Genomic DNA, 144,179 nt, shown 5'->3' with positions numbered 1-144,179 from the left:
GTCCAAGTCTGAAAGGGAAAAGCTGAGCTCCGAACTGAGCCAGACCCCGTCCCTGTGGCTTGAGTGAGGAACACGCCAAGAGCACACCAACCTGGGTCAACGGTGACGAGGAGATGAGGGACGGGCTTTTCACAGCTGTACCCTGCTCCTGCCAGGTGCAAGCCAAATAGCTAGCAGATATTTTTCCATATAGTAACATCCCTCGGGATAGAAAAGGAAATGTGGAGCAAGTGCTTTTGGTAGGAAATTGTAGAGGAGGTGACAGGGTAGAAAAATGATACAAGATCAGATGAGCGAGCATCACCCAGACTTCCTTCTAATAACAGCGTTGTTCCTTTTCTAATATTTGTCTGCTGCCTAGTGCCCTATGAAAAACTCGCACACCTAATGGAAACTGATAACCGACAGCAGAGGGGCAGGAGCAGAAGCTTTGCGAAACACTCATGCGTGTGCCTGGTTTGAAGCACATAAATAATTCCACTGAAGTTTGAAAACCAATGCCTTATTTAAGATGAAGTTCATGCTTAAATACTGTGCTCGATTAAGGTCAGGGAATTCTGTGAATTGCAGAAAGTCAATACTCTGACATAACTGACATATATTACTGAATTTAAACCTTTCACTCCAGTAAACTGAAGATTTTTCTTTAGGTGCAGTGTTGAAAAAAATGCGTTGACTGGTGTTCTTTAAAAGTATTGAAACGTTAAATCAGTTTGGTGCTCATTTCGTGCTGTCTTTTGTGGGTTTTCATAAAAATACTTCTTTTGTTCTGTATACATTCAGCGGACTTTTTAAGACTAAACGATGATGTCCTTTTATATGCTTTTTAAAATTTAATTGCGTAGCAGATTGGACAGGATGCTGCTGTGGGACTCTGCTACTGGAGAGGAAATGCAATGAAATGGGCCACATCATTGATTCCTCAGATGATTAAATCTGGCCATAGTTGAGGTCTTCGCTGGATTAAAGTGGACAACTTGTAAAACTGTATTACCTTTATAGTGCTCCACATGAACCTGCTGGGAGCCCTGCAAGGATGAGTCAGGCGGTTTGGTGATAGGTTGTGAACTGAATCCTTGAAGATATATTTTCCCTGTGGATACTGCAGAAGTTAAACTTGGTTCAGAGCGGTGGCTCAGCGAGGTAGTGGCCATACGGAAGGAGATGCACAGGCTCTAGGATGCACTTGCACGTGCCCCAAAATGTTTATTTTGTGCTAAATGGCTCACTCTGATTGGAGGAGCCTCGTAGATAAATATGCTATAATGGTTACTTTAACATTTGCTACATCTCTCTCATTTTTCTCAAGTACATAGATATATTTTTCCCACTGAAATTATCAGCTCAGGTCCTCATCTGAGGTAAATTATTTTATGCTACTCAGCTGTTTTATGTCTAATGTAGTTCTAGTTTGTTGAATCTACACATCTCAGGAGCACACAAAGTGAGGTTTTTGCTGTGTCCTTTATTTTGAGAATATAAAAAAGGACCCAAATCTATTATCTTGTCTTCCATCTGATAAAGGATGTGACAAGGCATGACAAGAAGTGGGTTCACTTGGCTGGTGCTTAAGGAACTGCTGAAATTGGGCACCGCTTTGGTGTAGGGGTTCAGAAGGAGGGCAAGGGGCAGAAATAAAAAGGAAAAAGTTGTCTTGGGGAATGGAGAGCTGAGTGCCCCAGGGAAGCCTGGGGAAAGCTTGTACATCTGTTGAGTGGAGGCCGCCTGGGGCCAAGATCTGCTCGTTCACCTTGAAGCAGTTGACTCATCTGGTTGCGGTCCATCTCAGGTCTGGAACCTCCTGATGGCCTTGACTCCTTCACAGACGAAAGCTCAGCAGTTTTCCCCCTGGTTTTAATACATCTGTTGGGATGCTGCAGGTACCTTCGGTAATTGCCTTCTTGGGATTTGCTTCTGGGCTGTTAAATAATTATACCCTGAACTCTTTTTTGTGCAGATTGCCTTCTGAATAGGCAACAGCCAGCAACATCTATACTCAAAAAAATAAAAGTTTGTCTTTTCATTTACGAGTCTTCAGCCTTGAATAGCTAGGAATAAAACATCAAGGTCGAAAAGGAGGAGGAATGAATAAAATCCAGCATATTAAAAGTTATAATTAGAACTGTGATCAACTTTGATACTGTCAGGCCTTCTCAACTGTAATAACTGTGTAGCTCTGAATAAAAAGCCTAACCATATTTGCAGTGAAACATGAATCCTGTTCTTGGAGAACGTTTTGGCTTATTACACAGTGTCAGCGTGTGTGAATTAGAGTATGCTGTACTGAGATCTTGTGGGTGGCTTTATCTAGTGTCCATATGCACACAATGTTTGCATAAGACATACCGTATAGTTGACGTTTGTGAATAATAGACGCTCAGATTTACTTTCCTGACAACAAACGCTGGTTTGTGTGCCCGGAAGGGACCTTGTGCAAAGAGTTCTCTGCCGCCGTGTCTGGAGGCTGCTCTGTTAGTGTGGTAGAGAGGAGGCGAGGGGCACCCGGCCAGCTGGGGACCATCCACCCTGATGGCACCACAGCACACGGGGGGTACTGGAGCACCTGGCGTCTCAGAGCACTTTGGGGAACGTCTTCCAACACTACCCAAAGCCTTCCTTGCCGTAGGGAAGACAGACGAGTGTCATCATGTGCGTGGTCTTGGAAGAGCCTTCAGCAGTCAGCGTGGACATCACCTGCAGCTCTTGGCTGAAGCGGGATGTGGAGACTCCTCGCAAATGTGGCACGTGGAGTCAATGTGTCATTGTTCCCTCTGCAAGGCTGCTTATTTGCTTTGTGCTCTGACTGTTGAATAGCAAACAACAAAACGTGAGGATTTAGTGAGTTTTCTCCTTTATAGTTTCGTAGGTAGAAATTTATGACAGTGGGGAAGGGAAAATACTATCAAATCAAAAGTGTGAGGCACTACACCTCTTTTTACCTTTTTTTGTTGATATAAAAGGGTGGATAAGGGATAGATTCCCACTAGTTAACAAAGCAAGTACTTAAGCTGTGGATAGGATGTTTAAATATTGATAGTTAAAAAGCTGTAGCCCATTAATTCTCCTTTTGATGGGCCTGCATGGGATCATGAATATTGGCATTAAACCTGACATTTTTTACTTAAGCCTAACATCTCTGTTAATGCTTGATCTTTCAAGCTAGTTGGCTTTACTATCGCAGGTGTAAGCCCTGAGAGCCTACTTCAGCAAGGCGTTTAAGGGATTGGTCTTTCTGAGTTGAGGTGAAGATATGCTCAGTAGTACCATGACCCCGTTTTCTGCCGCTAACTTGCACATGCAGTGACCTGAAAACCTCTTGTCACAAACAAGAACAAGTGAAAAAAAAATGTTATTTTAAAATACTTTTATTGAGTATTGAAATAGGGCTTACTGCTTTGGAAGAGATAACCTCAGGAAAGGGCATTATCATTGAAAAGGCTGGAAACAGTGGATCTCATAACTCCTGGACAAGCTGATTCTTGCTGTGTGGAAGCAAAGTGATATGAGGCAGCGCGATGAATACTTGTAGGGTAGTGTAAAATAATCACCGATGTCTTGCCACAGATAGTGAAAGTATCACTGAAGAAGTTTAGCCACATAGCAAGTTGTGTGTGTGTTTATTAAACTTAAAATATTACTACATGTGCGTTTCAATGCTTGTAGTGAGTGAGACTCTTAGAAAAAGAAAAAACAAATCCACAGAAAACAACCCTTCATGGATAACCCTTAAACTGTAAGATTTTCTTGTTGTGAATAGTAAAGAACAGTTGTCATGTATAGATTGATAGTAATAAAAGTAATTCTCAGTTTGACAAACTACGTATATTTGTCTGTAAATATAAGAGGAAAATAATAAAAACTCATAGAAAGCTCATGGCAGTTAATATTCACTTTATGGAACTGGATTAAAACTGTCCAAATATTACTGCTGGGTGACTAAACGACTGGATGATTCAGCAACATTAGGACAATGAAGATAAATATATTTATGAATATCCTTTACCACCATGCTCTTCACTTCAATTTTCTCTTTAATCTGACTGTTTTTTCAGAAGATTTAGGAGCTCACTGAAAAAAATACGATTTTCTGATCACCCTTGTCTAAAATCTTTCTGAGAAACAGTAGAGATTTGCAGGTGAATTTGTTAGGTTTTGAGACTGAAGGGTTAAAAACCCCACAACCCAAACTCCAAATTTCTGGGTTCATCAGAAGTGTCCTCCTGGTTGCTGGGAGAGCCTGGCAGTCTGGAGGGACTCCTGGGTCAAAGGGGGGTTCTCCACCTTTCTGCTGATACCGGCCTTGATTTAAATCTTAGTTTCTGCATTAGACCTTTAAATCTCTGCTACAGGCTGTGTAGGAAACTTAGGTGTCATAGGAGGGAAACACTGAGGAGTGGGGAAGTTTTGGGTCCTCCTTCCAAGCTGTGGAGCCCAACTGGGTAGATGTGCCTCACCACAGCCCTTTCTTCTGTAGGCTGGACCCAGGCGTGAGCATGGATGTAATGTCATGTTCAAACTTGCCCACTTTCTGGGCTCTGTTGTAACTTGCTAGTGGGAACCGTGGAGCTTTATACAGAGTAGCTCTTCAGGACAGTCTTATGTTTTATTATCTCATTCAGCAGTGTCACATCCCTCCTGCTCTTGTGAGAAAGGGACATGATGGCTATGGTGAAGAAAGGGGAGTGATGTGGTAGCAGGAATCATTAGGATTTTTGCTTTGGTTGTGGAGTTAACTTCAGCCTGCGTAAATGACACCGAAGAACTCCCTGAGAAGAAAGACTGGTCAATTGACATGAAACCACAATGTTATGGGGTAATTAAGGTGTGAAGCAAGCTTTCAAAGCAGTGTTTGAAAGGGTCAACCACTTCTGCCTGTTCAGAATGTAATGGTCAGGTCTTCTGCTAAAGAAAACCCCAATCCGAATTAACATGTGCAAACAGCACGGTTTTTTTTTTTAGAATCTGAGTTGTTGGGCTTCTTTCAGTGTGTGAAATGGAGTGGGATTAATCTCTCTGAGTGATGCTTCTCCAGTGGGCAACACTGCCATCTCCAACCTGCATCCCACCCTGTCCTGTACCAAGTCCACCCGCCGCATGTGCTTGTTGACCACACAAGAAGTCCCACCATGTAGATGGCTGAAATTGGATGAGATGGATCCATCCCTCTTCTGCTTGTGTTCGTCCAGCAGTAATGGTGGATATTGGCAGAGTTGGAGAGCTGGGGAACCTGTATCTTGGAGGTGTATAAAGGGCGTGATGTGTGGACGCTGTGTGAATGCATTCAAGAGCATGCTTTGACTCCTGGAGAGCCGAAACTGAAACTTGGTGCGGTGTGAATGGACATGAGGCTTACCCTCTGGCTCTGTCCTCTCACGGGGTGGCAGAGTTGCCGTCCCATGTTGAAGGCTGTAATATTTGCTTTCCAAGAGCCCTGGTGCCAGGGAGTTTCACTGACACGCTCCTGGGAAGAAAATGGAGACGTGAGAGGGACTTAGCCTCAGCGAATTCATTTTCATAGAGGTTAATCTTCAAGAGGGAAGGCTCTGAACTCTCCTTTGGGCTCTTCTAATATTTGTAGAGCTTTATGAAGATGAAAGGCTGTGTAAGTGCTCGGTGTTACAGTTCACAGAGACAGCAGATGACATGCCGCTACCCTACAGTAAGCCAATGTGCCGCTGACAAGTCTATTACGAGTAAGGTCTGGCTGTGGCTTATTGCATTCAGCATCTTTTTACAAAGGGTAAAGTGTTTTAAAGAATTCTATGGGAGAGCTGTGACAAAACGGTCACACCAATTTCTTTGCTCCGCACCAAAGACAATGCTCATGTCAAAGCAGCTGACCTCCTCCGAAACAGTTGTTATTTAAGGCCAGAAATGGTAAAATCTGGCCTTACAATCAAATCCAATGTGGTATTTAGACTGCAAAACCCTTTGAGAAAGGTCCTGTGGATCAGGAAGAGCCAGACCCCGCATGGTTTAAGCATTATAACTGGATGAGTGTGTATCAGAAATACTTAGGGTTGGTGCTGGGAATCCTGAAAGGCAAATTGACACATCTCAGGTTAGCAAAATATTAGATGTATTTCAGGGACCGGAAAGAACAATAATTAAATGTGTGGTGAAACACTGACAGGTGAGAACTGGGTACCTCACGTCCTAGCAGGAGCAGGGGCTGTAGAGAGGGAGGAGGTGGGGGTGGGTAATGCAGCTCATTGCAGCATTTGAACTGGTCCCTTGTCCTGGAGACTGGCTGGCTGGAGGTCGGCTGGGCTGGTTTTTGCACCAGAAGTATTTAAATTTATATTATAAACTAAATTATATTACATAATATAATATTATATATTCTCCTAACTAGGCAGCTCCTTATGTTTTCCTGCTCGTAAAGTTTCTCTGAATTAATCCAACAAATGCTGTTGGATTTCAAGGCACTAATTATTGTAGAAAGGGTTGTGACAAGCTTGAGGCTTGCTAGCTGCAGCTGTACTGGCTGGAAAGGGCATCTCCATCTCTCTGCCAACCCCTCTCCAAGCTGAGTTTAAAAATGTGTGAGAGCTGTGTTGGCTCCCTTTCAATGATGCAGGTGAAGGAGGGATTACATGAGCTGGTCATCCTGGGGGTGGGAGAGGGGAGGACGAGGAGTGAGCTGGGGCGAGTAGGTGTGGAGAGTATAACCCTGTTTATTTACCACAGTGGCATCCAAAACGCAGTGCGTGATCATACTGTGTTTAGGAGCAGAAAGTCTTTGTCATTTATGCAAAAGGAGGATCCGTATTATTGCTGCTGACCAATATTCATTAACTTGCAATCAAAATTCATTAAAAGAAAAATCAATGGATTTTGGTGCTATTGGAGAAAAACCTTAAATGATTGTAGACTATGTGGGAAACCAGTTCTTGACTGTCTGTGGTACATATGTGGGGGCCCCATCCTGCAATACTCCAATGCCTCACAGTAAGCTATACCTATTCTCTTGCAGTGGGTCTGTAGCAGAGCTGGTATCTTCTAACCTCATTTTAGAGATGAAAAATAATGGCAGATGTGACTAGTTTATGTGTATCCACTTACAGTGCAGAGAAGATTGTTCCCATCTGGTTCTAAAAAAGGGTCATTTGATCCCTCTGCATAATGATATTCCCGTGCTCCTGGGCTGAGCTGGTGATACGTGTTACTACAGGGTCCCTGCTGGCAGCTGAGATCCTTGCCCATGCGATGGAGACCATCACCAGCCCGGGCCCCTCTCCTACTCCAGCCTGCGAAGCTGCATCTTCCCAGCACGTTATCAGAACAAGGTTCGGAGTTTCCTCAGGACCTTTTATTTGGCTTGATTATGGTGGATTTCTTAATGATGGAAAAAAAAATGACATCTTGAGTCCTAGGGAGATGGAAGGGGAAAGGGTTTTACAAAGGATTTGATGTTGGTCTGCTTTAGTTTCCATCGAAATGGGTGGAATTTCTGCTACTGATTGAAATGAGAGTGTACTTAGACTGGTCTCTCAAAGTCTTACCCTTGTTTTTTCATCTGTTGTCATGGTGTGTCCTTGAGGTTTCTAAAACTGTAGTGTGAAAGTCTGCACCCAGGTGAGAGCCTGGGTTGGAGCCATGAAACCAGGCTTTAGAGTTGGGGTTCTTGGTGGCGACGTGACTGAGCACTGCATTCTCCAATGTATTGGAGCTGCCTGCAGTCAATGCGTGGATGTAAGCCAAGAGGTACAGGCAAAGATGGTCAATTTTTGGCCCGTAGGTCTAAACCAAACATCTTAGGTCAAGTTTGCAATTTCACAAGACACTTGATTCCTGTTAAAATATTACTATGTTAGTTTTCATTTGGACAAAAACCTGAACTACTTCTATCCTGATCCTGACCATTTTTAGGACAAATCCAGAATTCTTTCAGAGTTTATCTATTTTTAATTCGAACAGATTTTAATTTTCACCTTCAGAGTGAGGAAAATAAACCTGACTGGAATTCCTAGGGAAATCGTGAACGACCGAAGCTTCTTCAAAGCTTTGATTTTGGTTACCTTTCCCCACATAGTTGATTTTTAGCTCCAGCCGTGCAAATATCCCCTTGATTACCATTAACCTCTGTGCTGAGCCCTGATGGATGGCATCTCCTCACTGCTCTCCCCACCACCCTAGGTGCTATGCCATGGTTTTTGCCTGTCCAGAGATGTGTCGTGCCCCAGGCACCACCATCCCCTCTGAGCCGTGGAGGAACAGTTTTGTGCCAGTACCCCTTGGTCCCCGAGGTTTGGGCAGCCCCATCACCGCATGGGAGTGGTTAAGCAAAGCACGTGAGGGTTCATGTGCCTGGGGGCTACCAAAACACATCACTTGGCTGGGAAGATGTTTGGAATATCTACCATAAAATAATCCTAGTGTTCCCTGAGCCCTCCAGCTAAGGGGATAGGTAGTAACTTTGTACCTTGCACCTCCTCATTAGGGGATTAATTAGCTGTGCTTTTACATCTATTTTGACAGTCTTGAGGTCTTAATCTGTAATTATTATGACCTCGCTGTTTTATCTCAAATGTTTCACCTCTAGAATTGGGCAGCATTTTCCTGCCTTTAGGCAATTTCAGTGTCAAAGCTGTTATTTTCACTCAATGTTATGGCCTGATATAATTTCTTCCTCTAATGCTACAAAAGAAGAAAATTGACATCTCAGTTTCTCAGCCTCCTACACAGAGTAGCACAGTATTTGCCTTTTATTCCCAGAGTAGCAGAGTTAGTTAGCAGTGGTAAAATCTGGTCCTGTTCTCTGTAACTGGAGAAGTAATAAAAATAAAATGATAGGGGAAATTGTTTGCTCGTTTGTTGTTATTTTGCCTTTAGGATTAGGTAATGTGATACTGAAACTGGAGACTTAACGATGGCTTAGTCTCTCTCTGTTATTGGATGTTGCCTTTTGAATCAATCTCTAGGTCTTTGAGCTAATTATTTTGAGGAGGTATGACGGTGCATGGCCCATGCATTCCCCATGCTGGCATGGCCTATGAGGGGGGAAAGGACTTACACAAAGTCCAATATAAATGCTGACCCTGTCTGAGTAAGTTAAGAAGGAGCTGGAATTACTGATAGGAGTGATGGACTCCATAATCCGAACAAGAATGAACATTCAGATAAGAAGTATTACTTAGGTGAATCCATAGTGAAATTTTAATTATGCCCTTTTGTGACTAAGCCTAAATTGCTGCCTTAACAGCTTTCCAATCAGTAAGGCTAGATGAAATGGTCTTAAATAACATTAGTGTTTTAACACCAACAATTCTTAGGAGCAAGGCTCTGCGTTAATTTTCCAAGAGAAGCACACTGTGTCGTTTTCCGCTTTGCTCCAGCTCCCTCTGATGCCATCGGGAAGGTGCTCGCCCACTGGAGTGGGAGCTGACTGTGCCGTGGGCAGGCGGCTGCAGCCACATTAGGCACATGAGCTGTCGTCGTGATTTTGAGAGCAGCAGGGTCGACTCAGACCATCGGAGGTCCAGGGGAACCCAAGCTCCCAACGCAGTTGGGAGAATTGGGGTCTGCATCTGAGTTTTATTATAGGAGCGTGGTTTATGTTTTGCAGCTATTTGCCTTCTCTGACTGTATAGGGTAATGGATGGGGAAGAAACCTGCATTACTGTTTGGAAGTTAAGCAGCCTATAAATAATTGTGCCTTGCTTCTGAGTTTTCCACGTTTCCAACAGTGAGGCATAGCACAATATGCTGCAGCCCTTAACTGTGGGCATATTAGGACATTAACAAACCTATGTGTGCACATATTCTTGTAATACTTGTGTCCTGTGAAAAAGGCCTTTTAAAGAGTATGCTTTCAAGGTATTAGAGATGCAGAGATTGAAGTGGGAGGCCCAGTGGTTCTCTCAAAGCCACACAACAGCTCAAGCTGGTGGCAGAAGGGGGATCAGGAGCTGTAAGCCCTATTCCCAGTGCTTGCTCTAAATACTAATGAACATGCCTTTTTCGAATGCAAAGCCAAAGCCAAAAGTCTGTGTTGTCAAATATCCAAGAGAGTGAAAGTCAGGATGTTTATAAGCCGGTTATCTTCAACCCTCCCAGACATTTAATAGAGAGCCACAGTCCTGACTCACTCTTGTATACCATTATGAGTAATCAAGCTGGTGAAATGACAGAAATATCTGATTACTTATAGCAGTTCCTCGTGTTCAGGGGAAAACGTACAACTAAGGTACAACTTAAGGTGACTACCAAAACTACCTACGGCCCAAAGAGCAACAGGATTCATTCTTAGATGTACATTTTCATTGTACTTACTTACCACAGGACTCCTCAGGAAGAAAAAGAAAACCATACAATTGATTAGATGGGATACTGGAGAAAAGTGGGTGGAAAATGAGTCAGTGACTAGTTGTTATGGTACCTAGATGTGCACTACAGGTCTAGTAGTTTCATTTGGATACATACTCATGAGTAATTCCCTATTCCCTTCTGCCATGCAGAAAAGAGCATCTGCACTCTCATTTATTATTTATCTATGAGCAATGTTTTTCATTTAATTAGAAATGTCAAGGTAAAATGATCTTTTCTGGGAATAGAAATGGCTCTTGTACGCAAAGGGTAATGTGTGCTTGGAAAACGTTAATACATTTTAATTAGTGAATGTCATGTTAAAACTAGTGTACTGCACAAAACTTTGTAGAAATAATGTTTTGGAGGAGATGATAAAATTTGATAAAAAAACAGGTTATTTTTGGTCAACCTAAGCAGACATTCATTGGTAATTAAAGTGCATTCTTTTTATGTGTTATAATATCATCCCTCAATGTTATAAAGCTCTTTGATTATGGATGCACATGAAGTGTAATGTGTAGGAAGAGATGCACTGCTATATCGTGGCTATGCTTTGCACTTACCCCTGTTTCACATTTGGCCACTTCTCAGTTTGCTGTGTTGACTGCTATCCATAAGTAAATGCTCAGCAGCAAATTCAATTTCTGAATGGATGGGGGGTTGAACACATTCCTCGTGTGTCGTCTTGGATGGTATTGCAGCGAAAAGCAAGGCAGCATGCAAAAATGTCTAGTATCTCTAGTAGGAGGAGTCGAGGAGGGAAGCATGGAGCGGGTAAGGATTAGTCCTGCCAGTCCTACAGACCTTAAGAAAAACACTCCTGAATTCATGGAAAAGGCATCTCTCTTTCTGGGATATGGTCACCATTCCCTTTCTCCAGGCAGCACAGCTCTGGGAGGGTGGATGCTGCAGATGCCAAATCTTTGGTTCCTTGACAGAAGTACTGGAACAGGGAACTAACAAAAGGGACGCTATTTTTAGCGTTAAATGTCATCTGGCGACCGTATCACTGAAGGAAGGATCTGCTCATTCATATTAACCTGGGGATGCTCAGACCCATTTGTGCTATAGACAGACCTTACCACGTGGCTTCCCATTCTTTTACATGACCAAAGGGGAGTCCACAGCCTTTAGGTTGTCAATCTTTGCTAGCTAACCCAGTTTCACCGTCAGTAAATCTTTTAACAATTTTTAAAAAGGAGCAGCCGTAGTAAGATTAATATGTTTGAAAGCATCAGTTGATGAGAAATGGTGTTTTTTGGCAACTCTGCCTCACAGGGGTAATTTCTCTGAAGTCAGTGGGATGACTTGCTTGAGTAGAGGCCATTAGTCATTGCGTCTGGCTCTGTACATCCTTAATGAAGCGCATGTCGCTACAGGAAGGTTGCTGCTTCTAAGAGGAAGGCACAGGTTCAGGCTTACTGAGTAGATGGTGTTGTGGGCAATCATCGCTGCTCAGTGGTTTCATCATTTTAGGAAACATGACTCAAAAATTGTTTCCGTCAAAAGTTCCCATTATATTTTTATTTGGATTAGGTTGGACGCTATTGGGTCAGCGGGGTGAGAGTCTCCGTTAGCCTAGAAGCTATGTGTGTTCTTGCCATGAATATTAAGCTTTGCTGTATTCATTTGTATGCCAGTGACCAAGTCTTTGATGGATTTGATATCCTAACTCCACTGATTTCAGTGGTCATAATTTCTTCAGCAGGTTAAAAGAATGCAGACAGATTGGAATATAGTGAAACCATTACCTACAGGTCACTAAAAGGAAAGCCAGGGCTAAGCAAGCTGCTCAGTTTGAATAATATTAATGTTTCCAAATTTTCCCAGACAGCTACACATGAATTTTCTTGCAGTTGCAATGCATTTTCCATGGTGAGGTATAGGGTGGGAATGGCTGGAAAAGTCTGCAGCCTGATCTGTGCCACTTTTATCATTTAATGTTTTTAATCTGGTGGTCTAATTCAGTGGACTTTTTGATATGGGATGTTGCAACATGCAGTTCATAGCACTGAAAGGATGCTTTCCTATGAGCTGTGTATGCAGCAAGACCTAGAAATTATTCTTAAAAAAAAAAAAAGTTTGACCAAAGCAAAACTGGACTGCAGAACCTGACCCACTGATGATCCTGGTCATGATTTTGGTGGTACCTGAGCACAGCCAGAGTCCACTCCTGGGCTGATAACAGTGCTCTGGGTGCAGCGGTGCCGAGGGCAGAGCATCGGGGGTATCTCTACAGCATGCCTGTACTCTTATTGGGACTGGGACTACTGGGGAGTAGCTGAAAAAATCCAGTGGTCGTAAAGGACATACGGTTTTTCTTAACATATTATGGACCAGCTAACCAGAGCTCTTCAGAAAAAGAAATAAAATAAATGGTATTATCAAAACAGTGGGGATAAAAATATCTGCACTGAGAAAGATAAACAACCAGATGAAGATATAAAGAGGCACCTCTGACTAATATGGGAAAAATAGCAAACAAACCTGAAGAATTATATATATTATATAAAATAGGTGATATTGGCCAAAATATATCAAGGGAATGGAGAGAGCTTTTAGACTCCTAGAGAAGAGAGAATAAGGTTTACTTTACACTAACGCCATTACTGATAATCTCTTAAGCATTTTATTATGAAGGGATACTCACCTGTGAAATACCTTTATGGAAAATAATTAGAAAGTGGTGAAAAGCCTGTACAATAATTAGAAGCATAATTTGAACCTAGAAAACAAATATTCAGTTAATGTATATCAAGAGTTTGGTACAATAATGAGTAATGGAAAATTCTGAGAAATGGAAAAAAATAATGCTGTACTGTTTTTCAAAAAAAGGCAGTCTTGGCTATTACTGGCCCATAAACCTGACTAAAACAGTGTAGCAAATAATGGAGGAGAGAAAATCATTATCTAGCAAATAGCAAAATCATGGATTTCACTGGAACAAATGATGTCAGACAAATTTCATTGCTTTTTCTGATAGAGACAAATCGGTAGATGAGGGTGACTACAGCTCTTGTTATTTATGTCTGTCCTGTGATAAAGCACTTGCTATCGTATTGCATTGAAACCTGCTCATAAAGCAAATTCAGCCTGTGCTTTGAATCCTATTGCAGGGATTGATAAGTGGCCAAGGAGCTATAAAGCAAGCAATGACATGTCCAGACAGAGATTCATAGCAGGGTAAGTAGTTCACAGAGCAAAAAGCATTTCTATTTAACGTTTCCTTTGCCAAGGGTAAGTTTCAACTACTCTCAGAAACTGTGTAGATGGTATGAAACTGGTAGGTATGGGAAACACTGAGGAAAAAGAATAATTAATGGTACAGAGATATTTGATTGCTAAATGTGTAACTTAGTAACAGAGCGACCAATAAATTATTTTTACATCCTCAGTGTTTGCTTTATTTTTTGTTTAGGATTTTAGGTGTACACAAAGAAAAATTATGTGAAACTCTTCCTCATTTCTGTGCAAGAGAAAGAGTTGGCCATATGCAGTGAATCAACTGCATGTGTCTTAACACCAGAATTGCATTGCTTTAGTCAGAAGAAGACTGAGCCAATGTTGGCCAAATTTGCAATGGAAATCCGATTCTTTCTTCCATCCCTTTCAAAGGCTGTTCATGGACATTTAGACAGCTTTTTGTCCACATGCATATTTGATAATTTTAATTTTAAAAGTTCCATCTCTCCTGTAAAGGATCCGATACAACATGTACCAGGGCATGCAACTAGTAAGAAAGTATACAGATCCCAGCCCCCAATCCATCAGCCCCCTGCAGATGCATGCTTAGTTCTGAGGTTGGGTTGGATACTGGAATAATACTCTATATTTTGGGTTTAAATAGGGGATATGGAAATGTTGACACATGCTGGAGTGTTCTGCCACGAAACTGCAAGGGACAATGCTCTCCCAAATGACTCGGTTCCTGCATGCTAGCTAATATCTACCAATAATAAAAAAAATTACTTTCTAATGACTTCTTAGAGAAGGGAGGATTATATTAACCAGAAAAAATGATTTCCAGTGAATAATTCAAGTATCTGTAGTAAAAATAATCTAAAAGATGTGTTCAGTGGAAAGCAGAAACCTGGAAATAAGGAATGTCTAAAGAGATACGGGGATACAGGGTGACAACAGAACAGCCTAAATTTGTCAAGTAGCATAGTGAAAAAGATCAGTTTGGTGACAGAAAGTGCCAGTCTGTCTCCTGGTGGCTTTTCCTGAAGAAATTATAAAAAATACCAGTGATGAAGGGTGTAAATAAACAGCTTAGGGAAAAATTCAATTAAAATTCAAATTTAATTCAAACTCAATTCAAATTAAATTCAAAAATTCAATTCAAATTCAAATAGATTGTAAGTGGTTGTAATGGAGAGGGAAAATGTGACATCAGTTTTATTCTGCTGTTTATGGCCCCCTGAGTGCTGAGCTGAAGCTGAACTGCCTGAAATACGAACAGCGCGAGACGAGGACATCTCACTTCTAACAGGGTGACCGATTTGAGATGACCGAGGTGACCGGGACTCGTTCCTGGACTCTTGAGTCCATCTCTGCATCCTGTGGTGGCACCAATGGGGGCTTTCCAAGGCTCTTCTCTTCCCCTGGAGAGTAAAAGTGTGGCATAAAAATATTCTCCTGGGAAGCTGGGGTGGCTTTAGACTTTCTAAATCAAATACAAGTGTTCTGAGAGATACTGCCGGTGGAACTGCTGTCTTTTGAAAACCCTTGCAAATGCCGGTAAGACAATTACCGAAACAATCTTGACACAGCTTGTAACTCAGTTTCACGTTGCCTTATCAAAGCGCCTGTACGTGGTGTGGGGGCTCCAGGGAGCCGGCAGCCTGTCGTGGCCGGCATGAGGTGTGCGTCCATTTAGGTCCAGCTCTGACGGCACCTCATGTTGCTAAGGCTGCTTGAGGGCTGAAAGCTTCGTCCCCTCCTGACACGCAGCTCCCGCCGGTGTCTGAAGCCAGGAAGATTTTAATGAGTCTGCCTCTCACAATAGTGGAGACGAAGGGCCAATTATAGGCGGTGTTTCGGTTTCAGGATCATTAAATTAATCTGGAAAATGCATCCTAGTTCCTGTGAGGATGTTGTGTTTTGCAGCCGAAGAGACTGTTCTACCTGCTGCCTTTGTCCACCGCCCAGAAACAGCGAGAAAAGCTGAAAAAAGAAAAAAATCCCGTTGGAGGAAAAGCAGCTCAATGTAAAATTCGGTATTGTAAGATGAGGCCAACCATGAATGTGCTCTGTTCTGTTGACTTCATATAACCATGCTGCAATATTATCTGCCTGTGCCTAGTTTGCTCTGTGAATGTATAACATGATAGCCAATATATTTCTTTCTAATGTATTCCTTACAGTTAAAACAACTCCCTACCTACCTCCTCTTTGGCAGCGATGATGTTGCCTTCTGCCTCCATCTTAGTTCTTTTTTCTTCCTTCTCCCCAAAATACTTCCATTTATCCCCTTTCTCTACCAGCCTTGTGCTTCCTCCCCTGCTATAGCACAGCCAGGTTTAGAAATGATTTTATGAACTGAAATTTACAGAGATAAAGAGCCAGGTCCTGCAAGTCATCTGTACGTAAAAGACCATTTAACCTTGAGAATCAGTCCTGAAGGAAGCTGGGGAAGATTTCTGCTATTCATAAGTCTATGGAGGTTTTTTTCTTGTCTTTTCTTTGAAATGTGCCATTGGATCAAGCTGTAAGAAAACTCCATTGACTTCAGTGGTACAAATGAAATTGCATTTTGATACTGAGTTTGACTCAGTAGTTTCCTTTGAAGAATGCATGTTCTAGGAAAAAAGCACTGTGACGAGTTGTAGCTTCAGTAAAGACGTAGCAGGGTGACTTTGGACCAAAGAAATTTCTTTTCATCAAGAGAGTTGTAGAAATCTTTGTGATTTAACATTTTTCACTGCTTGCTCACTGGAGCAGAAATTTAGTTTTGTGAAGTTGGATGTAAATGCACCAGGGGTCATTTTACAGACTGTTACTGTAGATAGGAGCTATCAAAATAGAGCAAACCATTTGTTTAAAGAACAAGAACACAGGCAACAAAGATAGAGAAAGACAAATATTGGCAACCAGATTCTGTTCTGTTGAAGGATAACTTGGTGATAATACCAAAGATCTAAATGAAAAGTAGTTTCTAGATGTGGGGTGAAACCTTTACCTTTATACTCAAGCTATGAAATACATTGGAAGCTCTCATTGCTTTCTTAGAGCATTACATTTTTTTAATGTATAAATGTGCTATATATAGATACCGTTGATTTCAGTAAACAATTGACTCTTGTTTTAGAGAACAGTTTCACCAGTCTAAATAAGATCTCAAGTCTGACATGCTGCAAGTTAGGAATTGTATTGAATTTATAATTTTGTCTCTCTTCAACTTTTACAAAACTTTATTAAGCTAAAGGAACAGAATTATCATTTGCTTATTGAGTCATACTTTGGAGTTAAAAAAAAAATCACATTAGGGAAATCCAAGGAAGGAAACTCTTACTACTAACAGGAAACTGATAAGAAACGCCAAGTGAAGCCAAGTTGGACTAGAAGCCTGGAAATTCATAGATATTTGCAAATTGCAGTGTGGCAATCCTGAAAAGCATTGAAGTTGTCCTTGGAGTCGATAAGAAATGAGAAAGCTTCTCTCCTCAATTGAACTCCAGGACAGTTTTGAGCTCTGAAGCAAATATTTTTAGGTTTTTATTTTTAAAAAAAGTCTGAAATGCAAATCACCCTCAACATATACTGAAGGGGGATGGATTCAAAGTGTGCCAAAGGCAGGGGAAGTTCTTCCACTGAATTCAGGGGTTTCTTGAACTCCTCTGTGTCCTCCCCTCCCTCCATCTCTGACTTACGACCGGTGCTCTCATTTCTGTAGCTGTGTCATAGCTTCTTCACGATAAAACCACAGATCTGCTCTTTTTATAGCTGGCTTTGCAACAGTATCATAAGATGCTGCAAGAGACTATAATACATTAGAGTTATGAGGATGTGTGAGCAGTTCCAGGCTACAATAAACCTCGTCTTCAGTCTGTCCTTATATGTCTAGTCATGCTGTGTATTCCCAGCTGGACAAAGGAGTAAGGGGGTGTGATAGACCTGAAGAGTTCTATAATTTGGATAGCATAAAAATACCGTGAAATCTATGAAGATCATGTTGCTATTAAACCTTTTCGTCAGGAATGGTGAATGGCGATGGAGCTTTCTCTTCTCCTCTTCACCCCTCTTGCCCCAGCTGTGTGATTCCCCTTGGAGCTGGTTCCTGCCCCAGAGGGATTTCTTCTTGTGGGGTGAGGTGGGGAGAAATGGATCCTACTGGTCCCTTTGCTCTTGCCCTCCAGGGGTGTGGGCACCCCTGTCCCAGACACCGCAATGACAATCTCTTGGGGCTCATATTCCTCATGTCCCTTACTAATGCCACATACAGACCGTCTTTGCTCCGTGTTTCAGTGGGAAGGAGGTCGCTGAAGACCACGGGAAGGAAAGGAGGCTGTGGCACGGCAGGACTTTTGGTTTCTTGGTGGGTGCAGGGCACGCTCAGCATCGCAGAATTACCGGTGATCCATCCCTTTCCCTTTTGGATGCTAGTGCTGGGGGGTTGCTGTCAATGCTTGGACAACATTTACCATACTTTACAGCTGGTGATCGTTGCGGCTACATCTTGGTCCCCACGTGTTCACGTAAACTCCTGTTGACGTGAACAGCAATATATGCCAACCGAGGGGCTCGTCAGGAATGACATCCTCGTGGCGTGGGAGTGGGCACAGTGGGTACGAGCCCCTCCAACGGTGGGATGCCGCAACCTTTGTCTCCGCTCCGGGTTGCTGGGATACAGAGCACCAAAGTGACAGATACAGGAGGCTATTTATCACTGATTTCCCTGTCAGCAGACAACAGCCACTTTTCAGGGCAATCAGCTCTGCTTTTCCTTGTGGCTCCAGCTCTGTTGAAAGCCCAGCTGAAATCTGGGCTGGGTGGTTTGTCCTCTTCAGGTCTACTTATAGAATATTTTTTCTGTGTGGAGAACTTTCCTTTTAAAAGAGATTTTTCCTTCTCTTATTTAATGTCTTTGTCCACGCTAGATTTACAGATTCACAGAGCGGGGCTACTGCTGTCAGCTTTGCTCTGCTCACTTTGGCTTACTTAGGACTCTAGAAATGTGGCAAATGCAGTCAGACAGAAAATAGCAAAGCATGAGCTGCTTCTCCAGCAAAGCAGAGGACTCTTCCAGCCACTTGAGGAACAAATAGCACACGTTTTAGCAAACACTGTTTTTCTGTTGAGAGATCAAATTACATTTTTTTCTTACTAATTGACGGGAATGTCAGATCCCTGCAGGCAGGAGGACCTGTGGATCAAATCCCAGATGCCCTTTTAGAGCTTCATCCTTTGAAGGGTGCAGCTTTCTTATGCCGTGGATGTTGAGAGAGTTTGGTGTATTGTATGGTTTGGTCCTGAGTGAGACTTTTTTTCTTTGGCCTGCTTGAAATTAGTTGGAAGATAGTTACTGACTTAGTGGATTTGGATGGTGGCCCTTTTCTGAGTCAGTTAAAAGCTGAACTTCTCTGGAACCAGCTATTTCCCTGCTCAGCAAAAGCACTGGAAGCTCAGAAGAAGAGCGCTCCAGTTCATTATGGAAGTCAAGCTTCATTTTTTAACTAAAAAGTGAAAAAGAAATCTGGAAAAGACAAAATTAGATGTTAATAGTTTGTCTACTTGAAGGTTAAAGTATTCTGTACCACTGGAGAGAAAAAATGGATAATCTCTATATAAAAAGACTAACGAGGACATGTGGACAATACAGATTTTCTAAAATGGTTCAGTTTGAAAAGTTTACAAAAATGTGGTCACTTCCCACAAAATATCTCCGGGTACTGATGCTTTTCCAAAGAGCAATTTTTCAACCAGAAACTCCCAGCCAGTTCCTGTCCATATGTACTGACCTTTCTGAGCCAGAGCTTCTCGCCATGCTGTAAGGCCAGATGAGGTCCTCCTGGATCGGAGACTTGCCCTGCAGTGGTCTGGAGCATCTCAGCAGCAGCAGGAGCCCTGGGGGCTCCTGGGGCCCTGGGAGAGCATCTTCCCAAGCCCTGCCATCACTGTATTCCCTGTTCTGGTAGGAGGACAGGAGAGGCTCTGTGTATCCTGGATGTATTTATGGAGTAAGAAGATATTCTTTGATCATTGTCTCCGGTAAATACTAAGCACCTCTTCTCATAAGTTTAAAAATGTTTATTTTTCCTATAGTTCTCCCCTTGCTTCTATTCCCAGAACAATTTGTTTTCTGCCTTTTCATGTGTAGCCTCTTAGCATTGAGTTTACAAATGTGCTGTGTTTGTGCTGTATATGATCTGTTTAATAGAAAATGATTGCCCGAGGCTACAGATCTTAACCAAGCATTAGGCAGACCTAATTCAGCCATGGTGCCTATTAGCCTGCAAAAGCCAGTTGTTTTTTTTTATTTCCCCTTTCCTGGCTGCATAAATCTTCAGAGGATCCTTAGTCATGTGTTAAAGCTTGTTTGGCCTGAGGAGTTAATCCTTTCTAAGATAAGTCTTTTCTCTCTCACATGCATGGGTATTCATGAAAGCACAGTCTAAATCCAGGGGAGTTTTCTTTAGAAACTCATGGCCTTCTGCTAAGGAAAGTACATTATTCACCTAAAGAAGAGACCACCAAGGCTGCTGTATTTAACATTTTCCTCATATATCATAACCTTAATTTAGACCCATTTCTGTCTTTGCTTTGAAAAATTAAAGTGTTTAATTGTTGGAAATTTTATTCTCTCTCTAAAACAGGGAGTGCACACTTCCCTGCCTAATCTTCCTGCATCTACCCCCCCAGCCCAAGCTCCAGTGGTTAAGAACTATTATGCATTCCCTGACTTTTAGTAGGGTTTGATATGCCAATAAATCTGTGCCTCCCTCTCTTGCCTGCCTAAATTTCTGCTCATGAAAAATAATTTTTTAGCTGTTTGGGCTCACATTCATTGCCATGAATTCAGTCTGATTCATCAGGACATCGGGGGAGGCTGTGACTGAACGTGCTTATAAAAGAGGACTTTTTTTCTTGGGATGAAAGGATTATGGTTATGTGAACTGCAATATTGAATAATGAGAGCATTTGTAACAGGAAGAATTATATGTGAGATCTTTCTAGGTAAAACGACAAACTTTGCTTGCATGCAAGTACTAGATAACCTTTGTACTTTTATGATTACCCAATTAATCAGAAATTTTCCTCTCCGAGTCACCCAGTTAGGATTGTATTAAATCCCTGAGCTCCAGACAGAAGTAATTACACGGCAAACACCCCAACTGCGTGAGCAAATGTGTGAGCACCCTTCTCCTAGAGAGCCTGTATAGCCCTACAGTCCTCTTTGTGACCCCAAATACAGCTCTGTGGGCAACTTCTTCCCTTTCAGCTCTGTGTACAGCCTCAGGGTTCACCTTCCACAGCCCCACAAGTGTCAGCTTCCAAGCCTTGAAACATTCTACCCCCGACACGAGGTACAGCCCACAATATCAGTTATGTCTGGTTTTCCCAAGCATGTTACTCTCTGCTTGTTGCCAAATGGCAGCAGAGATTTAGGTGTTCAGCTGCTAATTCACATTCTGCACTACGTGGGGTGTCTTCAGATGGTTTACCCCTGTGTTAGCTCTGATACCACCCAGGACCCAGGTGGGTAAAGCACCTGTGAGTGGAAATATCCTAAATCAGCTGGGCGGTTGGCAGTGCCTTGCAGGCTGTGAGTTTCTCACCACTAACCCGAAGGTGGGACCTTGCTTGGCGATGAGTTTCCCATGGGCAAAGAAAGACACCAAAAAACTGCTTTCTGCTTCTGTCTACCATCATTTAACATGATATAGCTTGGGATTTGGGTAGCATGTGATTGGAGAAGAAAAAAATAGTTAGAACTTGATTATGCTCCCGGTAGAATCATTCACACCATTTTTCCTTCCTTAAAAACCACGCTGAGTGCGTAAGTGCAATGGCCCTGTACAAAGAGCTGTTAGTCAGCTATATTATTACTATTTCAAAATATAGAGGCTTTTTCTTTGTGCAGAATGTGGGAATGGCATTTAATGGTCCAGTTACACCCACTTCTGTCTACAAAATTTAGGTCTTGGCTCTTCAGAGTGTTTCTCCCTTTGGGATCACTTACGGTGGGAGCCGACATGCGGGTGTGTGGCTCCTGGCAGCCGAGGGGCCGCGGGCAGAGCCGAGCCACTGGTGCTTATAAATTGCTCGTGGGCAGGGGATTATGAGGATGGGAATTGGCTGTGTGTCGGTGGCATGCTGGGTCTCGTTGCACAGCTGTGGCGAATGGGGGAGAAGAAGAAGGGTCAAGATGTGCACCATGATCCTGCAGTGTGCATGTATCACCACCCTCAGGCAATGAGAAACATTTCCTCTGTCCTTTCTGCGAGTGGGACGAGGACATCTCCCACTCTGTTGCAACAGAAAGGTTTGGTGAGGCAGCTCCCAGACCCATGAGAGGGGTGGTTTTGGTTGCACCTCCATGATGTGCACTGTCAGGACGTGCCTCTTCACCAGGTACCTTCTGCAAGGCACTTCCCTGCTTTAAACCCAAAGATAATCCTGGGATTACACCTTCCTCCTGCACTCTACAGGGCATCCATTGCTATCGCATGGCCCCGTGGTCTCCGTGAGAAGGATGTGGCCGTAGCCATGGACAGGACCGGGCTCTTCCCAGGGGATGCTCATGCCTTACCGTGCCTGAACCCATCTGCATCCCTTGGTGACTCTGCCTCCTGGCCACGGCTTTCACACCAAGCAAACAGCTGTGTTGCTCTGCCAGCGCAGGGAAAGCATCTTAACTCCTCCTCTGCTCTCTGCTGTCCTGACTTCTGCATGCGCTGCTGCTTACTGATGGCCCTGCCATTCCTCATCTGTGTTTTTATCCCTAAGGGTCAATTAAATCACTAATGCCATCATCTGTCTGCCCGGGATGACTCCCAAGCACCTAACATTTTTCTGGGTAATAACACAGAGGGACTTGTTTCTTTGAGGCTGTATCTGTGAATCACTGTAATGTATTTGCACAGTGAAAGGGATTTGGAATTAATGCGGCCCAAATCGTGGCTATTGATTTAGCCCTCTTTTCTGTTTGAGACTATTTATGTTTTTTAACGAAGACACGTCAGCCACGCAGTGCATACTGTGCTGAATCATCGTTCATAAATCACCAGGTCAGGCTGGTTTTTTATTTTAATTTCCCTGCCCAGCGGAGTGGGGATAGTGGTGCTTCGGGAGCAGCTCAGCCCCAAAGGGATTGGTCACTCCTGGGTTTAATTTTGTCATGATTTACTGTAGCATCACACAGTAAAAAAAAAAAATGCAGAGCAAACCCCCAAGCTCGGGCAGATGGCCTGTGCTGGTAATCCTTCATTGTAATGGCTCCTGACAGAGCAGCTGTGGTTCACTGCTAGTCAGGGTTTTCCATCAGAGACAACAGTTTTCCTGGGATATGAAAATTGGCTGTAGCAGTTTGCTTCACTCGAGCATCTCTCATACAAAAGAACAACACAGAAGAGGGAATTACTCTTTTGGAAAAGGGAAGCAACTTCATTCACATTGAGATAATCTGCCGGCATGTGACTTTTGCTCTCCACCTGTGCTTATGTATTTTTTAAAAAAATGTTTCAGCCTTTAAATTGTGGTGTTGGAAAACTCTTGTAGAGGCTGGAGGTGAAAGCCTGCAAAAGTCAAACAGCTTCAAATGGTCACAGATCTTCATAAGAGACCAGTGTGGAGGCAACAGTGAATTAGAGTCTGGGGTTGCTAATGGAGGATTTGATTTAGCACTTCATTCCTTCTCTTTGTGAATCCCATGGATGTAAAGCTCTTTTTTCTGCAGCACCTCCAGGAGCTTCACTGACTTTGTCATCTCTTGTGTTGGATTATCCAGTCCTGCCTGAGGTGTCAGATGGGTAGAAAGGCTGTAATTGAGATTTGCTGCGTTCAGTTCTGTGCCCGCGTGTATGTGTGCGAAACGCTTAGTGGTGGAGGATTCATAATTATTTCTCTATCTCTGTGCCTAGCAGTGCATAGTTGTATATTGATTTGCTGTAGTTGAGATGAGCAGACTAACTACAACATTTCATTACTAACACTGAATTATGGCATTAGGCAGACAGTTGTTCAGCGTGTGAAAAATCGTGAATAAATAGGATATTGCACAGAGAAAGGCACGTGGAAGGGAGCAGGTTGGAATGGCACGGAGTGCTTTGGCTGATTTGGCAGGGCTGCAGGAGACCCTTAAGTCATGTTGATTGGGGTTATCTCTGCATTGGGTGTTACGGTGAATTAGTACTGATGGTGTCTCCATCTGACACAGTAAAGCTTTGGCTGAGTTGTGTCCAGCTCACATGGAAGTGGAACTGCCATACAAGTTGTGCTGTGGTTATATTCTGAGTCCTGACAATAATTTAAGTCTGCAGTATTTTAAATGAGTGAAATGAGAGAAAAATGTCCACTGGGTTGGTTTTGTGTTTGGGTTTTTTTGTTGTTGTTTGTTTGTTTGTTTGTTTGTTTTTCTTAGAAGAAAATGTTTTGGTGGGTAGGATTTGAAGTCGTCCACATTAAAAGGAATGTTTTCTAATCCATTTTGACAAGCATGCTTTTAGCTGGAAAGCAAGCCATCTTCTGGTGAATTGATATTTCAGAACGAAATATCCTTTGCTTTCCAACTGAGAAAACCCCACAACTCAAACAGTCCTCCCTCCTCCTCTCCCTTCTTCCAGCCTTCAGAGTGAATGACTTTGACATCCCGAGTGGTTTTATTTTAAAGACCCTCAGGTGGCAGAGACTTCTCCGAGATGACGTGTACCATCCTCTGGAGGCCCTACCTCTCTCCTCGAACAGTGAAGGGAGACATTTAGGCTCATTTAAATGAGGACAGCTAAATTCCAGACTCTCAGCTCTGGGCAGATTTGATATTGTTGAAATAGGTACAGTTTGTGGAGAAAAATGGAAACGTAGTCATGCTATGCCTGTGCTTAATTCTGATTTTCAGAGCCAATTAAGAATGCATTTGGTGCCCACTGCAGGGTAGAAACATGTCAAGCCCATATGACATTTCTTAATTTCCACTTGTCCCTCCTTAAATGTTGAGTCTTGTTTAAAACTTCAATGCTTGCAAAGTGCACTGTGGTCAGTGGTGGGAAGATGCTGTGGAAACCCATGCTAACGTTAGCCTGAGAAATGCAGAGTTAACGGTATTTGGAAATCAGCTGCTTTATATGCACATTGCCTTTCAGTATATTGTTTTTATTTTATTTTTTTTTTAATCTAGACTACATTAACCTTGTGCTGGCTCCATCACACTGGCTGACATAAGATGGATGATGTTGGTGGCCTGGCATAACGTCCTGCATGCCCAGTGTCTTTGAACGGCACCCGCTGCCTTCAAAGGGGGAAACCTGTTTGCTCAATAAAAGCATGTTTAGCAGCACTATCTGCCTAATTGGCTGGAGAAGTCCATGCCCCTGATTTTATGTGATGAGCTTTCCTTGGCAAGAAAACAGATGGATTATCAGGAAAGCTTTGCAGAATGACAAAAATGGGGCCAAATGTTCCTATTTTGCTGATTTTTGGGACTCTGCTGAGGTCCTTGTTGGGATTGCCATGGTGGAGGCTGCTGTAAGGAGATTTCCTCCCATGGTGAAAGCACCTCGCTTTGACCAGTCCCTCAGGCAGGATCAACACAGCAGATTTAGGATGCTCTTAAGGAGGAGATTGATCCGGTCTTTACACCCTCAGGAGATCTGCATTTGATTTTCTTGTGTGCTACCTTGTCATAGCACTTTGGGCATGACTCTAAGCTAGTCTAGAGCCCAGCTGCTCTAATAACAGGTGCCTGGGTAGGAGCAAGGCTCTTAAGTACCTTTTGCAAATATGGGCCTAAATACCCTGAGTCTGAGCTCAGAATTAAATTGGGATAACTACACTCCTCTTCCATAGGAAGGTGCTATGAGGATAAAGACACAAGATTGCCCAAGATGTGCTTTGATTTTCTGTGTCATAAGGAAGCAGATGTAAGCTGAACACTGAATTATAAGATTTTTCATAGGCTCTTATTTCAGATCTCAGATCTAGAAGCTGAGAAGAACAGTACAGAGCAGGTATTGACATCAGCGCTGTTCTCAACCATTTCAGTGGGTGCCACCACTACCTCAGAATTTCACATTTTCCAGTTAGAGTGGAAATAGGAACCCCTGCAAACAGATCCTGCTTTGGACACGAATTTGCAGCAGGCTAGGTGGATGTCAATGTGTGTGTCGTGAGCTGGTTAAGAACTCGTATGCTGAACTTCCAGTGTGCTCAGAAAACTTTTGCTTAATGAAGACTGACCCAAACATGTACTGCGGTCTTTTCTTGTAACTGTGCCTCAGGTGACGCTCCAGTTTTGGGGAGAGGCGTAGGTTTGCTCTGTTCTTGTAATTTCAGACTTGCTTTGAATTTTGCCCTTGGTGCTTTTTTGGGGTTGATTCCTGTACATTTTAGTGTTAGGGTGTTAGCTGCAGCTCCTTTCCCAGCTCCATATCAAAGACGTGGAGCCTGACTATCTGTCGCTGGTGACCATGGAGCAGTGCAGTGAGCCTGAGCCTTCGGTTCTATAAACTCCTGTTTAATGAGGAGTTTCTTCTGCTTTTGGCTCAGAATTAAGAATGCTTATTTACTTCCTTACGCAGGGAAAACGCCTGATAAACTCAGAGGGAGTCATATGCAAATCCTGCAGTCCCAGGAACAAATATTACGCCTCTTTCAGCTCTGCGTGCAATCAAGTCTGTGCAACTCTTTCTGCGCTCTGTTGTGACAGTCAGCGTGGTCTTGTTTCTATTTTGAGCCTCGACTGATTGAACTTTTGTTTGCCGGGTTTTGGCTCCGTTGCTTCGTGCTACCTGGAGAGGAACTGAGGGAGTAAACAGCTTTCCTGAGCTATTGTTACAGCCTTGGGGCAGATCCAAGCAGCTTGGCCACCCCACGCAGGCGTGAGCAGCGATCCTGAGGGGTGGCCAAGGGGACAGGGACAAGATGGGGAATCTGACATCTGCTCTTTGCTGGAGGGATGAGGCTGGTCTGCTTGGCAAAGACACAAGGCTAGGAAAATTCTCATCGGCACCTCCAATGTCAAGAGGGAGGGAAAAGGGCTGTCATCGCCCCAGGAAAAGGGTTGTAAATTGTTTTTTCTGCTCCGCTTGCTGAAGACTATCTCTGTCCAAATCTTCTGTGACCTTTTCCCGTGGGAGTTTTGCATAGAAATAGGAAATAGAAATAATGAAAGGGGGAAAAGCGGTTATGTGGAGCTTGTGGGGAAGTATTACTGCAGCTGTTTTAGCTGGAGCTTTAGATCACAGGCCTTAAAGGAAAGGGAAGAGCCTTTAGTTGCTCCTGGTTTAGCATGCGGGTCTGAATGCCTTTTTGCTTTGTCCGGAGTTATATTTCTGCCCTCCTGTATTTCTGGGGCACCTGTATCCCTTTCAGCTCTCCAAAGACCTGCACTTGTCTCAGGCCAGGTTAAGGTGGTCTGCTGGCAACCGCCTGAATTCAGAGCAGCATGTGCTTCACTTGAAGTGTGATTTTTATCTTACCAGAGCCACAGGTTCACCTCCACGTAGCTGAGGTGAAGCATACACTGAAGCACTCAGGGTGCCATGAATGGGCAGTCGCATGGCCCCTGTGATGTGTTTCCCTCTCAAAGTCCATCAGGATATTTTCTATCCAGCTCTACAGACTTTAGGAGCTCAGATACTTGTTTTCTGTTTTTTTTTGGCAATCCCTCGTCAGGCTGATCTGAATCCCTGTGTAGAGGTAATTGGAGTCAAATTTGTGTATATGCATATTTGTTGGGGTGCCACAGAGACAGAGGCTGCAGGAGAAAGCACGAGGCTGGAGTGGCGCAGGGTGAGGAGAATAGATTTGTAATTGACAGAAAGGAACAGATGGCTTTGGTTGTAATGCCTATATTTATATTAATGTTAATATTCCTCCTGGAGCACCAGCACTTCAGTGTTATGTAACACAACATAAAAGCATCTGGGGAGAGAGGGGATAAGGGAAATGGGTTTGTCGGATCCCCGGAGGAAATCCGGCCTTGGACTTTGCCACGGGGTTGCAGTGGGTGTTAGCAAGCAGAGAAGGCAGAAGTTAGCTACAACCCTCCTTCGGGCATTGCCTCAGTAATGCCCATGCCATAGACCCTGAGGAACATGATGGGACCCTGGAAGGGAGCAGCGTTTGTGCCCAGTGAGATGTTGCACCATGAAAGCAGCACTTTCTCAGAGCATTTTTTTTTTTTAATTCCAAGATAGGGAGAGACATCGAGCTCCTGCTCCATCGTCCTTGCTGTCCATGTCCTGGTGAGGTCAACCCCATCCTACCTGGCCCCTTATAGATTCTCCTCACGCTGGTCCATGGTGGGATTTACTGGCGTGCTTGGAATTGCTTTCTGATTCATTCTGTGAATGCAATTAGTCACCACTGGCCCACAGGTGGAAGACGAAAGTTAATTCTGCGGCACCTAATTAGCTGTCATTGCTGCAAGGGTTTGAAAGCAGAGACAGAAAGTTGCAGTTCTGGCTGCACAATCGGGGGGGTCTCGTGGAGCAGCAGTGAGATACACCAAATTTCACCTGAGACTTATGTGTTACCTTTAACGACCTTTTGTCTTCGTTAGAAGATAAACAAGAAGCTTGAGTCTCTGCGGGTGTAAATTAGTGTAGCTCTGCTGCAGACAGTGGAGCTGTACCAAATTTTATCAGCCAAGGAGAAATGGAGCCTGTGGGTTAAATGATGACAGAATTACCGTTGTGTGAGTTTTTGTGTGTGCGCGTACGAAAATGCACATGCAGGTGCATACGTGCCCACACACTAGTTAAAGGTGACTGCTTTTTTTATTTGTTTGTATTTAGTGCACCTTGGAGGCCCTGCCTAGACAATAGTCATAAATGAAATGTCATCAGATCGTTAACATGTCCCTGACTTGTTAACAAAATAATCGCATAATTTGTAGTTAAAAAAGCCAATTGAAAGACTTGCTGAGTAATACTCCTTCCAGTCCCCTGACATGTGCATATATTAGAAATCCATCTGATACAAAGCACAGAACAAAAATGATTGATAGCAGGTTACAGCGCTCTTTATTACAATAAATTAATTGATCACATCTAGCAGATTTTCCTCCCAGCGGAAGCTCTGGGTATTGAACGGGTCTCTCTCATTTCTCTTCTATCCTTGCTGATGGAAACATGCCAGACAGTTTCATACCATCATTTAAATTTATTTGTGACCTGAGAAAGTTGTGTCACCCTTGAGACAGTTAACTTCCAGCTAAAAAGTTTGGTGACATTGTAGGAGATGATACAGGGATGGATATCATAAAAAGTTTTCTGATGAGAAGGTGGAACTCCTCAATCCAGTCCTGCATCAGCAGGTCCCACCTGAGAGCTGTGTTGAAAAGTTCTTCTTGGTCCTTGAACCACTCTTATTTGACTGGCATCCTATTCTAAAACCAACATGCACTGAAGGTATTAACCACCACGGCTTTTCATAGTCCTGGGCAGTGGAGCCCAAAAGCAAATGATTGCAGAGTATCCCTTCAGCCTGGAGAGGAGACTTCTTGTATCAGATGATGATAGAGATGTGTTGGTGGAGAAAACAGAGTGGGGAACTTCTGCTGCTTTCTGTGCCATACTATTTGACAGCATGTGCCCTTTCTGGTAGGTGTTTGGCGGCTCTCACATGTGGAATGACCTGTCAGAGACACAGCAACAGATTATTAACCTGCCGTTTTTACAAGCTCTATCCTGTCCTCTTCCAGGCTCCTGTGACTGGCCTATTGCAGTGTCTTAAATGTAAAGAAAGTAAGCGCTCCAAGCCTTTCATTCTTCTGAAGCTATGCACACAGTGGGTGAAATGTTGTGGAATTACATTAGTTAATTTAGATCCGTTTTGTGGTTTTGTCCTTTGCCTGTAGAGTAAGTATTATCTGTTTAAGGACTCAGCTTCTGGATTCCACTCCTGCTACTTGTCTCATAATTGGACGTTTGGTAAGAAACTAAAAAAAGGTCTGGCTCCCAAAATAATCTGCAGAGAAATGTATCATCTCCAGGTGTGCAAAATGAGATTATACTTGTAGGGCAGATGAGTAAAGACTCCTTTGAGACTCCACAGCAAGCCAGCAGTTGCCCAAGGAGGAGGACTTATGCCTCTGGTCCATACTAACCTGCCTATGCCTTATAAAAGAGCCCTAATCCTCCTGTTTGCTAAAGGATGTGAGATCTCCTGCCATTTTTAGAAGGTCCCACTTAGTACTTCCGTCTCATGTGCTTTATCTGAGATGTGTCTACAGCCCTCACTCCCACATCTCCAAATTGCCCAAGTCAAGCTATGGGGGGGGCAATGGAGCAGGGTGGGAGTGTTTAACTCCTACTTCCTCCTTTATGGAGAAAAAAAAAAAAAATTAGGGCTTAAGATACCATGAAGCATGTATCATCATGTCTGAATTTCTTGCTGATGGCTTTCCTGTGAGTTGCTTTCTGTAAAGCAGAGAGGGGAAGTATTAAAACAGGAGTCAGCGTTTCACCAAAGGTGTGGTTAAAACACAAAGTTTCTTCTTTAACTCTATTTTTTATGGCCTGATTGGCATTAAAAAGTCTCTCTTTGATGAAGATTTGTAAGGCTTTGTTGCTATGAACCAGAATATGCGTTTGGAAATTCTGTTGAGTGGCTGTGGAGATGTGTATCCCTAGAGACTGTTTTAATTTCCATATTCATTAAACTGTTCCGTCATGCCCGAGAAAGACCCAAACCCTTGAATAACACAGCTGTGAAAGCTGGGAGAGGAGGCATCAGGATCAAGGCACACGTTCGCCATCAGTTTAACCCAGTCTAAGTCTGCATGGACATTAGGTCAGTCCTGTTCCCTGATTTTCTTCCCCTCTCCATCTTTCCACCTTGGCCACCCATTGCCACTTTCTCCCCAGTGTCCACAGCAGCACTCACACAGCATGCGATGAACCCAATCAGGGAACTGTTCTGGCTGAAAACTAGTGAAAAAAAAATGACATTATGACGGATCAGGTTCTTCTAAGCTGTAGTGCTGACACAAGGGAAGAGGAAAAACATGGGTTGGGGCAGGCAAACTGCCCAATATCCCTATGAACTTATTAAGCCATCACTGGAGATGCCTCCACACATTTAGTTTGTCTGGCTGAAAATAATCTTTTTGAGGGCCATTTTGCACCATCCTGTAGAATTCTGTGTTTGTTATCTCCACCCATGAAATTCAATGGGATGATCTTAAAAGGTAGAAAGGTCTTTTCTCTCTCTAGTTTTTTACTTGCAAGGATGGCAATGCCCATTGCCTGTTATTTAATACTTAGGGTGATGAGTACATGAGCTGGTTGACTGTGGCTCATCCTGTTGTGCTTTGAAGTCAATGGATTTTTTTTTGACTTCACTGGGCAACAAATGAGGCCCTGGATGAAAGAGCCACTGCTTTACTTGCCTCTGTAGGTTGCAAAAATAAATAATCCCAGACACTTTCAAAGATGGCTGGGGTAGGGCTGCACATAGCTTGTTTGTGAAGTTTTATTTAAAAGAAAAACAAATTTCTCACAGTCAAAGGGCTTCTGGGTGACCTGACCTTTTCACACTGAAAATGGTCACTGAAAGGATGAATAAGATACTGATAATAAAAACTCTTCTGGTCATTACTGGACTGCTGCTGAAAGGGATTTGGCAAAGGCTGAAGAAATGTCAGAGTGAAAAAGCACACCGTCTCTGCTGAAAGATGATTGTGTCTGACCCTGTCCGGTGCCCAGTGAGGCTGGTGAAATCTCCACTGATTTCAGCCGAAGTGAGGATGGCTGAAGGCCAGGAGAAGACACTACTCGGAGCACAGCCCTGAAGTTTCATGCAGGTGATGTTGTGTTACATGGGAATGCAGTGTCCTTAACAAACCATATACTAAATGTATAGTAAATGTAGAGAATAGTAAATGCAGTTTCTTGGAAGGACACAGCCAGCCTTTGCTGCCAGCCATGCTCTCTGAATCTGTTTAGATGTTGAAATGGTACGTTTTGGGCTGTGCTTTTCAACAAATAAACTCTTCATCCCCATGTATTTCTCCTAGCTCTTTTGCTCATCTTCCTCGATGATGATAACTGCTTCATTAGCTGCCTGATGAATGGTCTCTGCACATTAGCATCATTTTATCTAGCCAATAACTATGAGCTTTACCTTGTGAAGCTGTGCAACATCCATCACTGGGGGTTTTCGAAGAGGTTAGGCAAATTTCTGTCAGGAATGGTTTAGGTATGGGGCGCAAGAAGATGTGACTAAATGGCTTCTGAAGTGCCCTTCTAGCCCTGCTATCTCTTACTTTAAAACTCTGCCACAGTAATAACATATTATTTCTATGATAAGCATCTCTGGGAAGCTCAGTTAAGAGGTGGGTGCCTCTTGGACTAGGAGCTGCACCAATGCATTCAAAATTGAAATGGCAGCCCAGCATGTCACAGCTGGGTGAAGAGGTACGAAGGGAGGGACTTGTCCCACCTGACCTCAGGCAATTCTGTGGAAATGTGTGTGTAAAAGCTAGGCTAGCTAGCTCCTGCAGCTCTGGAGGGAGAAACAAATACAGCTCACGTGCCCTGCTCTGAACATCTGAGACGTGCTGGAAGCACCTCCTCTCTCTGCTGAGCATCATCCCATGCTGCAGTACGTCGACCAGAGGCTGAGGAAGTCCTTTGGTTGGTATGAAAGCTCAGCACCTTTCTCATTTCTACTGGGACACAATATTCTTCCAAACACTCTTCTATCAGCTGTTTGTTTCTAAACATTGATTAAGGGTGGTCTCTGTCCTCCTACTGCTGACGGAGCTGCTCACGGCTCTCTGAACTTACCCCATCGTTCTGCAGAGATCTGTCCACTGCAGGTCACTCGGCTCACTGGCCTGGGACTAGACATTTGTTTTAACACATTTGGGTTAGAATCCTGGGAGTTATGTTTAAACAGGTTATATAAAACCATACCTAAAATGTCATTTATTCTGATTCCTTGCAAATATTGATAATATATTTTTGCTGAATTTTGGCTTTCATTCAGTAAACCTCCTCAGTTCATCTTTAATTTGCAGATGGCTCTGGCAGTGTTTCAACCTCAGCTTCTGGTGGCTGAAACCTGGTGCTTGAATTAGGCTCAAGATGCAAATAGCCTGATTTTCAGAAAGTCTGAATATATGCAGCTGCCTTGTGGAGTTCTAAGTAATGCAGTTAAGGCTGGGTTTCTCACTGCCAAAAAAGCCGCAAATGAATTGGAAAGTCTGGAAAGAGAAGTGTGACAGAACACACATAAACGTCTTTAGGAATTTGGGGTATATGGACGGAAATAATTGAAAGCCTGGCTCAAGTTTTCAGCTGAAAAGCACTAATGTAAGTTATTTCAAAGGAGATTAAAGAGGAACGTGTTCACGTTCAGAAGTGTGGAGCTGGGCGTTAGGTCTGAATGAGCGATGTGACAGAGCCCTGCTGACGGACAGGTCTGCTGCTCACTCGTGGGCCAGGGATGACAGGAGCACAGAGGGGAAGCAGGGATATTTATTGATGCCAGAGGATATAATTAGAAACAATAAGTGCAGTAAAAGAGGAGGATGGGCTAGAAGCCCCAAACAAATAAGAAACGGGAACTTGCATCTCCTCTTTCACAGCCTGAATTAGGAGAAGTGACTGATAGGAAGCCCTTGAAAGCACTGGAGTAGATTCAAAGTGTTGAAAGTGTAGTCCCTGAGTGTGCGAATGCTACAGAGGCAAGACATGGGGAAACAGCCATGCAGAGAGACTGACGTGTTTCTACATATGCTGTCTTCTGGGATATCACGTCTTGGTGTACCAGAGAAGTGAAAATGTTGTCTCCTTTTCAGCGTGATTAGTCTGGGGGGATCACAAGAGTGCTCAGTGGGGTTGGACTCCCTTATTAGCTCCTCCTGTATTCATTCTTCCTAAAGAGGCTTTTATTTTTGTCTGGATTTTTTTTTTTTTTTTTTTAATAATTACACAGCTAATCCTTGTTGCACATGTAAATAGAGATAGCACATGGGTCTGCAAAGATTATGGATGCCCCTTTTGGCAAGCAATATCTTTTAATAGCATTGTGTGGAGTTAATCGGGTTAAGCAAAAGTATCAGTGGAACAAGCAGTGCAAGTTCAGGGAAGGAATAAGTGACAGACCTCTTGAGAGTTATTGTTTAGTAATATTGTGGCAGGTAGGGTAGAAGCTTTTTTTCTTTTTTTTTTTTGGCTCAGTGATGTCTGTGGTTGGAAAACAACATGAGCAGAGCAAGCTGTTAAAATGCAAGAGACTCTTGCTATTATATTTCATAACAGATATGGTAAATGTTTATTGCTCCTGGGCTTCGTCCATTGTTTTCTGCCCAGATCAAGTGTTCAGTGCATTGGGAACTGGTTGTAAGGGCTTGTGCTCTCTCTGCCCTTCAGTTCTAGTTAAGTGTGAGGGGCTACAGGGCATCTCCCATGTAGGTGAAAGGAGGGAATGAAAAGATTGGTGCAGAAAAACAGGAAAGGCATTGAACTGGGTGTTGCTCTTTGTGATGGAGAAAGCTCAGTTCTACAGTGGGCCATCTGGGAGAAAGCTCTCAGTCAACGGAGAGGAAACCAATACTTCTAGAGTTTCAGAAGTGCCCTGAAATAGGCATTTACTTTAAGACGAGAGGAGCTGTGCCCTGGAAATGCCTGTGTCTGTCAACTGTTGTAAAGGACCATGGGATGACTAGCTCAGATGTAGAGCTCTGCACTGGAGACATCTAACGCTACATGCACTGGGTCTGGGGACCTGGGCAAGGAGGAGCGCTCAGTGCCACTTAAAGTCAGGCCAAGGATTGTATGAGAAGAGGGCCAGAGGAGTTGGGGGACACACTGGGGGGGACATGCTTCGCTGAGGTGTTGCTCATGGTGGGCTGGGAGCAGGAGGAGGGCTGAAGGGCAGGAGGTGCAGGTGCCCCCAGGGAGCCAGGAGATGTCTGCTGGAGTTTTGCACAGGATGCGTGTGAGGGTGGCAAGCCCACACCATCGATCCCGCATCGATGCTTTCTGAACATAGGACGCTGGACAAATTCTGTCATTTTTTTTCTCCCCCTGGCAGAGCTGTGACCAGTGCACCATCTCTTTGATGTCATGTGCATTCACAAGGGCATCTTCTTTGTACGTGGTGTCCTTCAAAGAGAGTGTACGTACGTCAGAGACTTTCTTACAACAGCTTTACATGGTGGTGCAGATGTGATTTCACTAATTCTCCAAGAACGATAAAGCAAAATTCAGCACAGGGTAAAACAAACGCACTTGCCTATTTTTGGCGGCATTTTTCGGGTTACTATTAACCTTTCATTTGAAATGTCATGCTGAGGACTACACATTGATTCTGAGCGGCTTCTTGGAACAGCATCAATTTTCCATTTAGAAAATTGCTTTTTTTTAAAGTTTAACCCTATATGGGATGTTGTTCATTTTTTCCTGAGAGACACTTTTCTATGGAAACCTACTCTGTGGGTATGAAATTCAAACCAGTTTTGCCAAAGTCTAGGAATTATGAGCAATAAAATAGGAAATGTTATAGGAAATAACAGCTGAACTGGGGGAGGGACATGTTTAGAACATTAAGGCCAAACCCAGAAAAGTAATAAAACAGAGTCAGAATTACAGTTAAAATTAAAACAGGCCCATGGCCAAATTTAAAGATACTATATATCTGGATGACAGTGGGGAAAAAACATTGAAAGCAAAACCAGAGTAATAGCTGGCAACAGATAACCTCTGGCAATGGAATTGCCATGAAATTCATTTCAGAGAAGTGGTGGGTTAAGCAATTTCTCTGTCAGGGAGGAGAAGAAATCCCAACATAATGCAATGGCATTTTTCAGTGAGAAGCAGAAGTGTTGTGTCCCACAGTGCTGAGGAGCCTCCTCTGTCAGCCTTCTATATTTGGAAGTTCAAATTGCTGAGGAAGATTAGAAGTGCTGAGCCCAGTAAGCCAGTGTTAATGGGCGATTTCCAGTGCCTGCATACATCACATGTGCTCTGAAGGTGTTGGTGCCACATTCCAGGTGTGCTTCCAGCTCGTAGGGATGGACCTGAGCTACACTGGGTGCTGAGGACAGTGTCACCGTGGCTGCTAAACCAGCTTGAGATGCTGGGTTGTTTAGCTGAACCAGAGCTCCATGCAGTTGTATTCACCCACTATAAGTAGCCAAGATGGTTAATTTAAAGCTGGCCAGCGGTGCAGCCGAAGTTGTGAGCTGCTGACATGCCTGTGATGCAGTGCAGATATATTCTGGTTATAAAAGAGGGATACAGCTGGGCCCTCAGTGGTTGTTTCTAGGTAAAACCTCATCTGACTGGTTAAAGCTGGAGAGATTTCCATGGAGGGATGGAAAAGGAGAGATGGAGACATGACTCTTCTGCCTGAGCTTGGAAGGAGAGCAAAAATCCTTTTTTCTTTATAAATTAGTTACTGCCCTGAGTTTTGAATCTCCGGTGATAGCTGACAGCCAGACAACCATTAGAGGGGATGTTTCTGTACTGCGTGGTGTGTCCCTTGCAGCTGCACCACTTCTGAGACCCCCTCTGGCTGCAGAGGGATTTCATGCTGACTAGACATCCCTGAAGTGTATTTTGAGAAGTTGGCTATGGGAGCAACCTGCGTTGTTGACACCAAACTGCACTCTATAATTTTTTTGACCTCATATGAAATAGAAAAGAGATCTGAACATGGGTCAGATTCAGAGTATTTCAATATCCTTTTCTTTGCTTCACTCCCGTCTTGCATATTTAATTTAATAGATCATTTTTTTCTTATGTGATATGAACTATGAGATGAATCTATTACAGATATGTTACTTATGTATTCCGGTTGCCTTATAGGCAGATTTCATACCAAGATGATTAAGGACTGGTTTTTTTCTGTTCCTTGAAGATTGTATAATGAGATGAAAGTGGGAAAGTGCAAATTTTAATTGAGTATATTTGTAGACTGGAGAGTGTGGTATATTATATTTCATGTGTGGCTCTGGGTTTGACAGTATCTTTTTATGCCTTGATTTATTTTTGAGACAAATAGTTTTCCTTTCCACTGTGCTGTTAGGTTTCTAAACCATAGGTTGAGCCACAAAGATGTTTATTGACCCATGAAAATATTAATTCCAGAGAAATCAAAATATTATTTGCACTTGGATGCAAAATAGCAAAGGCTTTGATGATGTTTAAGTACAACTTTATTAACATCTGAATATCTCTGGAGAGCTATGGTAACAGTAGGAGAAGGGCATCCTCTGAAATCTATGAAGAGGGAAAGGCACTTGCAGAAGGTGATTCATCTCATCTATCTTAGACATCCGACCTAACATGGGATGACTTGTGCTCTGGGTATGGCTTGCTCCATTGACCAAAGAGGAAGCTTGATTGACTGCTGTAGATCAGATACCATGACAGTGAGAAGTTTGGGAGCAATCCTGCTCTAAGAGACTGGGAAAAAAGTTCTAGTGGAATCAGTGTCCTGTCTCTCAAGTGCTTTTACATATCCCACCCTCTGCCTTTGCTTTTGTGCTGCACAGCATTCGATGTGCTTTGTTTGCGCTTGCTCTGTGATGATACATGGTGATCATCAAAGCAGTGAGAGCGCTGCACAGTATGTTCTACGCCAGGTACTTCCTTTCTGGTTTAATTATAACTGAGTTTGCTAATCCCAGTCTTGATTAATGAGCTTAATATGCAAATGTTATGATGAAACTGAAACTCTTTGTAATTGCTTGCAGACAGATTACCACTTCGAGTACACAGAGTGTGACAGCAGTGGCTCCAGATGGAGGGTGGCTGTTCCGAATCCGTCGGTGGAGTGCTCTGGACTACCTGACCCGGTGAAAGGGAAGGAATGCAGTATGTCAGCACTTTTCATTTTACAGACCGTTACTAGCTGTTTCTGCTATCTACCCTTGTATGGCTTCTTAGCTATGTCACTGATGTCCTGAGTGTCCCTGAGTTAGTCCTTCCCCTCCAAACCTTCTTGTCTCTCGGAGCTATGGAGCAGGGATTGTCTTTGCAGTGTAGTTGTACAGCTCAATATGTGCTACAAGTACCCTTGTATGCTAATTCACGGACAAGACACATCTACTACTATCTTGAAGAGGTGTGGTTGCTTGTCTTGAGCTGCCATACTCTTAAGTACTGCAGCTTTCCCCTTTGTTTGTAGCTATATTGGCCAAAAGGGTGGCCAGGAGTGGCCCAATTATATTTGCATAGTGTCTGCATTCTCGTTACCTGCATTATTTAGCTAATTAATAAGCTGAATGCATAAGTAATGGTAAATGTCTTATTTGCCTGAGTTATTTTCATGATGAAGCTTTTGCATTTTATTTATTTATGTATTTATTTTTAACAAGTTGGAGGGTTCTCATATCACTTGGTACTGCATTTTTTTTTAATGTTAAAACACTTCTTTGCGTCTGGGGACATAAGCGAACTGCTGCTCTGCAAACACATTTGAACTCTTCCCTCGCTGTTTTGTAGTTTCCCAGCCTGAATGCTGTTTCTCATCATACTTCCTTGCTTTAGAAAGTCTCTTCACAAAAGATCCTAGCAGTGCTTTACTTTCTCCGTAATTTGTACCAGAGGGTATAAATTATTGTATCTGACAAACCAGATGAACAATGGCAATATCCTTTCAGTTCTACTGTGGGAGAGGTGAGATTTACTCACTTCTGACTCTCCTCCTGTAAAGGTTTATTGTTCATTTCTTTACTACATATGTTCCAGTGTGAGGCACATAAATGTTTTCTGTAGCAGTGTTGACCACTGGAAGATTTCGTGTGGCTTGCAGGCATCATTTGATAAGTTGCCTGTGTCATTCTTGGTAGTTGGGTTTAGTTTCCGAGGTTTTAAATGTGGAATCTCTGTATATCCTTAGAATGTGTTTTTCAATTACAGAAATACAGAGCTGGGAAGCACCTCAGGTGATCCCATAATTCATCCCCCAGCCCAAATAGCTATAGTAGCAATGAATTTGTCATTCATGGCTATTGTTTGGCTGGACTGTTTTCAGGGACTTCTGGTAATGAAGAGCCCACAAGCTCTCCAGATATTTGCTCGTCTATTTTGTTCTTTTCATTTTCCCTCCTGTTACAGCTTTTTCTGCTGTTGAATCTCCCTTGTTATACTTCGAGCCTGTTACTTTTTGCTGTCTGCACTATAAAGGAGCAGATAGTGTTATCCCTCCTGCTGCACAACCACTTTTGGTGTACTCTGGAGTACACAGGTATAACTAATGTTTTTCTGATATACACTATTTCTTCTTAAATCTTGTGATAAATGGTTCAAGGTCCAGCAACTTTACACTCTCCTTTACTTTCTGCTACAGATTTCGACAAATGGTGCACTTCCCTCTTCACCCCCTCTTATTTGTGTGTCTTTCTGGTCTTAAATCAGTTCCAGTGAAAATTCGACTGGTTTATAACAACAGATGAATCTCTGGCTTCTCCATATCTTGCCCCCCTGCTAAACAAGGGGAAAACTTTGCCTAGTGGATTGGCTGTGATATACACCAAAGTACAGGATTCTGTTAAATACACTGGAAAACTCATCTCAGTAGATGCCTCTCCTCCTTGTAGTGTTGCTGTTAAGTCCCATGGCAATTCAGCTGGTTTGAGAAGCAATTGGATATTTGACTTTTTTACTGAACCTTTCAGATATCATCTCTCTGGGCTTTTGGGAGTGCAGCGGTGTTAATGTAGTTCTGTCTTTTTTGTGTGTCTGTAGTAGATTGTCTGGCTTCAGGAGATGTCTGGCTATATTCTGATGGTAAAAGTCATTTTAGGTTTCTCATCTCTTAGTCTTTCACCTTTTGCTTTAAGAACAACCAATCTTTCAGGCTGAAAACATGAATCTGTCAACAGCAGTCAATCACTTCAGGAATGTGTAGGGAACACCCTTCCCATTTGGCTTGGCTGATGTGGTGGTTTTTACTGCAAAATATTTGAACCAGCATAGAGTTTGGCTGACAGTCCATTCTTCAATGGGTGGGATATACTGGGAGAGGCAGCTTTTGGAAATTCTGTGCCCTCCAGCTCTTTAGAGTTTGCAGATGGGGGTCTGTTGTTGATGATGAATTGTATTACCAAGGATGTGTTACACTAAAAGCACAAATTTCTGGAGCTGGAGGAAAGTGAAAGGTTCTGTATTTGGGGCTGCTACAACTCACATTCTCAGTGGATCGTGTGCAAAGTGAGACTTGGCCAGCGGTTGCGTACGCATCTCACCAAGTAATTAATGGCTCCTTGAGATGCCTTCCTTTTCTCATAGGCCTAGTGTTATTTTATCCCGAGCCTACCAAGAAATACCATAACTATGCCATATCCTTTGAGATGAGTCTTTCTGGACATTCTACTAATTTATTCAGGTTCTCCTACATCTTGTAGATCCTACCCTATGCCAGAGCATACTGACACTGGGGCTCATCTTGACATTTGGTAGAGTCCTGAACTCCCTTGGGTATCTCTTTCAGTCCTTCAGCCTGCAGAACTGGGGACCACAGTTCAATTACCCCAAGTGGGATGATTTCCAGCTTTGGAGATCTGTTATCTTCAGAAGTTTTGGTTGGTATCTACCAGTCCTGATATATAGTTGAGCCAACTATGTCTCTGCTCTTAAAAAAGGGTTGCAGTTGTATAGCAGCATGAGCTCTTCGGGAATTTTCGTCTCCTTGAGGTTGGCAGAGCCCTCAGTGGTCCTTGGTGGCAGTTAGGACACAATGGATATGGAGGAGTCTGGGTGAGAAAGTGGTTTTTTTGGGAACACATCTACCACCGCAGCTGACTTCACGACGTACCATTTGCAGTTGTTTTCATCTATTCAGAAATGCCTGCTGCTTGAGAATATCTGCTGTTGATCTTTACTGCTCCCTGAAAACAGAAGTGACTAGCAGGCTGTCATTAATTTTGGATCCTGAGAATAATGCGCCAACTTCTCCCGCTTCCAAATGTTCAGCAGTCATTCTCTTTAAATTGTGCCTGAACTAGGAATTGGAAAGATGGTATAACAATATGTTAAATGTCTCCAATCATCTCTGTAAATACGTCTAGACTGTGGTCTCCAGTGGAGTGGAAAGACACTTGAGATTGCTAAAAATGTATTAGCTCAGGTGCTTCACATATCTGGAGCAATCTAACTGTGGCACCAGCGCTCAGTTGGCATCTTGAGATGTGCTCATTTTCAGGATGTTGTGTTTTACTGCTTTTCATTTGAATGAACCCGTTTAAAATTAGGTTGGTGTCCTGGTTTTGGCTGGCATAGAGTTATTTTTCTTCCTAGTAACTCGTATAGTGCTGTGTTTTGGATTTAGGATGAGAATAATGTTGATAACACACTGATGTTTTAGTTGTTACTGGGCAGTGCTTGCACAGTCAAGGACTTTTCAGCTTCTCATACTGCCCAGCCAGCAGGGAGGCTGGGGGTGCACAAGAAGTTGGGAGGGGACACAGCCAGGGCAGCTGACCCAAACTGGCCAAAGGGATATTCCATACCATGTGAGGTCATGTCCCGTATATAAACTGGGGGGAGTTGGCCGGGGAGGGATCGCTGCTCGGGAACTAACTGGGCATCGGTCAGCGAGTGGTGAGCAATTGCACTGTGCATCACTTGTTTTGTATATTCTTTTATCATTATTATTATTTTCCCTTCCTTTTCTGTCCTATTAAACTGGCTTTATCTCAACCCACAAATTTTACCTTTTTTCTGCTTCTCTCCCCCATCTCACTGTGGGGGAATAAGTGAACGGCTATGTGGTGTTTAGCTACCTGCCAGGTTAAACCACAACAGTTGGGTATCTCTGCGCTCTGCTGCATTTTGAAGTGCATGCCGACCTGCAAAGCACAGCTGACTGTGACCTGCTGAGAGTAACTGCCAGCATTCCCTGAAATGGCTGTCGTCTCCCAAACATGTCAGGATTCAGCCCTTTTTTTGTGTCTTCAAAAAGTTAATCAGCAAAGTTTATCTGCAAAAAGACAGAGTCCTCTGAGAAATAGTCATGGGGTTCAGAGTAGAAAGGATTGTAGTATTTTAACTGCTTTATGATCTGGTTATTAGAAGGGGTTTTTTGCTTTTATCTTGCCATGAGCACGGAGCAGCGTGATGACCCAGCTTCCCCTCCCGCTGCCCTCCCCTCCACATCTCTCCCATCCAGGTGGGAGGTGGGAAGAAAGAAGGAACCTCACATGGCAGATGTTTGTGGTGCTGTAGGAGGTCCTGCTACGCAGTGACCGCAGGCACAGGAGGGGATGTACAGGAGCGGCTCTGCAGCACGGTAGCTCGCTTGCAATGCACTGGGACATGCCTCTTTCTGTATTCCACTCCCCTATTTTTTTCTGGTCTCCTTGCCCTGTGAGGCTGCAGCTATTGCCACTTTCAGACCTCACATCAGGGTGTCAGCCTGCATTTTGCCATTCGGCGTGGTGTGGTACCTCAACGCTCACCCTGTGGGGCCGGGCTGCCTCTGGACAGGCCATGGCATGGCCACACCAGACTGTTCAGCCACCTCTCTCAGGCTTGTGTTTGTTCAGAGACGAGTCGTATTTCTGATGCCGCCACATCACAGTTGCAAGGGATCCTGCAAAGACACGCATTAAAAGTGCAGCAAAGGTCTTGGCTCAGAAAAAAGGCAATATTTATTAGGCCTAAAGCTACTCTGTGTGGCTCTCCTCTGCTTCCCATTTAAGATGTCCCCTCCAGGCATCTTCCCAGTACCATTTTAGAGGTAGGGTACATACATGGAGGCACGGAACGTTGTGCTGGAGGGGTGGTGGACTGAGAGCCTCCCCCCACGAAATCCAGACCTCTGAATCTCTCCATTACTTCTTGACAGTCGGGAATGTACTTAACTAATTTGGTCTCGTTCATTTTTAATTACCACAGATCTCACTCTGATCTCCTCATGAGTCTGATAGCAGGAAGGGAATTCAGCTGATAAGGATCACTGCCATCAGGGAAGTTGCTTGGCTTTTAAAATGGAAAATATTTATGGCAGTCAATGAGAGCCGGAGCGAAGCCCTTGCCTGCATTCCATTATGGCTGGTACCTCTGAAAACCCTTTGCTTTGGTGGGGGGGCTGTATGCAGTGTCTAACAGGGACCTTTTGGGGCCTGGCAGTGGGAGCAGGACTTGGCATCGTGCTCCCGCTGACACGACGCTGCAGTCTGTTTTGGTGGCCACGGTCAGGCTTTTCTGCCAGCCTGACCATATGCTGCCTGTTTTACGCTCAAATTAAAAGTCTGAATTTGGAGCCTTCCTTCCTCCCATGTCTCCTTTCCTTCCTCTCTTCTTCATCTCCCTTCACCCAAGTACAACCGAAATATCTGGTTCAGACTGTGCCCTTGCTGTGCCCAGGTGCATGTCTCAGCAGAGTTTAGGACCAAAAAGGGCTTAAAGGGTTCACATTTTGACCTCAAATTCTTTTTTAATATTAATTCTTTTCTTCCACAGAATATGAGTTATTTTTTGCTACTCTAAACAAGAACAGTTTGCACCTTATCTCATAAATATCGGTTAATTTTAGTGGCGCTAGGTGCATAATAAAGAAACTATGGTGAGAATAATAGAGCAATTTCAAAAGGAGTTGAATTTGCCATGTTTGAGGGGAAAAAGTGCTGGTAGGGTCACTGTTATAGTCAGCACCCAAATGTCAGTTATAATCAGTGGTGCCACTAAGGCGTGAGCAACTTCTTTGAACTCAGAAATGTGCTTCAGTTTTGAGGCGAGGCGTGTAAGTGTGTGCCAAATGGTAAGCATGTGAAAAGCTCCACTGACTTCAGAAAATAGACTATCCTTAATTACAGTGGGCTTTACTGGGGCCTGAGAGCAAAATTTGTCCTGATTTATTGCTACTGAACTGTGTTTGTTGAGTTTATTCTAACTCGTGTAATCTGCTCCTAGGATACCACAGGAGGGGATATGGATCTTCCTGCTAATTGCAGGGCACTTTAGACACAATTAGGGCAAATGACCTTTTTAAGGCTTGTAGGTTTTATAACACTTTAAGGCAATTCAAGTGATCTGCAGGAGTTTTAACATTCTGTTTTTGTAACAGAAAACTGAAATAGAAGGGTTTGAGTTTGATGTTCTCTCAGCCTCTGGTAAGATGAGTATCCCAGGCAGGTGAGAAGTGGGTCTGCTCCTAACTCCCTTGAAGTCAGTGGGCATCTGCAAATTTTATAACATACAGTGTATGCACATACATATCTGTGTAGATGGATAATATCAAATGAATGTTATACATCTGGCAAAACCTGTGGGCTTGTGTTACAGCCTTCTGACATAAAGTTTACATCTGTTCATTGTCAACTAGATTTGTATTCAGGCAAATTCCGTGTAGTCTTTGTGCTAAAGAATTGGTTCTTCTGGAGAATCCTACTTAGGGTTTTGAAATTTGGCTGGTGAAGACTTGAAAATAGCAATGATAAGTTTTAGTAGTTTCTTTAATGTTTACATTATTGCACATGTGGATGTGAATGTACATACAAAAACTCCCATGAGAATGGTGCTATTTATTACACAGTCACATTTATTTATGTTATCTCAAAATAGTTTGTTATGTAATAAAAAAAATTTGTTATCACAACAGTGTCATTGTCTTCATATATGAATGCATGAAAGAACTACTTTTCATAGGCCTTAAATAAGTCCAGAGTTATGGCCTCTCGAAGCAAACGTGAATCCTAACAAATCATCAGGGAGGTTTTTTTCCTGTTTTATTTGACATTCACTGAGGATTATTTTCTGGTCTCATTAATTGGCTTTGAAATGATTTGGATTTCTTTGTTTCAGCTGAAGAGGGGGAATATGGTGTCATCAGCATAGCTCTGAGGACTAGGCATGTATCCATTCTCATTTTTTCTCATGGGTTGAAAGTGATCTTGTCTTCATCAACCTTGACGTATGTATTGGGTTTGCACGGCAAGGCTTTGGTAGTGGGGGGAGCTACAGGTGTGGCTCCTGTGAGAAGCTGCTAGAAGCTTCCTCCATGTCCGACAGAGCCAATGCCAGCCGGCTCCAAGACGGACCCGCCGCTGGCCAAGGCTGAGCCCATCAGCGACGGTGGTAGGGCCTCTGGGAGAACAGATTTAAGAAGGGCAGAAAAACTGCACAATCACAGCTTTGGCCAGAGAGAAGAGTGAGAACATGTGAGAGAAACAGCCCTGCAGACCCCCAGGTCAGTGCAGAAGGAGGGGGAGGAGGTGCTCCAGGCGCCGGAGCAGAGATTCCCCTGCAGCCCGTGGGGAAGACCATGGTGAGGCAGACTGTCCCCCTGCAGCCCAGGGAGGTCCACAGTGGAGCAGATCTCCACCTGCAGCCCGGGAACAGAGGACCCCACACCGGAGCAGGGGGATGCCCGAAGGAGGCTGTGACCCCGTGGGAAGCCTGCGCTGGAGCAGGCTCCTGGCAGGACCTGTGGCCCCGTGGAGAGAGGAGCCCAGGCTGGAGCAGGTTTTCTGGCAGGACTTGTCACCCCACGGGGGACCCACACTGGAGCAGTCTGTGCCTGAAGGACTGCAGCCCGGGGAAGGGACCCACGCTGGAGCAGGGAAAGAGTGAGGAGTCCTCCCCCCGAGGAGGAAAGAGCAGCAGAGACAACGTGTGATGAACTGACCCAAAACCCCATTCTCTGTCCCCCTGCGCTGCTGGAAGGGAGGAGGGAGAGAATTTGGGAGTGAAGTTGAGCCCGGGAAGAAGGGAGGGGTGGAGGGAAGGTGTTTTGAGATTTGGTTTTATTTCTCATTATCCTACTCTGGTTTGATTGGTAATAAAATTTATTTTCCCCAGGTTGAGTCTCTTTTGCCCGTGATGGTAATTGGTGAGTGATCTCTCCCTGTCCTTATGTCAACTCACAAGCCTTTCATTATATTTTGTCTGCCCTGTCCAGCTGAGGAGGGGGAGGGATAAAGCAGCTTTGGTGGGCACCTGGTGTCCAGCCAGGGCCAACCCACCACAATGTACTAATTTTTTTTTCATTTTTGATGTCATTCAGACATTGCTTCTTTGGGTATTCACCTTGGAAGAAACAGTGAGGTCTAGCTATTAATGGCTGCTGATGTTTAATCATGTCATTTAGATCAGACATATGCACATAGATACACTGACATAAGGTAGCAGATGCTGTTGGGTATCCTGAGCTGTAGGAAAGTACTATTTTGAGACAATGTTCAAACAAGGTATTCATAAAATCTCCCCTTTCATTCCTCTGTCCTTGAGATTGCTCACTCGAATGGTATATGCTGATCTCATCCCTCATTTTGACTAACAATTTCCCTTCTCCCCTCTCTTTTGAACAGTCAGGTAGCTCCCATGAAGCTGCCTGTCAATATATAAGTCACATATGGAAGGTTGCTCTCTCTAACCTAAGTACCAAAAAAGTTGATTCTTAGTGGGATGAAATCCAGGGAATCTAAGAATTTCTTGATATGCTATAGATTTGGCCCTTGGCCTGTCATGTATTACCTAGCAATTAAGGATGTCTGACAGAGAAAAACATAATATAACTCTGTCTGGAGCCACCTCTGATGTGAAGAGCAAGATGTGCAAGAAGTAGATTTCAAAGTCATGAACTTTATAGGGACACTTTTTTGTGTATGGCCTGCAGAACTGTCAACTCTATTTTACCTGAGTCTCTTTTGTATCCCTAGGGAAGGTTTTATGTCTTTTCTGAAAGGAAAAGGAAAGGCTTTCCCACTAGACCACTCTGAGGAGGGGACAAGCACATAGCAGCAGAGGCTGCTCTGAGGAACACCGTGGAGCTGAGGAATTAATGCAAGGCTGTCAGGTAGCAAAGATGTTTAGCCAGCAGTGGTGTGCATGGCACAGTTTGAGAGTTGCTACTAAAAGGCTGTGATTTAGCAAAGCACTCAAGCAGATGTTTATTTCTGTTCATCTTAAGAGCATCCCTGCTAATATGTTCCTAACTCAAGTCAGGTAGGTAAGTCCTATTGATGGCATTAGGTTTCTCACCTGGACTGAGGCTCAAGGCTACATTTTGCCATGGCATTTCCATCTGGATGTTTTCCTAATGTGTATTGTTACCCTGAGAGATAACCAAGTTTTACAAGTAATTTTTCCAGATTTTTTCCTCTATGCATGAGCAATGCACTGTCTTTGCAGAAAAAGCCCCATTGTTGGCTTTTTGAAGCACAGATTCTTTTAGGTAAATAGTTAAAAAAGCAGAAGAGTTTGCACTGAACCCACAGAGTTTAATTCCTGGAGAGGAGGTACCAGGAACTGCATGCTGATGTGTGTATTGAGACTTCCAAAAGAAAGGTTGGCTTTAGTGTCTTTTGATGATTTCTTCACCCTATTTGTGTACACGATGTACTTAAAGAAGTTAAACACAGCTTCCTCTGAGTCACTGATTTCTCTTTCAACAGGAAAGCAGCTGGCAAGACCTTGAGATTTGCTATGGCTTGGCAGAGGGATGAGAGGCAAGCACTCTGCGTGCGTGTGTGTGCGCGCGCGTGCACGTGTGCAGACGACATCTCAAATGACACTAGAAGCCATTTGCACCAACCTCTTTGGTTGGTGAGCAATCAAAACAGGCCTGATTGGAGTCAGTGGGGCCTGGAGAGCTACTCACTCACCTTGAGGTATGTTTCCTGCCATCTGCATTGCTGAGCCACTAGGATGGTGGTTGTAACCCTGGCAGCAAATGTGCTTGCTAACCTCTTGGTGACAACTGCTTTCCTCCACTCTATGCCACGCTTTCATGAATTTACTGACTATTCCCATTCCAAAACCACACCTTTTAGTATCCAAATGATGAAATAAAAGTGATAATAAAGCTGTCCTATGTGCTAGGCCAGCTGGGGAAAATGGTACTCTTCCTGTCAAAGAGGTGAACTGGAAAAAGCATTGCTCTATTTTGTAATTTCTTGGGTAAAAGGAAAAACTATTTACTCTTAAGAAAAGGAAGGGTCTCTTCCACAGAAGGTACTCTTCCCCAAGTTACATCAGCTTTCAGTGTGATCACATTTCAAGCCTAAACAGCCTTGACAGACTTTTTTTCTTAAATTAAGATTCAGTCTGGTTCCTGGTAACACATTGGGATATAATGACTGAAGAAAACGAACATCAATTATTCACAGTCTATTGGAGAAGCCTCATATAAATTATTCACAGAGGACATTCTGAAGCTGGCTGAGACTATAGGAAACATTAATAATGAAGCAATGATTTCCTCTTGTCCTTTGGCTTTCTTTTTTTCTCCTCATCTCTTATTTTGGTTGGTCCTTGGTTCCATGTTGTGTGGACTCCGATGTCCCAGGGTATCCCTGAACAGATGTTTCTGTGTACTTGTCCTTGGCCACATCTTCCCCTCCAGGTTTGTGGCATGTGTCTGCTGAACCCAGCAGCTGTTCAGAGGGACAACTGCGTGATGCTGCCAACCTCATATTTTCTTTCTGAGCTACAGTTTTCACCTCTGCCCATGGGAGGCTGAGATAATTCAGCCCAGACTCTGCCTGCAGGAGATAGCAGCATCTCACATGAACCCCAGGCAGTTGGGCTTTGGATGAACAACATAGGAATGGAGTGGGGAGAGATGGAAAGCCAGTGTTTGAGATTATCTGTCCTGGGTATTTGCACTGGTTTGGGTAGAATTGCCCCATTGCTAGCCCCTTCTAATGTTGTTACAATCTGGCAAAATCCAGTCCTGTGTCTTTTTTTTAAATTGTAATGTGTTGAGAGCCAAGGGGACACAGAAAGACACACATGAACGTGCACATACTCAGTGCCAACAGGATAAACAGAAGAGCTGAACTAGTTTTAGGTATCATAAATAAGAAATATCTGGAGAAAAATGTCTGCTGAGAAGAGTGACAGAGGTAGAAGTAGCGGGTCCAAGTGGTGTGGGACGGGAAGCTAGCTGGGGGAAGGTATAAGACTGAGTGGCCAGGGCTGCATAGAGGAGGAAAGCAGTTGAATATAATGTAAGTTTGCTGTTGGAGGATGCAGGGCATTGAGGCAGCTTTGATTAATCTCCTGGTGAAATCACAAATATTCTGATCCCTGTCACAGCGTGGCAATATCTTGGAGATACTGGACATGAGAAAACACTCCAGAGGAAGGTTTCAGACCTCAGAAGAAGTTAAGTAATCATATACATGTGAGGATCAACTCTGTTAGTCCAGGTGTGTTCATTCTAAGTCTGTCCTGACCCCCAGCATCAGAAAGTTAAGCAACGTGAGATTGTTAGGGTCAATTAATAGAAGAGAAAAGTGCCAGCTAACACTGATCCTAGTCCACCAAATTCACTGGGAAGGCCACAGCTGTACTAAAAGGCAGAATGTGACCCTGGAGCCTTGCAGTCAAAGGGCAAATGAGGCAAGCTTGTTTACGGTCTGCTTTGCACTCTGAGGAGCCGTTTCCATGCCTGCAAAGTGATTGTAAAGTGCTATCAGATCTGCAAAGCAATCTATTGCAAGCACTCCTTGGAAGTGGTTGCACAGTGGGCAGGGTTCCTGCTTCAGGATGCCCCATGTCTGTGGTATGTCCCAGGAGGGAGGTAAGATACCATCGCTCTCCACACAGAGTTTAGCAGGAGGGGGATTAATTAGATTCCTGTTGTGGTTTCAGCCCAGCTGGTAACAAAGCACCACGCAGCCGCTCGGTCACTCCTCTCTCCTGGCCCCGGTGGGATGAGGAGGAGAAAATACAAAGAAACGCTCTTGGGTTGAGACAAGGACAGGGAGGGATCACTCCCCACTTATGGTCACGGGCTAAAGACAGGCTCAACTCGGGGAAGAAACAAAATCAACTTAATTGACTACAAAGCAAATTAAACCAAGGATGTTACACAGTAAAAGCAAACCTTAAAACACCTTCCCCCCACCTGTCCTTCCTTCCTGGCTCCACTCCACTCCCAAATTCTCTCCCTCCTCCCCTCAGCGGCGCAGGGGAACAGGGGACGGGGGCTGAGGCCGGTTCCTCACCCCTTGTCTCTGCCGCTCCTTCCTCCTCAGGGGCAGGACTCCTCACCCGTCCCCTGCTCCACCGTGGGGTCCCTCCCACGGGACACAGTCCTGCACGAACTCCTCCAGCGTGAGTCCCTCCCGCAGGCTGCAGTTCCTCACAAACTTCCCTGGCGTGGGTCCTTCCCGCGGGCCGACCTTCAGTCCCAGCCTGCCCCAGCGCGGGCTTCCCCAGGGAGCGGCGGCCATCTTGGGGGCCTCCGCTGCCCTCCGTGGGCTGGGGGGACACAGCCTGCCGCCTGGTCTCCCCACGGGCTGCGGGGGCAGCCCCTCCTGCCCTCCTTCCTCCCTGCCCTCGGGATCCGCAGAGGGGTTCCTCTCCCATCCCAATCCCCTCCTGGCTGCAGGTTCCCCCTCTGAAATCCGCTCTCCCAGAGGTGCTACCACTGTCACCGACGGGCTCAGCCTGGGCCAGAGGTGGGTCCGACTTGGAGCCGGGGAAGCTTCCAGCAGCTTCTCACAGGAGCCGGCCCTGTAGCCCCCTCCCCCGCTCCCAAAACCCCGCTGCAGAAACCCCAAAACAATTCACTAGTTTGACCTCACAGGCCATTAAAAATGCATCCAGTTAGGCTGATGCTGAGGCTGATAATTTGTGTTTGGCGTGAGCTTTTCTTCCATATGGTGTCCAGTTACGGTACGAAGCACTTGAGAGACAAAGGGTCCATCACATGCCATGCAGATTGTTCCAGCAATCAGTCATTCTTCCTATTAAAAATGAGTGCCTTATTTCCAATTTGAATTTGTCTGGGTTCAGCTTCCAGGAGGTAAGTCTTCTTATGCAGTTCTCTGCTTGATTAAAGAGTCAAGTGGGATCCTGTGTTTTCTGCCCTTGGAAATGCTTATGCATTAATCAAATTGACTCTCAATCTTCTTTTGACAAACTAAACAGACTAAGCACTTCAGATCTCTCACTGCAAGACATTACCCCTAATTTTAAAATCATTTAAAGTCCTTTTGTTTTGCATTGACTTCTTAAAAATGCCAGATCGCAACTATATTCAGTATTAGAACAATCTTCTTGCCTGTAATACACACGTTTCATCCTACCCTACACATGTCTACCTCCACCTCTAAATACATCCGCAGATCTCATTAGCACCTTTTTTGCATGTTTTGACAGTGGAAGCTCTTGATGAACGGTGAGTCCACTGCAACCCTCAGGCTTGCTGCTCTCCAGGATACATTTCAGCCTTCTGCAGGCAGGGCCAGCACTCCTTGCCTTCAGTGGCTTGTCTTTACCTTTGACTCTCTTAAAACACTGACTTCGAGTGGGCTCAGGCTTGACAACAGTCTCTCACCCGCCAATTTTAATAGCGTTCCTTTTCTGTTTGCCTGCAGATCATTGATAAAAATGTGGAGAGCCATCAGACTCCGTCCTGGGGCAAGCAGAACTGCCCCCTCCCTCCCTGCCCAGTGATGGTTTCCCACTGACAGCCCTGTCTGAGATCTGTTACTCAGGCCGTTCTTAATCCATTTAAGATGTGCCTTACTGGTATTGTGTGGTACTACCTTCTTCATCAGAATGACATGCAAAACTAAGTTAACTGTATTAGAAACCCTAAGTCTATTACATCCACTCAGTCACCTTTATCAAGTGACTTGTAATCCTTTTAAAGAATGAAATGAGGTCTGTTTGACAAGACTTATACAATGGTTTTAGTGGGTATTAGTACTATAGCCTTTGTTAATTTTTTATGAAGTGAATCTGGTGTCAGCTTTATTGCATGCATGTATGAATGTGTGTCCCTGCCTGTGGCAGTGTCTGTCTAACAGTACTTTACAGCATCTTTTGTGACCAAGACTGGTTGCTTATACAAACCACAACTTTTTTTTTCTTCTGTATTTATTTTAAGAAAGCTACAGCTGCAAATCACCAATAATTGCATTGGCTTCACTGGAGCTACTGAAGGCATTAGTGTGTTAAGCACCACAGTATGTCGTGCTGTTCCTAACTGCCTCTGACAATGTTCTCGCAGTTTTAAAAATGCCCATGATGGGGCAAGTCATGAAACATTTTAGTGCGTTTCACAGTTTTTTTCACAGACAGAAGATCAAATTCAGTCTTCACAATGTGCGTTGCTCTCTGTAAGTTGGTGTGTAGCACCCAAACTGGTATTTGAAAGGTATAATAGGAAAGTTTGCAGCTGAAAGGGAGAGGAATAGTGATGTCCAAACAGGATCAATAGTGTTGATTCTGGAAAAGATTTTCAGAACTGCCTACCTGATTTAGCAGCCTTAGTTCTGCTTTCTGAAACAGGGTAGACATGTAAGGAGTTATTCAACAGAGACATTTTCTCAAAAAATTAAGTATCATATGCTTAAATAAATGGGCTCTGGGGTCAGGGGGAGATGGCGTTCACAAAGGCTACCTCTGAGCCAGGTGCTGCAGTAATGTCAACCGTTTCCGTGAACAAGCGGCCGCTGGTCAGTGCTGGATCTGTGCTCAGCCACGTCTCAGTGCGAAGGAGCAGCCAGAAGCAAGGCGAAGCGCCAGTGCCCTGGGACGGATCATCTGTCTGTGCCCCGTCCCCCCACAAGTGCCTCCTGGCCCATTGCAGGGGACATCTGCTCTGCGGGGTCCCTCCAGGCACGGCCACAACCTGCCCGTCTCCAGCTGGGACAGGCTCCTGAATTAATGCTGCTTAGATTAAAGAGGGTTTGGCCTGGCTTTTGGTCTTCCCCCTCGCTGGAAGAGCAAGTTGTGTGACGCTAGGAGAGGAGACCGTCTTTGTGCTCATCACACGCCGTGATTCCTCCCCATCCCCCTCCAGCCACTCCCAACCACCTGGAACGAGACCAGATGATGCATCTGTTCCAACGTTGAGAGTGGTTCCTGTTGCCATTAGCCACGTTCAGCCCCAAATTGAACGAGGCAAGCAGCTGGCATGCTCAGAGCTAGTTTGCTTGCAGACGTATGTGTTTTGACGGGAAATGCGGCTGCCTTTGAAATACGATTCTTAGAAAAGGGAAAGAAGGTAATTCCCCACCTAAATAAGGAAAAAGGTCATCTCTCTCTTGGAAGGTGAGTGATGGATGGTGGTGTCCTGTGTGGCAGCCTGCCTGATCTCTTATACCCTTTTTTTCTTCTAAAATGATCAGGCTCCAAGGAGTTAAAAGATATTAGTTGGGTTAAAGCAATAATCTCTGCTCAACCTCACTGCAATTGAAGAGGAGGCTCTGCTGCCTTCTGTGTCTTCATTATGGCAGTGAATCGCTCACAGTTACTGACTCCTTATTCGAAGTTCACAAATCTGGAACATGGTTAAGCAGCAGTCTCCATTTCTTGCTATTTAACTTTCTTAAAAAAAAATGTTGAAACTGTTAAAGGATTCGAATATATTATGACAGCTTGCTTTTTTACTTCCCTTCCTGACGGCTTCTCTCTGCACCCTTCAAAAGAAAAAAATAAAGCTGGATTTATTAATAATGCTAAAGCAGTGAGTCAGAACACCTTTACACATGTTCAAGCTGTGGTCTCAGTTCAGACACATAGGGAAGTGCTTGCTACTCTTCTCCGGGTCTCTGAAGAAAGCTGTGTTTCCAACCCCAGCTGTAGGTACATCCTATGGCTTGGGCTGAAGTCGCAGAATTAGTCAGATGGGATGTTAGCTGTACTGCTGTATCATGTGCTACTGCCTACATAAAACCACTTGCTCCCACTGAGGGTGGATTTTTTTGCCTGTCTGTCAGTCTTTCACAGAAATCCGTTGCAGCAGAATTTCCTTCTATGTACCCACCCCAGCACTCATCTCTGCTAGGCTCCTGCCCACTTTCCTTCTTGGTCTACCACCAGTGAGTGATGGGGTTAGAAAAACAGATTTGTTGATTTGAAGTCCGCTGGTTCAAATTCAGAGTATGCAGATATGACCAAGAGGGAAAAATGACACTTTGGCAGATCTTTCCATTGAAATAGACATTTTATCTGCATCCCAGTGCTGCCCATCAAGGGACAATTACATAGGGAAATGCTGCAGGATCTGGCACAGAAATGGGAGTCAGAACTGCAGTTGGAGTCTTTATCAAAGAACTCACAGTCAAACAAGTTTTTCTGCAGTTAGATAAACATCAGCACGTCTATAAAAGTGCATATGCTGGGACTTCAGCAGGCATCAGTTGTTTTGGGCCAGTTTCACCACTTTGGCTAGCAGTCTGGTCTTGTCCTACAGTTTCTCAGACTAGTGAATTTATGTCTCTCAAAGTGAGTGTATGAAATATCTGTCACTGCACAACGTGGCACGCGTGAAACAGTAAAAAATCCCACCATTTCTTGGGGTGCGAGTTGTGTTCATTGCTCTGAATCCTGCTTTGACTAGACCAGCACAGTTAATTTTAAAAATCTGCAAGCAACATAGGAAATACTATGTTCTGCAGAAAGCGCTCATCTGTTTTCCATCCAGGGTGTTAAGTCTCAGAGAGGACATGGTACAGCATGGGGCTGGTGGAAAACGGGATGGTCTGCTGTTGAAATGAGCATTCATGCAGGAGTTATGATTCCCAGCACAGACACGGGGCTCTATGGCCATACAGGACTTCAGCTGCTGTCCAGGTTTCCTCTATATAATGTGAATATTCTTCCCTTAGCAGACAGAGATGTGATCAGACTGGAACAAGGGACATATAGTTACTTGGAGTGAGTAATTTTAGAGACATCAGTAAAAAAAGCACTTTGTGAACATTCCTTCTAAATTATACTTCCCCTAGTTACATACATTTAAGTACCGTCTTTTGTGTGCTGGCACCCAGTGTTTATTTTCTCAGCATGCTAATATCACCCCTGTCAAAGATCCTCATTTACAAGACCCAGGCCCCCTTTTCCAAGACCACCTGGTCTATCAGGCAAGATGTTCAAGGCTTTGAGGCAGCCTGTGTGAGGAAAAATGTGGAGAAACCCTTGGATTAGGTCTGCAACTCTCAGCCAAGGTTTGTAGTGTTATATTACCATCAGCGTGCTGCTGTACACTCTTCTTAGCTACCATACAGGTGGGTGAGACAAGTCTGCTCTGGCTCTCAGGTGCTGGTGATTTTAATTGAAAGTGTAACAGATGGGTGAGGAGAACTGTATTACAAGTCCTTATTTTCACAAATTGCTTTTGGACACAAGTCTATGGGTAGAGATTTTGTTTCTAAGAATCTTGTTTTGCCAACGGAGACAAGCTGCAAAGCAGGAGCTGTCATTTGAGATTTGGTTTCAGTGCTGCCACATCAGTGAAAAAATAGGCACTGGTGAACATTTCAGTTTCGCAGCCAATGTTGGTAGTTCAGCTGATGTGTTCCTGGGACTGGGGCATTCCTGTTTGGTTCCCTTTAGCGGGAATTCGCTCTTAATTAATTAGGCACCAAAAACCTAATGGAAATTATTTGGGATTAATTTCTCCATTAATACGTTGGAAACGATTGTCTCCCCAGCTTTCTCCTGTGCCTCTGGTGAGTACCTGGAGATGAAGAACCAGGTGTGCAGCAAATGTGCGGAGGGGACCTACTCGCTGGGCAGCGGGATTAAGTTTGACGAGTGGGATGAGCTGCCAGCAGGATTCTCCAATGTGGCGACTTTCATGGACACGGCGGTGGGTTCAACTGAGAATAAAGCTGACAGCTGCAACAAGTAAGAAGTTCTGTCTGCATCTGGGTTACGCAGCCATTGGTAAACCTGAGACAGCTCAGCAGCACAAAGGCAGCTTAATGACTTATCTAAGCTCTCCAGAGGGTAACAAGCCCTACTAATGGCAAACAAGAATGGCTGGGAAGTGAAATTTTGTACCCATCTCTTTGCTGTCATCATGGTCTCCTTGGGCTCATCAGCAGCTAGTGAGTCTAAGACTAGCCTGGACCTGCTCTTATTTGTAACTGGAAAGCTCCAGGGTCACGGTGTAGTAAATGTGGCTAAAAGGTACTTTCACAGCCTATTTAGAGAGCTGTGGTGGTTGCAGAAGGCTGTTGCTGAGTATAATTGAAAGTATATTGAACCTATGGATAATAAACCTTTCCTGTGTAGGCTGGGTCCTAAATTTCTAATGCCATATCCTTTCCCATGCATGATTATACTGAAAAGTATTATATTTACATGAAAAATAAATGGGAATCTAGTAATAAAGTTATAAATTCACTGCAGTTAGCTATTGTGGGATTCTGGGTCCTTTATTAAGCAACATGTTTTTGTATAGTAGTGTAAGAAAAGTCTCCTCAGTGTCTGTGATTTCAGCTGAGGCTTGTTTTGTTTATGTTCATCAGCTCTTCGTGGACACCTCGAGGGAATTACATAGAGTCGAACAGGGATGATTGTACAGTTTCTCTCATCTATGCTGTGCACCTGAAGAAATCCGGTTCTGTCTTCTTCGAATACCAGTATATTGACAACAACATCTTCTTTGAATTTTTTGTAAGGCCTTTTTTATGGTGAATCCAACCTTATATTGTAAGAATTCAATGCAGATAAAGAGCATCAGAAACAGCTTTTTCCTCCCTTTACACTCCCCATATGTCCATAGCTTGTTATTGCTGAACAAGATAAAAAAAAAATCTTCTTCTCTTTCTGTCACTTGTGCTGCCTTTTGGCATTTATTTCAGCTTCAAAACTCAGGCTAAACTAATCCTATCTATCATGCACTGGGATTTTTCCATGAGGGGTCATGACTGCCCCTGTTAGTCCAGCCTTTTACGAGACAGTTGTTGGTGGTAGATGCTTCAGTCTGGGGGAGTTTGACTTGAGATGCCTTTGAAGGGACTTGATGTTTAAAAAGACTTCTTCCAAGGTAGGCATCCAGAACCTGAGGTGCTCCAGGACATTAGTATGTGGAAACCTTAGCTTTAGTTTTAGGTCAATTGGGGTCATAGCAATTAAGATGAAAAGAAAGCAGGAGAAGAGACAAAAGGGTGACCCTTAAAAAAACCAAACCAAACAAACAAAAACAAAAGAAAAAGGCAGAAACAACAGTTCTCCAAAGAGATTTAGGAGTAAAAAATTTAGGTGACTTTCAATAGGAATTAGGCTCTGAGGATGCATCCGCACTGTGAAATGGAGGGGCTGGTGATCATTAGCTCTGAAATGGGAGCAGCCTGGCTGGGCTTGCACCACACTGTACCCAAATTAATAAAACAATCTGATCAGCAGTGACCAGAATGGGAAAGGCAACCCTGCTCTGCCCATGTGGATGGACTGGTTGGTGTCCAGGGAGCTGGAGGGTTCCCAGCACCAAGCTCCACTATGTGGTATAGATGCCTCACATCACTGAGATGCTTTGGAAGGTTCCACCAACACCTGCATTGCTTTCCTTGGCATGTTGTACCTGCCATTTGGGACAGAAAAAACCATAATGAGAGGGTAACTCAGAGCAGGAGATGACGGGAATTTTTCAGTCTCCTCTGTTACTGCCTCTGTATCTGTCTGGTGAGCTCTGGTTTTCATCCAAAAAAACACAGCTCATGGTATCTCACAGGAGTGAGAAGTCTTAGCTGGTGTTGGTTAAAGTTTCTTGAAGCTTGGAGAAAAGTATCCTTATCCTTAGTAGAGATGGGAAAGGAAGACAAAAATACCCTGTTGGAGGCACCTGCTTACTGCTACATCAGTGCAATAGATTGCTGTTGTGCTTTGATAACAGACACTGCAGGCAATATTATTTAGCCAGTTCAGTTTTATATTAGACTATCCTGCCTTCTTCATAGGGAGAAAGCAGCAAATATGTTTTCTGCTGTCAGATGAATGTACCAGGATTATGAATCCGAGCTCCAGTCTCTTGACTGACTGACTGATCTGCTTCTGCAATGGAACAAATATATTGTTTCTCTGAGCACTGGCTTTGAAAATGGCTTTTTGATTATTACTTTTATCCATATCACACTTATTCACCTCCTTAAATTTATCTGTCCCTGTTCAAGAAGCAGTGAGTCGTGCAGTCCTTTATAGAAATGCCCATGTAAATAATTCCTAGTCAGCCTCAGTGTTTCAGGGAAACCATATTTAGCACTCCTCTAAAAGTCTATTCTTTTTCTCCAGCATGTCTTTGTGCTTAAATATATTTAACAATGACACTTTAGCTCTCGACAGTGGCATTTCAGTGGCAGTGGTTTGCAGATTGCTGGGAAATGGTGACATTTTTGGGGTCTCCAGGTGCAGGTGGCTGTACTGCCGGTCTGAGGGTAAGCAAGGAGATGTCCTCAAACTTGGGAAGCAAGCGTGGATGCTTCTTGTTAGATACCCAGTGCTTCTGCAACCTGCCCTTCCCAGACTCTTTTTATATATTGAAGCCCTTTACACCTTGTGAGAAGAGAGTATATGTTCTTCTCTCCTTTTTGCAATTGGGAACTAAGGCACAAAGATGCTGTCGCTCAGTTTGCAGAAGATAATTAGGGATCTATTTACCTTCTAGTTAGGTGCTTCTTCTCACCTCTTTTCCTCAGTGCTATTGATCTAGGTGGGAATTAAGTGCACAGATGCTTTAGAGGATGTGGGTTTATGTAATTTATTTCAGACTTGATGTGGAGCAACTTTGAGGAGGGTGCTTGACACCAGGTCTTCTGAAAGTGTTGAACCAGCTTTTCTCCCTGCTGGAATAAAAGCTGATAATTGAACTCGTGCCTTAGAGGGACTTAATACTTCTTCAGAGAAGATAGTTCTGAGAAGAAAGAAGTGGACCACTGTGAAGCCATGCACCAAAGCTGAGCTGCGCTAGACCTGGGCGAGGGACAACCAACTTCACACTTCTGCCAGGGCAGACTCTCCATGGCATGTTGCCTCTCCCTTGATAATGTTACTCTCATCCTAGTGAGGTCAGGTGGAGCCAAAGACATAGCAGATATTGGCTGCAGAGAAAGCAGTTTGTCTTCTAGCTTTGGCCCATCCACTCCTACCTCCCTTCTGACTTAGAAGCCCATGGATTTTAGAGAACTGGGTCTTGGTGGGCTCAGGAGAAGGAGGAGGCAGCCAAGACAAGATGCTCAGCATCCAAGTCTGACCAGATAGTGAGAGGACAAGGCTGAGATCTTCTCCTGCTCTTTTTTTCCCATTGCATCAGAGGCGGTCATTGGAGGCACTGTTAAGCTGCTAGCAGGTTTTGAGAGTTGGTTTTTTTTTTTTTTTGCCACAAGTAAGGCAGCTGCTGTCCTCAATGTGTAGGCAAGAGGAACAAAGCTGAATCTTATCATTCCCAGCCAGCGGTCATTATGCTGACAGAGACATGCATCTGATTGTGGTCACTGATCTTGTGTTTTTATTCACAGATACAAAATGACCAGTGTAAAGAGATGGAGTCCACAGCAGACAAGTGGGTGAAGCTGACGGACAACGGGGAATGGGGGTCTCATTCTGTAAGTGTGCAAAAAATTCCTTCATGAAGCTTTTTTCCATTTATAAATGTCTCTGATTTCCTCTGAGCAGACAGCAACAAGGGCCAGATCCTGCGTATGCATTTGAAGAAGCACAGTTTTCTTATTACTGAGAGCAAAGCCACTGAGATCTCTAAAAGGCTGATCCCAAAGCAAATGATATAGATGCAAGACTTTGTATTGATTTCCCTGGGCTTTGAATCAAGTGCTTTATGAGGTTAAATAGATTTATGCAAATCCGGATGCCACAGTCACTCCGCATGATTGTAATTGAAATCTTCTACAACAGTTGTTTGCTCATGAGAACACAAGATTATTCCCTGTTGCTCAGCAGAGCGGCAGCAGCGGTGTGTGTTTGTGGAGGCAGGCAGGATGGGCATTTTATTCTCAAGTGTGTGCAGAAGAGCTGGACTGCACCCAGCTCGTGCTCTGTGGTGACTTACCCGGTTGAAAAGAAAGCTCGCAGCACCAGGGTGGCTCCTGCAGCACTGGTATAAGCATGTCCACGTTGGAAGCAGCAGTCCTTTGGCTGGCCCATGACCCAGCTGGCTGAGTTTGCCCCGTGCACATACCATGCGTAGCCCAACTCATTAGCTCACGGTGACGCCTGGCTTCCACTATACCATCATACCCTAATTCCCAGAGCCATAACAGCAAAGGCCCAGCATAGGTGACATTATGCCAGAAATAGAAGGCTTTTTATAGGCATAGACAGCAGTCTGGTCTCTGTTTTCCATAGTCTGCTTATTCTCCTGGAGGAGAAACCATATTCCCGAGCCAGCTCTTGTTGGCAGTGCCTGTTAGCTCAGGAGCGAGCCCCGCGCGAGTCACATTGGAAGGCAGGAGAAGCTGGTGAGGAGGGGTGAGTGGCACGGGATGAGGGGTAGGTCCAAGGCCAGGGCATCGACCTGGGTGAGCTGAGAGATGCAGAGAGTGTCTGCATGGGAGATGGTGCCATCTGAGCTCATCATCTGGGATGTGCAAGCACCTCCACTATGAAGGTTGCTTGGATGCCTGGCTGAAATGTAGACACACAAGCTAGGTGAGATGACTATTCTGGCTCTCCTCGAGGCTTTTGTCTGCACTGCAAATCCTGTAGTAGTGGCTTCTCTGAGCCCAGTTTTCCAGTTGATGCAGCCTTCTGCTTTCAGCATGCTAGTCCTGCTGTCCCAGAGCTGATGTTGGCTATCTCTACACCACACAATGTGATGTTTGGTTCAATAGGGTCCCAGTTCTCCTGTTACCTGCAGTAACCCAGCTCTCCTCTGCCCTCCTGATTAGCAGCTGTTTGGGGAGTGGGAATACAATATGCTGAATTTCTACTTTGCTGAATTTTTGGACTCTTTTATCCTGGGTGAACAAAAACTGTGGTCCTGCCAGGCCTGTACAGCACTGCTGTAAATCTCATTAGCCTGGATCCTTATGCACGTAGAGTTTATCCCTCTTCTTGTGTGAAAATATAGCACCTTCAGGCCAGTATCACTGTGTTGGCAGTAGGCATCTTGTACCAGGCTAGTAGATACGGTACAGCTTTGCAGGCCAGGTAAGTCCTGGTAAACCCGGTGCTTTTAGTGAGTAGATTGATGCTGTAGTTATGCAAGTGAGTTGAAGGCAGCAAGCACCAACACTGCTGCTGAAAGAAGTGGTCCTGCCTTTCTCCTGCCCCTTATACCAGTCATGGTGCCACCAACCCACCACCCCTCCTGTGCCAGCACAGGGGTTGTGCAGCTGCTTGCTGAACCATGCCGTGAAGACAAGTAGGTCAAGGCAGTTGGAAACCAGTTTTTTTTTCTGCATCTCATCTGCTGTTCAGGGTCAGAAATGAGCAGGAGGGATGGGACTGCTGCTGGGGACATTCATGGTTTGCGCCTGGCTTGCTGATCTTGATGCTGTAGTGTTAGATGCAGGCAGAGCTTGATTTTTAAAACCTATACACAAAACTCACTTGTGAGCTTGGATTTTTGAACTCTAGGGCGTGTTGGGTTTCTTTATAAAAGTGTATCTCAGAGCTTTAAAAACAAACTGATTGACTATATTGATAATGACTATATCTGATAGACATAAAAGCTCCTGAGTGCCAGGGCTAGCTGGATAAAGGCAGGAAGAGCTTTTTCCCAGTTCTGCTTACAACAAGGTCAGAAACAGCTCTTGGTGTTTTACCATAAAACTGGAGTGTTGAGAAGCTTTTTTATAAAGCACTCTTTGGCATGCCTTAGAGATGTCTCTACAGCATCTGCCTAGCTGTCTCCCCATTACTTCTTGACTCACTAAGCAGCTTAGGAAAAGCCAGGATTGCTGCTAGGATGCAAGAAATCTGAGTAATGGAAGAAATAAAACAATTTCTTGGTGAGGAGATGTCTGCTGACTGTCATGTGTGTTGTTGCAGGTAACTCTGAAATCAGGTAGCAACATATTATACTGGAGAACAACAGGGATTCTCATGGGGTCCAAAGTAGTAAAACCAGTTCTGGTGAAAAACATCACGATTGAAGGTAAGTGGTATTTCCCTTTTAGGCCTTATCTCACTCTTTAGTCACAGTGTTTGCCAACTGCCATTTATACTGGTGTGCCCACAGCACCGAAGTGGCTTTTTTAGCCCCTTTGTCCCTGTCTCCTTCTCTAAAGTGTAGAAACAGAACAGCAAAACTGCACAGTCAGGGAAAGGCTGAAAAATTAATTTAGCTGGTAAATGATGCCATCTACTGGAGAATACTGGCTTAGCAAATAGAGGAAAAAATAAACAGGTTTTCTTTAATGTAGTAGAGAAAGACCATGCTTATTGGTAAGCCTCTCAACAGTGATAAATAGATATATAGAGCATAACAGTGACAGTTAAATTACTACTTAAATGATTTAATTAATCTGGGATTGCTCTTTTGGTTCTGTTCTAAGTGTAATCAAACTTGGAGTGTCATGTAAGGTTCTTACAAGGGTCAGCCTTGCACTGAGAAGCAGAGATTAAAGACCCAAATTATGAATCAGCAAAGCCAGTGTCCAAAGTGAGTGGTGAAAGTGTGATTTTTAAGCTGTGTTATGCAGCTGGCTTGCTTTCCCCCATAAGCAGGTAGGCAGTAGTGACGGAGCATACCTCTCTGTACTCCAATGCTTTACCTGTAATTTATCTTACAGGAGTTGCATATACATCTGAATGCTTCGCATGCAAGCCTGGTACTTTCAGTGACAAACCAGGTTCATCTGGCTGCCAGGTGTGTCCAAGAAATACTTATTCTGAGAAAGGAGCGAAAGAGTGCACCAAATGTAAAGAAGAAATGTATTATGCAGGTACATCAATCAAACGCGTTAAGCAAAACCAGGGGAGTCTGCGTACGTAAGGTCATAAGCTGTTTCTGTGTGCAAATGTGAGAATGGTTTTATCCAACAATGAAGTTTAGTGTCCAGTTGATATGCAAAGGGAAAATGAAGGTGGGACTTCCCAAAAGCTGCAGAGGGCACATATATACGTAATGGGCCACAGTCAATCTTGGCTAAGGTCATCTATGCCAACATGAAGGGATGGACATCTTTATGACCTCAAAGGGCACAGGTCTCCTGAAGGATAATAATAGTCGTGCTGTGCCCTCTCGTGGTAATTTTTGTTATCAGTTGGCAATGACCTGAATTGGCTTCATCACTGCCTTCAGACTTATGTTTTGAGGAATCTACTTTGCAGATCCTCTCCCAGCCTGTCCCTGCCTCCTGGGTGGTTGGAAGATGTGGTGATCGAGTTGCAAACCCTAGTCCCCAAAGTGCTCTGCATTCCCAGCTGTGGTTAGCTGGTGATCATCAAATAACACAGGCACAACCCATTCTTCATGGTTGAAATGTCTTCAGTTTTCTTTGTGGTAGTTGTTTTAGAAGAAAGTTTTTGAAGAATCAGTTACCGACCATAGCACCTGCTATCACAGATTATGGCAAATATTGGGGAACCTGTGCCTGTGCTCATGATGGGAATGGAAATTTTGAAAAAATATCTGGGGAGAGGAAAAATTGGGCCAGTGTTGTAAGGAAGTTTCTAATGCGTTAGGGTGTTTTAGTTCCTTATCAAGTGAGGATATATTTCCATGCTTGGCAAACTACACAAATTACTGCTTGAAGGTGAAGGGGTGGGGTGAGTGTTTGGGTGACTCCAAACTTTGGTTATACTGAATCAATGAATTTCAGTGTGACAGTGCAAGCATAGCTGGTAATTTACCTGTAGCCCTGTTTCATTTCAAGAGAAGGTTTATGTAGACTCCATTAAGAGTTTGATTTTTCATTCTCATTTAGTATTTTTCTGCTAACTCACTTTAATCTCCAGATTTTAAACTCCTTATGGTTGTTTCAAGGGACCATTTGAGAGTTTAACATCCTGTTCCTCATCCTTTCTTTTTAGATGAGGGATCCAGTGCGTGTATAGAGCGTCCTCCATGCACAAACAAAGACTTTTTCCAGATCCATACCCCATGTGATAAGGAAGGAAAAGTAAGTGGAAAGCATGATACTATTTTTAAGCTCATTGAGCTTACTGTGATCTCTTGATTTGAAAACAAGATAGGGTTTCTTGGCATCTCTTTTCCCAATTGCTTTCCCAATTTTGCTTCCAGCTTTGAATATCTCTGAGGCTTTGGCCTTGTCCTTTAGCTGCCTTCTCTCCAGCATTTATCCATTTGTAAGAATCTGCCTGTCATGGGTCTGCTTAAGGGATCTGTCACTGTGAAATGCTAAGCTCCTTGCACTTGTGATTGTATGACTGGGTCACTGATCCTACCTCCATGCTCATAAAAAAACAGGGTTGAAGCACAGGGAGAAGTACTGTCCCAGAATAAACCCTACTATTTAGTTGTTAGCAATCTTTCCTGGCATACTTTTGGCTTGTGACAACTTGCCCTGTCCCAGCAATGCCCAGGCATGATTCAGGTGCTACCATGGCACAGGAGCATTGGACATGACCATACCTTCAGGTGGAAGAGTGTTTGGCTACACAGGTATGATGTGTGTATCATATCCCTTAGTTTTAGCATCAAAGAAGAGCCCGTGATCTATTGAAATAATGGTATATACATAGCCTGGGAGTATTCATATGCAGCAGCAGAGCTTAGCTGCTAATAATGTGCTTGCCTCATGGGATGCCTCGAACCACTTGGACTCTCAGTAGATTGTTTCAGCCAGATCTTAGATCCACTGGGTATCTCATAGAGGGACCTGCTGGTGGAGCAGCCTGGCTTTGGAACTGTCCTGCCCTTTGTCCCAGCAGTCAAGAGGGGATTTTGGTGGGATTTGGAGAAGAAACTCCTATTTACTGGCATATGGAGCCCACAGAGGTGTGGACACATGGTCAGGCCTGTTTTGTCTCTTTTCTTCCCTTTCCCAGCTCTCTTAGATACGGATGGGATGGCAAGTAGTCAAAATCCACAGCACCTGTAGGTTGCTGGCCTAATATTTGCTGGCACGATGGAGTATTTCGGAGTCTCCTGGTCAGCCAGTTCCAAAATGCAGCTGAGGGCTCCTGTGCTTTAATACGAAGCATCAGTGAGTTTAGCCCCAGAGCTGGCAGGCTCTACAACCTGGTCTTGACTCACTGATTCTTGCTCCGTGAACTGCCTGCAATGACTCGTGGAATTAGCGGCAGTGTTCACTGCTACACCCCCACGTACTGCTTTAATTGCAGCCTCCTGTGGATTACCCTGTCACTGCTCTGTGCAATTCAAGGCTTGCTGGCATTGAATAAGTTCCTACTGTTGACCTTCTTCCTGCCTTCTCAATGGCCTTTCCTTTCACTGATGACCATCATCAGAATACGAAGTGGGGCTTTCTGCAGACACCCTTCATCTTCCAGTTGCAACAATGACATGTGTCATAGATGCACAGCTACTGGCTGGGTTTTCAGGACTGCTTTCACCATTTAGTGCTCTGCATCTGTGGAAATTGGTCCAGGTTTGCCCTACTCCCCAGCCATCTCTCCACGTGATGCAGCTCAATGAGAGGGCCTGACTCTGCAGCCCACCTTCAGGTGAACAGTGGCTGTAAAGCACCAGCCTAAAGGCCTATTGATCCGTGGCTTACTAAAATCAGCCAGGTTTTTCACTGGACATTAGATTGTTGTCTCCCTCCTGCCGTCCCTACTCAATGTGTAGAAGGGGCCTCAGGAGATTTAGGCACTTGACTCCTATTGACTTTTCACCTCCCTACTGCTTTAAAAATCCCAAGCTGATCGCTTCAGCCCCAGCCTCACCTGCATGGCTATGGGCACTCTCTGACCCTTTTCTCTCTGCTCACATGCAGTAGGATTGCTGTAGCATGTACAATGTGTCTGGGCTCTGGGCAACCACACAGGTACTTTGCCAGCTCATGAGTCTTTTTATTTTAAATGCTGTGTACCCTGATGCAGCTGAAGCATTTCTGGAGCAATACTCCAGAAAATCCTCTAAGTGTTCAGGAGCAGCAAGGACAGGCTGATCCGTAAAGGGACAGATGCCACTCTGACAGCAGGAGCAGTCCCAGAGTACCTGAGCAAAGCAGACCCAGCGTCAGCAGCCAGATTCAGCCAAAGTTGCCGGACAAGTCCATAGCGATGAGGCACAACCAATGTCAAGCTGGGATATCGAGTCCATGGGTCAGTCAGGATGTGGGTCAACCAGGGTACAGGACCTGGAACAGGCATGGCTGCAGCACAGCACAGGCAGGGAGAAAGGGCAAGAGCCTCAGCTTCATTGCAGCTCCCAGGAGCCTGCTTCCAGCTTTTTTTTCAAACAGTTTCAAAGATGATCAGTACTTCTTGAAGAGCTCTGTGTCATCAGAGGGCTAACCTTGAGCGCAAGTGGCTCAGCGCCCAGGATGGCAGGGGCATGTGCTCAGGGCCCTGGGTCAAATTCATAAGGTGAAATCTTCCCTGCCAAGCTCTGGCCTCAAGGTTCCCTGGTTGCACTGCTGGGAATAAAGGGTGGAAGTACCCAGAGTGGGAGCTGTGACTACGTTAAAGTCTTGCCAGTTGGGTTTCTCAGCTCTGGAACTCAACTAATTTTCATCTTGAGATCTTAAACCCTTTCAGGGATAGACCCCAAGTCAGATGAAATCTGAAACCCAAGTTCATGGGGGATGCATCTCACCTAAGCCTTTTCCTTACGACAGAAAACTTGCCTCCTTAAAGAGAGGTGATGATGGAGAGGCGATACCATTGTATATGGTAATGCCAAGGACTGACTCATGTTAGTTTTCATAAACTGCTCCTTATGTAATGTGGAGGAACTGGAGAGGGGTTGGGAGAGCTCCTGTGTGGTTTTGGCATTTGCTCAGTAAGTGAAAATGGCTGGAGAGAAACTGAGGACTTTTCAAAGAAGAGACCAGTATGGAGAAAAATTGCAAAATTTGTGGTGTTCTCTGCTAACAGATGCCTTCCCAATAAAGGGACTTTATAACACAGAGGTTATATTTTGGGTTACTATGCTCAAAATGCACAGATTGCTTATGCAGTTGTTAGAATTATTTATCTGATGTTCCTCAGAAACATTTTCATGGGAAAATTCACTAGATAAATAAGAAAGAACAGTAGTAATTGTTTTAAGCTTCACATTTTTGCTTTGCTCTTAAGGTCTGATATCTTGGAATTGCCTGTGAACCCAATCACTTCTGTTTCCCTTCTCTGCCCTTCCCTTTATTGTCCTGGATGTGCAAGGTCTGGTTTTGGCTTAAAACATTGGGAATACCCTAATTTCATTTAGAAGAGGGATCTTGATTGGTGCATCTAGTCCTAAAGCTTTGTAACACACCATGTGAACTCAGTGTCTTCTCCTTCCAGACTCAGATCATGTACAAATGGATTGAACCCAAGATCTGCAGAGAGGATGTCCCTGATGCACTGACCCTACCTCCTTCTGGAGAGAGGAAGGATTGTCCACCTTGCAATCCTGGCTTTTACAACAATGCCTCATCTTCCTGTACTCCTTGCCCACCAGGCACATTTTCGGATGGGACACAGGGTAGGAGTCCACAAAAAAATTGCCTGTGTCCCCAAAAGCAGTTGTCTGCTTGCATGTGACTTAGTTTAGTGACACATCATCATAAGCCAGAGTTCATTTTGCATAAAATACTTATTAAATAACTTTGGAGAGAGGGAGTTGGATGTCTGTTTTCTCTCTGAAGTCCTTTCTTATCAGGGATTGCTGCTCTAAGTTCACCCACTGTGTTCTGGATGCATTTCTCAGCTGATATAAACATCCTGAGGGTTATTTTAAGGATTTTAAGGATTCTGAGAAGGCAATCAGAACTTTTGCGGTCAGTAATTCCCTCTCACCCATTCTCCTGTCCATGCCAAGTTCTTCCCTGTGAAAATCTCATTTTAAGCACTGTCAGATGAGTACCCTGCCAACATTGTCTACCCTAAGCTCTGGCTTGTTGATTCTGAAATGTATTGGCCCAGTGGTCACCTACAGCATTTTATGGGAACTCACGTTTACCAGTGTGATCAAACCTTCAGCTGAAACCATTAAAAACAAAGTGTGGCTTGGGGGATCAGTGGCGGATTACTTACCACGAGGTTATGATCGGCACTTTATAAAATGCTGGTCTTGTTTCCACTCTTTGGTCCTGATAAGTCTTTGACTATTTAATTATAAAGAAAGAAATTAATTTCTTTGCTTATTACTTGCACCAGAGAATAAAAAAGTAATATTTATGTTTGAAATGTGCTTTGGCCATGTGATTTCCTTTTCCTGCCTTCTTGCCCTGTAGAGTGCAAAGCCTGCCCTGCTGGGACTGAACCAGCTCTTGGGTTTGAGTACAAGTGGTGGAACATCCTGCCAAGCAACATGAAGACGTCTTGCTTTAATGTTGGCAACTCAAAGTGCGATGGGATGAACGGTGAGCCAACCCCCCTGTGTTATTATGTGTCTCTCTTTCTCCTGCACTGATCACTGTTGTAATGGAGCACCCATCAAAATGAGTATACTCTTTGCTGCCTGAGTCGCAACACAGTTTCCCCTCTTTTCTTTAATTGCACCAGGCTTGAAATTTCCTGTAGGAAGTAATGTCACAATATCATAAAGAAGAAATAAAAAATCTCTTGTATACTGGAAGAGGGCAGGAGCTGAAGCCTGTGTGAAGTCCCCTCAGTCAAGGATCTATCCCACCATAGACTTTGATGCATCTGAATATCCCCATTGAAAAAAACAAACTGCTTGACTTCTTTTTAGTTTATCTCCTTTCATGTTTTGTGATAACTATGCCCGTGGAGGCCACACATAATTCCTTTGGAAAACTTAATTAAAGTCTGTGGTTTTGTTCATTTAGCACTGACAGCTTTGTCTCTGCACATGTGTTAAGATTTCAGCAGAGAGCAGTCACAGCTCACCGGTAAAAATGATCCTGTTTGGGACTTCTCCCACCTCCAGCCTTCTCTGAAAGATTTTCCTCAGCCTGATCTGCCCTGTCAGGCTGGTGTAACTCAAGCTTTGAATTATGTGTGTTGAGCAGAGGGGCACTGAAGTATATGCTTAACGTTTAACACATAGATTCATTGATTCATCTGTTTTAAGGCTGGAAGAGATCAGACGGATCATCCCCCTTGAGCTGCACGGCACAGTTCAGGGAATTTCAATTGCTTTGCTGATTTCAAGGTGACATTTGCCTATAAAATCAGCAGTTCATAAAATTACTAAAATTTTTCATTCAAAAGCATTATTTAACTGCTCTATAGTTTATACCAGGTATCTTTACAATGTACTAAAGTACTGAATTGCTTAAACAAGTATGGTAACATAGAAAATTTTTTGCCATATGACCCAGAAACCATCCATTTTTTTTTCTTCGTTTTTTGTCCTGTGAAGGTTGGGAGGTGGCTGGTGATCACATCCAGAGTGGGGCAGGAGGCTCTGACAATGACTATCTTATCTTGAACCTGCACATCCCGGGATTTAAGTAAGGAACAGGATTTTTTTTTCATCTATTTTTCATTTATCTCTGTCTCTTACAACCTATTTCACATTACCCCTGGAATGAACCGAGTTTTCCTTTCTGAAGTGCAATGATGTCATGAATGAGAGACAAGAGGAAACTTTGGTTTTATTCCTGTGTCCCCAGTCAGCCCATTGCAGCAGACGATTCTCTAAGACCTTGGTTTTTAGCAGTGTTTGCTTCAGTCCGAGATGCCAGCCGGTTGGCTGCCTGGAAGCTGAGAAAAGATATTCCTATCCCTCTCTTTCTAAATTATCCCAAAGTAGCCAGCTACGCCTGCCATGGAGAGGATACCGGTGCCTGCCCTGAAGGTATTTTACAGAAACCCACATTACTTTGTGCTGTGGCTCCAGGCAGCCGGCACAGTCTGTGCGTCCCCTGGAGCCAGTGGAGAGATGCAGGCGCCGCAGGAGAACAGGGCATCTCACCTCTCCCGGACCCTTAGACAGGATGAAAGAGCTGTTTGAGGTGCTTGTGTCTCTTCGTCAGAAGAGTGAGCTTAGACTCCTAGCTCGGACCAGGTGCCAAATATTAAGACAGGTAAGGGATGGCAAAATGAACCTCACCCTCCCTTTGCTGTATCTCAGCTGAGGGATTCGTGACTTCTTACACCCAATGAGCAAGCCCTGATTTTTATTTTACAGTATGCCCAAACAGAATTAAAATAAAGGAGAAGCAAGAAACATATCTGTGGAAAAGCTTGGCATGTCCCAATTTACCATTTAGTACTTTGCAGGAGACCACCCTGAATACTTCTGGTTTACATGAAACTCCTGAAAGCATCTCCCAGCAGTGCAGGGTAGATGCAATTAAATTGGTGTAAATCACTTAAAGCATATAAGGCATTGAAGTGCCTACCAGTATGGTCAAATCTGGGTGTTGATTATAAGGAGGGAACTGTATCACAGAGAAGTTAGACACTTAAAAAATAACCCTGCTGTGCCCAATACCCAGCGCAGAGCTGCTGTGCAAACCTGGCCTCCGCAGTTCTGCAAGGGCAGGTTTTATGTGACAGGACTTTGATGGTTTCCTCACTGTACGAAAAGCAATTTGAAGGATTGACTGCTGCCTGTCTGTAGAGCACCTTGTAAATGTTTTGTTCCTTCTCTGTTAAACAGACCTCCGACATCGGTGACAGGAGCAACTGGGTCAGAACTAGGACGGATTACTTTTATTTTTGAGACCATCTGTTCGGCAGATTGTGTGCTGTACTTTATGGCGGTAAGTGAGACCTTTCTCTCCATGACTGAGGACTGAGCCTGGTATTCCACATGTCACTTTAATGCCTCTACATAGGTGTGATTAGTTGCACTTGATTTATTATGACTAAGATTAAGTATGACATTAGTTTAATATCTGCGGTGCCCTTGCAGGAAGGATTTAATGAATGACCTAGCAAAATTCCTCCACCATGTGAGTTGTGAACCGTTCCTGGTTATCTGTTTATTTTAAAAGAAATCATTGGACACCAAAGAGCCAAATTTTCCCCTGTTAATCCATATGGTAAAATTCTCAGTGTCTCTCGTGCAGTCGAGTTAGCCTCCAGAAGTTTAATAGAGTCACAAGTCAAGATGTGGGACAGAGGGATGGGAAATGGAAAATTTGGAAATTTAGTCTTGATCCTCTGAATGACCTGGGGGATCAGCAGGGCAGCAGGCAAACGTTTGTTTGGGAAAGCAAAGTGCTGTGGATTTTTTACTTTTGTCATCTGCTTATTGAAAGGCCATCAGCTGAGGAAGGTAACTGGGTCTGCGATGGCTCCCTCACCCCTTCCATTACAAAGGGAAGCTGGTGCTTTTTTGTATTTAGTGGTACTTTAAAGGAATCTGCCTTTAGTGATAATTTAAAGGCATCTGTTTTAAAGGAAAATCATCTTTCACTGGAGCATTTACAGCTGATGGAGAATAAGAAACATGAACCTAGACCGAACAGGTTTTTCTCATGTAAACTTTGACACTGCATTGTTGGCCTCAGTTCTGTTTCACTAGAGACACCAGCAAAGTGGGTATCTGAAGATGGTAGAAACTACAATTTTTCTTTGAATTTTAGCCTTCCCCTGTCTGTGCTCTGGTACCCACATGTTTTATACATAAACAGAATTTCAAATCTGAAAGAACCACTGTATTGAATCTGTCTTCTTAACATTTATAACCTGCTACAGGACTTTGAACTTAACTGCTGTGTGAACTAGAGCATCTTTTGGAATAGACACCCATTCTCAATTAAAAAATTGCCAGTGGTGGAAAACAGAATAAATATGTTTGCTCTCCTTTATTAAACTTTAAATGTAATTGTAAAGTCCTTTATATATATTAATCTCTGTATTATAAAACACTGGTGTTTAGAGTATTATGACCACACTTACAATTTCTTTAAAAAACGTTTATGTCCATTTTATAGGATGTTAATCGAAAAAATACCAATGTGGTGGAATCGTGGGAAAGAAGTAAAGAGAAACAATCCTACACTCACATCATTTCCAAAAATGCTTCCTTCACGTTCACCTGGGCCTTTCAGAGAATAAATGAGGGCCAAGATGTAAGTACTTCTTTAGGTATAGGGCTTTACAACACAGCTTTGCTTGGACACTCACTGCCAGAGCTCTTGCCTTCCATTGAAGCTCACAGGCTTCTTGTAAGGGGTGAGTGGCTGTCCCCATATAGCAGCCCTTGGGAGGCAGCTGTGGATAAACCATCCATGTTGAAAGACAGACACATGCATAAGTCGATCCCTGAATTGGTGCACAGAGTTGTGGTTAGTGTCAAAATGCCATGGCGTGATGACACCAGGGTGGTTTCCTTGGCTCTTGTTCCAGAGCAGACAGTTCATCAATGACATGGCCAAGATCTACTCCATCATGGTGACCAACGCAGTGGATGGAGTCGCCTCTTCTTGCCGGGCCTGTGCGCTGGGCTCGGAGCAGTCTGGCTCATCCTGTGTGCCCTGCCCGGCGGGACACTACATCGAGAAGGAGACCAGCCAGTGCAAGGAGTGTCCGGCCAACACCTTCCTGTCCATCCACCAGGTCTACGGCAGGGAGGCCTGCATCCCATGCGGGCCTGGCAGCAAGAGCACCAAGGTACAGAAACCAAGTGTCTCTGAACTATGGGCAGACAGGGTTTAGTGGGATATAAGCACTCAAAAGGCCAGTTGTAGTGTTTTCCTACAGGTATGTGCCTTGTGAGCATTGGAGTATAATTATAACCAGTGATCCCACTCTTTCAAATATGTCCCTAGTCTGATTTCTGTTTGTAAGTATGCAATGAGAAAATAAAATTGACCACACCAGCTCAGAAAAAGGTTAATTCCAGGAAGCTGTACTGGGGACAGCGTAAGAACAACACAAGCATATATGTTACTTCCACCTAAAACTGTCCACGACTCCTGCTGTTTTAAACTCAGGTGCTTCCTCATCTGGGTGATGTTTCTGTGCCTTTAGAAACCTGTAACAAGTTCCTCTTATGTGAAATTGCCCTTAAGCCTAGATAAACTTCTATCATATGCAACATCCTTTGGCAAGGAGCAGCACAGAGACTTGAAGAACTGCTCAATTTGTTCATATTCTGCCTGTCTTCAGCTGGGTTCATATCCTATCCCTGTTTCTTGAGCTGTTTCTTGTGTTTCCTTTGCAAGATGTGGGTGAGGCCATGTTCTGGTCTATCTACCGGGCTTTAAGCTGGGACATTAGGATCCTAAAAGCACCCACAACAAAAAAGAGCAAGAAACTCTGCATTTTCTTGGCTAATGCAGCGGACAGCAGAAAGGCCAGGCTTAGGGAATGTTAAAGTCCTGATATGTGAATGAAAGGGACTGAAACAGGAATGGGAATTCTCCCAAGGGAAAGGTGAATTACAGGAATAGGACAAAGTTCCCCTCCATCCTTAACAAGGAAAGCAGTCCTGTGTGCACCTGCTTGCTTTAACTCCCAGGTGAATGGTTTGCTGCTGGTCTGTAACTGCTCTTTAATGGATGCCTCTCCTTTTCTGAAGGACCACTCTGCCTGCTTCAGTGACTGCCTGGTGTCGTACATCAAGGATAATCAGAGCCTGAATTACGATTTTAGCAACCTCAGCCAGGTGGGCTCGTTGATGAGCGGACCCAGCTTCACTTCCCGAGGGACCAAGTTCTTCCACTTCTTTAACATCAGCCTGTGTGGGAATGAGGTGAGCTCAGCTGGTGCTGAGGGTTGCGGGGATTAACCAATTTGCTGCCCATGTTGACGCTCTGTGGGATCACACTGGGACAGGATGAGGGCTCCCCTACAGCTGAGCTGTCACCGACACTGTGCAAACACTTGCCTCTGGATCTTGCTCAGCAGGGCAAGAGGACTTTTGAGCAGCCAAGTGATTTTCCAGAGCAAAGATGACAGTGTTTTAGGCATAAGTAATGCCCAGAAGAAAAACCCCGTCACATCCCTACCTTTTCTTAATTCTTGTGCCTTCAAGTCACTTGGGTCACAACCCTGACCTTTTTGTGCTGCCGCCAAGGAACTCAAGTGGAGAGTCTGAGTCTTTCGGTTGCCAACTTCTTTCCATATGCTACCCTTGTGAATTTGCTGGAGATGTTGCTGTCAGCAGAGCCCCTGGTCACCCTGCTCTCTGCCAGTGGCCGAGATGCCCATTGTTGACTTTGATTGCAGCCTTTTAAATTGGTGGAAATATGTGTTTAGTCCATGAGTGCAAACAGTTTCCACCCCAGAGTCAAGATTTTTCTGTCTGGGGCTTGGACTATACCAGAGCATGGTGTCACATACATAAATTGAAGTTTTGGAGCAGTACCAGTGATGTGTATTGTCCCATGAAAGCCAATGCATGTAGTTTACATTAATGTTCAGCCCTGTAAAGTTCTGAAGTTTCTTTCCATGTACCAAGAGGTCTGCATGAGTTGAGGCAAATGATTAGTCACTTTTCTTTACAGTGTTTTGCATACTTTTAGGCTTAAATGTGTGTTTAAGTACCACCTGGATTAGAGCTGCTGACAACTAGATCCTCAAAGGTACAGATACGCTCACTCCCCTATGGATCTGGTCTTCATTTTCCCAAACTACTATGACGGTACTACAGTACTACCAACCATATGATTAGGTCATGAATGCTTGACATTTTGTCAGGACAACTGAGTCTGGTGATTTGTCTTTCATTGCTCTTGCTCTGAGATTCTAGCACTGGTCTTGACAGGTGACATTAATGCAGCCTTGAAGGCTAAATATCTGTTTAGGGATTTCATGTATTTATGCTTTGAAAATATTTTATCTGGATTAAATCTCAAATAAAGAGGTATTCTACAGTATATTATTTAAAGGCAAGGGAAATATGGTTTTCCTTTGCAAACCATTTCATTATGCTCCGCTAGTAAACACTGTGCTGTCAAGATAAACAAAGAGTGCTTCGTAGCACAGGTTTCTGATAAGACACGTACCAGAGGTGACATCGTGTTTCTGAGTCTGTACAAGGCTTTAATCACAACTTTCATGATGGCACAGTTTGTTGTTGCAATTTGTCCTTCTCATGATAGAAACATCAAGTTGTTTCTAAGGTGCGGTAATGAAACTCATCCAGTTTGCAATCTCTCCTTTCCCAAACTTTTTCATGTCTTATCAACAACGAACTGCTTCCTCATTTTTTCCTGATTGTCCACAGGGGAAGAAGATGGCTATTTGCACTGACAATATCACCGATGTTACTCTGAAGGACATGGTTGCAGAATCAGAAGATTTTTCCAATTTTGTGGGAGCTTTTGTCTGTCAGTCCACCATCATCCCGTCAGACAGCAAGGGTTTCCGAACAGCCCTGGCTCTGCAGTCCAACAGCCTTGCTGACAGGTTCTTAGGTACACAGTTTGTCTTCTGCTTGTAGTTATCTTGCATGTACTCTCATGTATTTAGGGCTGCAGAGTAAATCCTTCTCAGCTCAGCAGGGCTGCGCAGGGGGAAGAGTGAAGGGGCAGCCCAAGATTCAGTCCCAATTTGTTCCTGAGCTGTGAAGCAGATCTGGGCAGATGCCATTGCCTTTTGCTGCTCTTTCTGTTCAGCTGATGGCTGAAGCAGAAGAGTAAGGGCTGCTCCCATTCTTTGTTTTCCATGCCAGTATTACTCACTATTCCCTGTGTTTCGTCTGGTGGGTCCCATGGTGCACAGAATTTCAGCACAAAAATCTGGAGAATGTAATTAAAAAGCACTGGTTTTCTTTCATGTTTCCTACCCACCTCATGCAAGGCAAGACCAATCACTGTAGTAGTCACATTAGTCCAAGTGTTTCTGCCCATGCTAAGTGCCCACTCCGGCAATTCCAGAAGAATCTGGTGCTGGGACATAATTAGGCGAGAAAGGAGGAGGCTTAGGGCAGCATGGGGCCATGCATATCGTTAAGGCTTGCATTGCTCTGGCTCACAAGTTCCCAGAGTCTGAGGCCAGATTAGACGATGAAGTCATTTAGTCTGTTCACCTATCCATTACAGGCACCGAGTGTTTGTACTTTCTCCCTGGCATTGAGCCCAGAAACTCATGTTTGACAAAAGCACGTCTTTGGAAGAGCATTCAACCTGGACTTTTAAGACAGCCAGCAATAAAAGCTTTGCCACAGTCATTGGTATTTTTTTCCACTGGTCAAACACCACCTCTGTATTTTGTTTTAAAGCAGGCTTGTTTCCTGTTTGAATTTGCCTGGCTTCAGTTTTCAGCTCTTGCTTCTTGTTATTCTTTCTCCATTTCACACCCACATTTTCCTCCTTGGAGGAATATTTTGTGTAAGGAATCACCACACCCTCCCCAGTCTGCTCTTCTGATAATCTAAGTAGACCAAGTTCTTCTAAGTCTCTTGCTATCATGTATATCTCTCAAGCATCTGAATAATTTTTGAGGCTGTTTCTGCAGCCTCTGTAACTTGTTATTATATTTTCTTAAAGCATGGGCATCAGAATGGAATAGTATTCCGCTATTCAATTCACTGTAATGGCAATAAAAATCTCTTTCTTAGGACTGGCCTTCATCCCTTGCTGCACTTGTCTGCACTAGAATATGTTTATTTTGATTGGGACCATCTTACCAAGTGAACCAAGTTGCTCTATCTTTTATTCCTGTTCCTCTTAATCTTTGTCTCATCTACACACTTTGTCAACAGTGATTATATAGTTACTTGCAGATCCCTGATGATAATCTTGCATTTTGGGTCTCCAATATCAATGCCTAGGGAAGCCTGGAGACATACCACATTTGGTGACAATTTCCCATGGCCAGATAATTTTATAATTAGCTAGTTAAATAATTTTTAATCCAGAGAGTGCACTTAATTGATATTACACTGCTAACTTTTTAATTAGAATCTCATGTGGTAATTAGTGAAATACTTGATAAATTTACATAATTTTCTTTAGCAGCCAAATTCATCAGCACTCAAGGAATGAAATCAGATTTGTTCAACAAGAGATGTTCTCCATAAATTCATGTTGACTGTCAGTCATTATGTATCTAATCATTAACTGAAACCCATCTTCCAATTACCTGTTATTTTGACTCATTGTGTTAGCCACATTGTTACTTGGCTCACCATATCCCCTCTCCATCAGTCTTTTGAAATTTTGCTATTATTAAAAGCTCTTTAAAGGTCACTCTTAGGCATGGGTTTGCTAGTTTATAAGCACACATGCCAAGTAGATGCCAATATCCTCTCCAGCTGCTGAAGGAATGAGGTGTTCAGTCATTGTCTTGGAAAGCAAGGAGATAGTCCTGATTTTTTCCTAATACAGAGAAAAGATACCAAGCTCTTCTGCTACCTTTTATTTATCACAGTTGTTACATTTTAAAATGGTTGAAGTTTGCCTTTCCTATCCATAAGATGTACGTTTATTTCTAGATTTTCTAAAAAAAGCTCCCAACTTGTACTTTTTCCAGTGCTGCCAAACACAGGCTTTTCCCTGAAGTCTTTAGCATCCATTATAATTTTTCTGTAACTCATAACTTTTGATTTTATTTGATTCTCTATTCTCCCTCCATTAAGCTTGTTTTTATTTGACATTGACAAATTTGGCATTTATTCAACATATTGACAAATAAAACATTAAGCAATGTTTTTATTTTAACTGCTTTTTTACCACTGTTCTGATCCAAAGTGGACTTTTACTCAAAGCTATTGTCATTCTTGCAAGAGTCATTGTGGCTTTTTAGCCATATAATTAATATCCTCTGAAGAATGACATTCCCCCCCCCCCACTTCATTTTGCTTCTAGTGTTCTTATTTTTGAGAAACTGCACTTTGAGATACCATGTCTACTGTACTGCATATTGGATGGGAATATTCTTTCATCACCTCTGTTGAATATAATAAGGTCCCTAGGAGCTGTCATCTTCCAGTCTAGTGAGTAACTAATCTCTGTCCATTGTGTTGCAATCCAGATTTAAGTTTTACCCTGTGTTCGATGCAATGTCTTCGATGAGAGGAATTCATCACCTTTGCTGATGTCAGCGTATGTTCTCAGAATGGAGGGTCCTCCAAAATAACCTGACATCTTTCTGCACATGCTCCTGATGGTTGCTGCAGCACAGCTCATTTTGTTCTCTCCGTTGACGTGATGCTCTGTAGTTATCCCTCACCTGCAAGTCCTCCTGAGCAATGTTACTGAGCACAGTGATCCATGTGCTTTCACAATCCCTGGCTCTGACTTGTCCTGCACCAGGTAGTATTGTCTAGTGCAAACTGTCAGCTTCATTATCTACTATATTTACCTAAAAGTGCTATAACCAGACATGGATTTTCCAGCTGTGTGAATGGTCCTCCCAAATGTAATGCCAGTCAAGCCAAAGTCCTAAGAATTCAGTTAGGCTGTCTGAACTGTTGCAAGAACAAGTGGAAACTTCTTTTCTTCAGTCTTACCCATCTTCCCACCAGCTGCTGGCTGCTACCACCTTTTCTTGTTCTAGCAATTTTTCACCTCGCTGGAAAGATGCAGCCTGTCCCATTTGTACAGCTCCCTCTTATTCTGAAATGTTGGAGTGCAGCACCAATATTTTCTGTCTTCTTTGGTTCATGGGGTTGGAAGGATCTCTAAGAACTTTGGTTACTTGAATTTTCCTCTTTTTCAGCTCTTCTCCAAAATCCATGCAGACCTGTGTAACCTGTGTTGTTCCACACACCAGCCTGTCATTTGTTCCAAAATGTGCCATCAAGGCTTGCCTAAGACTCCATAATCCTTCTGAATCTTGCGTCTTTCAGTTTTTCTCCCACAGTACTGCAGATTGCTGAGGTTATGATGTATGAGGGTTATACATTCAAGGCATATGCTTTGAGCAGTTGTTTGGATCAGGTATCTTCAGCAGTCCTTTCCCAACCTAAATTATTTTATCATTCTGTAATATCCCATGGTTGCTTTAAATTCATACAAAAGAGTAAAACTTATTTACACTGGTGTTGTTTTATTAGTTTTTTGTTTTGTTATGTCTATGTAAGGAAATCAGAATGTATGAGGAACATACGAATCTGCAAAGTTTAGTTAGAATAGAAGAAAGTGTATAATGTATAGTAATGTCATTAAATGCTACTAAGTGAGACCCATACCTTTCAGACTAAGAAAATGTTATATGTGAACGCTTCAGAAATTGAAATTGATTCTTAGCTTGTTTGTGGATTTTGTTGTCCCCCCCCGCCCCTTCTCAAATTTTAGGAGCTACTGTTGAAACAATGCTGGAAAATATCAGCATCAAGGCAGATGTGTTTCCTCCCTCTCCAAGCAAAATACCCGATGTGCATTTCTTTTACAAGTAGGTAAAAAATTCTGTTTATTGGTACATCAAATTTCTTCATTTGTTTAAAGGAAACTAAAACTTTGAGGGGAAATCGTTAATCTACCTTTAATCTTTATCACTTTAATCAGTATCTGGCTGATATTGATTGGCATGTTGAAGAACATCTTATGAAATCAGCAAACACTGTTTACTCAAATGTGAATTACACTTGATCTATAGAGAGCGATACCAGAGCTTTGATTCATCCAGGTGCCACTTCCAGTGTCATGTTCCTTTCCATAATTTCTCATATATGGCTTTGATATGTCCATTTCCCATTGCATATTTTCTTTCACATTCATTTGTATTTACTTTGATGTTACAAACCCAGACTAACTGAGGTTAAAAATAATTGTTCTAACCTGCACGGTTACTAGTGTGCCTTTCCTATTCTTCAGTTTCCTCCATAAAAAGAATGCCTCGGCTTGGGTAAGAATTAGCTCAAAGATCACCTCAGTTAAGATGTCTACATGCTGGTGTCTTCATGTGAACTGGGTTTCTAAGCTTGGACTGTGGAGCCCATAGGGCCATTCAGCTTATCTTAAGGCACATACCTATATTTATTCTACTGATTGGCTCTCTAGATTGTGTTGGCTTTAGTGATAGATCTTAATTGGCTGTAACACTTTGAATATCAACATTTTATGCATATGTGAATGCCTAAATTACATGTCTGATCTGCAGACTGAACCCCACACAAGTGACCCTACTTTGAGTATATTATGAACTTGGGTTACAATGTCTATCATGTTGGAATAAGGTCCATTTTTTAATCCCCTTTGCCTTATGCTATTTCAGGACAGTGTGGTTCTCTCATTACTAGGCGAGGAGAGAGCCATCATAAACTCTCCCGCAGAGTAGCACACCAACCACAGCACCTGCAATTCTCTTTTAAAATTGTTCTATTCTGTTTTGTGGGCAGGTTTATTCCTTGACTCAGCAGAATTCAAACTAGTTAGAAAAACAGAGCAGTTCCCTGAGTGGCATCTCACAGCACTTGGAGAATTAAATGAAATGGTGAAACCTACCCTGCTTCTGTTGCTACTCTTTTTTCTTCCAGCTGAAAAAGGCAAAAGCACTGTGGTAAAGGGTATTTCTTTAGTATTCCAGTTGCATGAATGGACGGAGACCTATTAAAGAGCAACATGTATTTACTGTAGTGGAAAGGTGTTACATTTCTCCTCTTGTTTGATATTAGGTCTTCAACAGTGACAACCTCCTGTGAAAATGGCCGTGCAACTGTTGTGACAATGAGGTGCAATCCCAACAAACCAGACCAAGGAGAGCTTTCTGTGCCCAGGTATTTAAGTATTTGTATCCTAGTAGTGCCAAAAAGCCTTTTCTCCTCAGGTAATCTTTACAAAACTCATTAGTAATTTTATACTTAACAGCAATGAGGAGTGCTGTCTCCCTCATCAGCCACCCAGGAGGTCTCACTCCTTTCTCCTAGGTGAATGACCTTTGTGTCCATCACCTCCCAGCAGACCAACTGCTCTGTATTTAGGCTGTGTGGTGAGAGAAGTTAGAGCTCAGGCAGGTTGTTTTGAGCTTAAAGCCAAAAGAAAATATAGTGATGTTTTCTTGTCACCACTTCTCCCTTATTTCAGTTCCTTAATTTGATCTTTGGCCTCCTGATTAGAGCTGCCTAGTCGGGGCTTTGAGAGGTAGTTTTTCTTCCTTGATCTACAGCAGTTGCTGTGGACAAAGTGATTTTTTTGAAAAACAGCAGCCTGTCCTAGGAACTATGAAATCTGCTATTGCAATACTTCCATGAGCCCTGATTCTGTCTAGTTCAAGTTCTATATGTACTTATTTATGTGTCTCATCACTCCAGTTTGTATCATGCAACCCTTGTGCTAGTTGTGTTTAATTTGGCTGACCTTTTTTTCCCTTCACACTGGTTCAAGTGAATCCAAAAGGCCTCTTTTTTTCCAAAGTCCTGTTTATTCCTGCACCTGAAAAGTTGCAGAGAAAAAATTGTAAAAGAGTTAATTCTATTACTCTTTAGCAACACCCTGTGATTATTCAGAAGTTCCCCTCAACTCTGATAACCCTCCTCTTTGGCTGTCAAGGCCCATCTTAGTCTATAAATATCTATAGTAACTATAAAAGTTACTATAAAACTGCTGATAGCCCTTTCACTCATCCTCCTTCCCAAAAGTTAAGTCCTCTTCCAAAAAGCTGACGGTGTGAGAAGTGTGGGATCCTCCTTTGATCCCTGTCCCTCTTGGGACAGGTGAGCCATGCTCACCTGAATGAAGGCAAAGAGGCATCTACTTCACAGGTGATGGATGAGTGATTGATGTTTGAACACCTTTGGAGATGTTTACCCCAGTTTCTTAGGGACCTGTCACACTACAAATCATGCTGGGCAACAAGCCACTATCTATCAGCTGCCATGTGAAAATCCTCTAGGAGTCCTTCTAGTGTTGTAGGTCAAACACGATGTGAGCTGTGACAACTCACTAGTAGTAAGGGAGGAGTAACCTACCTTGCTTTTAAAAGTGTGAGCATGGGCAGAAATGGCACACAGCTGACATGATGTACCTTATCTCAGTTCTTGTTGACTTCTCCCTTCCTAGTCCCCTTTGATTAGGTCAGCAGTCCGACAGGTATTTTGAAACAGTGAGGTATCTGATACATGTCAAATAATACTGCATGTAACCCCTTTATGCTCCAGACATGGTGTTTAGTATCAAATGAAGTTACAGTATAAGATGAAAGAGGTTGAGGAGAAAGGTCTGTCAATGCTCTTGCCATGTACATTGAAAAAATGTTGCATAATCCAGAGAGGACAGTTGTCAGTTACTCAAATCAGGATAAGCCAGAATGGGCTTTTAGGGCTGTGCATTTTTCAATCCTTCAGATGATATAGGAAAAAAAAATAATCCATTTTTCTGTATGGATATATTTCACATTTACATGATCTAGCTTCTTGCATGGACTTTTGGCCACTGCTGCTGTTAGACCTGACGTAATTGTCAATAACAAAAGCTGCGTGAATGTCCTGCCATTGCCAGTACAACTTTCTTCTGCAGGCTGAATACAAAATAAGGTCATTAGTCTTTCTTAGACTAAGAGAGGCTGTTATCTCTTCATTAACTGGTGAACATCCTTCTAGTAATTAACCATGACAGGACAAGTCCATTCCATACGGACGAAATCACCCAGACATCATTAGAACAACAGCAGGAACCAGATAGCAGCATTCATGTGGAACAGTCACCCAGTGCAGGAGAACAGCGATAGAGGTGCATGCTGGGCTAGCCCATGCTGGTGAAATGCTGGAGTAGTTCTGCTGATCTCCAAGACTTGCTTCTTTCTTTTCTTTTCACCGTAGGTGCGTGAGTAGCACTCACTGCCAGGAACTGAACTGCTATTTTAGACCTTTGACAGCCCAACATCTGTTTTCACTCGAGAAATCATTTTGCAAACTGGGAAAAATTCTTACCCCAGATTTTTCCATCTGCTGACTTGATGGATGTTTACCCATTTGTTGTACTTACCATTACCGATCTTCAGCAGCAGAATGTGGAGTGAGGATGCAAACCCCAGAGTGTTTCGTAAGTGATAACTAAGCTTTGCTCTCCTCCTAGCTTATGCCCTGCGGGCACCTGCGATGGATGCACTTTCTACTTTGTATGGGAAAGTGCAGAAGCTTGCCCTCTCTGCACGGAGCAAGACTACCATGAGATTGAGGGAGCCTGCAAAAAAGGATTTCAGGTAAAGGACACATGTCTTCGAGTCAGATGGGTTCATTTGGGTATAACTTGGACTCTGTTGAAATTCAGTGTGCAAATCGATATGTAAGTGCAGGTAAAGTTGGGAAATCTGAGTCCAGGCTCTGAGCTGGCTGGGTGCGAGTCTTATTAGTGAGGTGCTGTGTTGAGACTCAGGGATATTTGTGCCAACGGCAGCGTGGTTCCTGGAGGAGAGCTGGCTTGTGCTGAGCAGCTATGTGGGTAGGGACGTGAACTCTGTATGCATTCATACATGCAGGCAAGTTATTTGTGAAGGATGGAGTGCCCAAAGGACTTCAATCTTTTAACAGCCATATTCAGGGCCAGGCTAGGAAAGGATTCAGAATTTCAGTTCAGAAATTCATCCTTCCTTGCTTGCAATTTTTTTGCTGCTGCCTTCTCTAGTCAAACAGTAGGAAGTCCTTTCACAGGTTCAGAACTGTCCTGTTGATCAAAGCTCCAATGCAGGCACAGCACATTCACAATCGCTGTCCAACCCATATTGTGCCAGGTGAAGAGCAATACAGAAGAGGAAATCCTTTTGCCAGGTCTGAACCTGCAGGCACAATCAAGGGGACAGTTGAGTAGACAATATCACTCCACCTAGAGTCTGAAAACCTGAAGTACATGGTTTGGTTTCCTTTCATTGAAAAGATGTCTAACCTTTCTACCTCAAAACAGCCTACCTCTGAATAGTTCTTCTCTTTTTCTACAAGCAGCTCACTTTTTGATATTTGTTTTCCGTTTGAAAGGAAACCTTGTATGTATGGAATGAACCAAAGCATTGCATTAAAGGGGTTCCCTTGCCAGAAAAAAGGACCAGCACTTGTGAAACAGTGGATTTTTGGCTAAAAGTTGGAGCTGGTGTTGGTGCTTTCACAGCTGTTCTACTCATAGCCTTGACCTGCTATTTTTGGAAGAAGAACCAGAAGTAAGTACTGCAACTTGTGTTCCATATAAAAGCAAGCTAAAAGTTTGAGGGAGTGAACAGAAAGACATTTGGTGGAACTGACCTTATGACAATGTTGATGAGAAATACCATGTTGGATCAGTCCGTTAATCCACCACGTTGAGGTTTCTTCTGCCAACAGTGGCTATCAAAAATGCTAGTGAAGAAAGTATAGAAAATCCACAGTAATTTGTTGTGGCATAATTTCCCAACAGGAACTGTCTTTTTAACCCCTGAGAGTCTGAAGTTGACCTTAGGTCCTGAAGCAACAGGGCTTTCTCAAGGTCTGAAAACCAAAAGGATACCTCTTCAGTCTAATTAGTCCCTTTCAGCTGGATTAAAATAAGGTTCTTGACTGTATATTGCTTAGGTCTACTTTGGTGGGACATGTCAGGTACACACCCAAAAGATCCCTGCTTCTTAGGCTGAACATACTGACTGTTCGCCATACCCATAGTTCTCTGCTTCCCACATCTCATGCCATAAACTTTCAAAACGTGATTCCATCTCCATGGGATTTCATCGCCCCATAACACATCCAGCTTCACGAAATCCTGACTCCAGTATCACGGTCCCCACTTCTTGCTGCCTCCTACCACACACTGTTACACATCTCTCCTCTCCCCCGTAGCCTCGTTGGACAGGAGTGTGATGCAGATTCTGATAACAGGCTGAAGTCTGACCTGCTATTGCCCCAACCAGCACACAGGTCACACTTCTTCATGCAGGAAATCCTCTTGACCTACTTGTGGTCTTTTGGGAAAACATGGATCTTTTATAAGGATAGAGGCCTAATCTAAGAGAGCAGGAGCTCAAAGTATTGTTAATACTATTTTGGTTACATGTTTTTAATGATTGAAAAGTATCTAATTTCCAGTAAATACCTCAGAAGTAACTATGTGGAAGGACTGCAGATAATCTAAATTACAAAAACCTTGAATATGGGAGATTTGTAAAAAAATTTGTGCCTGTCTGTCTTTATATCTTCAGACTGGAGTATAAATATTCCAAATTAGTGATGACAACGAACTCAAAAGAGTGTGAGCTGCCAGCTGCTGACAGCTGTGCTATAATGGAAGGAGAAGATAATGAAGAAGAAATAGTATATTCAAATAAGCAGTCACTGCTGGGGAAGCTCAAGTCCTTGGCAACGAAGGTGAGTAGTAATTACTACTATTAATACTAAAAATAATTATTATCTTTATTTATTACTGGACGTGATGAGGCTCTGATGCTAATTTGCACACTGCTTTGTGCAGCCTCCCACGCACACTTCACCCAGCCCATAGTCAATCTGCTGAAATCCACAATGTGGATAATGGTAAGAAATGTTTCAGGATATTGAGTAAATGCTTCCTCTTCTGCAAAGAGATTTCAGTAGCATTCTGTATTGTACGGGTGATACCTAAAAAGAGCAGTTAATGGCGGGAGGAACCTCTCTGCCTGGATTCCTATCAGACACCTCCATTGCTGAGGCAAACACAGCTATTATAGATATAGAAAATTAACATTGGGAATATAGCCACCAGCCAGCTGCTTGCAGCTCACCTGGGCTGGCTTCATGGCTAACTTGAGAACCATAATTTTGAGCACTACAAGATTCAGTTGAAGAGGAGGCATCAGCCACAGCCTGTTACTCAACACAGCAACCTCCTCCATTTCAGTGGGAAGCAACAGCAAAAAGCATTTTTTTCTGCAGCACATGTGATATGGGTTGTTGCATGTCTCAATTCATAGCATGAAGGTCTTTGGTGTCCTTTGAATGTTTCTGAGAGGAGCAACAGAAGACCATCATGGTAGATCCTGCAAGCACTTTGGTCTTTATTCTAAATGCCTTAAAGTCTATGGGAATGGTAGTGCTGTCTTTAAGGGAGTCCAGCTGGGACATCTGTTATGATCAGGATAAAGGTGGATGACATTTTCCCTTTCAAATAGTTTTGCTGAAGTAGGTTGTTTCAAAATAGGAAGGTTTCTCAAAAGATCACAATACAAATTTATTTTAAAAAGTCACTCTCTTGTTTCTTGTCCAAAGAATTTCAGAATGTTGAATTTTGAGATTTTTTTTTCTTGTATTCATTTTTTTTCCTTTCTGTGATTGAGTGCAATATAATTAAAACCTGTGTACCTCCTTTCTTTTCCCTTATTTTTCTCCTCTCTTTGTTCTTTTACTTTTTTTTATCGGACTGCTGTCCTCTTTCCACGCTACCTGCTCCCTAGATCTCCCTCCTAGGAGAAGTTACCATTACACAGCTAACATGCGGAACTTCCCCTTGACCCCAGCCTGACCATTTGTCTTGCAAAATCGATATTGTTCCTTGTGGAAAGGGGCAGAAATTCAATATTAATTCTTAATTCAATATTAAGAACGTTGAAAATGTAAATAAAATCAAATCACATCAAATTTTGTAGTGGTGTTGCGAAAATGGAGGTTGATTCCATTTTTGAATCCTGTGGGGACTGACTTTGAAATACTGATGATGGTTTTTTGTCCGCGAAATGGCTTGGCTGGCTGTGACTGAGTGTAATGACCAGTGCTGCTGGTGAGCGTTATGTTTTGCTGTACGCCTGATAAGTGTAAGAGCTTTGCTGACTCCATTTGCAGCATCAACCACTGGCTCCTTCCTGATTAGAAGTATAGAGACGAGAGCATGGGAGAAGTGTTTTTTTTTTTTCTCTTTAAAGTAAGCTTTAATACTTTAGTATTCAGACCACCTGAATGCCTATTTGGACTCAAAAAGAGTTTTTTAAAGTTCCTATATCCATTGTAGGAGGCTCCCTAAGTATTCTCTCCTTCTTAAACAAGCCTGTCAGATATTTCTAAGCTGGTTCCTTTTTTCCTGCTAGATAATCATAGCTGGCAAACTGAGCTTCCAGTACCTCATTAGCTTACTGAAATCTGTGTCCTGTATCCCTGCAGATAACCGGAATTTAATATATATTTCTCCAAAACAAATGTTATAGACATCAGTTTTCATTTATGCAAAAGAAGAGGAAATTCATGTCCTGCTGCATATGCATGTAAAATATGGAAAAAATCTATGGAGGAAAACAGGGGAGTAAAAGAGGAGAAATGTAAACTGAGAGAGAAAAAAAATCTGAGGTATCCTAACTGTATATTCAAGCTTCAGGCAATGGCATTTCTATGAAGCAAAACATCTCATGAAGCTATTAGTGCTTTTGAGTACCCAAGGAATTCAGGGCTAGGCCTGTAATACAGAAAGAAATGACTGTTATTTTTAATGAGAATATAGAAGTTAAAGAATTATGAAACTGCTTCAGACTGGAGGCTGTTCTAGTTCCATCTGTCGTCTCCAGCATAACAATACCGGGTCCATCAGAACAAGAAATATATACTCTGCAGTAGGCTAGAGTAGGACAGTTTTCTCCCCTGCTCTCTCTCACATCTGCACTAGGCTGTCCTGATCTGAGTGAGATGGCTTTGAAGATCAGATCATGAGGTTAGTTTAACATAGTTTCCAAACTGTCTGTGTACATCAGCAAGTGTAAAAAGTAGGTACATGAAGCAAGAACCAGCATTTTCTAGTGAGTAGTTTTATTTATTTAGTAGTTTTATATATCCTTCATTCATTGCTTCTGCAAGGACCATTGGGTTGTTCATACAAACAGAGTAACACGTACGTCCACACTTCTCACCCTGATGCCTGCCAGCCAGATGGCCTAGTCTGTCACCCAGCAAATAAAAACAGAAAGAAAACTCAACCCTTCAGCCCTGATTTTTAGGATGGCAGAGGATTTGTAGACTCTTTTTGTCCTGTGGGTGTCCCAGAGGAGGAGCTGGGATGGGAATCCAGGAGTGAGGCAGTGGTGTTCACATTCAGAGACTTTGGGCCAAACATTTTATTTGCTGTAGGAAACACGTTAATAAGTAATAATAACCATAGATATGATTACCTTGCAATTCCCCAGCTCTGACTACCTGTCCTATACTATGACTATGAAATGCAAACTTGCCCTGTACCCTCCAAAGTAAGTACCATGAACAATATATATGGCATAATTTTATTGATTTTGCAAATTTTTACAGAATTAATAGTGTTATTAAATAATAAAGGGTCAAAATGTGCACTTAATGACTGTGGTAGAAATAAAGGGAAGTCTTTTGCAAAAGCTGCTCTGGAGATATTAACAGAAGAAGTGACTGTAGTAACTGTTGGAGCGAATTTGAGGAATCCCAGTTGATGGGAACCTGTCTGTTCCATTGCAGGAGAAGGAAGATCATTTTGAATCTGTTCAGCTGAAATCTTCAAGAGCCCAGAATATATGAAGAATTAATGCTGCCTTCAAAGAAACAAACCTAATTTCTATTTTTACAGGACCATATTTTAAACATATTCTGGCACACATTGTAGTGGTGATCTTGGTGAGAAATGCTTGGCCATTTAGGAGGAAAGAAGACAGGGAGCAAACCAGAAAATTGGATTGCCTTACCATGTGATTGAGTACCTTGCCAAAAAAGAAAGCAGACGCTTGGATTCCATACTGGGAATGAAATTCAACTCAGGAAGAGATATACATACTGCAAATAACATGAATTTTTTGGATTCACCTGGGCATCGCTCAGGCATGCCATATGATTTATAGGTACCTTTCATTTCCTATCACTCCTTCTACACTTATTCATAAGAAATGATTTTCAGAGAGGCCTGAAACCTCCTGCAAAAGTTGTGTATTGTCCGTTAGTAGCATAACTGAGTCTCTCTTAAAATCAGAATTGTGAATGGTACTCGAAATGAGCCTCAGGTGAGTTTTGATCTTTGGAAAATACTTTTGATTTTAGTGCTTTGAAGGGCTGGATGGTCTGTGTTGGCTTCTAACACAAGAGGCATGGTGTTGCACCTGCAAGTTGAACCTGTTCTGATGCCTAAGTCATGGCCATCAGGGCTGGGGTAAAAGCTGGTGCTATTCAGTTTAAATGTGTTAACTGCTGTTGTATGAATTGTAGGTCTGGGCCCATGAGTTTATAGGCAGTAGCAGGCTCAAACTCTATAAAGAGAAGGAAAGTGATACCTACAGTGCAAGTTGCACTTGTCCCTCTCTGTGGAAGCTTGTCCTTTCAAGAGAGGTCGTTGGCAGTTTCAGCCCCCTCCCTTGGGCTGCCAATACGTCACCTTTCCCTGGGTTGCAAGCCAACAGAACCAGAACTCTGGAGGTAGAGCAAGAATCTCTACTTCTGGAAATCAGGGGTTGGCTTTGTCAGTTGGGAGGCTTATTAGAAATACTCAGCCATCTCTGTTCCTGGACCCATGCAAAGAACAAGGATGGATGCCCAGCAGAGCTGAACATGGGTTACGTACTTGCACAGCTCAGCATCTAAATGCTTTCTGCTGTCAATGCAAGTACCTGCTTTGGAAGAAGGGCACAAAATGGTGCCTTGAAAACTGGTGGTTAGATGGACTTTTTCATGAAATCAGCCACATTATAAGCATGTGATCTTCATAATACCCACTGTAAAAATTTCCTGAAATTCCCATTGAGGTCAAACTCAAAGGAATCTGAAACTTAGGCAAAAAATATTTGAGTAAAATTATGCAAGACTTGTATAGAGACAGGAGAAAATGAGGAATGATTCTTGTATTGACCTCTGGTCAGACTCATATTTCCATTATAGCAAAATTATGTGAATTGTGGAATGCATCAAAAGCAGAAAAGACACATGGGCAGAAATGGTCTTTTTACTATAAGGAATATAGATTTTTGATTTTATATGACTGAGCTAGATCTATCAATAAAAGAGGGCCCGCTTTTAAGTAAAATTTAAATTAAACTGAATTTTCTGCACTCTAAATATTTTATTATACTATAGGTGTGGACAAAAATTTTATGAAGTTTAGATGATTTTTTTTCTCTAGGGAAAATTCAGCTCAGTTATTTTATATCTCCAGTCAAAGAACACAGGCTTTACTCTTTTGATGGGAGATACTTCAGACATCTTAACTGAAGTGATGTACATTTTTTGTTGTTCTTGAAAAGGCACTTCACTTTCCCAACAAAGGTTTTTATGGGATATTGTTGAATGTATATTAAATACACATTCCTTTTTGTATATTTTGTACCATTGCACACTTATTATTGTACATTGTATTTGTTGTCATGATGTCATTTATATATGGTTGTCAAAGATGATATGCTCACGGAGTAAATGGTTATGGCTTTGGGATTTCACTTCTTGGATCTTTTATGAAGAGGGTTTTTATGTTGTTGATTTTTATTCAACTAGTGTGCTGTAGCATCAAAGATATATATCTGATGGGCATTCATAAAATAAAGTGAAAATATATTTGAAACTTTGGACTTGAGATGTTTGGTGGAACTGCAGCCTTTCCTGAACATTGCAGGTCTGCAGTGGTGGCTAGAGCTTTTCACTGCCATCAAACTGCATCTGTCTACTTCTCCTTTAATTTTTTCCCTTCTGTGTCCTCATGTTTTCCAAGCCATAATTACAGTTCATTCTCCAGAACATAATTTCTTCTTTCAACACTGGACCCATACCTCTGAAATGTCAAAATGCCTTAATTTTTATGAACTATATTTAATTTGACTTAATACCACAGAGGGTTTGTTTGGTTCCCTTCTCTTTCCCTGTTATTTCCAAATAAAGTAGAGAGTGGAAATTTTTTGTCAGCTCTGACAGACTTTGCTGTATGACCCTTCTCAGCTCTGCTTCCAAATGGTTTGTCATGATATTGTTGAAAATTCTTTCAGTCATTCTAATAGCAAATCTGGTGCAGTGCTAACATAGTGGGATTCAAACCAATACTGTAGACTTTATTTACCTCAAAATAAGAAAATCACATTTTCCAACAATTAAGCAAGTTAAACCTGGTATATTTTAGCTGACTTCTGCTATTCTTTTCTTTCTGTTAAAGATATAGTAGAGAGGGGAAGTTTCCATTTTCCCATAAGAGGCAAATTTTGGAAGCCTTTAACACTTCATTAAGAAATCAGCTGTCTGTGACCTCTTCTAGTACTCTGCCAAAATATACTTACAGCAACCTTCCCCTTTTCTCCCACATGGAATCACATCAGAAGCTGTTATTTGACGCCGTAAAACAATGTGAATCAGTCTGTTATGTGTTCACTTGATTAAACGGAATGCATTTTATTGCTGCATTTGCATGCTTTTCTTTGAAATCAGGAGTCAAGCAACCAAATCTCTTTGAGGATTAAGCACATTTTAGTGGTGTCTCTGTATAAATTATTGGCAAATTAGCAGAATGTTATTGTCTCAGCTTTGACAGTGCTTGCTAGGGGGGAAATGTGCAAAGAATGTTTTCTATCTTGGCTCTGATTATGTTGGTTGATTTATATAATATATAATATGATTGATTAAGAGTCTAGGTTTGAGGAAAATTAAGTGTCTTAGAGCCACAATGGGCAGTTACTGAGTAGCTTGAAGGAGCTGTCATCTTTGTTCAAAGAAAGGATTTGACTATTTGTTCTTGAAAAAGAGGTTCTGGGACTCTTTGTTAGTAAAGGGGAAAGTTTGCATTTTTTGGTTTGTCTGTCCTGCTAGAGCCAGTAGTACCCATAAAATCGAGGTACTTCTTAATTCTAATCAGACAAGATAGCAGCAGATATTGCCGTTTAGAAGCCAGTGGTTGTCGACTCATCTCCAGCAGTGGCCAACACAAATGCTTCAATGTAAGAGTAAAAGCAGTTACAATTGGTACTGACACACCAATGGGGATGACATCTCTTCCTAAGCAAGGAATGCTGCTGGTTGGTCCATACCATGAAGCATGGAGGCCTTAAATAGCTATTCTAGGTAATGTAACAGGGAATGAAATCCTCAAGAGAAATCTTGGGAAGTTCTGCTTATCTTTGGTGGTGTTCTCTCTTAGTCTTTCCCATTGTGTACTTCTTTCCCTGAATCCCCTTGTTTTTATTTCTTGCTGCTTTTGAATGCTTGTGAATTGTGCAAACATGTAAGGAGATAGGAACAGAAATAAAAGGAGGTCAGGCTCATCCTAAAATACACAATGTGTGTCACAATGTATGGTGACATCCCCAGCCACCTGGTTGGACGTGCCCACACTGAATCCATGCAGCAGGAGCAAGGGAGACATGAGAAGTGAGTTGATCATAAGCTGCCACCGCGTTTTAGTTATTTCTCTGGATGCATAGAGTTGGACCTCATCAGGAAGAAAACTTTAAGGTTCCCTATACTGTGTGGCTGGTGCTCTAACAGCACCTAAAAGCCAAAGCGAGGTTGTGTGGATGTGTGCTTGCTTGAATAAAAGATGTGCAAGAGTGACCTCTGAGAGCTTTGGTGTTATATACAGCCTGTTCCTGTCCTTGCCTCCTTCCATATTTAAAATGGAAAGAGAAAGAGAAAGTCACTCTCTTTAGGGGTAACATGCTCTGTTTTCCAGCTGGTCGTAGACAGCGGTGAAGTTGTTATCTGGCTTGCCGTTGCTGCCTCAGGAGGAGGGTTTGGTGTGTGTAGGGAAGTGGCACTGCTGGGGAGAGAGAAGACCCTTTCTGGCCCTGCCATTTCCTTAGAGGCAGGAGAAGCGAGAAGATCGGCATTCCAGATCTCCCCCAGCCCTTGCTTCCTACCCATCCCCTTCCTATTGCAAGAACAGCCCAGCCTGGCCTTGCTCGCTTTTCTTCTTGCAGGGACAAAACTCAGCTTTGCCTACGTTGCTGAGAAGTTTTGAGGTGGCTCTGGATAAACAGCTTCTGCCCTTCATCTTGCAGCCTGCAAGCGTTAATGAGTAGGCCATGACGTCATGGAAATCAGACTGTGTTTGGTGATGAGTTAAGGGTTTGGTCTCCCTTACTCTAAATGGACTAATGGGGTGAAGGATTGCAGCAGAAACCTCTTTAACCAGAGATGAGACTCCCGGGTGGAGCCAGGATATTTCGGACATTTTGCACTGATTTTGGGGGGGATTTGTTTTGTTCAGGCAGAACATGATATTTTTAAATAGGTTTTTATCATTTTGAAACAGGTGCTAGATGTTTTCAATTTGAAAAGACAATTCCTTTTGAAATTTCTTTGGCTATGACTAAAACCAGTTGTGTTCAATCAATTCAGGAAAAAACAGTGACTTGAAGACAAAATAAAATGTTTTGCTTTACCGTGGTGGATTTTGGTTTATGCTTTCAAACTTCACTCAAGGCTTGAAAAAGAAACACCTCTCCTACAAAAAAAAAAAACAAACAAAACCCACAACAAAACCCAAATCCAATATGAAGAACAAAGACAAAAAAAAAAAAAAAATTGTTTACTTCAGACTGACCTGCAATGATTTTTTTGAATCTTATTTTTCTGCTCAGCCAATAAAAAAAAGTGATCAGTTTTCCACAAACCTTTCTGCACTCTTGATTTATATCAGAGAGCTAAGGTACTCTGAAGTTACGGCTTCTGAATGAAAAACTAACCTTTTCTGCAGCCTCCAGTAAGACACTGTAGATGCTGGGTTAAGCCTTGCTCTCATCCCCAGCATTTCCCCCGGTTGGGAGCGCTCAGAGCAGTGTGACGACTGTTCGTGCTCACAGCCAAGGTACTTGGGGCTCCCATCCACCATGCAAGGAACCATGACTGGACCCACTGTGCTTTGAGGCAAATTACTCAAATCTTTACGTATGATAGGAGCAATAAGGAGACCAGCAGAGGTTTATACTCTAAAGCCGAGTTTTACACAAATGGGAACAAAAACTATGAACTGTTTTAAACAGAGAAACTAAAATCATGAAGTGAGACAACATTTAAAAAAAAAAAAGAAGACATTTTCATGGCAGTGTGGTGTGCAAAGCCTCTGCCAGACTTTGATATTTTCCTTTTTGTTTTGTTGTGTTTTGAAACTGGATTACTTGAATCATCAGGGGCAATACCAGATAATCTGCATCCTTGGACATCCGACAGAAAGTAGTGAAAGGCTTTCAAGACAAAACCAAGTACAAAAAATGTCAGGAACATTCAGTGGAGCTGGAACTCCAGAGCTCTATGTGTTTTGTTTTTTCTTTTTTTGTATGAAAAACCCACATGCAAGTGGCTTTCAAAACACCTAAGTATTCGTAACACATATTCAGATGCAGACATTGGATCATTTTCTCAATAGTCCTATTGAAATGAATAAAAACTCTGGGACAGTAAGATCCTTACCTGCTATAAATTAGCTTCAGTGATGTCAATTTGGATTCTAGGGGTGGAATTCATCTGACACAATGGCTTTATTTTCAGTGCAAACGTTGTGATCTGAGCAAGCTGTGCTAGCCTTTGTTTGGAGAGATTCATCTCAGCCTAAAGCAGCAGTCTGAGATAAGCCAGGGGAATTGTGCCTACTTCCCTCCACTGAGTACAAAGGGAGAAGAGGTTGACGATCTCATATGCAGCTATTTATACTGTAGACAATGAATGTTAGGTGAGGTGGATTTGACCTTGATTGTTGCTTTTCATAAAGATCGAGAAGAAATTCTCGTTGGCTTAGGCATTTTTAAGAGCTCCATAAAGATAATGTAGATGCAGGGACATCAGCACTATGGTCCGATATTCTGACCTCTTGCCATACTGTGAACAGCTTCTTAATCCATAAAAGAGCACACAAAGGTCAAATGAATGTAGCTTCCCAACTTGAGATGCTTTAAGGGGTCTTGGTTTAGAAAGCAAGACTCCCAACCTGTCAAAGCTTGCCCCTTGTGGGAACCAAGCCCAAAACATTAGGTACTTCAGAGCCTGTGGAGAGAAAGAAGCTGAATGCAGGGCTCTGCATGTAATGTGGGTTGAGCAATGCCTGTTTTGGGGAAAGTCACAGGGATTTTTGTACTAGACAGCTCCGTGATGCAGAGACTTAAATAGCTGCTGGTGTAGCCAGTTGCAGAAGTGTAGACATCATGAAGTCTTTGCTGGTGGACATGTGGATGTCCAGAAAGAATAGGCATCTATCTGTGAGTAGGAATTTTAAGAACCTGCATCTTTAATTTTGACATTCAAAATAACAGCTACTTCCTTTGCCAGTTCAGCCCTAAGTACTTGCACATTTCCAGAAATCAGTAAAAACATCTGCAAGCGCAGGAGAACTGGGCTCCAGAGAACTTGTACATCCAACAGTATGTATCTGTAGTGTCTGCCTTTCAAGCCTCAGTGGTGTTGCCTTTGAAGTCAATGAGAATTTTGCTATTGACCTCAGCTGGAATGAGATCAACGGGAACAAGCCCTTAGGTAAATATGCCCAGACACATTAATCAAAGGTGTGTTTGTTTCCTTAATGACTTATTGGACCCAGCAGAAGGGAGGATTTCAGAATGTTGCAACAGAGTTAGGGCAGCTTTAAGAGTGCAGTTATAAAAGCCAGATTTTAAAGCTATTTTACAATTGTCTAAGTAGCCGGTATGTGTGTCTTGAATCGTTTGGTTTGAAGGCAAAGGTCACCCCAGAGACGTGTGTAAATGTCTCCTGTATTTCTCTTTTTTGACTTCTTTTGGTCTCTGTTTCAGCGGTGCTCCAATTACCTTTCACAGCACTGTTGATGCAGATAAACTGAACCAGCTTTCTTTTGGCTGGAGGTACAAAACAGTCTTAGCTAATTTTCTGACAGATTTTCTTCCATATCTTTGCCAACCTAATCTAAAATCTCTTTGTTTTTTATATGCTACCAATCTATTGTGTGCATGACAGCATTAAGTTATGCCAAATGAGTGAACCAGCGGTCAAAAATTTTTTGCTAGTATCTCATTGAGACACAATTAGACATTTTCACTTTTGAAAATTACCCTACATTTTAATAACAAGAAGAGCACTTGAGATGCTTTAATAATGTGCATTTTTTTTTTAAGGAGAGGGAATTTATACTTGACCCTGACAAAGCATTCATTGTAAGCACATATTATGTGATACGGATTTTGTAACAGAGGCACAGACCCATACACAGATACATGTGTACACACACTAGTACTGTAGACTTTTTATCCTTTTTACCCATCCTGGTGTCTAGAGAAAAGTAATGACCTTGAGGGAGGAAGAAACAAAAATGAAACCATGCTGAAAAACTTTTATCTCTTTATTATTGGTGCCTTTACATTAATACTGCTGTTTTGTGCTGAGAAAACCAATCTGTTACACGTAAGGTAACTGTAATATACAACATAGAAATGCAGTCTAAGTTAATTACAACAAAGAGCTACAAAAAAATTTCGTAGGAAAGAAGTCACCTAACATTGCAACTGTGCTTGCAACAAATCACTCCCTTACTGCAGGACTATGCACATTGTGAACCATGGTTATTTACATGTCCCTTATGACCGTTAACAACAGAAGGGCTAAAATCAGTCTAAAAAGTTCCAGAACATCACTATATACTGTACAATCCTCAAAAATAATTTATTACACTGTTTCTAAAAAAAGGTACTAGTTTTGTTTTGATTTCTTATGTTTTCTGGTGTTTTCCGGAGTGCACAACATGTGCAAAATTTTGCCTAACAGTCTAAAAACTCAAGAACTGAACTGCAAGTCACAATCACAGAGATGAAGTGGTGGAGTCCAGAACTTCCCTTCCATTACAGACGGTCGGTACGTACATACTAGCAGATGCTGAAAGAGAAAGAGAGGGGAAAATAAACTGACTTCAGCGTAGCGAAAAATTACAACACACAGGGTTAGAATTTATGTTGATCTGGACCATCTGACCCAATTTAACCAAGGTGCCCAATGAAAAGTCAGTGTACATGACTCTGTCAGCAGTGGAGGTGATGGAGGTACTGCTTGCACCTCTACCAGGCAATTCAGCTCTGAGGCTGAAGCATCCTCTGGAGGAACCTGATTTCTCTTTGCCGATCATTGAGAGCTCTTAGGGTGACTAAGCTTCTCCAAGAAGAGTCTGAATAAAATACATGATTTTTTTTTGATGATTCTGCACCACTGGGTCTCAGTTTATAGCCCTTTGCATGCTAGTGTGAACTAATATAGCTAGAGTGGTACTAAGGTATCCCTGTAGAATAAAAAGTGAGCCTTTGGATTTTTCGTGTTTTATTGGCAAGAAATGCTAAGGTCTGATCCTTTAAGCTTTCACATAATTGGAATGGACATTCCTGAAATAAAATATATGCATTTTTAAATCCAGGAGAGAATCCACCTCTGCATATTAGGACTGTGTGTTGGTCTACTTCTTAAATAAAAAAAAGAATTCTAAGTACATGTTGGATGGAGTGAAGAAATTTTTGAATAACTGAATTTGAAAGCAAGATTATTTCTCACCTAATCCCAGAATATTTTCTGGCCATAATACCCTTCATTTCTAGGAGCTCCAAATCAGGATTCAATGTGCATGCAGAGATGAAGGCCAGATTCTGATACCCTTATCTACATTGCCTAATATTTTATACAACAGGTTTTCATTGCTTCAGTGATATGACAATTGAATCTGAGTATCAGAATGTATTTCTAAATGTATTTGTATTTTGACTGTAGGATATATTACCATTCTGCTAAAGTCTTGTGGATTTTAATTTAAAAGCAAGCTGGTTTGTCCATCTTTGTTAAAATTATCCATTGGGCATCAGGAATATGTTTTCAGATACTCCGTGACATCTCTGCTCACGGCACCATAAAGCTGTTTTTTGAAAGATACATTAGGTTAATGATAACAGTGACCCAGAGAAATGTGATGCCTTCACCAAAGAAAACACATGGCAAGCAATGACTTAGTAAACTCAATCATCCAGTGTTAAAAGCAATTTATGCAGCTGACAAGGGCATGCTCAATCTTCCAAAACTGGCGCTGGCTACACTCTCAGTTGCAGACTGGTTCTTTAAAGAGGCTCAGCATCATTTTTAGAACAAGTCATTCTTTCTTCAAACCAGCTACTTTTTCTAATTCTTTCATTGACTGAATAAATATTTCATGGAAAACAGAACTGCTTTAACAAGAGAAATTTAGAGGCACCTATTGGACTAACCTACTACTCAGAGGGCAGGACATATTCCTGATAAACAGGAGAGCCAAGAATGAGCCCCTGCTCTGAATTAGGTAGATGGAGTCTGATCTCCCACAACATGGATATGTGTTGTGAGTCACATACATGAAAGCAGTCATTGTAGGTAAAAGGTCACAGGGCATCATGTCTATGATTTTGTGAAAATTAACTATTGGGTTTTGTATTCCGTTTTTAACGGGGTATAATATGGCAGCACATTGACCTGAAATTTTTATTACGGTTGTTATTTTTGTTTCTTCTTATTGTTGGCAAATAGAAAAATCGGTACTGCTTAGGAGACCTGATTCAAATCCCTGTTCTACTGCAGTATGACTGCAGGCAAAAGCATTTCGTTCTTGTGAACATCAGTCACCCACCCAGAACTTTTCTCGCTTCAGGGTTTTTTTGAAGTCCAAGACACTGAAGAGCATGAATAGCTCAGATACTACAGTAACTGGTTTAGAAGGATGTCAAAGTTGGACAGAGAAATATGGTGGTAGGTGAGAAACGAGTGGCCTTGCCTTTTGGGTTCCCAGGCTTCCTCCACAGCATGTACCTCTCTTGTAGTGCTGGGAGGCTGTTATTAACTCTGCTGGGTGGAGTAAAGTGTTCACACTGAGAATCCAGCTGTCTCTGGGACAGAACAAAAGATCTTGCTTTTCCTTACAGACCTGAGCAATGTTAATCGCTGGCCCTGCAGTGTTCTGAGTTTCACATTGTGTCTTATAGCAGCAGCCAAGGAGTTTTCTGAAATACTGCTGGATCTGCTAGAGACACTTCACCTCCATTTTGCCTTTTGTTGAGGCCAACTACAAATGTGTGACATGACCAGAAGTCTTGATCTGGCTGCAAATCATGCTTTTGATCTCCTCTTTCCTGGCCGTCCCTCATTTTGCTTAGATAATCCAAGGCAAAGAACCAGAGGTGAAATGCAAGAGCCCAGCACTGCCATGGGCACCTTGCAGCATGCCTACATAGTCAGGAACAGGCAGATTCAAACTTGCTGTCTGTGTGCCACCTCCGCTACTCGTGCTCACAGCTGGACAGCTGTGAGTTAATCATGTATAAAAGCCATATATCAGGGCTAGTTTGAAGCAAGGGCTGGGAAAATAAATTCTGAGAGAGAAAATTTACCCGTCTGGCTATAAACAGTAGCTTCAATTCTTTTTCTTACCCCTGTGGAAGATACCTGGAGGAGCTCAAGTCTGTGTGCAGCTCTCCATGCGGACATGGATGAATGACATCTTCTGGGTGTAAAAGCTCAGCCTGAATCATGCAGGTGCTTAAATCAGTTCTGAGCTCTCTGGGAAGTTTTATGAGTGCTGACATCCTACCTTATGGTAATGCCTCTGCCAAGCCCATAAAACAGGCCACAGAAAAACTTGGGAACATCCCGATGAGGGAAACATGGCAGGGGAAGCAGAACCTATGCAGCATTCTGCCAAATGTGAATTTTTGGATTCAGATAAAAGTGTACAGGTAAGTACGTTTCAAAATGTGTCATATACCTAGGTACAGATATATCGTGCCTCTCTTCAGCTTAAATCTATATTCTTTTGTAGTCCAGACTTCAGCTGTCAAAATGATCAAAGCTCGGTGCCTCTAAAACAAGTTTCCTCACTTAGCAGTCAAGTATTCAACTGCACTTATTTTCTGCAGAGCACGTAGCAAAGACGAGGAGCTGTATTCAGATGACTACATGAGGTGCCCAGTTTAGCTCTCATGACCACTACCAACCACACCGCGTGCAGCTCACGCGGTTGACCGTTGCCTCAGGCCCTCCCTCCACTGCTCGCTTTAGGGATGTAATTGCAATACACCTTTAGAGCGAACACTTAACACTACCCAAGAGCATCACGAGTGTCATCTTTCCTCGTAGCGTCTGGCCAGTTTTCATGGTTCAAGGAACTGTGTTACAAATTGTCTGAGTCACTTGCTGTTCGTGACCCACTATGCTCATAGCATTAATGACTGATGGAGTGAAGAGGTGGTGGCAGCCCTGAGATGCAATGGAGGTGGGAATCCGTGGACATAGGAAACACATTGCCCATTCGAGCAACTTGGGTACCTCTGTCCCCTAAAGCTCTGATAGTGAATAGGAACAGGCTTTTCGGATGTTGTTGTTACTAGAATGCCCTGGAGCTAATTTTGATCAGTCTCATATTAAGCAGTTTCTGACTGATAAAAACACCATCAGGACCAAAATAAAAACAAGCTGACAGCTCTGGGACTGATGAGAGGAATATTTTAGACACGGATTAGAATCAATTTGGATTACAACAGTTTTGGAGGTTTATAAATGACTAAACAGTTAAGAAAAAAAAAAGAAAATTTATTTACAATAATTTACAAATAAATGGAAGGGAGTAAGGGAAAATTTTCCTTCTTAAAAATATTGGTGCTGATAGACACTGAGTTCTCAGTGTTATTTTCCCAAACAACTGTCCTAGATGGAAACTATAGGGCTTTTTCCATTGTATGTGATGGACCTTTTAGTCCTACTTTCAGGTCCATGTCTTGCCATGGGCCGAAAAGACCAACAAAGATGAGCAGCCCTTATTCAGCTAGGTTTTAAGCAGTAAAAGTAAATGACTGTGGCCACCTTTCTAGACAATGAAATAATAAGAGATTGTAAGTCTGGATTTTTATGCTTTCCTTAATGTCTTAAAGCCATTCACAAACCTGAAAAAGTAGGCTTTTAATGTAAAGCTGTGCATTGAGTATGTTTTCAGTTGCACGCATGCTTGCGCACACACATGTATTATCCAGCCGTTATAATAAAAATATAAAATTCCAAAATGCAATCCTGTACAAAAGTATCCATGAATCAAAATGGTTTCTGACTAAGCTTATTCTGTAGTACGAGAGAATTAAAAAACTTGGAAAGACCACTTATACAAAATTCATAAGGGATGAAAATAATCTCATGGGATTTACCATTTCATCAAGGGACCAAGTTTCTAAAGTTTATTAGGAATCCATTGGTCTTTTGGGAGTGCTCAGCACTTTGGACACTTAGGGCCATCTCATGTCTCTTGGTTTTAGTTTTCCAAAACAGCAAGGAGATTTTGGGTTCGGGTGTCAGGACTGGATGCCGTCCTGACTATGATGAGATGGGGGATGAGTAGAACCACATGGCTGTTCTCTTGTTAAAGGACCCTCGGCATTCACACACGTTATGGTTTGAGGTGGGAAAGCCAGAGATGACTGGGACCCCTTTACCTCCTAATCCCTGCCAATGTGATACACAGCAGGGTCCCAAAGTTCCTTCCATGTTCTGTCTGAAATCTGAACTGCCAAAGGTTTCTAGCCCATTTTGAAATTCAGGCGATACTCAAAAACCTGAGGCTAGGTTAGTGTGAACTTGCTGGCAAGCCTTGCTCTGCTTACCCCCTTTCCTGTGTTTCTTATTCCGTGCCTCTTTATAGTTGTCATGTCCTTTTTCAATTAGCTTTCCAGGTTAGACATGCTGTCCACAGAGCTCTGTGAACAAGGTGCTGGGTGCTCCCATGCTTGACCAGTTAAGCTTGACACGGAAAAAAACCCGACAACAACCATACAGGTGATCTATTTTTTTTTTTTTAAATCAAAAAAAGCCTCTGAGCAACTGACCCAGAAGAGGAGCAACAGCCTCAAAACAAAATGACGGATGTGAATCTGCTTGGGATGAAGAGTCTGAGGATGAAGGAAAGGAGGGAGGCAAAGCAGATGAGCTGTCCTTGCAACAGAGCACTCACTACTTCTCCCAGCTGTGGCACTTACAAAGAATATTGCTCACACTCCGCATACAGATGGAGTTTATGTCATCCCTTGTATGCATTTGCTGCAGACTTGGAGCCTTTCCTTATAATGCAGGCAATAAAAGCCATTGAGAGCATGCTGTATCGTGGCCCAGGTCCCGTTCGCATGTCACTTTGACAGGAATACTCCAGGGCAATCTGTTCCTGTTGCTGCTGCGAGAGTGACAGCGAGTGTCAGGCTCTACTTGCTTTGTGCAGCGAGCTGGTGTCAGAGCCCATCGAAAGCTTTCTGCTGACTTGAGGGAGCTTCAGAGCGGGCTCTGAGCTGATTCCCATGGGAGGGAGATGAGGTTTTTTTCTCCACACACTAACGAAGTGGTGCTTCCACTGGGTACGCAGCTCAGCCTATAAAGGTCTTTTTGTTGCTGGTAAAACCCCTATTTCGTCTTTTCCCAAACCCACCGCAAACCCACATCCTTATAAAAAAGCGGCAGTTTTGTTACTTACACTGGGAGTAAGTGGTCCCGGTCCCACTGACACTGAACCTGTTGAGATGGAGTCTGTGAGTGACCACGTTCTTCTGGGGCTGGAAGAGGATGATGTGCACCTTGGGCGCGAACAAGCAGCCCAGCACGACAAAGCCGCTCAGACTCACAGAGATGCACATGGTGGTGGTTTGCACCTAGGAGAGAGTGGGTGCAAAGTGCTGTGTTTCAGTATGGAAAGCTCTGAAATGCAGAATATTAGAAGCATTATTATACAACAGCAGGAATCACAGTCCTGGGGGTTTGCACTGGTACAGGCTGGCTTGAACGTCTGTCGCATCCTTATCTTCCACAATCCTGGGATCATAGGAGTGAGGTGCATGGTGCTGAGTGTGCCCTGTGTCTCTGCGTATCAGAGGGAGATTGACTGAGTGTGTTCTCCCTCAGTTGAGTACAGAAAGGATAGTTCTGCTCTCTTTCTATCATCTCTCATGCCCTTGATTTCTAAATTGATCAGGAAATCCTCTGTAACACTTATGCAATATCTGAGCAAAGCTGGCTGCAGTGGAAACCAGCTTGCACATACCATACTTTATGTGGGTTTACATTAGATTCCCCATGCAAAGCATCCATTTGAAAACCAGTTTGGTCTCCAGCTTCAATCCCAATCAGAGAAGCTGAAAAATCCCTTGCAGGAATAGAGGTGTGATTTGGAGTAAACATAAGAGCTGGTGACATTTGTCAGACTGGGCCTGAAGAGTGACCTGACCTTGAGACGTAAGTTTTTGGGCTCAGAAATTAATTGTGAGGCTGCAGGATTTTAGCATAGTTGTCTTGGGGCATTTGTTAGTGTAACTTTGCTGGCACTGCCTATCTTTCTTCCTTTTTGTTCAATGGTATAACTAGGTGCCAGTTTACTGCCTCATTTTCAGTTTATATTCTTTTCTTCCAAGCAGATTCCTTAAATAAGATGTTGAATTAAACTGCTTTAAACTACTGCTTAATTTGAATGATCACACATCCACAGCTTGTTTTTCCTTAGTTACACTCTTGCCATCCTTGGAGATTAGCCTTCTTCCATGGGAATGCTTCTCATATCTTCTTGTCAGAAATAATTGGAACAAAATGAAAAATAGAGTAGGGAATGGACCTTGTTGCTTTATATATACACTGAGCACCAAGTGCTTTGTCAGCAGTGAGTATAATAAATGTGATCTTATAATGCTAACTCTTTACCCAAGGTAGATGTGGCAAATACCATGAAAAGGTGCTCAGCTTTCACAGGTTGAGTGAACATGGAAAACCCTACAGGGACAGAATGAGGAAGGGACACCTTAGTGTTTCCAGCTGCACTTTCTCCTTCACTTCTCTACATTTTGTCCACAGGGCTCTGCAGTCATTCTGGGGTACGTATTGAACTAGGCACTGTACAGGTGAAACAGGATTGGGTGTTTTCTTATAAAACAAGAATAAATGAAGGTGGTAGTTTCAAGATAAGTTATCTTCACTAACAAAGCCCTCCTCCCCACTCTGCTCTGCTAGGGTTCGTGCCTCCCAGAGCAGTTCAGCTGGGATGACATAATTGTACACTCAATCAATGAAATGATTTAGGTTAAAAATAGCCCTATCCCATAGGGTTCCTTTTAACTCAGGTCACTTCAGTGGTTTGATGCGTAACCCAGCCTCACTGGTAAGAGGCAGAAGAGACATTGGTGTGCTGGCAGAATGGAGGCAATCCTGCTAGACCAGGCAGGAACAACTGGCGGGGAGGAGAGCATCTTGAGCCAGAAGTGCCCCTAAAAAATTCAGGGAGAAACTGTCTAAACAGTAGGAACTTTTGAAACCTGATTTTATTATAGCCAGTTTAACACCCAGACTTTTCCCTTCCTGTGTTACTGCTGGATTTCTTTTGTCTGAGGTGATCAGGTTGAAAATTCCCTTAAATGTACTAGATACAGGGGCTCAGAATTTATGTTATGTGTGCTTATTTAAGCATATCAAGTCTCATTGTATCTTTGATTCTGAAATCAGTGTGGATCTCTGCATGAAAATCAATGGCATCAGAGAAATCTTTCTTTTCCAGGAGCTGTCCTTCAGATTTTTGACAGGGCAGCTGACAGAGTCAGCCACCAAACACAGCAGTTTGCAGAGCAGTGTCTGGCCTCTGCTTTGGGATCTTCTAGACCTTCTGGGAACAACTTCTGGGATCATTGGAGGGTTCTTGGGAACACTTCAAGGAATGCCAGCGTGCCTTACTGCTGCTGGGAGAGGATCGTTGCAGGAGGCTGTGACTTCTAGCAACCTCCATCCTAAGGAGCTCCGCCAGCTGTCCTTGACCAGCTTGGAGCTTTGGTTTGAGCTGACTCTTGGTTAAGTAAGGTTGGGCACGCTTCTTGCAGGTGCTGGGAAGAGCCCTCTGGAGGTGCTGGGCAGCTAACAGGTTCAGCAGTGTGCAGAAATTTGCGCAGAAGAGGGCTAGAAACTCTGCTGAAGGCTGTGTTTGTGTGCAGAGCAAGGGGGATGCCTCAGGGCACGGTCCCCACTGCCCTCAGGGGCAACTATCCCTGGCATACCTGGATTGACCTGGACTGAGCTCCTGAGGGAAGAGGCAGCTCCGCAGCTTTGGGGCTGCAGGGACATCTGAGGGGCTGGGGGAGTCGTTCTCCTTTTCTGGAGGAGATGTGGAGGATTTCTGGTGCCAAGTTAAGGAGCTACGGGAGGAGGTCAGCAGACTTTGCAGCATCAGACGTGATGAGAAAAAGGTGGACTGGATCTTCTCTGACACTCTGCAGGTACAAAAGCCTGGTCCGTACTAGAGAAGAACTGGGCAGCCTATGTTTGTTGAGTTGGGAAATGGAGACTGCTGTGATGATGAAGACTGGAAGTCTGTGACTTGTGGCAGCAGGCCATAAGATTTTTTATTGGTTCTAAGGTTATTTGTTGGTGATGCCACCAGTACTGGTCTACATTAGGATGGCACAGGTTGATTCAGAGTCAACAGGTAACACTCCTTGGAAATTAAATATGGGCTTTTCAAAGGACCCCCAGAAGCGTAGACATCTAGAATAGGATTTTCAAAAAGCTCCTGACATGTCATGAAAGTATCAAAAAAGGTGTTAAAAGCATTTTCTGTCAGTTTGGTAGGACCTGGGTTAGCATATTTGGAACATTGCATTTAAGTTAAATGCCTACAGGTGGTTTCAAAAATCCTGCTTGGGAGATAAGGCTGAAAAATGCTGCTTGAGCAATCAAGTCATGCTCCTCTTGACCATTAGTGTCTGTGCTGCCAGCTGATGTGGCTGTCTGCACTGATATTACCCTCCTTCTGTGTCTATCTTCCTGATTACTTTGGGTGTCCAGAGCTGTTCCCCAGTGCCTTCCTTACAGTTTTTCCTCATTAGCTTCCGTCCATTACTCACCATTCTAACTTCTCCTGAGACTGAATAATCCCTTTCTCTCTTTTTGTTGCCTTGAAATTATTTATAGTCTGTGATGACATCTCCCTGGGTTTACTCTTGTCTAGACTAAATATATTTAGCTCTTTTACTGTCACTCTGCATATCTTACTGCATCATTTGTTATCTATCCTTGTTTTCTTGAGGTTTTCAGTACCTTTCCTAAACTGAGAAAAATAGTACTAAATATACTGTTCCAGGGTGGTCACACCAAAAGTATGTTAAGTGACATTATTATCTTCACAGTTTTACTTGCTATTTCGTGTACGTACTACTGGTAATAATGCCACCCCTAGCTAATCTACCTTTCTTCTGGGCAGAAGGTTGAATTAATTCAATGCAAACTGCTGTAAGGGCCAACTCCAGCAGTCACTTCTCACATCATAATAACTGTGAGATTTCCAGTGGAGCAGATCTGAATCTCTTTCTGAGACAATTTCCTTCTGTCCAAAAATATGATTTTATTGAACTTGAAGCTTTGCAACACCATGTGGCAGTTTAAGCAATTTAATGTTTTTTAAGTTTGTTGTTGAAGGCGGACCAATATTTTCTGCTTAGTGAGGTATGCGTTTTATCCTCTACAGAGTGGAGAAAGAATAAAAAGTTCTCTATTCAAGGATAACATTTGTTGTATTTTTTTTTAAACAACCCTGTTTCACAGGAAACTTTGAAATTCTTTCCTTATCTTTTTTATTTGGAAGAAAATACCATGTTTGAATGGCAGAATCTTTTGCAGAAGGAGACTAGTTAGTTTAGTTTTTGTTTAAGGCCCACCTCCACCAAATAACTCATTATGACTCATTCTAGCTCATGATCTACTAGGTTTTTCTGTTAGGACTATGACTCCACAAACTGATGTACCAATATGAATACTAAATCCATATGCTCTGCCTCTATCACAATCAGACTGATAGTGCTAATCCCTTTCACCTGTAACTGTATGTTCTCAGTTTGAAATAAGACGATCTTTCTTAGAAATAAGCTGAAATTTGGTAATATGCTTAGCTGGACATTGACATTGAAACAGGGCTTGTTTGCAAGGGATCCAGGGGGCAAAAGGAGTGAAAGAAGCTTTTAGTGAATGCTGACATGGTCCTCTAAAGTGATGCATGTGATTTATGGAAACAGATATCCAAAGACTTACTCTGTAGTCACTGGATGTCACATAAAATATGGGGAGAAAGGCCAGCCAAATGATGCACGTTGTGTACATTGTGAAACCGATAAACTTGGCTTCGTTGAAGTTCTCTGGACATTTCCTTGTTTTGAAGGCATATACAGTGCATAAGACTACGAGGATTACATCATATGTTAAGGAGATTAACATACTGGAATCTTTGACATTGCATTTCAATATGACGGTCTCTCTCTTCTCAGGAAGAGTGTACCGCCTGGTGCCAGGGGCCTCCAAGATAAGCCACACGGACACCACCACGATCTGTACCAAAATGAGACTCAGGCAGATGAAGACCTGAGAGCTGGGGCTGATGAACTTCGGCCTTTGAGCACCGTTCTTTACGCCATCAAATATTCTGGCTATGCAGTTTGTTTTTGTCAGAAGGGCAGAGTAGCAGACAGCAAAGGAACTTCCTAGCCCCAAACGACGCAGGGTGCAGATAGCTGGAGAAGGCTTGGCTATGAAGAAGAAAGTCATGCTGTAAGATAGGAAGACCCCAAAGAGCAATATGTAGCACAGTTCACGGCCAGAGGCTTTGACCAAGGGGGTATTGTTGTGCTTGATGAACACCCCAATGACCATGGAAGTACAAATAAAGCCCAGGCATGCGATGGTAACAGGACCTATTGCCCAAGCATCTTCCCACTTGATGTAGTCTTCTGGTAGGTCGTAACAGCCAGTCAGGTCAGCTGTGGGCCATTTTCCAGGCCCGCAGTCTGCACAAGTGAATTCATCAGCCAGGTACTCATAGGTTTCACAGGGAATACAAATCCAACAGCAGACATCTCCTGGCTGCATATTCTTCATCTCGTTAGGAGCACAGGGGTCACTGCACTGGGAGACAGGGACAGAGTTCCTGGACCAGTGGATAGAGTCCACCTCAAGTGACAAGGTTTCTGCCCACTGACCAACCTTCACGTAGGAGTATCTGCCTCCAGTGTACTGGAAATTGAACACGTTGTATCGTCCTATTCCATCTCCATAGGCATCGAATTTGACCATACTGTCTGCAGCATTAGGAGGGTTGAATGGAGCTGTGAAAAAAAAAAGAAATAGAGAATGCTATTATCAAAGCTGCAGATGACTCTTTCATCCCTTTGGCAAGCACAGACACCTGACAGCTTATAGAATCCAATTCAAGTGCCAACAGGTAAGTCGAGAGGTCTGTATCTGTCTCATTTTTGAACTTGGAAGAAGAAAAGAACTCAAATAGAACTCTATTTCACTTTACTGCATGGGATATATTTGTAAATGTTAGATTACCAATGTCCTTACTTTTTTTGTCCTGGATACAAACAAATTCTCCAGTTATTTCCCCCAGTATGCGCAATCGCTACCTTTCACGTTTTCTTTTGAAAGAAAGAGGTCTGCTTCTAACTGAGACTCAGCATTTCTTGGTGAAAATTTGCTGTCATGATATAAGGAAATTTAAATGTTCAGATCAATAAACATCGGTTTTGAGGCCAACGGTCTGGAATTCAGTTGCATAGAGGATTCATTTTGACGATGATGGAGAAGTAACTATGAAGTTCTCAACAATTTCTTACTATGTCTTTTTCACTTCTCCCTGTGTTGTAGGAAGTTTTGAATCCTTTCTATTTTGCTTCAATTTTACCAGTTTCTGATATTTCTTGTCTAGTCTGAGGTTCCCAGCATGTGCTGCTTTGGTCATATATCTTGTTTGGGGAAGAGATGAAAAAAACCACAAACTGGATCTGTGACCTTCTGTGAAATCAATATTGTAACACTTCCAACTGGTAAGCTCTGGAGAGTTTTTGTTTTTCCTCCAGCTGCGGCTCATGCAGGGAATGGAGAAATATTAAAAATGTAGGAGGAAATTGCATTTACCATGTGATTTATTGGTCGTTTGCTGTAGCATCAAAGGTGAATAGCTTTATAGGCAGGAAGCAAAAGGGTTTTTTTTGCCATTGATGAGCAATAAAGGTGATTTCATTCCCCAGTGTCTTTGGTTACAGAAGTGGTTCCACTGTCATTACTGGAATAAATCTCTTTCCCTGCATCTGTGCCCATGCTGTGCTTGAACACGAGCAGTATCGTATAAGGGTGTAGTATCTGCCTCCACTTCAACCTCCAGATACTTTGGATTTCTTGCAGTAGATTTATTTAGCTTCTATAAAGCACTGAGGCCAAATTCTTTCACCTTTATTCCTGCAGAGTGTTATTTTATTTTGCAGTACTCCCACTAAGGTCAGTAAAAGGGACTGGGTTTTGGTACAGAATCCCCAATTGGAGAGTTGATGCATAACCTGCACTTCCCCGGGTGCTGGACTTGAAAGGCATTTTTTTCCCAACTTTCTTCTTATCTTAGGGCAAGGTTGGAAGATAATTTATGTCCACCTATAGTCTCTTCTGGGTTTGAGCCAGGACTCTGCCTGTTCTTATCCCTGCCCTCTCCGCCACTTTATCACCTCACTTGTGTCAACCGCAGTGGGGGACAGCCTTGGTTTGCAGGATTACAGACTAGGTCTGGATAACCCAGGAATGTATAAGAAGAGGATTATTTTCTCTTTTTCTTCACTGTTGGCATCTAGTTGTACCGCTGGCTAGCCCAACAAGACTCTGAGTGCACAAAAATTAAGGGGAGCACATTACTCCCCCAAATGGCCGGTCCTCCTGGAAATAACATGCTCTAAATTGAGCACGTAGCTGAATTCAAAATATAGGTCAACAAGAAGAATATTAAGCAGTCTCCCTTCTCTCCCTCCTCCTCCTCATGCACAGGCATGCAAGCTCTCTCATCCAGGAGCAGCATTAAAACAAAATCATAATGCAGCACTTAACAGCTCTTCAATAATGTGTTGTCATTGCCAGTGTCTTACTTCATTATTCAGGACACTTATATAGATTGTAGAAGCTGTTAACACAGCAGCCTGGTTTTAAGAGCCAATTTATTCACTTCAGTGTTACTCTGGCCAGCTCCTGAGGTGTGCTGAGAGCCTGTGACTTCTACTGGCACCAGTGGAGCCGCAGGTAAGACAAACTGCAAACTGGTTGCATGGCTTATCTTCTGTCGAGCGCATAACTTCAAGTGCATGAGTACCCCAGTGCAAGCTACGTGAGGATCAGAAATATCAGCCCTTTTCAGGAAAAAGGTCCCTCTGTGTAACATGTTTAAGAACTTCTTAGCTCTGATAGAATTTTTGGCATTTAAAAAGAGCAAAGTATTTGCCTTGGACTTGGCAGGTAGGTCCAGAAGGCAAAGCAGGTAATCTCACGTATAGTTAACTTGAAGCTGATGTGTACGATGTCTTCCACGGGGCTGTTCCCACGCTACAAATATGAAGAAAAGATTATTGTAGGACAATATGTTTTAAGTCAGCCACAGCTGGTAGCTTGAAACATTCATTTTTAGTGGCTGCTGATAGAGGAAAATATATCACACTCCTTCAGATGGAGAGGATGAAGTCATTTAACCAAACAGTGATGTATTAAATTATAGAATGGTGAGCCAAAGCCTACAAATGAGCCCACTGGGTGGCAGGAATTAATATACCCACTGATTACATATAAAATCCCTAGGGCATTTTAACTGATATTTATCAACGTGTTCTAGATCCTGCAGAACCACTTCCAAAAAGTCATGCTTTCAGAAAATACGATGCAATAATAATGATAATAAAAATAAGGTGCTTATAGGCAAGAATGTAACATCATAAGAAAGCAGAATTTTATGTTTTGGAGTAACAAGAATATTTTTTGCATATAAGTAGATGATTTTCCCAGACATTATGTCAGGCCATGTCATAAGTCACTCTGAGAATTTTTTTGCAGTTACGTTTCAGTTTTGAGAGTAAACCTACAATCTTTATGACAGATATTTCTGGCAGGTCTTGTTCACAGTTGCAGCTAAGCTGTTACAGATTCGTCCCTTGGGAGATGAGAGACAGGACTCCCTGGGTCTACCCGTGCTGTTAGCTGAGAGACTAACTTTGAATGACAATGCAAACTTTGACTCCTTTGAGCAGTATCTTTGAATCTTCTCCTCCCCTTGCACTTCATGAAATGAATTATTTTTATGCAAAGCAGTGATCCAAGAGAAATTCTATAAAAGAAGTTATCAAGGAAAAGAAAGGATAATTAAAAGTGACTTAAAGATAAACCAGTGATGCTTTGTGCTTCAGTTTGCAGCAGTTCAGCAATGAAGATGCAACAGCAGTGACAGGAGAAATGCTCAGGTGTACAGAGTGCAGAAGACAGAAACCTGTGGAGCCACAGTGCAGGCAGCCACCTCTGTCTGCTCACCGAAAAAATTCTATCAGAGAAGAGGATGCCATCGTGTAAGTGGAGGACAAACTCCTCCAGCTTCAGATAAGAGAGGAATGACTGGGTAGTTTTATGACTGTTTTAGGAGCAGATATGGATAAGAACATAAAATAACATCATAGCTTTTATATAATGAATTACGTCATTTTGTTTCCATCTTCCTACAGTGGGATCATCTTTTCCAACGATCACATAGTTTACAAGTATGTGCTTATGTGCTGTTAGAAGCAGGTGAGTTGCTTGCATTTGGAAATCTTTATTGTTTTTGGTGTCAGTACAGCTCTTGGTGACATGAAAGAATTCAGAAAAAGTTCTGAAGAGGAGATTTATTTTCTTATTGGGCAAAAACATTATTTTAAGAGGTGGTATGGGAAATCTTTTTTGAAATGCTTCTGATTCTGCACGTTGGCTCAGTTGGGTGAAAAGTACTCCAGGATTTTTTAACCAGAGATGAGTAGATGAGGAAAACAAAGCAGTTTTAATCCTAATTAGGCCTGAAAAACTTTTAAGAGGCAGAGCAGCCTAGGAAAAGATAAGCGTCATCTTAACTGGCTTGGAATCAGACCGAGTTTTGTTTGCCAGCAGCATCTTTGGGCCAGGAAGGATATTTTGCATACAGAGTCTTGCATGCGTCTGGCACAGAGCTGAGTGTATAGATGTTGCCTTATAGAAAATATCATCAGTAACACTTCCTGGTAGGAATGATGACAGGTATGCCTACATCTAAAAACATCCTTCACATCCAATAAAACACCCATCTGTTCTTTGCTTGCAGAGTGTATTCTTTCAAAACAAGGTACAGATCAGAGGCACGGCTCACTAGCTAGGAGGCAATTCATTAATAACAAGGCTTGATGAAAGCTCTGCAGTTTTTCAGCTCAGCAGTTTGCAAAGCTGTAGGATTTTGTGTGGTTCAGAAAGAAATGTATAAAGGACTATTGTGTGCACCAAAGGCACCTTCTTCAACAGCTTGTTGACCCCAAAGACTTTCAACCAATAGACTGTAAGGAGATCATGATTAAAAAGAAATGCAAATGTAAAGAGGGAACAGACTGGAGCTTCTGAAAAGTTGAGTAAAACCTCCTTAGTCTCACTAGATGGTGCTGCAAAAACTCTGAACTTCTGATTTAAGACTGAAAAACAAGACATTTGTTTATGTAATGGAAAAATATTTTTTTTTTTAATGCCCCCTACTCCTTCCTGTTACATATCCTGGGCAATGCCTTTTTAAAGCATTGTAAGGAAGAGCTTTGATAATAATATAACAGGATATGGTGTGTTTGTCCAACGGGCTCATCTGCGTGTAGGATGCCTTATCTTGAAAAGTATCACAAAGGACCCTGAGAATGCATATATCTTTTCTTTTTCTTTTATTGACAGCTAGATATGGTTTGTTGAGGTCAAAGTGACTTATTTCTGCTTGGCTGAACATTCAGAACAACTAATGGAGACCTGATGCACCCACTCTTGTTTCCATCTCAGCATAACGCAGCTGTTTTCACATGTGATCGGTAGAAGGGATGTTGAAATTTGGCAATTTAAAATTTAGTATACAGAAAGCTCAGAGTGAAGTGTCACTAGATCATACCTCTCCACAATTAATAAATAATGAACGGGCTTAAAATATCAGATTTCACAGAGACAAGTAGTCACTTTTAACCTCTGCACCATCGTTTCTGGATGTGTTTGGGTCATATGCAGTATTGCTTCTTCTCCCTCAAGAAATGAGTGAGACTGATTAGTCTTCTACAAACGTAATTTTCCTATCTGTTGTCTACAGACTTTCCATTCAGCTCTATGGTGTCTCTCAGGTTAGAAACTTGCTGTGGGGAATTTCAACACGTCATAGACTCCCACAGCATTTGCAGTAGTCGGAAACAGAAACATTTCCCCAGGCCTAGTTGCAAAGATCTATCACACGGGAATCTGCACATGAGTTAGTTATCCCAAGCTTCTGTCCTACAAAAAAGAATGGGTATTTTCTGGGGTTCACTTTAGATTAGGTATCTAGGATAGCTCAACTGAACTGTACCTGTGTGTTTTTTTTTTTTCTGCTGACCACAAAGAGAGTGACTAGCTAAAATACATCTACAATGTAGGTATCTGAAGTGAGATGAATATCACTGATATTTGGAACAGAAAGGCTCACAGCTGGAGTGCCAAGTGATAGCAGCTTGTACAAGCTCTCCGCAATGTACCTGCGAAGGGGAGTCTCCAGCAAGCTGTCCGCACAGGTGCTGTGACTGCGGTGGACGCTATCGGAGAGAACAGTCCGGGAGAAAAGTCATGTGGACGCTGGCAAAATAAACTAAGAAGGGTCCGAAAGATCAGAATTCATTCAGCTCGTCATTATCCTCAGCCTGGCTGAACAGAGAACTCCCTAGCTAACTTGCTCGTGAAATGCTTGCTTCAAGCAGAATGTTTTACATTTTCAGGTGTGGGTTGTCCTCTTGCTTGTGTGGCCCTTAGGCATAGGTGTGGTCTTTAGGACTTGGGGACAATGAACTAGATGATACTAAGTTACAAACCTTCATCAAAGAAATTATGAAATCACTGTCATTTTGTTAAGGAAATTTAAGGAATTAAAAAGGGAATTTCTGGTATCTTAAAGGATTTGGATTTTGAGACATGGAAGGCAGAAAACATGTAAATGTTTTGCAGTCATTATATTTCTCCTTAAAACCACAAAACATATCCCCTGAAATTAAGAAAATTTCTTGAAGTTTTTTTAGTTATGGTTTCATTAGTCTAACTTCAAAATAAATCAAGCATTCATGGACAAGCATCCAAGGTGTTTTTCTTTTTTTAATAAGTCTGCTAGGTGGATAATTGATGCGAATGATTTGTGAGATTCCAACATAGCAATGCCTTTCAATTGATACCATTCTTTTAATTTAAGATTATCCACTTTAGGAAATGGCTGACACAAGAGGCAAAATGCATGCAAGGTAATTTATACTAGCAATCATCTTGCAATTACAAAGGAAATTAAACCCTGACTTTAAACTGCCTAACTCCTCCCTCAGGCCAACTAGTTATTTTGTAAACAGAAGCAAGGGGAACCCATTCCCATTATGAAGAATTATGACCACTGTTAAGGTGACAACACAAAAGCTCAGGAGCTGGAACTATAAGTTCTGGGCTGGCCTTTGGTACCTCTTGAAATGTTTTGGTCTAAGGAAAAAATGAGTTGGCTGGTGAGTTATCTGCCAGTTGCTGAACATTAACATTGCTTTCAGAGCTTGAGATTTTGGTTGGAACTTTCTGCCTGTCCCAGGGTTTTGAGTTCCCTGTGTCCGATTTGGACTTCTGGGTGAGGGACATTCCCATTTAACGTCAGTGCTGGGAACTGGTGCCTTGCCTTACCCCTCTCTTCTCAGTACCTCCAGGGTGCAGCTGAAAGAGGTTGAAGCTGTGTTTTAATTTTGCTAAAATTCACTTTTGTACTAAGTGAGGGACTCAGTTATGTCACGGGGGCATGAATCTTTCTCTTTTGGAAGGCACCATTCCATGGTGTGCTAATTCCACCCCCAGATTGCATATAGTAGCTGATGGCTAAGGAAGCGTTGAATACCTAATAATATTTTTTTTGTTCTTCTTTGTCAGCCTGAAGGAAGTATGAATGGATTCAGTTATTAAGATATTAAAGGAAGTTGGTTAAAACATTCTCTCCTCTGTGGGGACTTGAGGATTAGAGAGGTGTTTCCAGACAGTGCTCTGAATAATTTAGTTAGATAGTTTGCCCTTAGAGATCAGAACCAAATGAACCATGAAATAGACCCTCTAGCTGCTATTTCCTAATTGACGTGATAAGAAGACACTCCCAAATCAGGTGGGTTGACATAGATTTAATTACTTATAGTGCAATACTTTTATTTAGTGGTAGTAATACTGTAGCTGTGATGGTCTAAGGTTCAAGAAACTTCAAGCCCATAAGAAAGGCAGTATTTTTTATTAGACTAGTCTACAGATGGAATAAGTGCACAAGCTTTCAGGCACAAGGTCACTTCATTAGGTCATCAGAAACATTGCTCAATAAATTTGACCTTCAATTATTTTGAAGGAACAGCTCTGCTTGGAATTCAGTAGATCAGGTTTTTATTTCCTCCTGGAAACACAATTTCACTTTGCAAACAGCCTCATTACTATCCATTTGCAGAATAATTGCTGAGAGCTTTTTGTTCGCTTCTTTAAAAGTATATAGTTTAGAAACACAAGATCTGATCAAGATGCAAAACAAGATATGGCAAAGAGATGTTATGCCAAAAGCTTCTCTGTTTTTTCCAGGTATGTGGGCAGTCTAATAAAGGTATTGCCTCTTCCTACAAATCTTATGACTCTATGCTATTACTTTTGTTAAGAAGCTACTGAAAACTCTCAGCAAACACCCTACAAATTGCTAATAATGAGGTGATTTGCAAAATGAAATTGTATTTCCAGTAGGAAAATAAAACCATAAGTAGTGAATTCTAAGGAGAACATATTTTTGAAATAACTGAAGCTCAAATTTATTGAACATTTTGTGGAAAAAAAGGAGTTGCAGGATGCTCAGAGCTGGAATAAAGAAACAATGCTACAGTGAAACACACAGAGGAATGTTTATGCTGAGACTTATTATGCAGCTCAGTTATAGTATTTGGCACACCTGAAATAATGTTGGTGGAAGACAAAGGAGGCTCAGAGTTCAGCTGGAAATGTAAATGTTTCACACATCTTATGGTGTAAGATGCTGGAGTGGATCAGTTTTCTCTGTGAATAGAATATGTGCATGAAAAAAGTGTAAATTTCTTTAACCAAAATGTAATTAGAGTGTCTATATTGGGAGTGTAGTTTTCTTACAGAGCTCCTATAGGCAGTGGAGAGAAATAAACACCTCCAAAGGTGGGCTCTGGCTATAACGAGTTGCCAGCTTCCTCCATTGGTGGTTCTCCAGTTACTAGACTACAAAGTGAGTTGTGTCAAAGAAGATATGAAAGCTGGCTGGCTTGAATTTTGGCCACTGATGGAGAAATCATACAACTAATGCTTTCAGGAAGGCCCACCACACACATTAAATGTGACTCATCTTCCTTTGTAAAGGCTTGAGTCTGGATTTTCTTTTTACTCATTTCCATATAACAATGTGATGGCTAGAAATGCACATCTACTAAAATGACAGGTTAAGTCAATATTCAATACAGTACATCTCGTGTATGACCAAACGCTGAGTCAGCCAATCGAGAGGTGAAAGTGGGCTACTCACAACAATGAATTTCAGTGAAAAGATAGTGAGATAAAGGATAAGAACTCCTAGCTTTTAAGGTTATTCATGCATATCACACACCAGGTGCAAAGGTAGCACGTCACCTCTTCCAACATCACCAGTGTTCATTGGCATGCATTACCCTACAACGTGCAAGCTGCATGTCCTATTAATACTTGCAAATTCTTCTGCTCTCAGGAAGAAAAGATAAAGCTGAGAGCATATAATCATTTTTGCTAATGTTTTGCTCCACTGAATCAGTTCAGAAACAGCAACAGCAATCACTGGACCTCAGGGGAAAACGTAAAAAGAAAATGTTGATTTATTTGCCTGTTTAATGGTGGAAGCAGAGACACATTGGTAGGCTTAGACTGATAAAGTGTTTCAGAGATCTAGAAAGGACATTAACAGCACTGCCTCAAACCTTCATCTGACTTGAGATATTTTCTTCTCTAAAGAGCCTTTAAAGATGGGCTTTTTATTCGTTCAGTTACTGGACCATTAACTAGCCATTAGCTATTTATACAAATAGATGTGCAAATATAATACAGGAAGTGTAACAAACTTTTTCAGCACATTTTTTGTCAGTTCCCAATAGCAGTTTCATACAGTGTCTTATTTGCCACTGTCTGGTGGAGATCTGTCCTGGCACAGCAGGCCAATCTCTGCTCCCAAGCTGGCATCAAGATCTTGGAGCAGTGATCAGCTGCTCCATCCATCAGGGCCATTGATAAATACCGTGGAAACCTTCTACATTCAGAGAAAGTATAGGTAAAAATTATTTATAGGGGCACATGATGTGTTGTTACTTAGGTCAAAGGAATAGACTTGGAAGGAGGTGTCAGGTGCAGCCATTAGGAATTACAGTCCACCTGAAAGTCCATGTGCTTTCAGCTATGGAGTTACACAGGATTTCTGTGGCACATACCCTCTGTGTGAGGACTTTTTTCAAGGCTGTGCTTCGCTCATCTTTCTCACACTAATAGTTTCCCTGTTTCCACTGAGCATGGTGCAATTCCTTCCCTGGCTAAAACGACTGTGTTTTCTTAGCTGAGCCTCATATTTCAGCCTCAGAAGTGGTAAATATTTCATACATACAAAGGAATTGCTGCATTAGCTTATTCTGTTGTCCATCAAATTGTCTGGAATCTGTGTAGAGCAGCAAATAGAAAAATGTACTGCATGAAACCTGTATTGAATTGAGGAGCAATTGCACATACACATTTAGAAAGTGAATATCTCTCAGCCTTCAGAAATACTCTTGAATTTCTTCTGTAGGAAAAGTGCTAGATATATATGTGTCATTAGTCTAGAAAAGATGAGATGATTCATATATTGGCAAGTAGAAAGATGGGCTTGTAACAAGAACAGCAAAACTGCAGGAGATGAAAAGTGGATGTAAGATTGAGGGGGCAGGGACCTTCACACTGTGAGGTACATTAACTGCTGCTTTCTATTTACTGGGTGTTTGCAACCATCGTTCACCTCACCACTGCTTTTGGCTCTGTGCTGTTCTTCCAATGGACTAAGGAGACAGTGAGTTTTGGTGTGGAGACCCTACAAGCCAACTTAATGCTCTTGGTAATTATTTTATGATTTACATGCCTTAAGTATTAGGACTTATACTTGGAGATATTGTCATTTCTGGCTTAGTGCTGAACTCCTTTACATCCCAACAGTGAGCAGGTGAGTTGATGTTGATTTACTGCTCCATGGCTGGAGCAAGAGGTGAGAAAGCAAATCAAAGGATTGCCTAAGCTAGGATTTTGTGGACATTTTTGTTAGAAGTTTCTCTGCTTCTGATACCCTTGTGCATGAATATGTGTGTTGTTCCCCCTGCCTTGGAGAATTTTAGTATTCTTTGTATTCACTTATATCCTCAGACAAAATTCACTTTCATGGCAGGAAGAAGGAAACAAAAGGAAATGACTCACTCAGATAACAGCAATGAAATATCTCTTTACATTATATTCTGTATCTGCTAACAAAATAGCCATAAATATTGCAGTGATGCCAAAGCAGAGGTTTTCTGAGATGCTTTTAGAGGTGTTTAGATGCTTAGCTCTAACAGATGAGGAAATAAAAGAAAGTCACCCTTTAACACATTTGTCTGCCAGGTCCATCCAGTTTGCAGTTGACAGGAATTGGGTAGAAGGTCAGTTTGTGAAGAGTACTCATATGTAAAAGGAGTTTCTGCTCCATGAAAGTGCAGAGCTGATTGCTTTTTGAATTGTCTTTTAGAAAGTAGGTATGAACTACTGGCCTCCATAATTTTTTTAATAAAAATACTAACACTTGAATGAATAAGAAAGGTGAATATGTGGTAGGAAATCCTTTCAGTCATTCCTCTGAAACTATTGCCCTAAGTACTTCTTTTGATTCATGAGACCACCTGCACAAAGGGAAAGGCTGTGAATATTTGGGAGAAATCCGTGTTAGTGCAAAAATTTACACAAGGGATGTTCAGAGGTTGGGTTGAGTTCCTTTCTTGCTTTTAGATAGAGAAACACGACTGTGTCACTGAGCTGCTTTTTTCTGCACTGGGATCCAGAAATGGGCCAGACAAGCTGGAAGGGAATAGTTCAGGCAGAAAGCTGAAATAGATTCACATGCTCATCTGGGCTGCAGTTTAACAAGTACAAGTATAGCAGTCATCTTGTGACAGGTTTGCCTGGAAACATGCTACGTGGAAGTGATGCAGGATTCAGACCAAGATCCATGTCTAGATTGCAGCACCAAGCTGGGCTGAATGTTAGTGACATGTCGATGCAGCTCTACTGGTTTGGTACCAGTTCCCATTTAGTCATTGTTAGCCTGGGAATATCTTTGCACTGTGCTCTACTGGATAAAGAAAACTTGTCTTCCAGGAGTGTAGTGATATTAAGGTTATTTCAAGAGAAAAGATACTTTTCTACAGATTATGCTTTCAGTTCTGCCTTTCTAGTATAATTATTAGCTGCCAAGAAAAAGGTTTGGTAAAAATAACATAACATTTACTTATCTTTGGGATTAGACATCTGGGTTTGTGACTTTCTGTAGTTTTCTTCATTACCTTTTGAAAAGACCAGTTTTCTCGGGGACTCACTGGAAGTTCAGGACACACCTGGATTCTTCAAAAGAGTAATTTATTTTCCCAATGTATCACACTGTGCCAGTGTGTCCCTATGCAATCTCCTTCTCACGTCCTTGTCCTTATCCTCATTAACTCTGCTGTGGTCATGTTCTGAGCACAGCCTCTGCCTTTTTCAGCCCCTAAAATAGCACCCCAGCATGCAAGTGAGACTAGTTGAGATCAGTTCTGGAAGTGCTAAAGTGCTCTTCCATTGCAGGTAATAGAGAAGAATCTGGTCCTCCCATTGGCTTTTCAGAGCCAAATTAAATGCTAAAAGGTAAGGGGTAGGACTCCTGAACCAAAGCCTTTTCTCACATGATATCTTGTCCTTCCAGGTCACAAAGAGAAAGAAGCAGACCTGACATCTTTTCAGTTATGTGTGGATGTCTCTCACAGGTAAATCTGCATGAAGAATAAGAATATAATCCCATGGTATGTCCTGAGTTGTTCCCCTATTGTAAAGACCAGTGGGACTGGAAAAGTGAGCGTGCGTGGCTGGGTGGTGAAAAGGCTTCTCCGAGCACTTTGACTGTGCAGACCCTCAGTGTCTGGGATTCACATGACATTTGCCAGCGAAACAAAAGATGAAATAATTACTATTATAAAACAGGCAGCAGGCAAACACAGAAGTCTGTGATTTAGAGAAATTAGGTTACCGAGCCTTCTGTCTCTCAAATATGTGATCTGAAATAAGATCATTGCTCAGTTTTTCAGTCATGGGTTTCTCCATAAACACAGGGTGTCTAATCTCATCCTCATTTACACACCCGCACAGGCGCTGCGTACTCTAGAGATATCTAAGATGCCTAAAGGCTACATTATCAATATGACAAAAGCAGCTGACTGTAAATTACATACAAGGCACAGACTATATAACTTTATGTTCAGTTTTTCATAGCTCAGCTGAAGTGGTGCATTGTATAAATACTCAGGTAAAGGAAACTGAGATGGAGAGCTATTTGCTATTTTAGGGATGTCAAAGCACCTTCACTTAAATATGCTGCTATAACAAGTTTGAGGCCATTGCTGGCCTGTGGTTTCTGCAGGCTTTCCAGGAACGGCACCCAGCTGGGTAAGGGCCAAAGGTGACACGCTTCCAGAATCTTCCTGAGGACTATGAAGAATAGTTGTTGCCGCTCTGTGTCCTGCTAATGCTGCATTTCCCGTCTTTTTGTCTATGGGAGCTCAGCACCCAGGTCAGGCAGAAGCGTGGTGGCAGCAGGCAGAAGTACCTTGCTCCCAAGTTAGATGGGAAACAGTGGTCCAGCACACCTTGGCTTCTGCTGCTGGAGCTTATCTCAAGAGGTAAGAACACAATTCAACCTCTGCTCCTGCTCACTCAGGCTAATTAATGTTAATGAGAACCAAATGAAAGCATGAAAAGGCAGCATTTTATGATGGTCTCTGGCTAGGTAACAGACACCATTAACAGGTAGGTCACTGACCTGCCATCATGGCAAGAGAAGTTTTAATGAAAATTTTATTTGGAAGCTGTGCCCTAGAGATGACGATGTCTGTGTCCTGCTGCCAGCCCAAGTGTTCGGTTTACACGGTGCAGTGTGTGACACACAACACATCCAGAGTACAGATCGGATTGTTTGCCATCGTGACACCTCAAACCTAAACTAGAGGATGAAAAGGTTCCATAGTATTTCAATTTTAGCCAGTTTACATCTATAAAGCCCTAAGCAACTTGGTCTGATTGCGCAGCTGCCCCTGGTTTCAGCAGGATATTGGACTAGAGACCTCCTAAGGGCCCTTGCAACCTGATTTATTCTTTAACTTTACAATTCTGTATATTATCAATCTATATTATACACAATGAAATATATATGTATGAAAATATGCATGTACATAAACAAAGTACATAAATGTATGAATATATACACATATTAAAAGCTTCAGGAAGGCTTAGCAGAGGTTTCTGCCCAGAAATCTCTTGGAGAGGTAAATTTGCCCCAAGGAAAGGAACTGCAGATCCCCACAGCAGCCAGGTCTGCAAAGAGGCAGTTGGAGGAAGAAGAAAGTAGAGGGTGTCATCAGGAAAACCAGGCTGTCAAAATCTTGCTAGAGCTCTGTCTGTGTACATACCAATGTAACACTAATACAGAGAGAAATATGGGAAAATACTGGGAAGGTTCAACTGTTCCTCTTCTCTGGAATAGCAAGTCTCAAGTGTACTTTCAGAGACTGTCCTTTAGCTGCTTTCAAGGTTTTAAATGCTATGATACATTTGTGGTACCAGGAAAAAGGCAGTAATTTTTCCTATAAAACCTACACATCTTTTTCATGTATATTCTAAATAAATATCTTGGGGAATTCACTCTACATTTTCCTTGGTTTTATTGGCCACAAATCCATCATGAATTACACTTTTAAAACTTTTACAATTAACAAGGTATTAGATGCCTTCTGCCCATGAAATTTTTAACTTCAGCTGAAAGCGGTGTTCTGGTTTATTTTACAAATAAGCATCACAAGGAAGGCCAGGAGGACCTTACAGCTGACTATTTGAGTGCTGGAGGTGAAGAGGATCTGACCTGATGAGCAGGAGCTCATTGGGTGAGATGATGGAGTAGCAGGACAGGAAACATTTATGGCTAAATCCCAGAGCAGGGACCATGCAATGCTGCTGTGCTCGCAAGTGAGGTGACATCTGACTGTTGCAGACCATGACTTTTAAGCTCTTTCCTATTTAGGTGGAATAGTTACGATGGAAATGGTCTGTGAAAGTATGTTCCCACCATGGAAGTCACCAGCAAGAGTAAATGAGAAGGCGAGTTTGTGTTTCTGCTTCATATTATTTGAGTGTTGACTGGGGCAGAGTGGGGAGGAAGAAAGAAAATAAACCATGCAGAAATTAGGACCAGGTGGGAATAAAAGTTTTGTCATAGAGTCCGGGGGATGAAGGGAGACAAATCAGACCTGACTTACAACCCTTTTCTCATTTTGGGTAGTCATTCTGGTTAGCCACAGGTGAGGATTTTGCCCAGTATAAGCTAGATTTGATGATGTAGGCTTTGCTGTAGAAGAGCTGGATTTCTGAACATAATACAGGGAGGGACATGAGAGTGAGTCTTGTAGCTGCAGAGAAAGAAAGGGGTAGGAAAAGACACTGAGTACTATAAACATATGTGTTGCCTACAATCTTTAATGATCTGTTTTCCAGGATTACTACTTTAGCCAAATTCCTCCTACCATTTGCTGCAGAGATTCAGAAAGGTGCAGAAGACAGGTGGACACGCATACACCCCAAAATCCAACCTCCCTCTGCTTCTACGGTCCCACACTAGACACACGGCAGAATTAATCTTGCAATACCGTCAGCCTTGCTAACTGTAGTGGGAAAAGCTGGAGCCCAGTCTTGCACCCTTGGGTGACAAGGCTGTCATCCTGCACAGCCAGATCAGCAACCCTGGGCCAGATGGAGATAATGCTGGTCCTTGAATGTCGCTGCTGTCCTTCCTCACCCCTGGCCAACCTGGAGCCCAACGCCCCAGAGGAGCAGCTACACGAGGTAGCAACATCTGGGGCACAGCTGTGCAAGACCCTGACACTTTATCCCAAATGATGGACACCCCTTTCACGCTACCCCTGCTAATGTTCACTGCCCTGGCACATGTCAAATGTTGTGAGGCTTGCAGCAGCGCTGTGGGCAATAACACTGCTTTTCTGTGTCATCCTGGTGGCTTAAAGGAGCTAAACCAGTTAGCAGAGCTGGTTGCTGCACTGGCCCCTCCATCCCTCTGAGGGAGGGAGACTTCTGGATATGTGAAGCTCTCCCTCGTGTTGGGGTTCATCCCTGGATTCACAGCCCTCCCGAGAGTCCCCTGCACACGCTGCCCTCCACCAAGCAATGTCTGGGTGCTGGCGAGAAGGTGAGTTTACTCTGTGCTCTCTCCCATGGAGCCCTTTATTTTTGTTCAGCACTTCTTTGTTGTTCTGGTAATACAAACTAACAGCCTCTTGAACCAGCATCTCTTTATCAGCAGAAAAGCATCACAATGCAGAACATCAAGGGCTGCACTTCTGCCCTCAGGAGAGAATGCAGAGGATGGGAAGATCAAGAAGATGAACCAGCCTATATCTCTTTGAAAGGCCAAACAAGCACTGAGATGGAGTGAGTGTATTTATCTAGGGGCTGGGCTTTGCATTCTCAGATCCTGCTACTGGAAGTGGGAATCAGGCACAGGCATCTCTTTTCTCCCTTACTGAAAAGATTCAGGATATCATGACATTTGTCATATACATCTTACTGACTTGCAAGAAAATTATGTGCTCGGTGTATCTCACAGACAATAAGGAATGAAATCTCACCCTGCCTTCATGCCACACTGCAGTTCTATGGAGTTATTTCAATTAAATGAAAAAGAAATAACTAGGGCCCTGGAGATATTAATGAAATACCTGTCACACAGCACGTCAGCAGCAGTGGCAGCATGAGAGTGCACAAATCCTGGCCAGTCCTCTACTCCAGCCCTGCTGTTAGCTGGTCCCTGAGTATTTCCCTACAGATCCCATTAATGCTGTGCCTGAGAGTCTCGCTGCAGGCTTTCAGCTAAATGGCAAGTGAGAATCTTAGTTGCTCTGTGCTCCATCTGTAGTCAATAGTAAGAGATGTAGGGGAAATCATATCTCACATGGGCTACCTCATGTGGGCTGAACCACACTCTGTAAGTGCTGATCCCCTCCATTAACTGTAATCAGAGACCGACCAAAACTAATTCAAGTGCGTAGGGAAAGTGTCTAAAATTGCACAGACCCACACCAGTCACATAAATGCATCTTATCATTTACTCAGACTGGTGTGTTTGAAATGCACCATCACCTGTTCCTGGAAACTGGGAGAATACATTCAGGGCCATTTGTCAAATTTCTTTCATGGCAAGCTGCAGGTTTATGCATGCAGGGCTCATCTATTTGTACCTCTGCTTTTCAGCAAAGGAGGTATTGCTTAAATAGCTGTTTGTGTGCGAGTGAATACGGTTATCACTGTTGTTCTGTTTCTTGCCTGCTTCCTTTTGGTGGGTGTGGGTCACTACCTACGCTAAAGAAGAGAGAGAATTCCCAACCTGACTTGGTTGCGGTGTATCCGATGGGCTGGTAGCTTCCATGCCATCCTCTCTCTGCACTGGGGATATGTTCTTAGATTTGGAGCTGGAAATTTTGAGAGCATCATTGATCAAATGTACCACGCAGCAGGGTCCTGACATTGTATTAAAAAAACACCCAGAGACCGTCTTCAACCAGAAAAGAGAAAAGGCGAATTCTGGGTCCCATAGAAATCAATGACAAGACTTGTATGTATTAAAATTTCACACCTTTCTGAAAGAGGAAGGCATAGGAGATTTGCTGATTCTCTCACTACATAAAAATCACTCATCTGCTTAAAAAATCACTGACATTAAAACAAGGATTCACATTATAATGGAAGAACTAATAACAAAGAAACAGGAGATGAGCAAATCATGCTGTAAGCTAGTAACAATATATACAGAACAAAGCCATTGGAAAAGAACTCGACAGGTTTTTAATGTTTTAGATTGGAAATGAGAATTAACTGAAAATAAAGCTCTTCAGAGTTTCAAAGATTTCCATGTTGATTTCAAAACAAATTAATTTGGCTCAAAAAAGAGCCTTCTGTTTTCAAAATTACACAATGACAGGTTTTGAATTTTTTTTTTCAGCTCGAACAGCTTCAACTTCCAATTCATAAAAAGTAAAAAAGATATTTCAGTCAAAAAGAAAATCAATTTTTCTGTCTGTATCTAAATGAAAATTTTCCTGGAGTTTTGGTCAAAGAAAATTGTGGTTATTTTGACTTTATGCCTAAATGTTGAGTAGGAAAATGCTTGGGTGCTCAAAAAATCTCAGCACGATAGAAAAACAATTAGGAATCATGTACTAAGATTGTCTAGTGACAGACTACAGATGGTCTCTGTTAAGAGTGTATACATTTAAGCCCATAAAAGTACCTGGAGTGTCAAAAAAAGTTTCAAAATAATTGAAGTTTAAGTTATTGAAGTGCCTACTTGTTTGGGTCAGTTGTTACTGTCCTGAAGGGTCTCACTGGCAGGGGCAGAAGCACCTTGCACACCACCGCCATCCCTGGCAATCAGTATGCCAGGACCCCGCTTCTGTGAAGTGCTGTGCTCCTAAAAACATCTGATTTCAAAAATTTGAAGACGTTCAAGTATCTCTGAGGTTAAGTGTAGGCAAACGAGAAAATAGTTTCTATGTATTAAGTGCTGTGTGGAGGAGGAGGAGAAATGATGCTTCTTATTTTCCATGGGTCTAAAGACTAAAAGGTCGTTTCATTCTTGTGCTGCTTGTGAAATTGATGAATAAATCAAATGCAGTTACAGCAAGACGTATGATATGTATACATTGCCTATGCATCTGTATATGTCATGGTATGTGACTATCCTTACTGATGCAGCAATCTTTAGGAGCAGACCAAACGGCATGACACACACAGGCATTGTATTGCTCAGACCAGGCATGTGGCTTCAGCTGCATTGCATGAAACACTCAGATGAGAGTTTTGAAGCATCTCAACTTTCAGCTGCTCTTGCATTATTTTTGCTTTGTGACCGAATCTGTATTACCAGAACGTGTCCAAGATCCTGGGTCCTCCTGAATCCCCTCCTGAGAGATAAGTTAAGATGCAGCAAGCGACCAGTCCCATCTGCCCCTTCTTGATTTCCCATGGTAAAGAAATCCAGGCACATGGGCTGCAGGAATCCCTGATGTGCTCTGAACAAGTCAGCTAGCAGGATACTGGGAAACCAGGGGTCCTAAGGAGCTCTGCAGCATGCACTGGGAAGTATGTCTACAAGTGCCCAAAAAATGGAGTACTTGGCTACACCAGCCATACCCCACTGAGAGTGAGAGAAGCACTAGGGATGTGGTCGGTAGTATCTAGAGATGGTCTGAATCAAATGCTGAGAAGACCTCTAAAGAAGGGAAAAGTTCAAGCTCTAATCTGACAGTTTCACATAGTTTCCAGTGTCATTAATGTTGTACCATTATTGATGGTCTCTTGGGACTGCGCATGTTGTATCATACACGTATTTATCCTTCAATTCCTCTTGGAACTAGTTCTCATACAAAGCACAGCATGATGTTTCCTTACTATCAACCCAGTCAACTAAGAATATCAGTTTAATAATACATAGAAATGCAATCTCAGCCTAGATGTTTCAGAAGAAAGTTAGACATGTAACGACAAAAAGACATGATGCTCTACACTTCACTTGTTTCCTTTGTAGATCTATTTAGCCTTGTTATGGCGTAACATTAATAACAAACCTAAGCTCAGCCATATGTGATGGCAAAACCACAGAGATGTCAACATGTTTAATCTAATTTTTAATACTTTGTCATCAAGCCTAAAGTTCTGTAACATAGGTAATGGTACTATCCCACATATTTAAGTATTTTACACTGATCTGGTTCTATGGCAGGAATTATTACTTTACTATTGCAAGGACATTGGCCATTGACCATAGTCCAGCTATTATGTAAATTCATCATAACAAAACAATTAAGAGAAGGCCAAATCTTTGCATAGGCATAGTAGGCGGTTGCCTAGTGTAGCAGGTGGTGAAATGACCATTGGCCTCCAGACGTGCCCAGCTGAAGCCAAACTGGCTGGGAATCAAATGGAAGTTGGTGTGTGAAGTTTAGAGGATGGAGGGTAACATTTCCAAGACCAGCTGTTGCCATCTCCAACAATTCCTTCTGCTGGAAACAGGAGGAGCATTGAGCTGTTTTTTTAGAGTTCTCACCAAGATTCCTGTCCTTCTTTCTCCCTTCTTGTGACAGGAGTGGCTTTGCCTGAGTACCACCCTGGTCTGAACTGTGATAATAGGTGCTACTGGGAATTCACCTGGCTCTTTTTGTGACTGACAAACATTTCATTAATTACAGTGACATTCTAAAGGTACCAAAAAAGAAGTTATTACCTGTAAAGTTTACTTTCAGGAGATAATCTTTGTACAGCTTCCTGCCATCCAGATGCTTCATGGCATCACAGAGTTTGGTGGTGTTTGGACACAGAGTCCTCTGCATTTTATGCAAGGCATGGGCCATTGCATACACGGCGTTCACAACAAACATGATCTTGGATTCTTGCTCATAGTTGGAACTGTTGATGGTGAAGTGCTTGTCACAAACCTTTTTATGTGGTTTTCGGTTCTGGAGATTACACTGGAATTTTTGCTCCCAGAAGTCCTTGAACCAGGGGTTCCGTCTGTTATTGTAAGGGCTGAGGCTTTGGAAATACTTGTCAAACTCTTTAACTGGATGGGAAGCAAGTTCCAAGGTTATTGCCCCAGAAGCTATGTGCTCATTGCCCTTGACAATACTCTCTTGCGCTCCCCATCCGTCGCTGGCAATCCAGGTAAAAGAAACATTGAAGCGGTTGGCAGCTGCGATGAGCTCCCGAGAGTCGTCGCCTCGCATGAAGAGCACCACCACTCTGGCGTTGGGTTTCTGGAGCAGCTCTCTGATCACCCCGTCGTAGGATTTCCTGATGTTGGACCGGCCCACCTTCTCAGAGGTGGCGATGCAGATGTTGCGGAGGCGAGCTTCCTGCTCAAAGGCTTCGATCCCGGTCTCCCCATAGTCCCCTTCGGAAGCAACCGTTGACACGTAAGTCCAGTTGAAGTACCGTAAGATTTCAGCCATGGCTTTAGCTTGGTAGAAGTCAGGGGGCACCGTCCGCGCGAAGTAGTCGTAGCGGGATTTGTCGCTCAGCTTGGCACTGGTGGAGGCATAGCTTATCTGGGGGATCTGGAAGAGTCTGAGCAAATTTGCCACCTAGAGACAAGGGGGAGAACACAGGATTGTAAAGAGTGGCATTTATAAAACTGAACAGAAAAATCGAGGGAAAGGCATAAACAGTGTTTTTCAGTAAGAGGTGTTCTGACAATCACAGATTAAGGGTGTCGATAGAGGATGTTGATAACATACTCTGGTGAAAGCAGTGCACTCTGTATATGCAGAATAGCTGTTCTGTGGCCCAATTAATTCCCAGGGTTCTACTGGGACTGTAATGGACCTTTTATTTCTGTCAAACTGAGTCTGTGTAAACCAACAGAGAATTTGACACGAATGGACAATATACTTCAGCCTCAGCCTGTGGTCCTTATTAAGGTCTGGGGATTTGCATGCCTTTCCCATTCATAGTGTGATTCATCTGCTCCAAGACTCACTGTATTTGATAACCAAATGTACTAAGACAACATAAATTTCTCTTTTATGCGAATATCACAGATATACATGTACAGGTCTTTCACAGAACTTTCTGACCTCACTTATTCAAGCTCTGATTCCGCACCTCTCCTACTTTTTACTCTTTTAAACTCTTTCTTCTGAGCTGTTCTGACTGCAGTCCTCCTGAGATGGCATATTTGTTGCATGTTAGTACTTCTCAAGTGCTGCACAATGTCATGTTGACCTACAACTTTTCATAAGTAATAAAAACTTTTAATAATCTCTAATCGCCCTTCTTGTGTGATTTATGTTGTCCAAAGCCCTGTTTTTTGTGGTTTTTTTTTTTTTTTTCATATGTTGCTATGTCCCTTGCTTAAATATTCCCAAATCTACTGTGTTGGTCTCGTAGAAGTGTAGCTCTTGATAATATCTGGAAAGAAATGAAGAAAGGTTATGCCATTTTTTTCCCTGTGATTGCTTCTTAAATGACAAAGGGAAGACTTTGGAGTTTGCTCTTAGTGAGTGGAAGATGTGTCCAGTAAATTAAATTTAAAGCTGATCTTGGAGTACAGCCTGAGAAAACCATCTGAAAAGCAATAGTGTGGTTGAGATTCCTAAGGGAAACTTACTAAAAATTGCCCAATCAATTAATTTTTCACATTTTCCCCAAATGTTTCTCTGACCACAGACTATGTCTGTGAGAATTCAAACGCAAAGGACTGTTTTGAAAAAAATGTTGTGGAAGAAGGCAAATTTTAGAGGCTCAGATGTCAGTAGCAAAATAGACAGTCTGGTAGAAGTAGCCAAAAGAATTTTATTGCTTTTTGGCAACATTTATCTCTCGGGATTTTATAGATTTAGATTCTGTCTGTTCTTTAATGCAGACACTGGACCAGTGTCTCTCTGTGGCTCGTCTCCCACTGTAAACTGGTGTAATTTCTTGTCTGGGCCAGACTGCTGTCGAACCATACATGCACAGTGCCTTTTGCAACCACCTGGGCCACCTGAAATGGTGGAGGACCTAAGGAGACCCGTGTTCTACTGTCCTTCTGGGGCACCCGGGAAGAGCAGGTGGGATGCCCGGGCATTTCAAGTCTCTAGGTGCCTGTATCTGGGGAGCCGAAACATGTCTTTATAAAATAAACCGCTCACGGTAGTTTATTTTAGTTTAAACCAAAATAAAGCCTCTTCTACACTGCTTGGAGGGAGTATCCTGACAGGGGGCTTTGGCTAACGCCCCGCGGTTTTGCCTGTGGGTGTAGGCACGTGGCGCAAAGTGCTGTAGCTGAACAAGTTACTGTCCCTCGGGAAACTGCTGATGGGTCCCTAACCACCCTGCTAGGTGGTAACATGCATTAAACTGCCTTATGCTGGAAATGTGGCATTTAATTTCCGTTGCGGTGATTTAAATGAACAGCTTTAAGGCAATGGAGCGGGCTGAGAGGCTTGTTTTGTCACCAAGGCGCAATGGATGCTCTGAGCATCGTTAAGCCTCCGTGGCTTTGTAACTTTTGATGGCAGGCCCACATATCCACATGGTTTGGTTCACGTGTCCTCACTCAAAAAGAGCACTTTGATTTGGTAATAAGAATGTCCTCCATGTAGCTATTCCGGAATATTTTTTGCAGAACCATGTGGGCTGGAATTGCTATTCTTGTCTCAGTTTATTCTAGCAGGAATTATTTTATTTGAGCTAAACCATAATAAAGATATGAACACATAACATTCTGCATTTCCTCTCCCAAAATTGGCTAAAATAGAAGTCCGTTTTCTAGTTAAGTAGTGCTATTCAATGTGTAGTGAAGGCTTCAGCTCATGGAAAGATACTCATAACAAATATAACATCTTTTCTATTGTTTTTTTATTTCTTTTAGTCTAAGCAGCAGGAGTATCCATATGCAGGGAAACAGAACTACAACTCCATTTTACAAGGGAGCCCTGAGCCTTGGAGGTCACTGTACTTCTAGGGTCCGTGCAAACTGCCTGCAGTTCTGCATCCTGTGCTACAGGGAGGGGAAAGCTTTCCTGTGGCAATGCTGTTTGCTGTAATGTTCTTCACTGCAAAGCTGTCCAGATGGTAGCTTTTTCACAGACCAAAAATTCAAAAATATAAGAAAGACTGATTAATCAGAGGATAGTGACCCAATCATCCCTGAGAACTGTGACTGATTGTGGAGCTCAGTGAAGTTGTATCTGTTATTAATTCAGATCAGGACACTCTTCTGGAAATTCTGAAGTTGGGGATTTTCTGGAATATTGTAACATCTGGATTTTAGGGACTAATTTTTCAAAAGAGCTCAGGTCTCCGGCACTGTGCTGAAGCAGTCGGTTTCAGAATGGTCCCTTTTTCCAGCCATTTCCATGTTGATCTGAACATCTGATTCTGAAAATCAGATCCTGATTAAATGAACAACAAGGTAAGGGCACAGGGAGCAGGTTCTGGAGAGGAGCTGATGTCTAAGGCTTTGTGTATTCTGCAGTGTCTCAGTGTAGTAGAGGATGGTGCAATGTGAACCAGAGTTATGAGCACTGAGATTGAACCACCTGGGGCATACCTACGCTGCAGCTGCATGCTGCCTTGGCATGTGTGCTACAGCATCAAAATTGCAGTGTAGATCCAGCTTTTACTAAGTGAAATAATCTATTTTGGCAAAGCTCCAGGCAGCAATTTAATCAAGCCATGGTGCATGCAATTAGAGCCTGAAATCCATATGTTGGCACTTAAGTAGCAGTAGTAGCCTGTTTTTTTTGCTGTCAAAACCCGTGGGTTTTGCAGATATGCGGCACCTTTGAAAATCAGACTGGATGTTCTGTATCTGCAACCTAAAGCAACTGCTTCGCACAGCTCTCTGTGAACAAAGTGTGTCCAGATAGTCAGCTTCCAGAGTGACAGGAGACCTTTACTTGCCCTCCCACTGCTGGGTTTATTAGTGTAGCCGCTGTCCTGTGCTAAATTGTCCATTTCCCAAGCGAACCCGGCTCTCACCCAGCTGCGAGGGTGGTGGGTGATGCATAAGGAGCTGCCCAACACGAGCACAGCAGAAAGTGCGGTGGGAGCCGTGTCCGTCCGTAGGGACAGGCTGCACCAGCAGACGGAGTGACCAGGGCAGCGCCAGAGCAGAATGAGGTCCCTCTCACGACGTCGGAGCCATACCTCTCACTTCTGCTTCTCTGTGCCTTGGGGACGGGGCGAATACTTGTGGGAAATTGCCAAACTAGTTTGTAACACTGAAAATGGCTTCCTAATACCTTTCTGCAAGGAGCAGTGAATTAGGTACAGCTAATTCAAACATGGGAATCTGGTTTCTGAGTATACTTCTGGCCATTCAAGGGTCCTGATGATAGATGGGGTGAGGCAGGTAACACCTATATGTCTCAGAAACTCATATATGGATTTATTGAATCCCGTCAAGCATTTTGCCTGTCCCCTGTAGGAATTTCTTTGCTGGCAGCAGGATTTATTCTGATGTTTTTGGTTAAAATTTCCCTTAACAGCCTAGAGGCTGTTACATGGCTTGTTTGAATGTGTTACAGGGCTGGGGAGCACAGGAAACACTTTGGAAAAAAAAAAATCTCACAAGTGTTAGAACAGATAGGGTTTCTCCAACATAATACACAAGTGTGTATCACACATTTGTTGGACAGAGGAGGCCCCTTGTTAGATGACAGTGCTCTCTGCACTTCTAAAATTTTACCACGTGAGAATCTCATGGCACTTAACACGGCTTAATGAATCTGATTTCACAGAGCTCCTTTGAGACAGGCAAGAGCTCCTGTGGCTGTTTTGAACAGACAGTAAATTAGGCTGCTGAGCAGAATGGGATTGAGGTAAAGGAGGTTTGTCTCTGTTGAGAAACTGGAGAAATCCCTGTCTCTGAACTGCAATCTGTCCTCATGAAAATCCAGTTGCTGCCTTTGGTCACCTGAAAAAGTCTTTCTGTTCATGAGGGTAAGTTGCTTGTCTAGATTCCCACAGTGAGACCATGGCAAAGCCATGTCCCAAGGATTTTCTAACGTGTAGGTTATTGCTATAGCACAGGAGCTGAGCTTTTGCTTTGAAGAAATGTGTGCTGCTGCCAGTGTATGCTGTATCTAGTTCCTAAATGATGGTAATCTACAGTGTGGGATTTTTGTTATTATCTGGGCAGCTGCAGGTCAAACTGCAGCTAAAGCATTTGCTCCAATAATTTTTTTTTTTTTTTTGCTTATTTGGCTTTTTATTTTTTCTTAAATCTAAAAATATTTTAAACAAATTTTAGCAGAATGTGTCATTTTAGAAAAGCAGGAAAGAAACGTTGGTTCTGAATGGGCTGGAATGTGGGTATGTGATAAGTGGTGGGCATAAAACTAAAGTAGAGAATAAATCAGGTACCTGTCTCTAGTCAACTGCCTACACTGGCCTGTGCTCCTAGCTCCCAGCTTGTACATTTTATGTCAAGTTAGAACCTCTCTTTGTTCAATTAATAACCATTTTCTTCCATCCTCCTGTCATGTGTCTCAGTAAAGACACCTGCTTTGTCTTCTTGAGAACCAATGCATAATACTGAAAAGCTGATAGTAGGTTCCCACCAAACCCTCTCTTCTCCAGTCTAAACACACCCAGCTCCCTCCACCTCTTCTTGTAGGGTATGTTCTCCAGACTCTCCTCCTCACAATCATCTCTGTATTTATTAAATCTTTCTTTTATTGGGTGACCTAAAGCTGGACATAGTATTCCAGATGTAGTCCAATAAGGATAGAATAAATAGAAATAAACAGAATAAATAGAAATAGTAATTTCCATCTATCTACTGGCTAGGTTTCTGTAGGTGCTGCCCAGCACGCTGTGAGCCTACAGTGCTGCCAGATTGCATCGTTGACAATAAAGATGACCAATACTGAAGAGTTAGGCTCCACCGTAACTTTCCTTGTCCTCTTGGGAGCCAGTAGGCTCAAAGGCATAGCTCTCACCTTGGGGACAGTGTGGCCCAGTGTGACTTAGCTTGGGCACTTCTGACATACTCACATGATTTGGGAGTATTTGGGAGGTGGAGGTGTCAGTAATGCCAATGCACCTGCTCAGCTCAGACCCAGGAAAATGGTTCACTTCAAACTCTGATCTGTTTTCAAAAGGAAATCAGGAGTTGAAGTTCCTTACTAGTTCCAGAATTGAAATACCTCTATCAGTCTGGAACGTCCTCTCGCCATAGCCCATTTTAAAACTGTGGGTGTTTTGTCTGAGGTATTATAATAAGCACTATGGAAGACAGTCTCTATATGGGGGCTATGTCAACACCTGCAACCAAAAATGCCCATTTGGCTTCAGCTGGAATTCAAGCTCTGACCCCAAGAATGCATCGACAATGCCAACATCCCAGTCCTTTTAATTGTTAAAGGTCAGTTGCAAGGAATTAAGCCAGGAGCAGTGAAGTTATTTAGGAGTCCCCACCTGGCTTGTACTCCTGTGTAACCGTCTGGCACATTGCAGGACTGAAGCAGTGGTTTCCATCAGCTTTCTCTCTCTTTGGTATTAAGAGCTGTTTACTTGTTAGTGAGTGTTGTTCCTTAACAAAATTCCTTCCAAAAGGTAACTCAGGTAAAAATCATATGTTACCAAACAAATAAAAATGTCTGGCATTTTTTGTTAGCAGGGGGTGGGGAGAAGTCAACATTGTTTTTAGTCTTGTTCTTCTCCTGAAAATTTTGGCAATGAAGCTGGAAAAATATAGCTAAAGATTTGCAGCGGACTCAATAGTTGTCACATCCAGAGAAGCAGTAGTTGAACAGTGAAATAATTGCATCTGTGAAATGAACATCAGAAATAGGGAATATTGTCAGAATAACATCTAGGATTTCTGCAGAGGACCCAGGAATTTCTTTTTATATGTGTGTCCTGTGTAATCAAAAATAAACCAAGAAGGACATGCAGAGAAATATTGTACTCGGAGAGAAGAACTGTTTGGAAATCTTTTTTTCTTTTTTCCTGCAGGGGATAGCACAGTGAGCTGTTGCATATGCACTCTGCATCCATACAGCATTAACTGTTGAAGTGAAGTAAGCTAAGCACTAAGCTGGCGCACTGAGAAGAGATCTGTGCAGAAGACCTTGCTTTGCACAAGGAGTGTAACTCTTCTCTGAGACCTGGTAAACCTGACTGCAAGTGACTCGTCACATTTACACATGATGAGAAAAGGGACTAAAACTGGGGTTGATGGCTCTAAAAGCATGAAATGACTTCTGGAGTTAAAAGAGCTATAATGGATAAATATGATTATTTGAGACTCATTAACTGATGCATAAGTCCTAGTCAGAAGGAACAGAATGAGTGTGGGTGATGTTAGGATGTCCCTAACTAGTTCCTATTTTTTGGCCACTTTGTCTTGTAGTTGCATCCTTTCCCACTTGTAACATGGTAGGGCTCCTTCTTTCTTACCTGTGATCTCAAGGGTTACTTACCCATCCCTGTAAAATCGCATCATTTCCCCCTGGCAGAAGGAGAAAATGCTCACACAGGAGAAATAAATAAATAAATAAATATAAAATCCCAACTCAAATTAAAAAGACTGCAAAGGAATCAGTTACTTTGGGATTTTCAAAGAAGCCACCCAGAGAGAAGTACTCACATCCCTTTGAAATCGCTAGGAAAGACATGTCCAGTGCTGCCTGGGCACTTTGAAAATCTCAGCCTAGTGGCTGTTCAGTTTCTGAATGTGGAATAGAAACAAAGAGAGGAACAAACAGCAAGGATCTGGCTGAGACGTAGTGGAGGGTGAGGAAGAACAGAGATAAAAGATGGAAAGAGTTTAAGGGAGGCACCAAGAAGTCAGCAAGTGCATGTGTAGCTTAAATGCTAGTGGTAGGTGGCCCATCTCACAGAATAGAGCTGTTAATAAGGATCTGGTTTAGTTTACAAGCACAAAATCACCAGAGGCTGTCGTTGCACAGCTGAATGCAAAGCTCCTCTATAATAAGCACGGCACAAATGGCATAGATGGTCTGTGGTCCCTGGTGAACCCCTGCAGCCCCCTGCACGTTTCTCCTGCTCACATCCCTGCTGGGTCCATGCACAGGGGGACAGAACCCCATACGTTATGTTGGTTTTTTTTCTTTTACATGTAGTTCTTCTAAGGATTTTGCACTATTTTCAGTGGTTATGGAAGTCACAAGCTATTGTTAAGACTCTGATTGGAAGATTTTATCCTTGGAGGAAGGAAAAGGAGGTGATTAGCTTTCAGGCTCCATGAGCTCTTGGCAGACTTGTGTTGCTAAGAAGAAATGACAGCCAGGATAAATGAGTACATATTCTGAATTTCACGCCAGGTCGTCACTCAGGGGAGAGGCCTTAGTTTTTGTGATAGCAGCAACATACCTTTAAACCTTCTCCAATTTACTTGAGATACAGCAAAAAAATGAAGAGAAGACAGCTAAGTACTGGTTTATATTCTGCCATTTTTTCTGGATGAGGGTTTAACTTGGGAATAACTTTCATGGCTGTGATCTGGAGGTCTTGTGAGTTGGTAGCATGAAGAAAACTCTACATAGGGCTAAAGCCCTACATCAACATGAATATAGTGTATATGGAAATGCAAAGCCCAGCTAGCCTAAGGGAATGTCTTAATGTTTCTAAGAGTTGACTGCAGGGAATGGACCCCAATCTCCATTCTCAGAAGATGGGTCCAGTTTTCAGAAACAGAGAAGAACAAATCCAGCACTTGAATAGTCATACTCCTGCTTACACATGCATATTCCTGACAGAGCTGACCTAAGTGTTTTAAACATGGCATTTGGATTAGCTATGCAGGTGCTCCTCTGTGCAAATGAACAGTGCTTTTTTCTTATCCTTTTTACAATGTCATTGAACATCTCCAAGGAAAATACGTTTGAAATTTCTGTTGTAAACTAGGAGAGAGTGGGTAATGTGGCTCAAATGAAAAGCCATGAACCCCAAATAAAGTCCTCCAAACTTTGGAGAATTCACTTTCTGATCCTAGATTCAGCTCAGGTCAGAATTTTATTTAACAAAACCAGCTTTTTTTGCATGAGCCCTTCCACTGACTGAGAATCTTGGCTTGGGTTTTGAGGGATCAAATGCTGTGCAGATTGGGCTCACTGCTAATTTAAACACAACATCTAAAAACTAATTATCCAGATCATCATTAACGATAATAGCCTAGTCTGACCAGAAAATAATTAAGCATTCTGCATTCTCTTGTTGTTTTTAGTCTCTGTAAAAAGTGCCTATCGCGCATACTGACTCAGTGGGGAAGGTGTTCATTGCTGATTTACCAGCAAATTCTTTTTTCCTTGGTGGAAGGATAATGAAAGAAGCAGAAATCTGACAGCAGGAGCATCATGAAGTGATTTGGCAGACAGCTGTCCAGACAAAAATCTGGAGAGGGAGGTTGAAAGGAGGGGAAGAAAAAGTATTGAAATACAACAGCAAATTCACAGGAGGAAAAAAAAAAAAAGGCAGAAATAATTTTTTGTCTGAGGAGCTCAGCATGGTTTATTTTAAGGCTAAGAAACTGCACTGTGGACTTTACGATGTTTACAGCTCTCAGGCAAAAGAGAAATGTTTGACAGGGCTACATCTGGAAGCATCCAGCACCCTGAGTGCTGTTGGAAAGCGTGGGGAATGGGGTGCTCAGCCTTGCACACACACCTGCTGAAATGGTTTGCCATTCAGTGGTGGTGTCATTCCAGTTGCTACTGGAGCTACTCTGTACAGGTGACTGTCTCTGACATTTGGTAGTCTCTCCTTCTGGCACAGCACCAAAATGCACAACTCTAATGCTTTGAAGTCCTTCTATCTTCAGGCTTGAGTCTGCAATGCCTATTATTCTTGACAAGGATTTTCTTTTGAAACAGAAGTCATGATTGTTTATCTTAACAAGATGAGCAGGAGTGAACGGCTTAATTACATCATTTCTAGATAGTGTGAAATCTAGAGGAAAGCTAGAAAAGAGGGCCTGAAGGAAGGCCAACACAATCTATGTCAAGGGAAAGTAATCAACTGAATACTTCCCTTCTAGCTGGAAAGTGCTTGATGACACATTGAATGATTTGTGAACCTATCTCTTTATTTCTCTGAAGAACTATGTAAGAAAGGTATTACGTTTGAACAACTATTGGCTACTATAGGGAAGCTGTATAGATCATAGAGTAATATTAGATATAATTATTGTTTCATCACCCCTCATAAGTTTTGAAAATTGGGTGACATACAGATATGCACAGAGCTATATTGCTATTTTTCACATGTACTGAATGAGAAAGTCTCTTAACAGGACTTCCGATTTCTGTCTGACAGCTGCTCCAAACCCAAGCTTTTGGAATATGAAGCATCTGTATATACTATGTATATTCATTGTGTACTGCATCCAATCTGCTGCCTCAGATAAGGATTTAGGCTTATGTCAGTGATCACCAGAGACTGGCTTCAAAGGAACAGATTGACAGATGTTGTGCTAGAGGCCCCAGGCCATTTTAGGAGCGTGGCGTGACTGCCTCAGGGTTTCTGGGAGGGAAGGAAATATCTGTACAATTTCCTCAGCTGTAACTACTTTTATGAATGTGCCTTTGAGGCTACTTCATGTCTTCATGTCCACTGGACACACTTGAATTTAGGGTGGACCGAGAAACACACTGACCACAAAAGACTAGACCAAACGTACAGCAAAACCACTGCCACCTCTCCACCAGTGGGATAGGGCAAGCATATGACGTTTCAAAATATTTTACCAGCCTTGAGATACTTGCAGCTCTGGGGATTTCTGAGCCAGAGATAGTATCTGTACAGAATTTCCTGATTTTTTCTAGTCACTTCTTGAACTCATTTAGTTTTTAGCATCCACAACAACCTGCCATTCGCTGGTTTAATTTGATGTACCCTTTGTCTGATTGGAAGAAACAATTAATAATGATTTCCTTAACAGTTTGTGTTGCCCAGGGTTTTGTAGCTATCATTTCTGCTCTTCAGATGTCTCTTTTCCAGCCCTGGAACTTGTTCTTTGTGCTCCAAGTGATCAGACCTACATAACTGGTGAAAGATAGATCTCTGCTGTATTAGCTGGTCCAGAGAGGGACAAAACCAGTCCTAGTATGAGAGATGGCTGAGGTTCTGCTCTGCAGAAACTATTCCCCTGTGCTATGGGTAGCCATTTGCCCATGTATTCCCTACTGTGAATACACAGGAAAGCCACACACTGGAACACAAAAGGGAATAAAATACAATTTGTTGAAATGCTGCTTCTGTGCTCATGCATGTCTTATGGAAACTGGCCATGCTCCCAAGCTGATGGGATTTAATGCCTTGACAAGAGCAGTAGCCAGTTCCCCAGTGTAATTCTGACTGAAATGAGCATTGGATGGACTCTTGGCCTGTTTATGAGACAGGTAAATGAAGCTCTGTGGGCTTTCTGTCACTGCTGGGATGGTCTGTGGTACAGAAGAACATTTTTCTCCTTTGACACTGATGCAGTAATTATGGCCTGTACCCAGTTTGGAAAAACATATTGCTCATAGTGGTCCAGCACTGTCAAGGCACAGTGCCTTTGGAAACCTGGAACTGACCCCTAGGAAATACTAGATGCAGGGTCTTAGCCTACCTAAATCTGGGCTTAAGACACCACTCACTTGTGGTTATGAGTGATATGGACTGGTTTATTTAATTTAACCCAAAATAATGAGATATGTGTAGATTTGGCAGCTTCAGTGAAGCTAGGGGACATTTTTGCTCATGGATAGTGCACACTGGCAGTGGTGGGGAACTTTAGAACATCCAAGGCTGCACTGCCATAAGAGTACCTGGTCTGGAGAGGAGAAATACAGAATTTCTGCTAAAAAAGAGGGCATATATGTTCTTCATGTTCATTTAATGGAAAAAAAATGACGAGGACTTAAAGTTTTATCATGAATTTATGAAAAATGGGAAGCCAAGACTAAAAGGAATCAACATCATGTTTAGCCCCTTGCAACTGAAACCAAGCATGCAATAAAACCATAGCTAGAAGGATATATGGAACATTTAACCCACCTGCAACTTTACACCTTTGCAAGCCATTAAATAGTCTCCATCACCCTACTGAGACCCTATTTGGAACCAATATTGCACAACCAAAAGCTGCAGTTACAATGTGCCAGAAGGAGGGAGCAAGATATACTGAGGGCATCTGTCTTCTGTGCTGGACTTCTGACAGTGTTTACACTGCACTTTGCCAGGCAACATTTCTTGACAAAAAATTCCTTAGTATGAACTATATATGGAAACAAAAGGAAAGACAGCAAATTTAGAATCCGTTCAGAAACTATACTGCCTGCGTGGGATATTTGAGACCTTTCTCATTGAGATCAGCAGAATAATTTTCATTGGCTTTGGTGTGCTTAATTAGATACTAAAAGTTTGCAATCATATGGTCAGGTGTAATTTAAGTTTCTGGCTAGTATGCCATTTTCATTTTATTTCAGCCTGGAAGTAAGATAAGGATTTCTTCTTTCAGTTTTAATCTCTATTGTTTAAATGACAAATGTTAGGTACACACAGCATACATATATCCAGAAATATAGGTGGTATAATTTATCATTGATGTGAAAGCAGAGATTTGAACTTAGAGTTCAAAAGTCTCATGAAATGTAAAGTTCAAAATAAATACTAAGACTTTTGGAAACTTCAGTGCCCTCAGGATACACCATAAGTAGAGGAAGTGGACAGCTGCCAGAGGTTTAAACTACAGCAAGCATTTTAAAGGGTGAATCAAACTAATATAAATTCAGTAAAAAGTATATGCTAGATTTGACCCCTAGGCTAAAGTGATTAAGCTATGACTTGCTTTATTGACAAACTTAGGTAAGCAGTAGTTCTCTCAGAGGAATTGCAGATGAATGATTCTCACCTGATGGGGCTCCTGTGACTTACCTGTATGGAGACGCTGCTATAGGAACCGCCTATGACTCCTGCAATGAGTAGTGGTAAATTCTCTTGGATGGCATATGAGCCATCAGGGCACATATACTCTGTTTCATCCACTTTAGTCAAAGATGCCCTGACAAACTCCAAAGACTGTTCTAAGGCATATGTATCCCTGGAACACGTGTCCAAGATGTGAACTCCAAGCTTAATTCCTGGAAGCAAGTAGTTGTCTCTGTTGATTTCATCAATGGCAAACAGCATGGCCTCCAAGCGCTGGATGCCTCGGTCTTCATTGATTCTCCCACATTCTTCTATCCCAGTGCCTTTTTCGTTGATTGGGAATAAGCCACCTAAGACCAGGTCTCCTTCTATCTTAATTTCCTTCCTTACAAAACTGTGGTCACTTAGGGAAAGGAAAACTCCTTTGGAAAATAAAGCTAGCGCAAGGACTTGGAGTCTGGTGAACATCTTCATTGGTCCTGTTTTAGCAGCTCTAAGAAACATTGGTGGGAGCAAAAGTGCTCTTCAGTCCTTCTGATCCATTGCCAAATTTGAAGTGCTGTCTCACAAGCCAGCGAAGAGCAAGCCAACAAGTCTTTCCACTGGACCTCTAAAGAAGAGATGGAAGAAATTAGAAAAGGCAAAAGGAGATGTGAGCTGTTACAAAACTTTGATCAATAAAACGTTCAAGAGCGGTGTTAAATGATTGCTGGCTAGCATAGAAAGTAAGAAATATATTCGTCTTGTGTTCTCATAGAGCACCTTATTCCATTTGCTTCATAACTGATTACAGGCTAAGCATCTACAGTTATGCACAAAGACCACAGACATATGGGGCAAGATATGTGATGTTGACCACACTGCACAACAGTATTTTATGTTTTGCAAGGGCAGAGAACACTTCTGACATTTTTCTTACACCATCTTCCCTTATTCCATCCTCTCTCTCTTCTGGACTCAGTCTTACGTATTCTCATTCACTGTGCCTCCAGCTGCTTCCAGCCCTTAACAAATTTTTCTTTTTTTTTAATTTTTGTTGACTGCACTCTACTTACTATTCCTTCAGCTATAGCACTGTCACAGTGTTATCTCCTTGCTGTTAATTTTTGCTGAACTCAGCATTTGACCTTCAGATCCACTCTTTAGCTGAAGTCCACCTGCCCTGCCTTCCTTTACTAGCCTGCTCACCCAGTGCAGGCAATGAGAGGATGGGAGAAACCTCCTGGGGCTTTCCCTCCATTTTTGGGCTGTGAGAAATATTTGAAACACAGGAGAAGCCCTGTTTTACCAGGCAGGAACTGAAGGCTGTGTCTGTAATAGAAAAACAATCAAGTCCATGTCATACCATTTAACTGTTAACATGCTCCCAGGGACGGTGTTGAATCAGGGCAACTAGTGCTCTTCTAAACAGTGCCTGGACATGGTTCATGGACAAGCAGACACCAGAGACCATACCCAGTAAACAGTTTTGATGTGTTTCATGCTGGTTGGCGTCAACAACAGAGGATGGTCCGTGGTGCATTTAGTTATTAGCACTGCAGTTTTGCAAGGCACTTTACTGAGTGACCCACCAAGGGTAGTTATTAAGTGGAAGGCCTGGAAATTGAACCTGGCCTTCCATAAAATGACTTAATCACAAAACCATCCCTCCTTAAGGCACGAAAGATTCTTTTGCAAGCAAATTAAGTTGAAAAAAAAATAAAAATAGAAGAGACATGAAAGAGGAAAAGAAGAGACATGACAAGGAGGAGTCTCGTAGTTGATGCTTGCTTAGGGCATGAAAATGCTTACGGCTGGACTTACTCTCTTTAATGTTAATCACAGTTCAATGCTCAGATCAAAGGGAGAACAGAGCAGTGATGTATGTACTTAGGATACGATTTTACTCTCACTAAGGTCAAGATAGTTTACCAATGACCTTAAAAGGAGGAAAAACAAGCCTTGGAGTGAAGACCATGTTGTAACAATTTTGTAACTAAATACACATACACAAAGTCTGTTTGTGCAACATAGATGCATGATCTGTCCGTAGTCTCCTTGTCAATATCTCTTCAAATACGACAAAGTGACTGCCTTGATCTCCAAATCCTCAGATAAATCAAATATGGTAATATTTAAATAGATCACTTTAATCATTTATTTCTATACTTATCTCTTCCTTAACAGATAATATATTATTATTAAAGTTGCAGGGTTATTTATAATTTAGAAACACTTAACACAAAGAAATTGAAATAAGCAACAATTAAGATTTAACACTGAATGATGGACGAGCACACTGATTGCAAGGCAGTTGTTTATCCTAGTAGGATTTCAATGTTGCTGTACCAAATTGTGTGAAAGGATAGCTTTTTATTCATATTTAGTCCAACATTGTTCTCTCGTAAATCAATAATATGTCAGATGCACTGTTAAAGGTCTTTCTCTGCTATCCTAGTAATGTGTGTAGTCTGAGCTGCAGGCTATCTCAGTAGAATTTTCCATTCAGATATAAGTGATATGTCAATGGAAAACAAGCTTCATCATCCCTCAGTGATCCATAAGTAAGCTAGTCTGTTGATCACCTGTGGTTTATTAACCAGGTTCAGCAAATATATTTGCTGGTAATGTTAGGAGGAGTAATGAAGTAACTGTACTCAGCAGTACTTTCTGTGTCAGACTGAGTACTATAATTTACCAAATATTATTCAAGTATAAATGATATAAAATGGTGATATTATCCCATTGGAAATAATTATCAGACAAAAAGGTAGCATTTGTCAAATAAATGGTTGTGTGGTTAATAATTCAGTTGAATCGACTTCCATTGTTCTCATCACTAATCCACTGTTTGGATAAAAATGGGACTTGGGATTTTTTTTAATGCAATATCCATTCTATTTACTTTTGTAGCTTCTGTCACCACTGTATCTCAGCAAATATTCATACATTTATCCTGACAACACTGGTAAAATATTTATTTTCCCTGTTTCACACTTGGGGAAAAAGAGGCACAGAAAGATGAAATGAGATTCTCAGAAGAGTCCAAGTTCAGATTTTGATTTGCTCGGCACTCACAATCACTATCACACTTTGAAAAGGTCTCTGCTTCCCTTTAGGAATTGAAGAACATGCTTCCAACTGTGCCCTGCACCCCCTGGTTCCCACCGAGGCACTGACTCTGAAAAACTTCCTAAGCAAGCTGGTGTCTCTTCCAAGCCTGTTCCTGAATGATTTACCTAAAGTCATCAGCACAGCCAAGAATCAAACTTTGATCTTTTCCAGGGCTCCTCTGATACCTTAACGATAGACCTCCCTTTTTTCCCATTGCTCCTTCTGGCTTTTATGCGAGTCTTTTATAAGGTCATATTAAAACCAGCCTGTTTTCAACAGCCCTTCAACACTACCAAGAGCGACTAAGTTTGCTGAAGAGAAAGCTTGTAAATGGGGTCCTGTATACGGTTTTCTAAAACCTACCTGGAACATGCCTAGAGCTACGGTGGATTTACCCTGAGCAGCAAGGAGTCTGTTCTCATCCCCTGACTCCTTCATAGGTGCTGGTTTCTGCAAATGGCATCAGCCTCCACCTTGCATCGCAACTGTGTCTCAGGGATCAGGGATACGTCAGCAATAAAGGCTAGAAAGGTACCGAAAATTACTTCAACATAGTACGTAAAAAGCATATATGTAAAATGAATGACAGTATAGAGAGAACTGATTCTCCCTGCAAAGAATGCAAAGGATTTCTATGTTTTATCACTTAAGCTTGTTACAGTGGCTGTGCTGAGGGAAACCGAAATCAGTCATGGCACAGCAGAGGATCAGTCCCAGCAGAAGTCAAGGAGTGGTCGGAGAAGGTGAAGATTGGGAATAGGCATGACCATTTCTCTGTTTCTTCTGTGCCACTTTGTGTTGAGAGCCCTGGTCTGGAGGTGTCCAGGGGTCTGAAGGGAGGAGATGGTGGGAACCCCACCTGGGCTGGAGAACACAGGTGACTCAGCTCCATGATCCTGCTCCATGTGGGGACACCCTGCTTGATAAGGGGTGCCCATGGGTGGGGGCCACCCACCGACACCCATCGCCTCAGCCTTCCCACTTGGCAATTCCAGTGAAGCTCTGAACTTTTCACAGAGGCTTTGAAACTGTAGGGAGACACCACGCATGCAGAGCCCTGCTTTCCAGGAGAACATGGTCATCCTATTTCGCGTGTTCACACCCTTTGTTTATAAACGGGAAACAGTTACCAAAGACACAGCTTTGGGTGTCAAATGTGCTTCTCTCCTGCAGACTCGGTAGCCTGTGTGCTGCTGCCCGTGTAGTGGGCAAGGAACAAGGGTGCTGCGCGCAGGTCGGTGAGTGGAGGCATTAATGGGAAAGCTGGTTTGTCAGGGGAGGCTTCCTCTTGGGGCTGGGATGGAGGGATGCTTCCAGCAGCAACGGCTTCTCGGCGGTGGGACTCCTGAAGGAAGCTGCGAGTCAGATTTGGGTGGCTGGTGAGCAGCGTCACTATGGTGACACTGAACAGACAG

General features: G+C 42.7%; 2 protein-coding genes across 2 annotated transcripts; one reads left to right on the top strand and one right to left on the bottom strand.

Annotated features, from left to right (window-relative positions):
• The first annotated feature begins 37,183 nt into the window (after window positions 1–37,183).
• Window positions 37,184–88,105, top strand: KIAA1324L (KIAA1324-like ortholog). Its single transcript, XM_010580950.1, has 21 exons — window positions 37,184–37,301; window positions 54,830–55,025; window positions 55,652–55,799; window positions 58,637–58,723; window positions 61,128–61,233; window positions 61,871–62,023; window positions 63,114–63,202; window positions 66,516–66,696; window positions 67,448–67,576; window positions 68,542–68,632; window positions 69,787–69,889; window positions 71,069–71,206; window positions 71,484–71,747; window positions 72,658–72,831; window positions 74,308–74,497; window positions 78,323–78,419; window positions 79,642–79,743; window positions 82,040–82,166; window positions 82,936–83,114; window positions 84,123–84,288; window positions 87,358–88,105. Exons 2-21 carry the CDS (start codon window positions 54,862–54,864, stop codon window positions 87,415–87,417), a joined length of 2,748 nt encoding a protein of 915 aa, XP_010579252.1. The 5' UTR covers window positions 37,184–37,301; window positions 54,830–54,861; the 3' UTR covers window positions 87,418–88,105.
• Window positions 88,106–95,137: 7,032 nt separating this feature from the next.
• GRM3 (glutamate receptor, metabotropic 3) lies at window positions 95,138–140,276 on the bottom strand. The gene is made up of 5 exons (XM_010580949.1): window positions 139,678–140,276; window positions 126,533–127,388; window positions 105,895–106,961; window positions 101,318–101,492; window positions 95,138–95,688 (listed from the first exon to the last, which is right to left on the bottom strand). The coding sequence occupies exons 1-5, from the start codon at window positions 140,173–140,175 to the stop codon at window positions 95,615–95,617; spliced, it is 2,670 nt and encodes an 889-aa protein (XP_010579251.1). The 5' UTR covers window positions 140,176–140,276; the 3' UTR covers window positions 95,138–95,614.
• Window positions 140,277–144,179: the final 3,903 nt, after the last annotated feature.

This window comes from Haliaeetus leucocephalus, unplaced genomic scaffold (genome assembly GCF_000737465.1).
Source record: "Haliaeetus leucocephalus isolate CR32 unplaced genomic scaffold, Haliaeetus_leucocephalus-4.0 Scaffold751, whole genome shotgun sequence".
NCBI lineage: Eukaryota > Metazoa > Chordata > Aves > Accipitriformes > Accipitridae > Haliaeetus > Haliaeetus leucocephalus.
The sequence above is the reverse complement of the archived record's forward strand: the minus strand, read 5'-3'. Positions and strand labels throughout refer to the sequence as shown.

Bases quoted from the DNA above. Each gene is read 5' to 3' on its own strand.
- KIAA1324L (XM_010580950.1), top strand. From the start codon at position 54,862: ATGAAGAACCAGGTGTGCAGCAAATGTGCGGAGGGGACCTACTCGCTG. The intron at 79,744-82,039 runs GTATTTAAGTAT...CTCTCCTCCTAG, and splicing joins GGAGAGCTTTCTGTGCCCAG to CTTATGCCCTGCGGGCACCT. The intron at 84,289-87,357 runs GTGAGTAGTAAT...GTTCCATTGCAG, and splicing joins TCAAGTCCTTGGCAACGAAG to GAGAAGGAAGATCATTTTGA.
- GRM3 (XM_010580949.1), bottom strand. From the start codon at position 140,175: ATGTTTCTTAGAGCTGCTAAAACAGGACCAATGAAGATGTTCACCAGA. The intron at 106,962-126,532 runs GTAATAACTTCT...TTTTTTTCACAG, and splicing joins CCTGAAAGTAAACTTTACAG to CTCCATTCAACCCTCCTAAT. The intron at 101,493-105,894 runs GTAAGTCTTTGG...ACTCTCTCCTAG, and splicing joins TGACATCCAGTGACTACAGA to GTGCAAACCACCACCATGTG.